Raw genomic sequence first — 141242 nt, forward strand, 5'->3', positions numbered from 1 at the left:
GACTAGCTTCTCAATGATCAAGGCTAATAGCTTGACTTTAACTTATTTACTAAACTAGTTATATCTGATCCTTCCACTTTAAAAGATTACATCGGAATCTTTATAGTTATCGATTTTACTTATCATAACGTTATCGATTTTACTAACGAAATAAGAAAATAATAGATAAAAAAATAATTTTAATATTTTAGTTGGTGGTGATGGAAGGCGTCAATAGTGACGAATGATGACATAACTGGGGTCACGAGGAACTGTTGTGGATGAGGAGAATGACAATGAGAGGTGAGGCTTGTTTTGCATCGTGTAGACATTGGCTTAGTTGTCGATTGATGGAATGATCGTTCGACATCTACATCGATGACCATTTTGTTGCTCGACGACTGCGTCAACATCGATGTAAATACAGAGTAATCCTCACTCTTGGGTTTAAAACTAAATGAAAGTGAACCTTTCTCTAGTACCAATTGTTAGGATCAAAAGCGGCATTAAGAGGGGAGGGTGAATTAGTGCAGCGAAAACTTTCATAATTTTAAAAAATTATTCGTTTCGTTTAAAACCGATTCCGACGAAAATGGTTTCGATTCAATCTGTTTCGGAGATAAGTTGAACTTGAAAGCTTTCCTACATGAGAGTAATATGGAGATTTACAGTAATTTAAATTGTACAAATAAAAAGCAAACCAAAATTTAGAGTGGTTCGATCAATATGACCTATATCCATTTTCAGATTCCTCCTTCGACGAGATCATCGTCGTCCTTATGTTTTTACCTTTTATTTTTATTTTTTAAAATAAAATCGAGGATGTTAAGATAAATAAATCTAAATATTTTACTTTCGTAATTACAATCATATTAATATAATTTTTTAAAATATAAAAAAATTAAAGTACTAAAGATAATTATTTAGATGAAGTAATCTACGATTAGCCCTTTGCATGAGTGCAACTTAATATGCATGTTTCGTTTAAGTGATATGTTGTGAATCCAATCTCCAATCAGATGATGAGTGGAGCCTTTGAATCTGAACCGTTGGATACACGGGGGTCACGTGTTCACGGCCGCGCGAACTTTCTCGGTTCATGAAGAAGCTTCTCGATGCACGGGGTCTGTGCAACGGCCTTCCCCAGCTAAAGAGCGCGAGAGAGCGTCATAGACTCCTGTTGTCCTATCGCCTCCTTCGAGCCTGCCTTCGCCACCGCGCGGAAATTGACGCAGCTATGGATCTGGTGAAGCGCGAGCTCCAGAAGAAGCGGCAGATGCTGCAAGCCGACTTCGGTGGCAGGAAGCTCCTCCGGCGATCCGAGATCGAGCAGAAGGAGATCCAGAGGTTACGCCAGCAAGAGCAACGCCACCTCCAATCCAAATCTCACGACAGCATCCCCACCTCCTCCTACGAGAAACCCTCCAAATCCCTTCTAAGCGAACGCGGGAACGACGACGCGGCGGCGGGACTCCCCCGCGACGAGGTGGTTCGCCGCCTCCGGATCCTGAAGCAGCCCGCCACGCTGTTTGGGGAGGACGATGCCGCCCGCTTCTGTCGCCTACAGGCGGTCATCGAGTCCGGCCCCATCGAGGTCGAGGAGGAGATGGCCGACGGCCAGACTAACGACTTCCTCAGAGACATATACGAGCTTCGGCGGCGCCAGAGGACGGGGATCCTCCCGGAGAGGGCGTTGGCCAAGAGGGAGGGCGCCGCCGACGGGGTTGAGAAGAACGTGGCCGCTGGCAATGGCCAGGGCGATGGCGAACTCGGCGCGGCAGCGGAGGGTGAGGAGGTCGATACGGATTTGAAGAGGCTGAAGGGTGATTTTGAGGAGTTGTGCGACGAGGACAAGATTCTTGTGTTCTTCAGCAAGCTGTTGAGTGAATGGGGCCAGGAGGTGGAAGAAATGCTGGAGGCGGAAAAGCGGACTGCCAAGGGCAAGTTCGTGGCGGCCACGTTCAATCAATGTGCGAGATACTTGAAGCCAATGTTCAGGATGTGCGGGAAGAAGGTATGTTCCTATTCTTTGGACCTTTTAGAATTAAACCCTGGGATGTATTTAACATGAATTTGAAGCTAAATTGGTGAAAGAAAGAAACAAGTTTGTAGGAAAATGATTGGTTTTATGCCTTTTTAGAATTAATTTCTTGAGGCTGAAGGTGATCGAAGGCGTATGGAATGTTTATAGAAGTTCAATGTAAATGAGCTGTGCATCGTTACTAATGCTCTATATAAAATATGAAAGTTGCAGAAGAATCTCGAAGCATAAGATTACGTCCGGATGGTATTATTTTTCTTGAATTCCTTGTTTAGTCTTACAGCAATATTAGCTGAAAGGATCAAAATCTTGGAAACTGGGAAAACTAGGTCAAAATTTTCTGGAAACAAAACCCCAGTTTAGGAGCCTTGACTTTAACACTTTCACAGGGTGTGTTATGTTAATCTTAATAATACCAGCATAGATTTGTTGCTTCATTTAAGATAACTTGGTATGCAGAAAGTTTGTTTGGAGATCCCTGTGACATTTTCATCTTGAAAAGAAACGTTCATGTTATTCTGTTTTTTGGATACTCTATTATAGTTTCATATATTCACATGTAATGGCTTGTGGAGATTCTTAACTTTCTTCTTCTGTTGTTAGGAGAGAGATGTAATGAATGCACAAAAATCAACTTGATGAGGAGAATCGCAACTTTGATTGATCTTCTACCAGCTCTTGACAATTCTACATGAATTGTCAGTTATTGCTGGTATTTGTTCATTGACCATCTATTCAGTTGTTATTCCATTATGTTACTTCTCTACTTGGATACTAGATTACACCATATATTGGTGATGCTAATCAAATTAGTCTAGGTAATGATGCTTTGTCTATTACCATATCTTAGAAAATACGTACAAATTTATTTGAGAAAAGTAGTATTCCTCTAAGATGTGGTTATGATATAGAGCTGCATCGTACTTTAATAAACTGTTGATTTGTCTATTCGCAATTGCTAACTTACAAATTTGTCGATGACCGAGTTCTATTTTGATCCCATTGTTTCTCATTTCAGAATTACCGTTTTGAAATATCCAATGCATTGGCAAAAGTCCAAAGCATCGTTTGACTGATGTTAGGTGTTACTTAAAAGCAAAGTTTGCAATATCGTACCGTACCGGTATTTCAACCTGGGCTCGGTACCGGTACGGTATACCGAGCGGTACACCCAGATGTGCCGAGTACTGTAGAACTACTACAGCGCACTGCTACAGTGCTACAGTGCACTCGGACCGGTAACAGACGGTCCGCGTACCGACAACCTGTCGGACCGGTACGTACCACCAGTACTGGGCGGTACGGTTCGGTACGGCAGACCCTGCTTAAAAGTACCTGAAGGTTCTATTCACAATCACACTAATGGTTTTGTTTGTGGTGTGGCATGGCACACCGACTGGAACATACCATCGACTAACAAGAGGAATTTTCTTAATGTTTGGTCATCATGTATTATTTATCCTGAAACCCATACTGATTGGTTGAGTCTCAACCCACAGTCTCCCTCAGCCCCGAGCACACTCCAAAGTAGTAGTGTTAACCTTTAGGAACATTGTCTGAAAGATGCTAATGGGTTTTAGACTTGTGAGGAATTATATAAAACTGCAGGTTGTAGCCTTAACTTTGCTAGTGTTTTTGTAATTGACATGATGCATAACATCTTTTCAAGGCTAGGAATGATCCAGAAGTTTGCATCATCATAACATGTTTCTAACCTTCTTTGCATGTCAATGAATTTTTATTTTTTATGTTGGCCAAATCTGACCAAGAATTTGGTATGTCTCTCCTTTGTATTTAAAATGTAAATGTGGATAATAACTTTTCATGTTAGAAAAATCATCTTCATATATTTCAGATATCCAGCAAACAATCTATTGTCTTTGCTCTTTCCTTATGATCTGTACTTATGGACATCGATGCCAAAATCTGCTCAGCTCTGCCTTTCAATCTTTCACTATTCCACTTGCTTTGGATATTACACTAGTCTCAATAGCTCAAGATTGCAACGACCCATTTCCCACTGTTGGTGGATTAAGTCTTTTTATCATGCAAGCATTTAGATTGTACGTTTTGGCACAGAGCTTTCTCCTGCTAGAATGGACCATGCTGGATGCTTGCATCATCAGAGCAAACCTTCTCCATGAAGGTAATAGGGATGGTAATGGATCGGTACACAGATTGGCAGTCCAAATTACTTGTTTAACCCATTGAGAACCTGCCATAATTGTGCCGTTAGCAATCTGCCCTTGATTACTAGTCCAAACCTGATTATATATATTATATATGAATTTTGTAATAGTTTAGGACCATAATCAAGGTTCATGTCGACTGGTGGTGTCGATTCAGGCCTAGACCATCATGTATCGATCGACACTAGTGTACCATGTGTTGGTACGTGTCGATAGATCCAAGAAATAATCAAAAATTCCCGAAAATATCTGAAAAATAGGAAAAAAAAAAAAACTCAATTAGAGCCATTTAATTAGAACTAAATTCAAATTTAGTTCAATTTTAATAAGAAATTGTCCAAATAAGGAAGGGATAAGATATTTATCGTTTGTGGACGTTGAGGAGCAACTTACCGGCAAGTTCCAAATCAGCAATTTTGTGAAAGCGAATGTAAATGGAACCATCGACTCCCCATCGTCGATTGAGGCACTATTGTTGATGTCACTACTATCTCTACGGATTAAACGGAGTGCTAAATGCGATGGAGAATGTATTTCGTCGCCAGATTGAAATTGTTGCTCTTTGATTTTTTTTCAAGGGATTAGTTGATGCTACTGCTTTCCCCTTTGTCTTGGCACGTCAGGCAGATAATTATGATTGTTGGGTGTCATGACCTTAACTATTCCGACTCGGGGTTGTATGGCTCCTTTCGCCATGTTCTGACTGAGAGAATCTTCCTCCTGCTAAGATGTTGTTCCTCTTCTTCTATTGCCTCGGTGATAAAGAGATGGTGGGTGAGAATGTGTGGGAAAGAGAGTGACTGAGAAAAAGAGTTCAGAAGTTGAGAGAGTGAGAGAGGGTGAAAGAGGGGAGGGGAGAAGGTTTAAATGGGGTTTGAAAGTGGTCCAACAATCAATTTGACCGTTGGACAGATGGATCACAACCATTGATCCATATCAGTCGAAGTCTAACTGTTACTAATTGGTACTGGTTGGTAGTGGTCAAATTCTGACCGTTTCACCCTGTATGATGGCCGTATCGCTCGATACAACTCCTGTTGCTGAATATCATATCTCGGTGATTTGTCGAATCGATAAGTACCACCCATACTGTGTCTTTTTGGGCGGGACATCAGTCCTTGACCATAATAACAATAATTCTTGTTTGTGTTTTGAACTTAAAATCAACTCTATTTTTCTTTTCTGTTGGAGGCTTCAGTTGTGTTATGATGACTAAATATCAAACTTTTGCTTTCAATTAATTGTTTTTTTAATTTTTAAATGTATGTTTAACTTAGTGCTAGTTTGTTTCTGGAAGGAGATCTGATTGTAATCATAAGAAGTTTGAAACATGTATTTGTTTTTGTCTTTGTTTTTTGAGCTAAACCCAGTTAACTCATTCATATTGTGAAATTCATAGATAAACATCAGGCTTTATGTTGTAACTATGAGTTTCAGAAACTTGTCCAAATTATAAATGGGAAAGTCTTAACTGAATTTGTGGTCTGGGAGGGGCGGAGCCTTCTCAGGTTTGACCCATTGTACTCCTATCCACTAATAGAACTCTTACATTGTGTTTATCCAGCTGGTTTCTTATCGCTGCTCTGTTATGGCTGACATCTGGCCTGGGTCAGGCTTGCTCATTTATGCTCTGATCAATTTGGAACAAAAAGAAAAGGAAATATGTAATTTTGTCTGGTTTAAGTGGTCAAGAGGTTGTCCCTGTGTTGAGACTTCTGAGCTTGACTCTTCGGGAAGCTTGGTAGAAATGGTTGTCTGGTTCCTACTCAGTCAAGGAAGTGTGGTGGTTATGTTCAAGTGCCAGTAATCAGTAACCATCATTGAAAAATATTGCTGGTAATAGTTAAGCCACTGCTCTGAGCTGTAATTCTGTACTTTGCTTTACTTGAGAATAGCTAGTATGTGATAGAAGATCATGATAGAGACACATATGGAACAACATCTTAGTTATCCATTTGTCTCTTTTGCATCCATCACAATCTTCTGCCATGCAGTCACTTAGGCATTAGCTATTCTTCTCGATATACATTTCAACACTACAAGCATAACTTATGCCTTTGATGATGATTGTTTTGATATTAGATTCTCCCAGGTGACGTCCGCCAGGCCTTGGTTAAGGTTGTGCAATGCTGCATGAAACGAGATTATCTAGCTGCGATGGATGAGGATATCAGGCTGGCCATCGGTAATGCACCGTGGCCTATCGGTGTGACAATGGTGGGAATCCACGAGCGTTCAGCCCATGAGAAGATCTGCACGAACAGCGTCGCCCACATCATGAACGACACGTAAGTATTTGCAGTCAGTGAAGAGGCTTATGGAATTCAATAGCTTTCCAAATCCGTAGAATTCAATAGCTTGGCAAATGGAAGCGACCTACAGTCTCTTCTGGCAGAGGAAAGGGCAGCCAATAATGTACTCTCCGAAGAAAGACTCCATCTAGTATCAGCTGTTTAGTTCACTCGTTCTTGAAGCTGTTCACAAATAGTAGCATTTGAATGCCGTGCTACGCCCCAAGGATTTCAGCCAACATTTGACAAATTATGATTCAAGTGTTCATATCAGTTTGATCTGAGTTTGAAGACTATTTCGTGACTGTCATCCACATGACAAGCGTTTGATTCTCGACTTCTATTGAATTCAGTGGTTTCAAGCTTAAATTCTTCTATTTATGCCGGAGATGCCATGCGGATCGATCACTCAACCTTGCTACAGATGTTATTGTAATATTATGACACTAAAGAGCAGAGCCATGTGTTCCAATTCAAGGCATAAGGTATGTGATTTATACATATTTGAGATAAATGCTTTTAAAAAATGAAGTGGTATGCCATGTGAGGTCGAACATTTTCACTTACCTGATTGACTTGATCAACATCCCTTTCGCTAGCTTCTTCATCCCCAAGGCAACATCAGTAGAAGAGACCGTGTCTTAAGCTTCCTTGTTGAGTTGACTAAGCCATGGTGAAGAATGACAATCACATTTACATGACAAAGCCAAAACCAGAAGCAAACTTCTCTCAGTTCCTCTGAAGATTCATCATCTTAGACTTGTTCAGAAATAGTTGTCAAAGTCATTACAGAGCTCACTGCTGGTGTGTGTATATGTACATACGATGGCCCAAGCTATGGATAAGCTGAGTTTTCTTCATTCTGACGACACTTCTCAGTAGACCAACGATTGATGTTTCTTGGGAAGCAATCAATCTCATCTGCTGATTGCGATGACCAAAGGAGCGGTAGAAATCAAGAACTCAAGGTAATGTGTTGCGGTCAATGAAGCATGTGTTTTACATACAAATTCAACAGTCTCATCTGAATTGTTCTGCAGCCACTGACGATATGCATAATATAATAATAATAATAATATTATTATTACTAATTACATTTAACCCGACAGGCCAATCCACGTGTCACCGCTCCTGGTCAACGCCTACCGAGTCAAACTGACTTGTCAACTCCCACGAATTCTTCTTGCTGACTTGTGATGGCTGAGGCTCCATTGATTGGATGCCTGCCATTCTAGAAGCTGGAAGGTGGCCGAAATGGTGGTCGTGCAGAAACCACGCACGCAAACGTTTGGGCATGGCAAGTCAGACAAACCTTTTATTATTGACCAGAGAACACCAACTTTGCATTTGATAGTGTGCGAGCCTGAGCCATATATACTCCCGTGTCCTGATCCTCCTGCTTCACACACACACAAGAGGAGAGGAGAGGAGAGAGATGGAGGTGCCCATCAAGTTCTACAGGGGCATCAACTCCTACTGGAGGAGGAGGAAGTACCAGAAGCTGGAGAGATCGTCGTCACCCGGGCATAAGAAGGTGACGAAGCTCGGGGCTGTGCGGGGGACGAGGCGGTGGTTCGTGAGGCTCCGGCGGAGCTTCCGGTTCAGGATCAGACTCCCTTCCCCGGTCCGGCTCCTGGTCCGGCTCAGGGACGCCTACGTCGACTGCATGCTGGCCATGGCCGGGAAGGCGCCCGGCCTCTCCACCAAGAGTGGGCCGGAGGTCTGGTCGAAGAGGATCCCCACGTCTCGATCGACGAAGATCAAATCGGTTGAGTTCGAGCGGAGGTTAATATGCGAGATCTACAAGTCCCTCGTCATCTCCGGAGAGCTGTGAGAACCCCTTCCAAGAGCATGAGAAGACGGATAGGAAGAACAAGGTGAAGATGGTGGAGGAGTCCGAGGGAACAAGAAGAAGCCCACTTCTTCGCTTCCATCTTCTATTTAGTGCTTTTGTACTTTTGACAAGCCTTTTGAAATTTCCTTCCCCCTTTTTTTTTTATGTTATTTTATTTTTCTGTTCCTCACTCATTTTGGGTTGGGACTTCCTCTACTGTAAAGTCTATCATCATGTAAACTAGTATTATGTACTGTGGAATCATCATCTTCATCCTACTGATGTTGGGTTGTGTGCTTGTTTATATGTACTCAATTAATATCCTGTATTTATCTAATCAAGAGAACAAGGTGAATTGAGTGCCTTCACTATCTATTCAACAGTGTTTGTCATCATTGGCTTTTGATGCACCACCCAATAGTTGTATTCTGTTCCTCATATATATCATACAAAAAGAAAACATTAAGAATTCATCTGAAATTAATTTTGATAGTACCTTTTGGATGGAAGTTCTACAAATTTTGCATGAAATGATGATATATGCAAATATAAGACACACTTGTCCCATTCCAATTTGCCTGTTTGGTCCAGTTTGAGGCATCTGTGAAAGCAATTGGTGGCTTCTCTAATAAGCCTTTCAATAAATGGAATGGGAATTTTCTTTCTCAGGGTCTGTTGGAGATGAGCACTAAACAAAAGAAACAGTGGTCTCTTAACCAATCAATGGAGCTCCAAAACAGAAACAAAGAAAGGAAATGGTTTCTTTTCCCCTTTTCACCATGAAGACAGAGAGCTACATAAAGCTTGCTTGACACCAAACATTCAAAAGCTCATCCCTTTTGCTCTGCGCAGAGAGAGAGAGAGAGAGAGAGAGAGAGACCGATGGCTGAAAGAAGACTTCTCGAAGGCGATGAATCGATCAGGGAGGAGGAGGAGGAGGAGGAGGAGGGAAATGGCGACGGCTCACGGCTGAAGCAACTCGGCTACAAGCAAGAACTCAGCCGCAGCCTCTCGTATGTTCCCATCGCTCTCTTTCTTCGCCTTTCTCATCTCATGAAATCGGCTTTGGTTTTTCTAATTATTTTACGGGTCTAATCGGCTTTGCCATTCGAGATTTTTCTTACAAGTTAGGGATTTTACATATCCATTGCAAACTTTGGAAGTAGTGCATTTGCCCCTCTATATATATATATATATATATATATATATATATATATATATATATATATATATCTGCAAGTATTAAGAATGTCCTTTTCATTGGAAGAATTTGTTAGTTTGAATATAGAAAAAAAATATTAGAAATATTAAGAGCCTTAAATAGTATTTTAAGTTGCCACTCTTTGAATGAAGGTCATGTAAAATTAAACATATATGCTATAATCACTAATTTTTTGGGTGTTGGAGGTATAAATTAAATTATTTAGAATGGTAATTATGAAAGTTATTGGCATTGGAGATGTATATATAATTTTTAGAGGTTAGTATATATTCAGATCCTCCACAAGCAATTGCTCATTGACTGACATTGACTCAAACAACCTGTGTTAATCATGGTTAACAAAAATATATAAAATACATCAAAATATCGTTAATATCTTTAGCATCATTTTTGAAATGATTTTTCTGTAGATTAGCAACTAATTTATCATAGATAATGAAGTCAATTATTTCATCTTAATGGTGAGGATCTAAATTATTAGCTTTAGAACAAGATGGAGAAGGAATCCGATGACTTGAGGTACAAGACGACCGGAGCATTTCAGGACTTCGATCCTGTGGTGGGGACAATGCCACCTATGAAACCTTGCAACTCGTGCTGTGGTTTCGATTGTTGCAGGTTGCTTCGTCAGCTGGGACATCGACATCTAAAATTATTATGAGTCAGAGATGCCTAACTTCTTCCAAATTATTGATGGGTTGGTGTGGGTTGATAGAAAATTGAAGGCTGCTGGTGTAGGAGCATGTTGAACAATCTCCTCATTTTTCTGATTCAGAAAAATTATATATATACTTCCAAAAGTAATAATTATATATATATATATATTTATTTTTTTATGTCTTCACCTAACTTATTTATCTTTTGTAGTTGGAGGAGGTGAAATAATCAATGTTAATAGTACGAGAAAAGATAAATGAAGATTTAAGAAGATTTTAATGGAAACTATAAATAAAAATTTACAGACTTTAAATTTAACTAAATATATAACTTTTTATATATCTTAATGACAATAAAAGATCTTTATAGGTGATCCCAAATAGTTGAGATTTATGGTTGTATTATTCTTTTTCATGGATATTTAATTATTTTTAATTATAAGAATTAAATAAAAGAAATTTCTATTGTATTTATTAGCCTCTTGTTATCTATCATCCTAATTAAGCTTTCTACCATATGATTTTATTTATGCATATTATAAAAATTATTTCTTGTGATATTATCTATATATATTTTTTAAAATTATTTAATTTGTATTTTGACCGATTGATCCACCGATTCAACCAATGATCCATCCATGCTTCTCTAGATTTCAGTGATGGCATTGATACTTGCTGTTTTCGTTTGATCTGAGCAGGGTGATCTCCAGCTTTTCCGTGAGCTTCTCCGTCATATCGGTCCTGACTGGTATAACAACACTGTACAACACTGGCCTTGAGTTTGGAGGACCCGTGACCATGATATATGGATGGCCCATTGCTGGTGCTTTCACTCTTATGGTTGGTCTTGCCATGTCTGAGATCTGCTCGGCTTATCCCACCTCTGGTGGTCTCTACTTTTGGAGTGCTAAGCTTTGTGGCGACCGGTGGGGACCTTTTGCTTCGTGGATCACCGGATGGTGAGTGCTGCATCCTTCCCATCAATGAATTGAACTGTGATGTTACTCCATTCCTTCCTTCACCGCATCGTGAAGTTTCACAGCAATGTAGTGCATGATTGTTTCTTTTCTACTGCATTCATGGAGTTCCCAGTCTTCTTTAGCTCCCCTTTAGCATGTAGATACCTGTTTCTTTTTATACTTAACCTTTTGCTTCATGGATCATTGGCTGGTTAGTTTTGCCTTCTTCACTTCTGCACATGTTGGTGTTTCACTAACTTGAAGTGCTTGACTGGACATATTCCAAAAGCTTGCTTATTGAACCCTGCTATTGCACCTATAGACCACATGACTTGGACAGTCTTATGCATAGGCCTTCATATCAGGTCATTTGTGCTTATGTAGTGAACCAAATCAGACCAAGATAACCTAGTCAACTATTACACTGAATTCTTGTTTTATGTTTCTCATCTGTTTCCTTATCCCTCTTCCAACTATGAAAATACACAGGCTAAATGTTGTTACTTTCTAGTATGTTCAGCATTCCAACTTTTGGAATTGCTAGTTTGTAAAGGCGACCACTTTGTCTCTGCATCATTCTAGATGAATGCATTCTTGTAAATGGGTCTCAGCTACAGTTCTGGAGAAATGGTAGGGTCTGCACCATGGAGTTCAAACACAGTATATTTGTCAATGGGTGTATCCCTGACAGACAAATGGATTGGGATCTTAAATGGTTCTTGTATGAGCTTTTAGTTCTTTAAGCACAAGCTAATGCAACAAATATGCTTAAGGCATGTATAGAACTCTGCCTGAGTGCTTCCAGGGTGAAGGTTTGAAGATGAGGATGCGATTTTTTCCAACTTCATGAGAAACTTGAACAGAGGAGACAAATCATCAGTCATATAATTTGGCAGTGATGCCAAATCTATTGTGTAAATATGTTTTCTGAATCATTCTATACTGACACAAGCATTATATTATTGCACAATGATCAATTGTTGTCAGCTCTCACATTTGACGGCATTTATCAGCATTAGTCCAGCGTCACAAGTAACAGATAATTTGGTGAAATTATTTTTTTCTTTATAATTTTGGTGAATGTACCATATATAAGCGTTCGAAATCTGAAGTTTAAGTCAATTCTATAGATTTCATTTAACTTCTTCCAGAAAATTATTAGATGGTAATTATCTGTCAGCTTATACTAAAATTATACTCCTATCTAAAGCTTTATAACATTTTCTTTTTAACTTGCTGCAGGTTTAACATTGTTGGGCAGGTAATTCTAGATTTTCCTCAGTGCAATTTTATTTGTTTGTTCACCATGGCCATGCCTCCTCCTGTGGTGCTAAACCTCCAAATCCTTCAGAGCTGCTAAGGAGACTCTCTCTTGCAGTGGGCTGTTACAACCAGTGTAGACTTCTCATTAGCTCAATTACTTCAAGTGATTATCCTACTTAGTACTGGAGGGAACAATGGAGGTGGATACTTGGCTTCCAAATATCTGGTCATTGGATTCCATGGGGCTATTCTCCTGATTCATGCTATCATAAACAGTCTTCCTATAACTTGGATATCATTGTTCGGACAGTTAGCTGCTACATGGAATGTAATAGGTACGCATTCAGTAATTAACTTCCATATTCAGTAATTTTCTCACAGTTAGTTAAAAAAATCTATTGAGATTCTCAATAAATAGGGTGTTTCTCTTCAGGTGTTTTTGTCCTTATGATCCTCGTACCTACCGTTGCCACCGAAAGGTCCAGTGCCAAATTTGTCTTTACTCACTTCAACACTGACAATGATGCTGGAATCCACAGCAGGCTTTACATCTTTGTTTTAGGACTCTTGATGAGCCAATATACATTAACAGGATATGATGCATCTGCAAATATGGTATGAATCCTTGTCTAACTTCTGGAGCTCTCTAAATTAGTTTATACGAATACCACATTTTGAGCTATTGCAAGCCAAGTTCGATTTTTTCGTTCCCTTGCAGTAGTAATTTTTATTGGCGTGATTGGAGTTTTATGTTGGTTAGACGACTGTTGCATTGGTTTGCTCGGCCTTAGAAATGGAGAAAATGATCGGAGTATCATTTTCCGTTTGCTGTGTTATTTCAACTGTTTTGGTGGATTGACATGCATCATTTCCTATAAGAGATATATTTCTGAAAACATGACTAGACCTCGATATTGTTCTTATGGATGCATTCCAAGCTACTCAGCGTGTTATTTTTAGACAGAGGAAACTAAAAATGCAGACAAGAATGGTCCAAAGGGAATAATTAGTTCCATCGGCATATCAATCATCGTCGGCTGGGGCTACCTACTTGGGATCACATTTGCAGCTACAAACATTCCCTATCTCTTGAGCAGTGACAATGATGCTGGTGGATATGCAATTGCCGAAGTTTTTTATCTTGCCTTTAAAAGCAGATATGGCAATGGAATCGGTGGCATCATTTGTCTAGGAATCGTTGCTGTTGCTATATTTTTCTGTGGCATGAGTTCAGTAACAAGCAACTCCAGGTAAGAATCTATTTCTTTTGGTGATTGTTTCACCAATGTTCTACCTTTGCTCCTATAGAATGACAAGTCGAGTTGAATTATCAATTTTGCCTGATTTTTTACACTCATCTTCAGATTTAGTAATTCTTGGTATTTGTTTTCTTAAACTCAGAACGGTGTACGCCTTCTCGCGAGATGGAGCCATGCCTCTATCCTCATTCTGGCACAAAGTGAACAATCAAGAAGTTCCGATCAATGCAGTTTGGCTCTCTGCTTTCATTTCGTTTTGCATGGCACTTACGGTATCATCCGTCTTTCCATGTTCCAATTTTAGTTTAGTTTTATCGTTCTTTTCAGAATACCTCATGGCTTCATTGCTTTTACAATCTTGACCTGTTGGTGGATCATAGAACCAATCTATAGTTTTGCATTTCCTCTGTACTACTTTTCATACATGTCCTGTGCCAAAGATGTTCATCAGATGGGCCTTCTCATGTCAGACTCTTTACATTGTTTGCAGTCCCTCGGCAGCTTGGTGGCATTCCAGGCAATGGTGTCGATCGCCACCATCGGGCTCTACATTGCCTACGCATTGCCCATCTTCTTCAGAGTAACTCTCGCACGCAAGTCGTTCGTGCCAGGGCCCTTCAACCTCGGCCGCTACAGTCTCTTGGTGGGTCGGGTGGCCGTCCTCTGGGTTGCAACCATCACGGTTCTCTTCTCCTTGCCCGTCGCGTACCCCATCACCGGGGACACTCTCAACTACACTCCTGTCCTCGTCGGCGGCCTGCTCCTCCTCACTGTTGCCTCGTGGCTGCTGAGCGCAAGACATTGGTTCAGAGGTCCAACAGCCAACATCAACGCCTGAGCTGAAAGCTCCGATACATGAGCTGAGAGGCTGTCGAAGTGGCGTATGCCACAAAAAGGTTGTCATGGAGACTTCAGAGAGAGGTTTATCAGACAAATATATCTACAAAATCCAAAAACTTGCATGCATGCTTTTGTAGTTGACAGTAATCGATTTGAATTATAGTTGACAGCAATACATTCGAGACTGCATCAAAGTTTGTTATAGTATCCCCCCTTGTATGTCGCCTCCGCCCGTCACCCACCGTTGTCACCGCGACGACCGAGGCGGCCAGTCTCTCGGGAGGGTGATCGACGATGACCCCGCGTCATGTGCGAACCAGTCGCAACGAAGTCGCAGCCTAGGCCTGCCTGAGCAAAGCCTAAAAGTTGTCGTCATCATCCCCGACCTCCACGTCTCTCCGACGCCTCCCGCTCTTTGGCTTACCCTTCTCGGGGTCCGGTCGCAGGTGCTCCGCCATCACCCGACGCGACTACTAACTCGATGAGGAGCCGACGATGCTGAGATCCGATGGCCGAGAGGACGTGCCGACAAAGCGAGGGTGGGGGCAGCGGGACGGTGGCGGAGGCCACAGTCCATGCTGCGTTGTAGTTAATATTCAGAAACGGACATTAAAAGAGCCCCTTTTCTTCAGGCAAGAAAAAGAGAATATAATTTGATTCTTACCTCCACACAAAAAGTTGCGGCGGCCTTTGCCATGCCGCGTTCACACACTGTACCGATGTGTCTGTCTCATCAGCAAAACTCTCGTTCACGACAGACTCAATTCCAAATTAAAATTAAACAAAAATAACATTTACATTTCTATCATGTTGATATTTAAAGTTATATATATATATATATATATATATATTCTATTAATCATGATTATTAGTAAGTTTCAAAAGCATTAACATTTTAAATACCTGAAAAACTACTTAATCAAGAATAAAAAGTTACGTATAATATTGTAAAATGTAATATAGTTTCGACATCATTATGCTGATGAAGATTAGTTATGATGTAAGGCATTGAGTTTGTCATATATATATATATATCTATATGATTTTATATTTAAAAATTATATATGTTTCTGTCCAATCCCAAATCAAATTCCGCAACCAATCTGGGTGGCCATCAGGAATGGAATCACACTGCCACACCTCATGATTCGTGCAGGCAGCCCAAAAAGGGAAAGATTGGAGGACGACGACAATGCAAATGGGACGCATATGGTTCATCAGGGATTCTGCACCACCATGAGAGAGAGAGAGAGAGATTGACTGGAGGACAGGCATGCACGTATAACAAATGATAATGCAAAAGGCATGCAGGGTCCAGAGGGCGTGGACAGCATGAGAGAGAGAGAGAGAGAGAGAGAGAGATTCCATGGGGCAGCTATAGGCCAAGTCTTGGGACAAGGGCACGACTCTACTGTCCCTGCGACGGCAGGTGGCAGACATGCTTAGGTCCTCCTCCTCTTCCTCCTCCTGTGAAAAAGCTCCGGAAATAATTGCTTGCGTTGATGCAGAGGCATCACATTCTGCAACCCCTCTCCGTTCAAAGGTGGGCACAACCCAATTGGTTCTTTCTCTAGATTCAAGTTACTTCCATCCATCCACGTCTAATGTTCCACGCCACTCGAGTCTATTTGCGCTAAGTTTGATGAATTTATTATTATTCTTCACTTTATATATTTTTTTTAATATTTTAAGAGCCATAATAAGGGTTTTATTTTTAAATATTATATGATTATGTGAGATTTTGATAAGATATTAAACGTTAAATAAATAAAAAAGGTTAGAAGGTATCAGCTAGTTTAGTTAGTAAAGATTTTAATAATATATAGACAGTATCCCGAGTTGGATCTCATCTTCGTCATTTATCATTTATTAAAAGAAACATCGAGTTAAGTGAAAAAAATATAATAAACTTATCGAATGTATTACTATGTTTGATTTAACTGTGTTCGAACGATATTAAATCTTACGTCAAAGAGATTAGTGTTTTTATATATTCTGATTATTCGATACGTCAACGATTCATAATCAATCTAAATCTAAAGATAATTTCGATGTCGAAAGTTTATGAGATTCGATAAGACCCAATAAATATTATAATTATTATGCGAAAGCTCATATACGAGATGATGTCTACTAAGCACTGATCCGTTTGATAGATCAAGAAATATCATCAGATAATTCAAACACCAAAACAATCGGTTTGCTCACCCAATCATGTCGTGAGAAAACCAATTATCGGTGGCTCGACGAGATCGAAAAGGTTCAGTTTCCTCTTAACCGTAGTAGTATGAGATCATTTTAAGATGCCTGCCATCGGTTTTGCAGCTAATCCTCGTTGCCCGAAGCGGAAACGTCGTTTTGGCTGATGAATTAGGGGGCACAGTGTTGCACCGGCAATGGAGGGTCTGATGAGAGTCGTGATCACCCCATGATGGGGTGTCGACAAGTGTCGAAGACTGGGGTCACCGCCCCATTATTTCTCTGAAATGGACTGGTCATGGCGAAGGATAAGGTGCTCTTCTCCATCCTTTCATCTCCTTGTCAGTCCACCATGTGATGAGCCAGGAGAGGAAGTTTAGAATATCTTATCTTACCTCATCTGTTCATCATGCACTCAGGCTGTAACCTAAGAGACCCCCTTGTTCTCTCTTTCTCTCTCTGACCATCTATAAGTAGGAGGCTGGCCGTGGTTCTTGTAGGTCTTTCAAGTTCCACCTTCACCGCTCAGGCACGCATGTGGCTTCGGCATCAGGTCTCTCCTCGCCCATCTGTGTAGCTTCTGTCGGTTACAGGTTCATGGGAGGAGCAAAAGGAGGCAGGTGATGGTGGTAGCTGTTGACAGAAGATAGAGAGCACAGATGGTGACATGCGTGGGCTGCTGCATCTCACTCCTTTGTGCTCTCTATGCTTCTGTCATCACCTTCAGCCCCTTGCTGTCTCCGATTACCTTGTGACCGTCCGTCTGCAGGCAAGATCCGCTCTGCTGCACTTTGATACTTGTCGCTTGTTGTTTTCGATCTAAAGGAGAGCAAATTTATGGTGTTCCTTTTACTCGGTTTGTCTGCAAAGAGATTCTTCGTTCTTGCAAAAGCATCTGCAGCACTTGCATGCTTATCTCGTCGGCATCATTCCGAAGAATAAACTTTGAACCCACTTCATGCATATGTATGCTTGAGCAGAACATATTTGTGGTTATCTTCTGCATGCTTGCTTACACGCACACACACAAAAACTTGCCTATGATAGATCAGCGATCATACAGTTTCTGCAATGCCCTATAGAGAAGAAAGAGTCACCTGATGAACGTATTGGGAACTCTTGATCTGATGGAGATATCGAGCAATAGATGTTGTAGATCTGATTAATCTGGTGACAATAATTGTTTTGCGGTCTTGATCTTAATGTAAAGATGCAACATAAGAGCTGATGCCACCGTAAATGGGTGTGAATGAATTATGTTCTATCATCAATATAAGAACAAAGCCCCCCATGAGATGTTCTAATGGTTAAGATGCACAATCATATGCTTTATATTTTTTGTCTAAGAGTTGTGTCCAATGAAACACGAGGTTCTTCAAATCCAGAGAGGTTAATAGCTATAATTTTATTTTTAAATATACAAAGATTATTTTCAATATTCAAATTCTAGTCTTTGGATCAGAAAGGAATAATCTTATCATTATATCAAAATTCGCACTCAAAGGAGATGTATATAATGTACAATTTGCGAGAATAATCTTATCATTATATCAAAATTCGTACTGAGAAGGAGATGTATATAATGTACAATTTGCGAGAATAATCTTATCATTATATCAAAATTCACACTCAGAAGGAGATGTATATAATGTATAATTTGTGAGAATAATCTTATCATTATATCAAAATTCACACTCAGAACGAGATGTATATAATGAACAATTTGCGAGAAGAATCTTATCACTATATCAAATTTCACACTCATAAGGAGATGTATATAATGTACAATTTGCGAGAAGAATCTTATCATTATATCAAATTTCACACTCATAAGGAGATGTATATAATGTACAATTTTCTCGCAAGTAGGATCTAAGGAGGCTGATTGTACACAGCAATATTGAGAGGGTTATTTTTTTTTTAATTTATTTTTAATAAAAAATTATTCGATATTTTATTTATTTTTTAATAATAATTTATTCAATACTTTGACTATCCATTTTTTTTACTTAGCATGATGACACAATCTATCATATTAATGCTTTGTTTGGGAATATAATTGTATTTTTGACGATACAATCTATCATGTTAATGCTATGTTTGGGAACACAATTGTATTTTTAATAAGCATTTGAGAAAAGAGTGTAATATTTTGAGTGTTTGATAAATAATAGATGAAGATTATATTTTAAATGTATATTGACGTAGGTATCGTTTGGTAAAATTGTTTTTCAAAGGTTCATTGAATATTATGTGACAATTTTATCATTCTAATATTTTGTATATTTATTCAAAAATAAATATATATATTTTTTTATTTAATTAATAAGTGAATAAATAATCAAATAAAATGCATGTAATCTAATAAAAAATTATATGATCTCTATATATAATAAATAAAAAATTAATCATATAAATGAATAAAAACAACTTTTGAAATAAATAAGTAAAATTTCAAACTTGTGAGAGAAAGGACAATGATAAAAAAATCAAAAGAATAGATGATAAAAATGAGGGTTAGAGATTCAATTATATAGTGACAATATTATGATTTTAAATAATATCATAAGGTATTTTAAATTTTTTAAAAATTATATTAACATCCTATAAATATTAAAATATTAATGCTTTGTTAAGGTAGCATTAGCATTTGAATATTTTTAATACGTCATTCAAATCAAATATAAATTTTTTAAAATTTATCAAATATTATTTTATATTTAAAATATATATTAGACTCTTATATATATATATATATATATATATATATATATATATATATATATATATATATATATATATATATATATATATATATATATATATATATATATATATATATATATAATCTTATAATTAAATGTGTTCCCAATGGTGACCATGAAACAATTGTAAGAGCATAAGAGCATGATTCAACGAAAGATGACTGCAAGAGAAGCTTTCGAAGCTCAGTTTTTGGACTCACCCTGTCTCCGTCATTTTCTTGCTACATTAGTTTCCGAGTTGACGCTGTGAGACGTTATTCCAACCAGTGTTATGTCATCAACATAGACTCCTCGTGAAAGTCAACATGTTTTCATAGTGGGATCTACAAAGTCAACCATTTTCTTGAGGTAGTATAGCCATTTGATCAGGTCGAAGATTGACACATCTAATGTCGTAGAAATTAGCCAGATTGACTTAAAGCTTTCACTATTCTTCGATGAACTTTCGATAACACATTTAGCACTACCAGTAGCTAAAAGAAGCAATATTTAGATCTAACACTCTCAAAATTAACTTGAAGAGTAATAGGAAATCAAATAAAGAGATGCAGAAACAAAACAACTTCTATTTCGATAAATTTCTATGGTTTGATAGGTTTCTGCAACTAAAATACCAATACCTCTTCTATTAGAAAAACAAAAATCACAAGGAACAAGAATGAGAAAAGATAATGCAGAACAAAGAGAACATTGCAGTTCTTAAGACTCCTCAAAACTCAAAATTCAGCACCCACTGTTGAAACTTCAATCAGAACAATGCACAGCAGTCTCATTACCAAGAAAGAAAACAAGAAAACCGGAAAGTGCTTTCCGAAATGACTGGCTAGATGTTCTTGCACAAGGCCATCCATGACATTTCAGTGCTGTTATTTTTCAATAAATCAAACAGATGGAAACCTTTCACCATAACAACATACAATTGATAATACCAACAAACAAGCATTTAGCATTTGGCTCCAACATTTCCTGCCCTTTCCATCTGTAGGACACCAGAGTATTTAAGCTGACAGAATAAACCTACTAATGTATTCGGAGGACACGCCCCACTGCCTCAAGTCTGTGAGAACCCATATCAACCCAGAAACATTTCTTAACTGATGCAATCAACCAACATACTTTTTTTCCAACAACAGCTAATGTCTTAGAGAATTTTGCAAATTAAGCATGAAAAGAATATGAATGCACGGTTGCAGGAAAAAGAGTCATCTTCATTTACCTCGCGTGTGTCTGCATTGAAGCAGCTGCCGGAAAAGATGAGAATTAGAAGAGCAATACTACATATGTACAATGAATCATAAATGAAATTTGCTGAGCAAGGCATTAAAAATGCAGAGGTGGCATGTTCAAAGGACTACAAAAATTTACCCACTAATTCTTGCTAGCATTTCTCCAATTCACAGAAATCTTTTGATGGAATTTCTCAGGCATTATACCTGGAATTCCTTCCCACAATGTATGAGCCACTAATAACAGTTACAATAGGAACATAGTCCAACCGATCAGTGAGACCATAGAAATTTCCAACACTGTTTTTGTGGCACAAAATGGATTATTTTCCAAAAAATGCTACCTACCGACCGCTATAACTTAAAGAAGGCTGGTCCAATTCAACAAACAAAGCTGAAGCTACCGGTATGGTCAGATTCCTGCGAGCAATATAAGACATTCATATAGATAAACTGTGGCATATACAAATATCCTCAGTGATTACAACAATCTAAAGAAACAAGATAACCACCTTAGACAAATCAAAGGTCAATCTGGGTGACAAGCACGCTACTTTACAACCACCCAATTTTGGATACAAACAAAAGCACCTTATATATTTGATCCTCCACAGCCCTTAAGAAATGCCTGTCAAAAGAAGCAATCATGATGATTATTACTCAAGACCAAGGCATCATAAACTCATTCGATCAATTTCACATTTAGAAATTCAATATCTTCAAAAATGTGAGTCCTACCATCTTGGTGGCAGCAAGCGACTGACGCTGCCGTTCTTTCTTCTCGCGCTGACACTCACCGCACCAGCTAGAGAAATCCTTTTGATATTTCTTCATCTCTCTAAAGACTGAACTGTAGACCAGATCACACAAGATCACTTGTTGCACAAAGTACATATAACCAAGAGAATTAGCACAGGAGAAACAAAAGAGAGTTTGGCATAAAATATCATCATCATGGAACAGAAAGTTGTTCAAAGTATGGACTGCATGATATGGTACGAAACATTGAGAAATTCATTAAAATCATGATAAACTATTATGAAAATTAATATTAATCACATTATACAAAGATATTATTAAGACAAATAAATATTGTATCTCATACAAAAAGAACCCAAACTTATTTATCCATAGTTTTGAAGATGGTTATGTGCCCAACTGTGGCCTCAGTGCCTTGTGTAACAACCATGTATCCATTTTTGGATAATGCAAACATAAGGACTATACTTGAAAAGAGCACAGAGTTTGGGATTAATCTAGAATTCTATAGCATCTCCTTACTCTATCATCACATCTTTTTGTCACGCTCAACAGTGAATGTTGAACATTATGATGATTGTGGCAGATGAAAAACATCATGTTTGCAGTGAATAGTAAACACAACAACAGAAGCATCAAGTGCCAAGCTATCTACTGATTAAATAACAGGCATGAGATGGATGATCACGAAGTGAGAACCAAACTAAAGAATGGTTACATACATGGTAAACAATACCCAGTCAACTCAATGCCTCAAATTACAAGCAATAAATATTGTATTGATGCTCTTGAAAGGAAATCTTGCCATCAAAACATTATGCATCTATAGAACAAAAACATAAAGGTACCTTCTACACCACAAAAGCATATTGATCCTGTGTCCAGAAGTTGTGGGGCGAGCACCATGCCGATGACGGCCACGATGAAGTACAGCTTGACCAGGGACATGAGAATAATCTAAAATTTCCTGCCATTCGAGAAATTGTTAGCCTCATCAGGCAAGGAAGAGTTTAGGCAGCTTGTTCGCACTAGTCAATGAACAAAAACAAAAAAATCACTATTTCAGGCAACTATAACAGAAATATATACTAAAAGGAGGCATAATAAAGACAACTGATAAGATCAACTATATGAGACTAATGGGTATCGAATAGCTTCATATCTATTTATTTATAAAGCAAAAAGAGATAATATACCGTAAGGCAAGGGATGGCATATGAGTTTGTTACAATTCATCATGTGTTGCTGGCAAGATTTGCAATATGCCTACATTTTCCTAGCATGACATCCATCACAAACCACACAAGACCAATACATGGTATGGGTTGTCATGAAACCAAATGATGAAAGTTAATATCAGTTTAATAGCAATCTCATTATGCCTTATTGACAATAATGTTAACACTATTGGATTATATCAGTACAACCACTAGTTTCTGTACCATTTTGCAGGTCTCATTAAATTTTAGTGTGGTTCTAGTATTTGTAAGCATGTAAAATTACAAATTATTTTAAAAAGTAGCCAATACATGAAAGTCAGCATTTCAAAACACCCTAACGAAATTAATGCTAATATAAAATGTTTGACAGGTGAACCATTTTATATAGTAACTTATAAAGCAATGAATCTTGTAATTGAAGAAATAATTCCAAAGACACTTGGCTAAGTTCTACAAGCCTAATACGTCATATCCGTTACAGATTCCAGGTCAACATAGAACAAACAAATAAGGCTTTAAGTTGATCTATACAGCTGTTCTGGCTAATACTTCTCATGAGACATAACGAACCTCTGGTTGTGTCTCCGTGTTCACATGTTTATCACATCGAACACCCCGAAAGAACAATTCACCCCCAGAAAAATCTTTCCCCAAACACACATTTAAAGTAACTTCTGAATCATCCACATGGAAACCTGCATCACAGGAACTACAATGACTTAAATAAGACGTATAAAAGAATTGCTTCAATTTAGTTCTGTGGAAATAGATATCAAAGTTAAAAAACAATATCTAGAAAACTAAGACCACCCAAGAATGTGATGAACAGACAATGCTATGTTCTACAATAAACATGAGTAGCTATAAGAATAACACGTCAAGATGCAACATAGGAGGTTTTTACATGTTGATATATGTGTATCTACCATTTCCACATTGTCATGGCCTAAAAGTTAAAGCTAAGCAAGAGAACCAGTGGTGAAGTTTAGGGAACAGAAAAGAGAATAAATCAGAATACATTAAAATGCAAAGTTCACTTCCTGTAAAGAAAAAAAAAAAAAAGCATCTTCTAGTAAAGTGACATCTAGCCACAGGTGATTTGCAGAGCAGTCACAAGTCAGAAGCATATGCATGACATTACTCAAAGAACTCACAGGAAATTGCCTGATGTATTAAGATGAAAAAAATTAAAGTATATAAATGGGAGAAAAGAATGGACCAAGAAAAATATATGAACTCCCCAAAATAATGGAACGAATGGTTCTCTAGAACACACACATCCGAATGAGGCACAAAATTCACTAGCTCGACCATTTGTTTGTGGTCTCCAGCTGAAACCATTTCTATACAACTAAAAAGAACATAGGATTTTCCGTGGCTGCTTAATGTAGCTTAATCGTCTACGATTTGCTCAAGATACAAAACAGGTAGAAGCATTGTTGCCTTCAAAAATTGGACTGAAGATTTAAAACTAAAATAATTTAAAAGTCAAGATGAGCTTATATGAGATGGTGGCAATAGGGTGGTTTTTAAGGAATGAATTGGAAGAGTCTCACCTTACGTAATTAATGAAGCAAGAAGTGCCTGTACCAGCAGCATTGCCCAAAACTCTTTTGGCAACATCCTGAGTAGCACTTGGATGGAATGAGGTGTTGATGGATACCACATGACATAGCAAGCATGCATTACAGATGAACGGCACAAAGAAACAAAGCTCAGCATGTGTATCATACCAACAACCAACTGGCATAGCTAGGCACTGATACTTCAACAAGTTGCACAGGCACAAAGTCATAAGAGCCATGGTCTTTGTTATGTGTCACGGTAAGGGATCTTCAGAAAGAGAAATGCATCCAATCTGATGCTTGCTACGAAGAAAGTTTTCAGCCTTATCTGGAGACCACATCTGTAGATTTCCTAACCCAAATAGAACAATTTTTTTTGCTTTTTTAGGTTTTAGTCATATCTTTCTTTTACTTTGCTTCAAAATTTTAAGAACAATTTAAAATTTGGGGATTAATTATATACCGAAAAAAATTAACCTACCAGCCCCTCTCCTTTCAATACTAGGAACAATGTAAGAGGAATATCAAAAGGAAACTAAGTTTTCGCGATGCTACAACGGTGCCACCAATGTTGCAGTATGACTGGCTAAGATGAATGTCCACATGACATGCAGAATTAACATGTTTCCAGAACACTTCCATGATACAAAAATTAGATCCCTGTAATGAGAAGTGTCATCAAGGTCCCAAAAGTGATGCAGGTAGGTACAGTTACAAGAAATAACATATAGATCTACGGCTGGGCGATGTAGAGATAGTTTTATATACTTTTCTTATTGCCCTTTCTACTTAAAATTAACTTTTAGAATAATTTTAGATCCGACTAAGAAATCCAAAGAGGAAAGGATGTACCCAGATTTGATTATCATATGTGAAGGAATTATATAATTCTCTTGACTCACTTGTCCACATATAAATAGTCCAAGGTTTTGTTAATTAGTCTTGATTCAGTTCAAATTCATTTAGAATAGAAGATGAGTCTGGAATAAATAGGAATTGGATCAATGTCCCATTTTCCTTTAGAGAAGTACCCTAGTTATGGTGACACAAGAACATATTCACATTTACCTATAAGGGAATTTTCAGCTGCAGAAAACTGGTCAGTACTTATTATTTTCAAATATGGGAATGACCAATTACCCTTGTTATTACCTTTTCCCTCTCTTATATTTGTTATCAGTATATTATTCTTCGTCTACCTCTTTCTCTAATAGTTTCAGATGGGATTTTGTGCCAACAGACTGACAGATATTATTGATCTAGTCAGCCCTCCAGTGATAAGATTTGCACCAACAAACAAGCATGATAAAATAACATCTTCACATACACAAGGTGAAGACCAAACAATATCAAAGTTAGTTGCAACCAGCATCAAGGCATTAATCAACCTCTACCTGATACAATTCATCCATTCAAATATTTGGACAGCCATATGATTTCCTGTGCTAAAAATCAAATTAATTTAGCTGAATATCAGAAATAGTAGTTAGACTAATTCTTGTTAGTATACATATTACTTGCCTAATTCAACATCCTTGTCCTTCCCATATTCAACGACAAAACCGTGATGTGAATCCAGAGTCGATCCACCAACCTCAGGGAAAAATACTGCAACACAAGAAATTAGTTCTTGGTGAAGATTTATAAAAAAGCAATATACATTAACAAGAAATATCATGTTAGACACAGAAGGGAGGCAAATTTATTACCTCTAGCTATTGGTGATATGAATTCTTCCATAAGCTTATTAAGCATGGTTTCCAGGCCAAAATCATCAAGCACAGCACCATACTTATTCATTGTATTTGGTCTCATTATTTTAAACTTAACTGCATTAACCCACTTTTCAAAATTTTCTACCTAAGAAATCATCAAAATATGAATAAGTGCAAAACAAAATAACTTGTTATGTGTTGAAGGGCAGTACACGAATTTGTAATACCTCATCTAATAGCAACTCACAGAAACTTGGCTGAAGCATAGCAAATGTATAAATTCCAGGTGAGGGTTCAGATAATATATTTCTAAAGCTCTCCTCTGGGTTGTCATTGACCGCTTTAAGAAATGATGGCACAAAGAAAGCTGATGGATGCAGATTGTAGAGTTCCTTATGTAAAGGCTGTCCAAGAAAACAATAAAAAGGCACATAAATAACATCATAATTTATAGGAGGCCAGCATTCCAAATATGTGAGCAGTTAAGAAATTATCACAGTTAAATTAAAATTTGTAGAACGAGATTAAAAAAGTGTAAACAGCTAAAATAATGCTAAACAAACGGCTAAAAGAATATTATCCCAAAGGATCAATCATATGGCCCCAATGAAACATATCCTAGTAATATTCTCACAGAGAATAAATTATTTTATATCCATCAAGAAACACCTGAGTTAGGGATAGTTACTCCATGTATATTTTGCATATAAAAAAAAAATCCTAGGTATGTATGCGAATGCATAGGATATCTTGCTATACTCCGAATCAAAAAATTTCCACCATGTTTCCTAGCTGTATGCTGCAAGAATATGTTAAACTTGAGTCTATAAGACTGTATTTTTATTTCATCCCCATACATTCTAGCTACCTCTGAGTTTATACATAATTTCATTGAATCAAGAGTCAAGACTCACCATAATCATGAGAAGTAAGTTGAGTGCTACTTCTAATAAAAAGAATGGAGCTCTTGACAAGCAGCAAATAGTGGCTTCCAGTCAAAGATATTGCCTCGTGAATGCATCACAATATTTTGATAAATCAAAGTAGGAATATTGAAAAACAAAGGAAATACAAGACAAGATACATGTGAAGAGCACTACTTTCACACTTCGAAATTAGCTGATATAAATTTTCTTTCACCTGGTATCATTGGCAAGATTATAAATCCTAATAAGTGTTGCTTACTAAAAAAGAAATTAGTTGTACCTAAGTTTATGTCCAAGACAGACTCACGATTCGACAAATTAGATGATCAAATACTCTTCTTCAATTCACTTGCTAGACATTTGTCATCTTAATAACATTCAAATGGATAACAATGTTTTTTTAAGAAAAAGTTTGGCTTCTGAAAGAAGATTCATAAAAAATTGGGTAAAATATTTTAAAGTCTATCATAATATTAGGAATATTGCAAAAGTCTTCTTTGCATGATGATGTGGGACCATCTGTGTTTTTTTCTTTTTCTTGAAAATTTTTTACTAGTTTAGGGTGTCTTTTACAAATTTAGGAAGTTGCCAAATGACAATGTTAGCTACCAAGAATATCAAAGAAGACAAAAAGGAAACAAACAAAAGGAGACAATAATATGTTTGATTAAAGATTGTAAATGAGAAGGAAGGAGATGAGCCTTGAATCTGATTGAAGATTTCAACCCATGAGAAAGTTTGTTCTTTATTGAAGATTATACACAGATGAAAGACTACCATATCTTCAAAAGCGAATACTCTTTTTCAAATCAAATTTGGAACATTCTCTTCTTCGAAAAAGGAATAAGTTCTTGATCTACTTATGTTGATGTAATTGCAATATTTTTCTTATTTCTGTACTTTTTTGCTTTTTTTGTGCTTAGGGACTATAAAGAACTTTTTGAATGGTATCAAAGCATGATAAAATGAATTGAGGTTTTTTCCATAGTGTGCTTGAATGGTATAAGGTCGCATGTCTTCTTTTCCGATTTAAAATTCTATCATATGTGTGCGATATGTGGAAGTGTGAAACTTTTATCCGGAATTCTCCTCGAGTCAGAACAAGCATATTTTTTTTGCCTATTATCATTCTAATAATTGTCTTTTCCTTCCTCTATATTTCCCTTACAATATTATATAAAAAAGGCTATGTTTTTGGCAAACTTGTCCTACATCACTAACCCATTGCTCTCTTTATGCTTAATGTCAATAGTATATCTTTATCAAAATAGAACTCAGATTGACTACAGTACACATAACAAAGAACATCATCATAAATATATAGATTGAAATTACATACATTATCACACAGGTAACATGATATATCTATAAAAATTTGTTACAGTATTCAACACATAATCATTAATTGTTAAAAGTGAGAAGAACTATCACATGTAGCACCACAAAAAATTGCTAATGAAGTTGCACAACATAGTTTGTCTAAAATACTAGACAAAAAACAACCACTAATTGTAATTAGTAATGTTCAGCCAGATCATACAAAAAGCAAATTAGACAAAACTTATATAAATAATTTATTCAAGATATTGTAATTTTCTTAAATTATTCATACTCAAGGACCAAATCTGGTAGAAATTTTGTAGACAAGGAAACACTTGGATTCTAAAGTAACAAAAAGTACAGGGATGATATTCAAATGGCATACCTGATAAGCCAACATTAGTTTGTGCCTGTATTCTTTATGCCTCTGAACCTGATATAGCGAATAGGCATCTATATTAATTGAAATAAAAGACCACTTGCCTAAGCCACAAAAGACCAGAAATAACAACAAAAAAGAAAGAACTAGTAGAACATGTACAACTTGAGATAATGCAATATTAACATAAGAAGCAGTAAGCACATAAATAGTAAGCCCTCCCATCAGTAATTTTGTTATAAATGGGAAAATTTCCTTCGTATTTCCATTTAATGAACATAATATTTTGTAAACTTACAGGAAAAGTTTCTTTATGAACTAATAGGAAAAAATTAATCATTCTAGATTCAAGAATTGCAATTTAAAAACTATGAATTCAACTATCATAATTTTCATTTACCAGGAATCTACTAGGTAAAAGAGAAAGTTAACTTATAAAAGATCTATTTAAGAAAACTTTTCTAATGGTCCAAGTAGTGATTTAAAAAGCGCTAAGCGCTCGTCCGAGCGAAGTGAGACGCTAAAATATAAAAATATATAATATAATTAATAAATATAATTGTTTAAATAAAAATATGATATCAAATTAAAAAAATCTTACAGAATCACAATATCACATTAACAAAAAATCTCAAAATTCAAAACAATAACAATAATTTCAAATAAATAAAAATTAATAATATTAAAATCAAAATAATATATTATTAATCTAATAAATAAAAAAATATTGTTACTAGTATACAGTCAATAGTATACTGTTAATATACTATTAACAGTATACTATCGAGTCGATTTGAGTAGAGGGAGTAAAAGTAACAGTAGCGACGAGTAGCGACAATGGTAGTGGGAGCGGGAGCGACGATAGTGGCAAGCAGCGACAACAGCGGCGAGCAACGGTAGTGGCAACGATAGCGGGGGCACAGTGTAAGAGTAAGATTGAGGCTGTTGACTGAGAGAAGCAGCAGCGGTAGCAGCGAGCAGCGACAACAGGAGTGGGAGCGACGATAGTGGCAACGACAAACAACGACAGTGACAGAGGCAGCAGAGAGCAGCAACAGCGAAGAGAGGCAACAACAGTGGAGAGAGGCAGCGACAGTAGAGAGGAAATATCAGCGGTAGAATCGCGAGCAGGGTTAAGGTTGGGGAAGTCACGAGAGGGATGTTGGGAGGCTGATATCGGTACTTTAGTTGGTTCGATTGAAACAACTAAAGCACCGAAGACCGAACCGGATGTAAAACACTGGTTCAGTCACCCGGTTTAACCCGGGCGCTCGCCCGAAGCGCCCAACGCCTGAGCTCGGGCAAGCGCCTCGACGAGGCCTCTTTGAAGCAAGGCACTTAGGCCTCGCCTCGCCTCGCCTCGCCCGAGTGCTTAGGCAAGCGCTCGAGCGCCTATTGAAATCACTGAGTCCAACTACTCTGAAATCTTTCCTCAAAAGTTCTTTTCTCAAGTTAAAATACTAAATCAAGAAAAGAGAAGTTTTCCATACTTCAAACAACTTTCTTAAATAGTTATGTTATTGCCCTAGCAAAAACAAGAGGCACGAGATTGTCTAAACTTCTATACCAACTACAACAACACAACTGGTGATGTTTCAAACAAGCAAAACAAGGACCGAGTTACTTTATATAAGAAAAACTCATATAAATCGAGGAAGTAGGGATGTGATATATCTCAGCTTTCTTTCATGCAAAATAAGCATGGAAGAGCATAACATGATGCTCTACAATCAAAGTTGACTTCTTGAAATAATCCTAGATGACAAAGAATAAATCATAATTCATAAATAAATAGATAATTAAGGATAATTTTTTGGAATGGTCAAATCATGTAGAACTATTCGCAAACTTCTAAATCCATAAACTAAAACACATCGAGAATACCAAGAGTAATGTTACCACAATTCTGAGTCGGATATTGGAGCGTGGATAAATGTACAATATAAACTTCAAAGCATTTTAAACATCCCAGCTCAAAATTCATATCCATATTCATATCATCCAATTTATAAATACAAGCATATCAACCTCACGCTGCATGGTTCCTTCACATCAAAGCTCTCCACCGAAGTTATCCTACTACCAGGTCTGTATGATGTCATCAAGCAAAAGACATCTAACAACATATTTACAAGTACACCCAACAAATCCATGCTCTATCATAAAAATTTCTGCAGAGGACAGAGCAACTATTTTAATGTGCCGTGGCTTAATTGAATCCAAGATCGTTCGCAGTAAAGCATTTAAGGGCATTTCCGTTATTTCACCCAAAAGATGATTTTTTTGTCCAGAGGAAGAAATCATAGATCCCTGGAATCCGAACAACGGAAACCCTGAGTTCTAGAAACACCAACTTCAACGGCAAAGAACAAGAAGGCTAAGGACGAGAAAAAGAACACCAGAGCAGCTCACCCTGTTTCGTTCCCCCTCGGGCAAGTACCGAGCGAGGATCTCCTTCATGAACTGCACCTTGGCGTCGCGCGGCACCTCGAGCATGCTCGGCGGTAGGTGCCGCTCCAGGGAGCTGAAGATGGCGGGGTCAAACTCTGACTGCACGTCGTCGTATCGCTCCGGCTTGTGCTCCGTGTTCGGATTCAGCCTCAGCCGCCGGTCCCCGTACGTCGGCCTCGCCGGAGGCGCCATCACCGGCCCGTTCCCATTCCCGTTCCCGTTGCCCGCCGGCGACCCCTCCCTCCTCTCGACTGCGCCGTCCAGCGACATCGCTTCGCTGCCGGAGGCTCGGGCGGCCGATGGTGAGAGAGGGGATCAGCTCTCGCAGGCCATATCAGCGGAGGAAATTTAGGGTTACGAGAAGTCTAGGGTTAGGGTTTCGTCGGGAAGGGGAGTCAGGGTTTGGTGTGGGGTTGGAGAGAGAGAGAGAGAGAGCGTGGTGTTCGTTTGACGTACACACGATATAGACGGGGGTGATTAACGCCACTGCCTCGACAAATAATTACGGGCTCGCCATCGGAGAGGGGAGAATGTAGTCGTTCACCGGTGCATATTAGGGTTTCTATGGGAGAGGAAGGTGGAAGGCCCGATCCGCTGCTTCGGGAGGAGCAGCAGACGTCTTTGATGCCCCATGGATAAGACACGTGGACTCTGAGACGTGTGGGTCCCTTACCAATTGGCCAATCCACTAAGCACATGTCGAAAGCATGATGACGCTTCCCGTCCATGCACGAAATCGAGGGCATTATTTACCCAAAAAATATATATTATATAATTATAAATCGCGATGACCAATTGCACGAGTTCAATCGACGAGCAATGTTGATTGGATGCAGACATTAGTCTTTGGGCTGCTGCTTATCCACGGATCAAATCCCATTGCTAATCTTTCCGAGGGTGCCAACGAGATGGGTTGGATTGAATGATTCGGATTTAGGCTAATCCAGACCAAGTTATAATTGAATCGGATTCGACTCGGGTTGGGTTGCTAATCGGGCCCATTGTAAACCAAGCCTTTTCCGGTTCGGCCTTGACTCGGGTCCGATTAAACTGATGATTCGTAGATAATTATTAGTCAATGATTTGCTTTGTTGTAATTAGGATCGATTACGTGGTTATTTTATGATTAATTGGAGATATTACATTATACAAAGCTCGACAGGCCTTGTATTTTGATCTTTCGATCGACTGTACTTTGATATATGATAACTGCTCATGGAATTAATTTGCCCCAAAACAAACACTCATGTCGGTTATAACGAATTGAATAGAATCAAGGCGATATGATTTAAACCACGCACGTGAAATGCACGTGACAGACGTGTGATACTTGATCTTGACCTACGTCACGCGTGCATCTCCCCCGATCAACCCCTATTCTTCGTTACCCCTCGGTTCCTCTCCGCCGCCTCCACGCTGCCGTCGCCGTAGCGATCTGCCTTTCCGCTTGGCGGTGTCTCGCGCGTCTTGTTCTATCGACGGCCGGACACCGGCTCCTACTTTCACCTCCCTGTGCACCACCAAACCTCCGAGGACCTATCTTGGCTTCTTGGAGCGGCAGCCGATTCGGGCGTATCTTTGATTGGTTTCTTTCTGAGTGGTATCGTCAATTTTTCTTCTCTTTTTGCCACTTTAGGATGGTGGCGGACTCTTTTGATCTGCCCATGCCTGGATTGATGGATGATTTGTTCTTATTCCGATGGTATTATCGTGCTTTTTGTTGCAGAACTGTTGGTTCGTATTGTAACCTTGGTGAGTTGGAGCCGTAAGGGATCGGGATTGAAAGAAGAAAATCATGGCCGATTGGGGTTTGTAGTCACTTATCAGAGAAAAATCAATGAACTCGTTCATATCAATTGATATTTGTTGTAGATTGGTCAGAGATTAATTTTTGGCCTCTTCTTGTTGGATTATCTTTATGTTTCACTTCACGTTTTGCCTGCTTCCATGGAAGCTTCATTTGTACTCTAAAAGGTTTTGAATACTTAAGTTATCTTTGCATCAACTTAACTATTTGCAATCTCAAGAAAAAAATCAGAGAACATGAAATATTCGTTTTAGGATATACAATTTCTCTTCCCAGCATATTTTAGGCAATTGAGTTGCAACTATCACATGTCTAACCTATTGTTTATATGGAAATCATGTTTACATTTGTGATCATTTATCATTCATGCCCACAAATATCTGTGCTTCTAAATGCTCGTTGTCTCTGCCAATTGCAAATAAGAAGCAAACCTAATCTTCCTCCCCATACCTGTCTGGCCATGGACCACACAGGTCCAGTACCCGAAATTGCATTCCTTGGCTGCAACATCATCAGAATCTTAATTCCAAGTATTTGATCTCCACTAACTGTTAATATTTCTCTTTAAGACATTTGTTTGTTTCATGAGAAAAGATAGCTTTTCGTATTTCTATTTGCTAGAATGATTATAAAGCTTGTGTTATGCATAAAATACAGTTTTCTTGCAGAGAAAAAGAATATCTGTTTTTGATTCTGTTCCTTCTGTCATGAGTTTGCTAAAATGTTCTTGTATATTTCTTTTCATTTCCTTCTCTCAGAAGAAGAAGATTTTGAACCAGCACCACCAAGTCTAATAACTAATAAACCAAAGAGCCAGTGGGATGATGAGGATGTGGAAGATGAAGATGTCAAAGAATCCTGGGAAGATGAAGAAGTTCCTGTGCAGGTGAAGTTCTCACATTTCAGTTTTATAATATATCACCTACTTGTTATTGGTAGCATTGCTCTTTAAGATCTATTTACAGGCCTCATTAATGTAGGCATTAAGGAATGCTGCTAATTATGTCATGATTGGCAAGTACTAGGGAATGTTCTGTGCTGAGTGCAACAAAAGCTTTCCAGTCGGACCAAGGATGTGTACCAAAACATATGGTCCAATACCGGTCTTATTTATTTATTATTTCTTTTAGTGATGCTGGATGGTATGTTATGTGTATTGCTTAATATACTAATACCTTAACTTCTAATCGATTGCTGAAACTAGTATCAGACTGAGATATTAATTAATTGATGCATTGGACTATCGCTCTCTGTCTTCAAAGGGAACATAATTATCCTTAGATGTACAGTTAGTTACATGCACCCATTAATATGTAAATAATTGCTAGAACATTTAAATCCATTGGAGTTCTGTCAAAAAATAAAAAAACTTGTATATTATAATTAATTGATTTACCTTGTAAAAAATCTATAAAGCAGTTATGTGAGAGGTTGTCATAAAGCTTTTTTCTTTAAGCATCCTATAGTTTTGCTATTTGCCACAGTATTTTCAGTGGTGGACAATTATGTTCCAACTATTTATTGTTATCTTTACTAGCACATCTGGATTGAGAGGATTAAACTTCCTAGTTTAACCATGGCTTGCAGTTCTTGACTAGAACACTGCCTTGTCTAAGTCAACAATATGGTGATCAGCACAAGCCATAAATTTGCACAGTGTTTACTCCTGAATGGTCTTGTAAAGTAAATAAAATATAGGGAATATTCCATTTAAATTTGCTGGATGTTTGTTGCATGGTTGTTCCATATGCTTGGAAAAAAATCATGGTATTTTTAAGATTTTTGTGATTTTTGGGTGGTACAAAGTACATCTCTTCCATAGAGGAGGATGGGAAGCTAACCTTTAGGAGTTGGGGGAGTGGAGCCCGCAACTGCAAACATCTCAATGTATGGCATTAGTTGGAATACTAGAAAAGAAATTCAAATAAGCCAGTTGACTTGATATAACGGAAAAAAATCACTGGTCTTTAGCTCTAGAGACTGGATAGATAAATCAGTTTTTTCAATCTTAGATATTGTAACTTACACTTTAGCTATGTCTTATTAGTTTTCCAATTGTGACTATAAAATACATTCAGAACATTTCTATTAGTCATAATAAAATTAAATATTGAAGTTGTATAGAGGATTCAGCATCAAGGATTTTGTTTCTTCATGCCATCCTTCTTGCTTCAATTTGCCATCCAGCACATGATCACTTGTGTTTTTTTGGAACTGTATAGGGATTCTGTGTATGGTACATCACTATCATTAGAGTACCTGAACGTCTTCTGCAACATGATTTTATGATTGTGCTTGTCAGGTACTTGAATGTGTGAAGGTTGATTTATCAGAGTCATGTTCACATATAATTTAATACAGTTGCGTATATCCTCATCTCCTGAATTCATAATCATTGGGTTGCCCTCTAGTGTCCCTGCAAAATGCAGTGTGCAAAAGATTTGCTTTGATGGATTCCTTTTTTGCTAATTTCTTTGTTTTCTCTGTTTGCATAGAAGATGGTTGAAATATAATGTTAGATTTCGGCTGACAGGGGAGCAAGAGTAACTGTTTTCTTTCTTTTTTTTCCTAAGACATATTGAATGTGATTTTGTTGATGCAGGCACCTAAGGCAGAAGAAACAGTGCAGGCTACTGCATCAAAGACTGGTCGCAAACCTGCTGGGAAGAAAGAAAAATTACCTGAAGCAAAGACAAGTGAAATAAGTAATGAAGTTCTAGCAGATCCTGTGGCTGAGAAACTTCGCCAACAAAGGTTGAAATTTTTTTCTTCTTATATAAACTGAATTTGAGGGGTTGGCTCTGGGCAAAGTGTACTTTGTGAAGTAATGAAAATTTTAAATGAACACAACCTACTGGTTACTATAGCTTTTTCTTGGTTTCATGTGCTTAGGCTGACATGTAACAACTCTTAGCAGACTTGTTGAAGAAGCTGATTACAAGTCAACTGCTGAGTTGTTTGCCAAGAAAGGTGATGAGAAAACCCTAGATAACTTTATTCCAAAATCTGAGAATGATTTTTTGGAGTATGCCGAGCTTCTCTCTCACAAAATTCTTCCTTACGAGGTTTGCAATCTTTTATAAAAATTGGTTGGAACTTGTATTGCAACTCTTTTCTTTTCTGGTGCTGATCTGCTTTATTTTTCTTGTTCTTCAGAAAAGCTTTCATTATATTGGCCTTCTTAAAGCTGTTATGAGGCTATCTATGACTTCACTAAAAGCAGCAGATGCGAAGGAAGTAGCTTCTTCAGTTACAGCAATTGCAAATGAAAAACTCAAGGCAGAAAAGGAAGCTAATGCAGGCAAGAAAAAACAAGGTAAATATTAGAATGTCCTTGCCATATAATGTTGTGCTGCTAAGTTTACAAGGATAATAATGAGGGAAAATTTTGGTATACCGGTATTATTCAACAGGCACAAAGAAAAAGCAGCTCCATGTTGACAAGGCAGAGGATGACTATGTTACTGCAGGTGGCTATGATGATGTGGATGACTATGACTTCATGTGAGTGATCGAGTTGGTTTCCTCTTTCTATGTATGATTACCGAGTGATTTTAAAGATTTGATAATTACCTGAGGTGGATAAGAACCAAAAGTGGCTATTTCCTCAGCATTCTCTTGAGGCTTTTGAGGTTGTGTCGAAGTCCATTACTTATTTAATTAGCTTTCTTTTGTTACATGATGTATTTATACTGGACACATTGGTACCATTTCCTGGTCTAATATATCAGAATGAGTTTTGGAATCGATGTTTAAAACTGTTTTCTGCAACATAAGAAAACATGGTATTTGTTGGATGTCCATGCAGAGCTCAAGCAAGCAGCTGCTTCCTTTTGGCATCAATATGACGATTGTGCTTAAGATATCATGTGGTATATGAAATCTGATCCATTTTTTGGTGAAATGAGCATACTGTAGTGACTTATATGCTCTGTTGCTTTGGGTATATAGTTAATAATGATGATGTATTGAAGGAAGCGTTTCCTCTGGTTAAAGGTCTTTGACATTTTTGATCTGCAAAAGTACTTGGTAACAGCAAAGGAGATGTTGACTTTTGACTTTTACATGCTAATAGCTTCCTTGAAGAAGTGTGTGGAATAAGTTGCTGAAAAAAATCAACAAACATAGTGCCCAATAAATGATCTTCCATTGGATGATGTCCTACTGATCAAATTGCTCAGTAAATTTCTGAGCAATTAGATTTATATAGATGTGCTTCAAGACCAGTCTCCATTCACATGCAAGTATCATATCATCATGCTACCCACCAAATGATGGAAGAGCAGAAGGGCCCAGTAATCATCAGACCGACTCCTGCCTCCTCCAAGCAAAACCAACTCACCCTCTTTCTTGGAACCATCTTGTGGATTCCTAGGCTATATCTACTACAGTGCTGCTCTGGGAATTCCATTGTACTTAACTGGATATTATTGTGTGAACTGACTTGGAACAACTTGGTTTGGTTGTCAGTGGCAAATCATGACTGATTCGTTGTTCTTTTTCTTCCTTGTTTTGTATTATGATTACAACTATTTTCATCAATCATAGCACCAAGAAAGTCCACTGTCATGGAATCAGACCTCAAAAGGCAGGTCAAATACTTGCAGAGTTAGTAAGCTTCATATTTTAAAGAGAATTGATCAGTAGGAACACATGACCTGCCAAGTACAGTTTTGGCTTCAGAGACCTAACCCCTTATACCTGAATGGATCATTCAAGTTCTCCAACTTAGCTTTTCTAGTGTCTTGAACAAAAACCAGTCAACAACAAAATATGACAGTCCATCAAATTTGACTGGAGGAGCTCTTCTTTCTCTTCTTCCCCACTAGATGACCATATGAACCCATCTTTTGGTTCATTAAGATGAATGTTCAAATAAAGTAAATCAAGCAATATACTTATATGGTTATTGAATCTTTGTTTTTTCTTTCTTTTTTTATAAATTATCGACGACACTCGATACAAACTCATACTAACTCCTAATCGAAATTATAAACCTTGGTTCAACTCCTTTCGAGCTAAGTTCTATATTAACATCTGTAGCTCACCACAGTGACTTGTGAAAGCACTGGAACTTGACACACTTGCCTTGAGACCTTGCTTTCCATTAGCTGTCATGCATTAATCTAGACATTCCACCATCCACAATGAAGAGAAAATGACCATATGATAATAGGGTCATTCTCAAAGTCAGACAAAACACTTTGTATTTTGATGCACAAGCTTACGGCAAACAAGAACAAGCTGTGGGTTCCACTAAAAATGGTTGGCATGCATTTGATGGATGGAATATGAATGGTAATTGGAATGTCAACGTCTTCCCTCGGTGGCGTGGAGGGAAATGGCACAGCTACTTCTTTCAAAGACGTAACCCTCACATGACACATCTGGCCACAGTCTCCGATGGCAGCTGCATGATAAATCCAGCGGCACTCTCCTCCTATATATCCATTGCTCAAAAGACCTTCGGACCAAAGAGGTGGTGGAGAAGACAAGCGATCGCAAGGATGAGGCCTTCGACGGCAGCGTCAACCGCCGGGCGAATGCCCCAAAGGCTTGTCCTCGTTGCGTTCATGGGGTGCCTGCTCATGATCATCCCCTGCTTCTTCGCTGCAGTGTGGAAGCCAAAGTTGGACCCTCTCTCGTCTCGTAAGCCGAATTCTCTGAACTCATATGTGATCGTTTGATCTTCTCGGCGAGAGTTTTGTGGCCAGCAAACGGTTCTCGACTCGATCATCTCTTCTCTTCGTTTCAGCAAATCTGCAGCTATCCGTGACGACCAGCATAAAAATACAAGCCGTCCGAGAGAGTTCCAGCATCTCCGATCGGTCCGGTGAGTAGACTTTCCATGTTCATCATGTTCCTGTGGAACTTCATCTGATTCCCATCTCTCTCTAAAGCTTCAGCACGCATTATGGAATGCAGAAGCAATTCAACAGTCTCTATAATCAAGCATCCTTCATAACATTCTACAACAAAGTCTGTTCTATTGTTCCATGCAGATAACAAAGCTATTATCTACTTCATCAGCTACTTTTTCAGATAACAAACCATTATCCATGGCCTGTTACATACATGCAAACTAAAGAACTCAGTTTGGAACCACAAGAATAAATCCACCTACCTATGTCATGAGGAACTGAAATGGTATAAGTGGAATTCCCATTCACTATTGATAGGCTTCATGAGATAAGAGACAGGGTGATAACCAATAGAGTCACATCAAACTAGTAGTTTTGTGTTGCCCACCATCTTGCTTTTGGCTGCACTAGAGAAAGGGACATCAAGAAGGTCCCAGATATGGCAGCACCCTCAGATAAGTTTTGTGCTTTGTGTATAGAAATTTCTCAGAGCTAAAACTTCTCTTGTGACTATTATAATTCAATAGATAACAACCACATAAGAACAAATGTCAGCATTTTATTGTAATACGCAACCTTGAAGGACAAACAATCGGATAGCAGTTCAAAGTAGGTGTAGATAGCAACACCAAAGTATAGATGTCTATTGTGGAAGGAGAGCTGTCAATGGAAAATGAGTCCTTTGATAGGCCATCCATTCTCACAAAAAAGAAAACTGATTATTGAGTTCGATTGTTGGCTTGAGGTGTTATGTGGGTTTCAGTCACAAATTGATTCACACAATTAATCTACTTAATAGAAAGATAGATAGGTCAATTTCATTTATTTAGTTCAATAGTCAATCAAGCACTCATCTCTTTTGATGTGGTCAAGTTTCATTGCCAGCATCATCCAATCCTTCGAGGCAATCGAATTAACTTTCTAATATCATCCTATTGATCACAGCTAAACCATATGACTATGTTCATCTCATTCTACATGAGTGATAGAATTTCTTTTGTCTTTTTGGTCTTTAAGACATATAAGAAGAGTGACAGAGATACAAACCAAACCTGTAGTATGTGTCTGATATTAAAGATCTCACAGGAGATTTGTGGTTAAAATAACATAATTGCATCAGTCAAATTTAATTAAATGCAGTACTGTTCAAGGAAGTGACAATAATTAGTTTAATATGGTTTTGGTCCACTCTTTTGTTAACCTTGATTTAGTTTTTATCTCATAGTCATTCCAAGGTTGAGCCTTTTGTCTTCCTCCAAATGCAGGTAGTGAAATGGTGGTGATGCCAATTTCTGTCAATGAGGATGAAGCAGAGTTAACCAATGGTTAGTGAAAATTATGAACTCACAGAAAAAAAAAAAAAAGTTAGATTTATTGTTCTTTACTTTTAGTATTTGTTATGTTTTGGATGTCAATTAGTTTACATTATATTAGCTTCTGTGGCTTCATTTGACAGATACTGAGATCATAAGGATGCCTCCTCCTGAAGAAGAGAAGGGAAGAGTAAACATGACATTCACAGGTTGGTGTAAGCATATGTTGGCATTAAGAGAGAGAAGAATTTGAAGTATTTGGACTGTGTTTAGCATAAAAGAAAAACTAATAATAGATCTTCTTGAGGTGATGCGTTAGAAAGTTCATAAAAAAGAGGAGCACAAAAACTTTTTTGGTTGAAGAAATCTGAAAAATAAAAAATGAAATAGTGTTTGTTGTATATTTGAAAAAAAGTTTTCCTGATTTTTTTTTGTTTTTCCCACCAAACAAACATCAGGAAAAAAATATATATTTATTTAATAGAAACAATCTGTTATAAGATTTTTCATTCATGTGGGATTCAGAACTTGGAAACTCATTTCATGAAGAAAGAAAACTTGGAAGCTCAGTGCAGCAGAGGAGGAATCAAAAGATGTTTGTGCAATCAATGTTTGATCTCACAATTCATGTGACACAGATTAATATATGCAATTTATCAATTCTTGAAAGCAAAAGTACTTTCATAATATTCTAAGCAGATGCCATGTATTCAAATACTAGACTTGCAATTAGTTCTCTTCTGTTCTATCTTGAACAATCATTAACTGTTCCAATAAAACATAGCAAACTTTGTAGTCATTAGGTTTTCTAGTCGCTTGTGATGATATATATTTCTTACAACAATTACTTTGGTTCATTATTTTGTTTGAACAAGAAAAAAACAACAATGTTTCACCATGTATCACCAAATCATTCCATACCCTTACTTAAAGTGATCATGTTTTTGGTATTATAATTCAGAGGCTGAATTCTCAAACTCAACCATGGATGAAGAGCAGAAGAATAATGATAATGGAATTTACCCTACAACAAATCTCAAAGATGCAGCAAAGCCTAAACAAGGTTGAAACATACTTTAAATATCTTCAGATGTATATATCTGTTCTTCTACCAACAAATGTCCAATGCCTTCTTTGCAGAATTTAGCTTAGCAACAGGGAAACTAAAAGCAGAAGAAGGAACACAAGAAATTACCTCACAGACTGGTGAGTCTAAAGTCTAAACCTTAGATTCATTAAAGTCTAAAGTCTGATTTCGATTTCTTTTTTCGAGAATAATTGTGAATCCACCCAATATTATTAAGTATCAACCTTTGGTCTGAGAGGCAAATTTAATTGTCATTCGGAGTGTCTAACAAAGTTGATTGATTTACTTCACTATGATCAGAGCAATAAGAACAAGTCTTATCCTATCACATAGTTGAATTGTTTCTTCCTCTTTGGAAAGAGAATTCAATATGGTGTACATCTACTTTTCTGAGGAAGAAAAATTGCAATTACTCATAGATTTCCGCATCCAATATCGAATAATCTCTTGAAGAAATTCCAGTGATTAACTGTGGTAAAACCTTCTTGATTAATGGTAGAATGTCAAACAAGAATTCATAGCTCAGCAACCACATTTTTAGTTGCTCCTGTCAAGCATAACTTCACAATGCATAATGGTAAACTGCAGAGGGAGTTGCAGAGAGCAAGATAACCTGTGATCTATCCGAGCGTCGATCCGATACTTGTGTCATGCATGGTGATGTGAGAGTTCTTGGATACTCGTCTTCGATCATCTTGTCCAAAGCACCACAAGCAGATGCTCCCGGAGAAGAGAATACTTGGAAGATCAGACCGTATGCTAGAAAATGGGAGTCCCCATTGATGGAAATTATCAGAGAACTCACCCTCAAAGAATCCACAAAGCCAGCTGATACCCCCCAGTGCGCAGTTCATCACACGGTCCCTGCCATCGTCTTCTCCACCGGCGGATTCCTTGGCAACTTCTTCCATGACTTCACTGATGTGCTGATCCCCCTCTTCACGACCGCACGTCAGTACAGAGGAGAAGCCCAGTTCTTGGTGACCAACTTCAACTACGGCTGGATCAAGAAGTATGAGCAGATTCTACGACGGCTTTCGCATTACCAAATCATCGATCTGGATCGAGACGGCAGGGTGCATTGCTTTCGACATGTTCATATCGGTCTCTTGAGCCACAAGGAGTTGAGCATGGATCCTGCCAAGTCTCCAAATGGCTACTCCATGGTAGACTTCAGGGAGTTCTTGAGGTCATGCTTCTCTCTGAAGAGGAAGTCCGTCAGCGCCGGCAACAGGAAGCCGAGACTGCTGATGATCAACAGAAAGGGGCCGAGGTCCTTCACCAACAGAAGGGAAGTGGCGTCGCTGGCACGAAGCTTGGGCTACAAAGTGGTGGTCGCCGGCCCTGAGGAGACGAAGAACCTGTCGAGGTTTGCACGCGTGGTCAACTCCTGCGACGTGATGATGGGCGTGCACGGCGCAGGGCTGACCAACATGCTCTTCCTGCCCACCGACGCAGCGCTGGTGCAGGTAATCCCATGGGGCGGGTTGAAGTACGCCTGCGGCCATGACTTCGGAGAGCCTGCACCGGACATGGGAATCAGGTACTTGGAGTATGAGATCAAAGAAGGGGAGAGTTCACTGATGCGGCAGTACCCGAGAAGCCATCCAGTGTTCACAGATCCTCTTTCGATTCACAAACAAGGTTGGAATGTCCTCTGGTCCGTCTTCCTCAACAAACAGAGTGTGAGGCTCGATGTCAGAAGGTTCAAAGGCGTCCTGCAAGAAGCCATGAACGCACTGCCTCATTAGGAGGAAGTCGGTGTTCCACTCAGGTTGGTTTGATTCTATTCTTCATCGATGTATATAGAACGTTGTTTATCGAATACATTGAATTGAAGAGCAGCAACGAGTTGCGAGGGCACACCTTATTGGTTCCCAGCCATGGTTGCCACAACACAGGGTGTCCATGTTGTACTCGGTTGCCGATGCTTGAGTTCGTTAGCTCTTGTGGGACCCAGATACGAGAGCCAACGAGAGAATGCCCTGTCTTGTTTGGTCGCTCGGCTAAGACATCGGAGCCGCACCTCCACGGTTTTGCGTGATCATTTATTTAAGGCGAAACCCAACCGCCATTGGACCATTTGCATATCTCTGTTTGGAACAGTTGAGAGAGAGAGAGAGAGAGAGAGAGAGAGAGACGATCGCGACGAGATCAACGAAGAGGATACAGCCGAGCAGATTGCCGTAGAGGCATCCACCCAATATCACAGGTCACTCGATTCCTGCCCCTCCCTTCTCTCTTTCTCCTCTCCTTTTGTAGTCGGGGTCTCAATTTAGGGTTTCGAATAATTCTTTTTCTTGTAATTTCTTGATTTCTTCTTGGAGGATCTTCAAAATCTGCTGCTGGTATCACGTTTCTTGAATCTAATGCGTTCTGTTTTCTTGCGTCCCGCAATTCGATGTTCTTTTGGGGTCAAAGAATCGATACTTGTGCTTTTCTGAAGTTGTTTTTGTTACGAGGTTAATTTGACCTGAAATTTATGCTTCTTTTTTTCATATATATATATATATATATATATATATATATATATATATATATATATATATATATATATATATATATATATATATATATATATTCTTGAAATCGATGATGGTTGTCGTCTCACTCAGAATGTTAGATAAGAGAATTAGGAGTTTGGCTGACTCAAACTGTAGGAATTTTCTTAGCCCCACTCTGTTCTGTTGATAGTTACTGCTTTGGTTTTCTTCATGAGAGAGTAAAAAGAAGACCTCACTTATGATTTGCATTCTAGTTAAAGGTACATGTGCCCAGTTGATGAGAGTAATGTCAATGTCAGTTAAAAGGAAGAGAGCATATCTTTTATCCAAAGCAAAAGCCATAGGACATATAGAATCGAAGCAAGGCATTGTAAGTTATGTTTGCAGTTGATTGGTGTTGATAAGAAGGCGCCTACTACCTTATATCGGGAGTTAAACGTGGCATAGATGACGAAGAGATGAATGTGCTCCTTAACGATGATGACTCAATAGTCTTAAATTGGAAGAACCTGATGGAAGGGGGATATGTATCCGTATGAAGAAAGTGTGACTCATCTGGTTTCTAGGGACAAAGTGGGATGTTACTAATGGATAAATGCTTAAGTAAATTTCAGGTGATGTTTGGGTGAAAACTGATCCGGAGTTTGAGGAATAAGGTTTAGGTTGCAACTATCCTAGATTTGATTATATATTTTGATGTTAAACTTATTAGATAAGTTAACATCTTTTAAATTTCTGTACAAGTATGAGCATTCATTTATCATTGTGGGGGGTTGTTGTTGCTGCCGAACGGTCCTACATTGTGCAATTGTACAAAAAATAAGTTCATATGAAAATAGCTGCTGATGATAAACAAATTTTACCTTTTGATTGTTATATGCCAGCTTCGTAGGCACAATCTTTTCGACTTTCTGTATCCTTAGGCTCTATGATGATTGTAGCTATCATGTTACATTTGGCAATGTACTAATGATTCCTACTCTATCAAGCCTAGACACGAGTGCAACATTTCTAGCATTGTTAAAGTCATTCAAGTAATGACTTATAACCATAATATGCTTACATTCATATTAGAAGATCATGCTCATTTCATTATTCTTTTTCATGTTTCATTACTTCTGACATCTAGTAGATCTCACTCACTAATATGAACCTTAAATTATGATTAATTGGCTGTGATAATTTATATTCCATGTTTAAGCATGGTATCACAATCCAAGGTTGCTTGACCATCTAGTGATGCCCCAAATTGTAGTTAGCAATCGTATGTTGCTTCTCCACCTAGCAAAATTGCTGTGGGTGGAAAGGCTCCACTCTTGCGAAAGCGCAAACCTGTCTCAGATGAGAACGAGGTTAGTTTGCTCTGTGGAATTTCTGTACATGTCTTTTTTACTTCAAAAGATTTAACTATCATTCTATAAACTAGATTAATAAAGGTAACATCAACTTTCTTTTTTCCATGGTTGTGTGCGCTTTGTAAGAAGTGACTTTACTCTCATAACTTTGTCTGCGTGCAATAAGATTAATCATGGTACTGATGTAGTGGGTGGAGGCTCAGAAAGAGTAATCACATGGTGAACTCTTTATTCCTAATCTATTCCAGCCTATGATTCTATTTAAAGGTGTACCATTTGCATTTCACAGCAGAATTAACCAGTCCATGTACCATTAGTTCAGAGTTCACTCCTGCTGTCTTAGATTAGACTTTCCTTCCCTAACATTAATTCAGTCATTAAAGAAGTGTTTCTTGGTTAGTTCCACTTGTATTAATCATCTTGATCTCCTGTGTTCTATATATGGTATGCATATCTTTTTTCTTCTGGTTGATTAGGAGTCTTTCAAATCTTTCAATATGTGCATTACGTGAGGATAGGAGCACGTAAGAAACACTAATATCGATCATTCTTTTTTTTTTTTTCTTTTTGTTAAGGGTAAGTGGTGAAGATAGGATTTGAACTAATGAGTCAATTCATCAGTCTTTGTTGCTCTACGAAAGAAACCTGCCTTATGTTGGCCATTTTGAACTGCACATCATTGCTTTACAATTAATCAGTAAGGATTGATCGGATTAACTGGGCAAACCTTGAGGGAGAACACAAGAGACATGCGGTGTCTTTGGGCATATTTCATAATGGTAGAAATTGTGTACATTGGTTGTGTTGCCTCTGGACATATTTCAAATGCATGATCGGATGCAATAAAATCTCTTATTTGCCGTAATTTTTTTGTTGCTTGCAAGTTGTTATAGCCCAAATGGCAACAGGCGACGCCCAGAATTGGTATCGGTTGACAGAGTGGTTTAAGCTCATGCACACTATCTATGTGGAGTTGTTAAAGTAGACCATATGAGCTAATTATGCAAATACTAGCAAGGGTGGCATTTCTTGAACTCGGGACGGCGCCACCAAGTACAAAGCCAACCCCTGGAACTCGGGACGGCACTACCAAGTACAAAGACGATCCCGGAAACTCGAGATAGCGTTGCCAAATACAAAGCCGACCCCAGGAACTCAAGACGGCGTTGCCAAATACAAAGCGCACCTCGGGAACTCGGGACGACGCCACAAGGTACAAAACCACCCCGATGCAAGCATCGACCGTACAGAAGGTACAAGCTAGCCGTTGATAGGAGTCGACAATCATTAAACAAACCCTGTACGATCAACTCTCGTGCACAGGTATAAGAGCCAACTACTTGGCTACGCCGGGGGGACTTTCTTCCCGAACAACTTGCGAGAAGACTTTGAGTGAGATCCAACTCCACTAACTTCGAAGAGGTCGAGTTAGGAAAACACCCCCCCCCCTGATGACCGGCCTAGAGTCTTCGTGGGCGTCTCCTTGGACATCTGGAGCCGAATCAAACCACGCTGACTTCTCAGCCCAAAGGTATAAAGTTCACTAACAATGTTGGCTCTTTCTTTTCCACAAATTAGTGGGCATCATGATTCCTCGTTATCTGATTAAAATGTGAGAGGGATCGCTATCTCAGAACGAGTCAGTCAGACAACCCAAACATTGATCAATAGAGCAGTTCTGAAATCAACGAAGATTCCCAGTCCTACAAACTATCAGCAAAAATACTCACAGGATGATAACCATTTTTTTAAAGGGAACCTAACACGAAAAGAATCGAGAAACGCAAGAAGAGATCGGAAAAGAAAATACATATACCTTCACAAGAAAACAATCAATCAAGGAAAGAAAGAACTATAGCATAAACGATCCCTTACATGAAAAACCATGCGGATATGAAGAACCCAACAATGCATCAAGATGGAGAGGGTTAGATATCATAAAGCAGGCGGGAAGGCGTTCATCATGAGCTCCAATGACTGTGATGATCCGCTTCATCAAAACAGGCCAAGAAGAACGAGAAATCTCAAAACTCTCAAGAAAATTGAATGGGAAAAAAAAAAGAGAAAAAGGCAGATACATGAGGTTAAACTGTGAGAGAATCATGAAATTTTACCATCTTATCGAGGAGAAGGTAGAAGAAAATCACTCTTACCAAAATTGAGAGAGGGTCTAAGGGATTGGACAAAAATGACACGTCGTCAGAAGAAAAATATTTATAGCCAAATACCGTCATGTGATATGCATATATGAAATTAAGCCCATAGACACAACCCAAAATGAGATAGTATTCGAGTCATAATTTAGGTAACCGAGTTACATCAATACCTCGAATTGTGATTGTAATATTCATTAAATAATTATGATAGTTGTTTTACTATCACAATCTTAGGCGACATACATTTGGTATCATAATTATTTCATGAATATTACAATCACAATTCTGCCAACAAGTGGATGCTATTGAGGCTAAAGGTCTAAATCATGTCATGTTGTAACCAGCAATAACATCTGCTTAGGATCTGACGAAGTTAAAATTATGGTTCTAACTATTCTTTTATATCAGGATGAGAAATATGAAGTTAGATTAGACCATCACAAAATGGTGTGTATTTTCATTATTTTTAGTTCCATTATGTGTCATGTACTCGAAAATCTGAATGCAATATGAAATATATATATATATATATATATATATATATATATATATATATATATATATATATATATATATATATATATATATATATATATATATATATATATATATATATATAAAGGACTAAGATATAAACTAACAAAGATGAAAAGAAAAGGAAATAATTGTTTTGCACCAGTCCCAATGACAGCAAGTATAGGAGCTTCTTACTAATATACAGCTCCTCCTCCCAGGAAACACATAGAATGGGTCATGGATTTAGATTCATATTTATCACATCTCCTCATCCCCCCAGCATTTGCAATGTGCAACACATCCATAGAGCAGTAATGCATTATAATGTAGACAAGAAGTCAACTAGACATCATTGACAATGTGGCTTTACACAAATATGACTCTAAAAAAAAGTATGGTAAAGTTAATAGAATGGCACAAACAAACATAATCACCAGCATCAATGGCATTCATACTCTTTATCTGATGGCTTTATTTATTTGATATGATGCAGATATTATCACTACCATAGCAGATATTGTAGGAGCAAACAACTTCAATACACACGTTTTTTTCTTTTTTCTTTGTTTTGAAGAATTTGTGCTCAACTAATATCAGTTTGCCACCAAATGTTCCTTTATATTTATTAAAAAATAATCCTATATGATCTGTCCACATCTGAACTTTTTGTTTTCTTTTGCCATTTGTCCACAAATAGCGGGCCATTTAATTTGACAGATGTAACAAGAAATAATTAATTTGATAGCACCAGGAGCCATAACATGCAACATTGGATTATGGTGGTCACCAATATTTACTATCATTATCCACTTATATTTTCGTAACTGCTATGGTGTTTGGGTCTTTTCCACATAACTTACATCAACGATGCACTGATACCTTCATAATTCCTTATAATTGTTCAATCCCCAAAAAAATGTAAGAGCTCATCATGACGACGACAGTTGCTATCAAGAAGTTGATGCAGCCAATCAAACAATCGAAACATCTTGAAATGTCAATTGCCGAATAGTACTCAACAGAGTCGTAGAAATAAACTATTAACGACTGGAAACAGTTGAAACCTAACATCACTGTCCTTAATCTATTACGAGTGCTAGCATACATATCCAAGAATGGCAACATTCTTTAACAAACCTAACACGAAAAGAATCAATAGAGATTGGAACAGAAAGGACATAAACCTTCAAGAGAAAACAAACAAGAACGGTGGGAAAGAACGGATTATAGCCTAAGCGATTACTTGCATCAAGAATATCTCAAGTCAGCATCAGGACAGAGAGGTTTGTACGAGCGGGTCAAGGCTCGTCACCTGATCCGGCTGCGATGATCCGCAACAAGAAAGCAAACGAACAAGAACGAGAAAGAAAATCTCAAAACCCTAAAGAACCTCAAACGAAGAGAACGAGAGAAAAATCGAGAGAAATCAACGAAAGATCGAGAGAGAGCGGAGAAGTTTTACCATCCAATCAAGGAGGAAGTACAACCAGGTCGCTCAAAACTTCATCGCCCTTCTGCACACTGCTCCGAGGATTTCGATGGGGACACGAGGCTCCGATCCAAGAAAACAAGTGAAGGATAGATCTCAAGACACCGGGAGGAGAAAGATCAAGAGTTCGATCCAAGAAAACAAGTGAACAAGGACATATCTCAAACGGAACAGGAGGTAGAGAAAACGAGAAAGATCAGCGAAGGATCGAGAGGGAATCGAAAAGTTTTATCATCTGATCGAGGAGGACGAAGAACATCGCTCCATCCGTCGTCGCGCTCGTTTTGCCGCCTCACAGAAATTTGATGAAACGGTAAGCAGAAAGCCTCAACTTGAGCGGCAATTATAGCCAAATAACGTCACGTGTTGTCCACGTGATAGTTCCAAAACCGACATATGGTCACTTATATGTAGCATGAACAAAAGACGGCTTTAATTTGTCGGTCCTCTTTTGACTTAGTCGTAAGTTTGGTTCGGTCAATCATAAATAACTTAATAGGTTCCAAATTGATCTCAAGCCAAACCATCCCGAGAACGAATAGACTCGATCAAACCCGTGCCTACTGCACGCGGCTAATGCATGCTTTGTGGCAAGTTTAGGAGATAATTAAATTAAATTAAATTAAATTCATATATATATATATATACATATATATACATATATATATACATATATACATATATATATATATATATAGAAAACGATGTTTAGTTCCCAGAACAGCACGTCGAAAACGTTGTGTCGAGAAAGCGATCGCCGTTGCTGCGATCGATCTCTCCCCCGTTTCTGCTTTCTTCTTCTTTTCCGATTCTTCCTCTCCGATGCGTCTCGTCTATGGAACATTCTTTCTTTCTTTTCTGCTTCTCATCCTGCGCATGCCTGCAGGCGAAGCCCTCCGATCTGTCGGTGACGGCACCGATCTCCGCACCGACCTCCCCGACGCCACCGTGGAGCTCAACAGCTCCAATTTCGATAGCGTTCTCAAGGAATCGCCGGCGAGTTTCGCCATCGTCGAGTTCTTCGCTCACTGGTGACGCCTTTCGTTTCTTCTGTGCCGTTCTGTTCTTGGTTTTTCCTCTCTTTTTGTTCCGTCAGTTCAGTTCTTGATTTTAGAGCGGGTTCGGGCATATGGTGATTCGAGAAAAAACAACAGGATGTTCGTGTTTAGCTTCATGTGATTGCCTATCATCGAGTTTTATTTTTGGTTTAATTTGGATCAGATACTGATCGATGTGTCCAAAAAATTCGGTAACTTTAGTTGCTCTATTTTGTTTGGACTTATGATCGATATGACCAACGAGACAATTAATAGCGTGGGTAGAATGCAATTTATGATTCTTTCAGTGTCAAAGAGCGCATCTGATATGCACCGCAGTACAGCTCATCACAATTCACAAAGTGTTCTGTTTTGGGAATCTGACAAAGTGTTTGTGATCGTGGTGAAGCAAGTTGATAATAAATTGTATAAAATGCTTCCAAAAATGTATTAGAAGAGATCGGCTATCAGTAACAGTACTTGCAATCTGGAAAGTCTCCTATTTATGTAGAATCTGTACTCACCTGCACACTATCAGAATCGAGATAGTTTCATTGGAAAGGCTCGCGTGTCCAATGTTAAAATTATTTAGCTGTGAAAACTTGATATTTGATGGATAAACCAGATCTTCAAAATGGAATTTTTAGATTTAGTTTCATCTTCTTTCAGTTGATGTGGACCAAGTCGAGCTCCACCTTTGATCAATTCATGAAGTGCTGAAAGAGAATAGGAAGCTTCTGTATATTGATCCCTTGACATATAAAAATCTCGTGGATGTTTCTAAAAGCCCAAAATATGTAAGGTACTAAAAAGGGATCCTGTGTATTTGAGGAAAGAATCTAGTTGAGTTTCAGGTCATCGTATTAAGAACTTACACTATGATGCATCTTTCTCAATGTCTTTGGGATTCTTTAGTTTGTGGTTCAAATTGTTGATCTTTTTTTTTCTTCTTCTTCGTTTATTGTACATCATTCTCTTCCAATACGGTGAGCATAAGGTCATCGTAATTTGCAGCAGACACTAATATCCTGAGTCTGACAACACATTGAGCGGCACCTTAGCTGCTCATATCTGTTTACTTCAATCTCAACCAGGATTTGGTTAGTCGCTTAAGTTTTTGCTTCAGGCTACTAGCAGCAGTATTGTTCCTGCTATGATGGGTCACCTCCCCTCCATCCCCCCACTTTCACCCCTCGCCACCTCCCCCCCCCCCACCACCATTTCCTTAGGCTCCCCCCTTCCTCCTCTCACCTTCCTTCCCCACCCCATTGCCGGCACTATTGTTGCAATATATGTCAAATCACATATATTTTAAACTCTGATCTATTAAAGGGCATATTCATTCTAAGACCAAAAGGAGAAGACATGATGGTTCTTTTCTTTATGTTTATTTCTAGCTACAATAAATGCTTGAAGAAATCTCTGTTTGTCTCTCCCTTTGTTTTTATGCGTTCTTCAATTGGATGAACAGGATCTAGATTGTAAGTATATCTGTTTTCATATGTTTGGTTGGCAGATAATGGTGCCATGAGCAATGTGTGTGCCCTTATCAGACAGCCCACATGAATATGGAAGAGCGTGCACGTATGTGTCTACTATGTACAGGCACATATACATGTTTGTATGTGCACGCACCACACATTCTCTATGTAATACATTGAAAGGTTTTGGAGTTTTTATTCATGATTCACCTTATCAATCCATATCGGTGTACTGACTGACAATTAGTATGGTACATACCGACGTATCGACACATGGTATGATAGAGTGTACCGATAGACTAGTATGTACCACCCATACTGATCCCCTATTTGACCGGTATATACTGCCCATACCGAGCGGCACACTGTTGTACGACGAACCTTGCTTTGATTCTTCTCATCCAAAATCAATGATAGAGCACTTAAAAGATTTTAGTTTGCCAAAACTTTTAGTCATTTGCATGAATGTTTAATTTAAACAAAATGAATGGTATGCATTGAGATGATACATGAAATTTTGTCTTCAAATGCTTAATAAAAATTTAAACTGTTGATCATGATCTAATTACTTTGAAGACATGTATAAAAAAGTTCAGCATTTCAACTGATTGGATTTGTTACTTTTAGAATCACATAATGGTGAATAGATGATCATGAAATAGGTTGAATTTTTCTTCCCATGCATGCAAGATCTATTAATTTATAGGCTCCATGGTGCCGGTTTCTCATTTGATTGGTCTATTGATTATGAATGGGGAGTATCAAGGCATAGGTATCATGTTTTGATATTTTCATTTATAGATCACAACTTGGTGGTCCATTTTGCAGTCAATGTGTTTGCTATTCATTGTTTGTCATGTACTCTCTGCGGCTATTGTCATCTTGATTCTAGCAAGTCAGTGTTGCATGCATGTCTGCATGATGTACTGGAAGTTACATATATAGTTGAAGTTTGTCTTTTACTTAACTGATGTAGAATGTTGAACATGTTAATATCAGTTTTGTAAACAATTGCACTTTCTATTTGGTATGCTTGAATCTTATAACTTGTTTGACTCAACAGGTGTCCTGCTTGCAGAAACTATAAGGTATTTAGACTTGTTAATTCTGGTTATATGCTTCAATTTTCCTTGATTGTTAACTTCAATCATAATTGAGCCACAATCATTCAGCCTCACTATGAAAAGGTTGCAAGGCTTTTCAATGGGCCAGATGCAGTGCATCCTGGGATTATACTCATGACACGGGTTGATTGTGCAATGAAGGTAATTATGTCTTGAATTTAGAAACAACAATCTTGTTTAATTTTCATCCATTGTATTTTTTATAAGGTTTCACATGAATTGCATTTTCTCAAGTCTTAAGTTCCTATTTTTTAGTCTTTTCTTCATCATGTTCTTTAATATCTTGGACATGGTGTCCATTATGAGCACAACCATCAGTACTATGCTGTGCACTACTATGGCCTTCAGCTGTTTTACGTCTGAAGGTACAGACAAGGGGCATAAAACTTCAACAAAGACATTAATATATACAAGAAAATACATGGAAAGAACATTTTAAATGAGAAATTCAATATTTCGTGATTCTTCTATTGAAACTTGATAAATCCAAAAAGTCCATCCAAGTTTTTACAAAACTGTAGGTTGTGGAAGAAGAATTTCTTATTCAACGCAGCAAGCTTGAATCAGCTATCAAGTTGGCTTATTTACTAACATGTGATGTTCCTTTTTCTTCCAGAACAAGCATGCAATAGTAAAATAGCTGTAGTTTGTACAAAATTTAATATGCCATATAAACTATAGATAAAAAAATATAAAGTTCCAAAATTCACTCTGAACTACTTAACTTTTGACTTCATGGATAAGCTTACTCTTCCCAAGTGAGATCTCTTTATAGCTTGTTAATTATCTTTGGTGTGATTCTTTGGGTAAAAAAGCAAGCACTCCAATCTTAATTCATGATAGGGGAAACAAGAATGGGGGATCCATTAAGCAATCGCCACCCCTATTGTTACTGGAAGGATCCAAAGCTTCATCAAAATTGAACTTTAACCTCAAAAAGGGTCGTGTTTCTGATTTAATCTGCTTGAAATCCACAGAGGTCATTCTTAGAAGGCTGCACAGATAAGTAGCCTATAATGATGCTTAGATCCTTCCAAACCAATTGTTGGTTATTCTGAACCACCAAAGGCTACCATGCATCTGTTCATTCAGTTTCCAAAGGATATTAGGAATTTTGGCATCTATTCATCCAGTTTAGTAGAAGGATATTATGAAATTTGGCCTTTAGGATAATTTTGCTGATCAGATTCCTACAGTAAATGGTCAGTAGTCCAGTCCCCATTAAGCCAATCAGGCTAAAATGTGGATGACCATATTTGATTTAAAAAGTTTCCCAAATTTCCACATTATATTTGCACACAAAGAATATATGCTCAGTAAATTCATTGGACAACACAATAGTGCCAACTCCATCAGGGTAAAGATGCATGGCATGCTAAAAATTGTTAGTGAAAATTTTAATTCATTTTTTTTCCACGGAAAATTTAATTCTAGGAGGAACAATAAGTTTCCATATCAAATTCCAGCCTTTCCAAGGATCATAGCTTGATGTGGTTTAATGGGCATTACAAATCATGGCAAAAAGTTTGATGTCCCCATACTCAAGTGAAAGATTCTAGCTCAAGGACTATTGTCCTAATTAATGGATATAGAAAAAATTCCTGGCCCTAAGGGAAGACTTGGCTGTTCTAATCTGGCAAATCCATCCTTATCGATAGGCCTAACAAGATTTCATGAGTAAATTAGGTGTGGGACATTGTGTTTAGGTCTTCTATCCCAAAGAAAATTCCTAGAAATTATGGTAATCTAATCTAACATACTGTTGGGAGACCACATATGTTTAAGCTAGTTAATAAGAAAGACAACTAGAGTACACTTAGGATATGTGGTCTCCCAACAGTAAGTAATAGGAAAGCCTAAACACAACAGACAGCTAAGGAGCTTTTAGGAATTTGGATAGAATTTAATCGAATATATCTCTATTAAACTTTTGGTTGGAGAGAGTTGCATTAATCTTTAAGAAAAATATTAATGGATTTAGCATCTCTAGCAGAGGTCTTAGTCATCAAAAGTATATCACCAGCAAATATCAGGTGAGAAAATTTCATTCCTTAGGATTCACTCTTCATTGTAGTGCTAGTCACTGTCGAAGCTCCACGGGAAAAGGCATGCCAACAAACACCAATGTTTGCATGTTTATTCCAGTACATGGTGGATCAACATGGGCTAGCTGCTAACAATGAATTTATATTATTGGTTGCTACTATTTTTGGTCTTCTTGACCTAGAACACATGGCTTTCTGTTGGTTTCTGGTTTCTACACTATTAGTTAATTTGTTCATAAAGCTGACAAGCTTCTTCCTTAGTGTTTCTTCTTTCCTTGAATAACTCACAATTCCTATCAAGGAACATATAATATGCTGAAGAAAAAATGGGTATTTAATGGGCTAGTATCTGACAAAGAAGCAATCTTGTTTGGTTCCAGAGTAGCTTCTGGAATCTTGAGGGTTAGCCTGTTGGAACTAATTTTTTATCTCCTTTCTATGAGGATGTATTTTTAGAACATTTCAATATGCTTCTAATTAGTAACTGGTGTTAATCAAGGATTGTCATGTCAATTAGTGCTGGTTTTTACATATCATGCTAAAAGTGGTTCCACGATGTTGTGTGTTGAGCCATGCTGGCTGGGTCAATGATTTTGGCTTATGTTGATTGGCAATCTAGCATGCCGACTGGCAGGACTAGACACCAGATTACTAGAAAGTAATTGGCATGTCCTGTGCCATGAAACAACAATCTGTGGCTCAATTGATCTGGCTTCAAGATATTCTTTTCCACTTCTTGCCTTTTTTCAACAGTTGACCTATACTTTTGAGTAATTTACTGATTACTTCCTTCTTCATACATTCTGTTTGGCAGCACAGATAAATGCAAATCTTTGTGATAGATTTTCAGTTGGTTACTATCCCATGTTATTGTGGGGTCCTTCAGTTAAATTTGTGGCTGGTAAATGGGACCCTAAGCAAGAGAAAAGTGAGATACAATCAATTGATGATGGACGGACTGCAGATCGACTACTCAATTGGATAAACAAAAAAATGGGCAGGCAAGATGTTGGTTCTCATTTTACCTTTCAGTTTTTGAATAATATGGAGATCCTACCAGTGGTAGTGACTGTTTAGATTTTTTTTTCTCAATTATCTTCTTCTTAGAACTACCCTTTATTTGTATATATGCATTTCCAACATAAAAGAAAAGAAAAAGAAAACCTGCCATGTAGTCTTAATGTAATCATGATCGGGTTATACCACATGATGCATCAAAGTATGCTTTATCTATGAACCAAAACTCCTTTAAGAGGAATTATAATAACTAAGGCACTAGATTATGATCCAAAAGTTATTTTCTGACAAAGGTAAAAAGAGTTGTGCGTTTAAAATTTCTGCTGTTTGTTCTCATTACATTGTACAGGGCAGTCTTCCTTCCTCATCTATTGTCTTAGCTTTTTTCATGCATACTTGTGTAGTTGTTGCTTGTACAAGAATTAGTTACTGTTGCTGCTAGATGGTCAGATTTCATAGTGTTCTACGTCAGGAAATTGATGACTTGGGATTTCATATATTTTATGTTTATTTACTTTGTACTGAAGATACTAGGATTAGATGGAAGTTATCTCAATGGTAGGTAATTTCTGTTCTATGCAGTTCATTTAGCTTTGATGATGAAAGATATGAAAATGAAAACACACTTCCAACAAATGTCTCTGATCCTGAACAGGTACACACTACTTAGATATTCTAAGTGGTATATTAACATCATTTTAAATTAGTTCTTTGAGTTGAAGATACATTTGTCATTGTCTTATTTCTAGCAATCACTTTGAGAGTGTTATAATACTTCTGTTGTGGCAGATTGCACGAGCAATTTATGATGTTGAGGAAGCAACAGCCTTAGCTTTCGAGATAATCATACAACACAAAGTTAAACTTATTTCTCTTAACTGTACATTTGGGTTGATTTTTTAGATTTTAAAACCCAAGAAGATAAACAACATTACCCTTGTAAAATGCAGATGATCAAGTCAAGTACTCAAGCACCACTGATAAAAATTTTTCAGATTTTGGCAACACATCATCCTTCAAAAAGGTTAAAGATTGATCTATTCACAAATTGAAGTAATTTATTATATTCCTAATTGCTTATTATTGACTTTGGTATAGGTGTCGGAGAGGAATTGCTGAGATACTTCTCAATTTCGATGACCTGTGGCCTTCCGGTCCGCTCTCAATCAGTTCAGAAGAGGCTCCCATATTACAGGAACTGGACGTACTTAAATCCTATTCAATCTGTGGCAAGGAGGTTCCTCGTCATTATTGGGTGGGCACTAAACTTTCGTCATTTTGTTGATTCAGATTTTGTCCTGAGGAATAATAAACAAAATCATTAAGTTTTGGAATTGTAATAATCTTCTCTGGATTTATCTAGCTTCACTACCCTAAATGTAAATTTGCATTTACATAATCAAAACCCATAGCTGGGAAAAGTCAATAATTTAGATTATGTAGACCTTTTTCAGTTTCTTGATTCAGATTTCTCCTAACTAATAAATAAAATCATTTAGTTTTGAAATTGTCATAATCTTGTCTGGATTTGTTTGTAGCTTCACTACTCTAAATGTAAATGTGAAAATACTCAGTCAAAATCCACAGCTGTGCAAAGTCAATAATCTAGACCAAGTATGCTATGTGATTCAATCCACTGAAGATGATGACCACGTCCAGAACGTAATTTTTCCATTCGTGAGTGTTCTTTTGAGTTCTAGTCACCCTTTTACATTATTGATAGACTACTTCTGTTATCCAAACTGCTGTACCTTGATTCCTCTTGTATGTTAAGGCCTTCTAGTGTATTTTATCTTGTTGTAATACTTAGACCTTGACTGATCTTTGTAGCTTAATTTTGAACTGCACTTGGTGAATCATAATAAATCAGAGAAGAAATTAACTGTAAGCTCTTTTCTTATATCTTCTATTGCTTTTCCTTTGAAGGTCTGACTTTGATGTGCCATCCCATTCTTCTGTTCTAAGAATTGTTGCTATTGTAGGATTTTTTTAATTATTAATGTGGATAGAGAATATAACTGGAACTTTTGATGACCTCACAGGCATGCCAAATTGCATTCTGATCTGATCAGATCCAAAATTGCTCGAGTTATTCTTGACCCACATGTACAATGTGGATAGAGAATAGCACCACCTGATTCCATTTTAACTAATGACTGAAGTTGTTAGGTTTTCTTATCACAGCTAGCCTATCCTGCTATGAATTTACTAATCAATGAGATGAATCATTCATAAAGCCATCGTTAACTAAAATAGTAGTTAGAATTTCTGATGATCTGGCAGGCATGTCAGATTGCGTCTGATCTAAAGATACAGAAGTGGTCGAGTTATGCTTGACCAACAATACTTGTTTTTTATGTAGTGGACAGATAATGATACCACCAGATTCCACTTTTACTGGTGACTGAAGTTGTTAGGTTTGCTTATCACGGCTACCCTTTCCTGCTATGAGTTAACTGATTGATGAGATAAATTGTTCTATAAGATAAAGTGAATTAATAGGTCATATCTAATATGTAACTAGGTAAAGAACAATTGGCAGATTTTCTAAATCATGTGGATCTATGTTGCAGATATTTTGTCGTGGGAGCAAAAACGATACGAGAGGCTTCAGGTGCTTGCAACTTGTATCCATTTTGATTGCTGTACTATGGTATTGTGCTCTTCATGAAGCAATTGAATAGTCTTAAATGGTATATACTTGATTATAGGGCAATTGGAGGGTTGGACCACATAAGTCATTCTGTGGTAGCTCAAATATGGAATATGAATAAAAATTATACATCAAAAAATCAGAGATGCTGACTATGGTTTTAAGTTTCATGCTTCTTTAAATCTGCCCCATATAACATATTATATAGATCCAGAAATTAAAATATCAACATTGTACCTGTGATATCTTACAAAAAAGCTAAAATCAAATTGATTAGGTAAGGAATGAATACTAAAAACAATGAAATGGAATCTGTCTATCCAATTTCATAGAAAACTTAAGGATTATAAACAGATCAGAGATCATAGGTATATCCTTTCTTTTCTTTCTCACATATGCATCCATGATGCTTTATATGGCTTGTTATTTATGTCAGTTTAGTTCTCTGCATTAGTTTCTTCCTTTTGTACTCCTTGAAGGGTTATGGGAAGGGCAAGGAATGAATTATGTCCTGTGAGGTTAGTTTACTAGATATTTGTAGCTTGATTGTCTCCAAGAGAAATGGCCTGAATCCATTTAAATATTTTGCTGTTGCAACTGACATGGCTGGCTGATGTTGAGCTTGCAGTTTACATTGACAATTTTGACTGAAAATTGGACTTATAAGATTGGGGCATGACTAATGTTTTTAAGAATTTAATGAGTTGGCGATGATGCTAATTTTTGTTCCCTTCGCATATTATTTGGGAGTGCAGCATCTTCATTGTGTTAAATGGAAATTTATTGAATGATGTGGCCGTATATATTATTGATTGTTGGCAGTGAGAATCTCAGACTGCTTACATAAAATCTTCTGATCACATAATGTGTCATCAAACAGACTAATGAAGGTGATAGTTTGGCTTACTCTTTTAGTGCTTGTTGCAGCTGTGGCCTATGGGTTCTGTTCCACTCCCTGTCCGTCAGGGTTGGAGATGGAGAGAGCCAATCGGTTTTCACTGCAATATGTGATTTTATCCAGAACTTTTTTGTCTGCGACGACTGCCGTAGGCATTTTCATGAGATGTCTTCAAGGTAAATATCACAATTTTATAATCTGCTGCTGTCAAGTATTTTATCTTTACAACATATGACTTTGGAGTGCCTGCAGTGTCTCAGTACCATTTAACAGAACTCGCGACCTGAGCATGTGGCTATGGAGAGCACATAATAAAGTCAACGAGAGACTCAACAAAGAGGAAAAGGCATTAGGCACAGGTGATCCACGATTTCCGAAGATCATATGGCCCCCGAAGCAGCTCTGTCGGTCGTGTTATGTATCTTTAAGCAGGAAAAGACGCAGCAACATGAAAATATATTGGAATGAGGATGAGGTGTACAAATTTCTGGTCAGATATTACGGGAGGACCCTTGCATCTTCTCACAATGATGCAACTTTGAGTAGCAAGTACGATGAATCCTACGACATCACCACCTCAACTAATGCAGTTGCGGTACCCGTTGGGGCTGCATTGGCCATCGCGGTTGCTAGCTGTACATTTGGAGCATTAGCTTGCTTTTGGAGAGCCCAGCAGAAGAATAGGAAGTACACATACCAACTTCATTCTTTCAAGGACATATGATTAGTAGGATGCTAAACATTCTGTGTTATGTTCTAATTAACGAGAATTTTTTTTTATTATTTTGCCCGAAAAGCTGACCATTTTACTGACATTCATGATATTTCTGGAAAAGAGAAATTTGGAAGTGAGATGCATCCCAAAGTATCAGCCTTCTGCAGCTGTTAAATAAAAGTCGAAATATGCACAGTCAAAGGGATCATCATTTGGAGCTCTCCTGTTCTAATTACCTTATTTCTGTTCTTTAGCTGGGGATGAAGTGTATATATTATTTCACCATTGCAATTTTGGAGACAGCAACCCGACGCATGCTTGTAGGATGCGGAGAACACCAAGTTGAAATAAAAAGTTCTCCTCTTTCCTATTGTGCAACTTCCATATCCACTTTTATGAGGTAAGAGACAACTTGGAAACCAGAATTTGTGCCTCATCTGTTTGTGTCAATTTTGGTCCTTCAATAAATTTTTTGCTCCTGCAAAGTTTATGCTGAGAACCCCCCCAAGGATTTGGTTGGTCAGGATCAGGTTTTATGTGATGACTGGTTATTAGCATGTAGTTGCTTACATGCAGCCAAAATAATTAGCAGGATAACGACTGCCCTTTTGCCAAGTCAAGTGTCGATCACTGTAAAGGGTCATTCTCGCCACTTGAAATTTAGCATGATCGAAGTCATATGGCACACTCAGATAACAATTTATGAGGCTGTGATCGTTAAACCGTCTTATTAGTCTAAGACGATCGAACTCGTCAATTTTATTATAGAATACAGTTAAAATTAAGATCGGTTAATTACCCAATCTTAACTGAATTATTATTTATAACACCTTCCGAGGCCGTTGATGGATCCGTCGCCTTTCGTTTCTCGAGTCCGTAGTTGATTTCGATGCCGGAGTTGATTTCGATGCCGCCGAGGAAGACGGACGACCGGAGGTGGTGGAATTAGTAAGCTGGTGCCGGTAACTGCCTCTCTATTATTAAGCAGGCGTCTGTGTGTGTGTGTGTGTGCAGGCAACCGTGTCCCACGCGCCACCACCCACCGTTTCGTGAGCCTGGAATGGGTTAGGTTAATTGGGAATGGCCGGGTAAGGAGGGAGGGCTGTCAACGGCGATGACCGACATGGAGAAGAGCTCGGTCGTAAGCCGTGTGCCGCGGCGGCGGGAGATCGGCATCTCCTGCATGCTCAACGCGGAGGTGGGCGCCGTCCTGGCGGTGATGCGCCGCCCGCACGACCCGGGCGTCGCCTCCCCGGACGAAGCCGCCAATCCCCACCTTCTCCACTCCCTCAAGGCCCTCCGCTCCCTGCTGTTCCACCCCCGCCAGCTCGGCGAGTGGCGCGCCACCGACCCCTCCGTCTATCTCTCCCCCTTCCTCGACGTGGTGCAGAGCGACGACGTGCCGGCGGCCGCCACCGGCGTCGCCCTCTCCACCGTCCTCAAGGTCCTCAAGCTCGACGTGTTCGACGAGCACACCCCCGGCGCCCGCGACGCCATCCACTCCATCGTCTTCGCCGTCACCAACTGCCGCCTCGAGAACACCGACAGCGCGTCGGAGGACGCCGTCCTCATGCGCGTGCTCCAGGTTCTCACGGCCGTCATGCGCACCCGCGCCTCTGTCCTCCTTACCGACCACGCTGTGTGCACCCTCGTCAACACCTGCTTCCAGGTGGTGCAGCAGTCGGCGCACCGGGGCGACCTCCTGCAGCGGAGCGCCCGCCACGCGATGCACGAGCTCGTCCAGGCCATCTTCGTGCGCCTCCCTGACGTGAGGGTGCCGGTGGAGAGGCCGGAGGCGGAGGACGAGGTCGCCACCACCGGCAGCTACGGAGCTCGCTGCATGGTCGACATCTTCCACTTCCTCTGCTCGCTCCTCAACGTGGGCGAGGTCATCGACTACGCCGACAGCGTCGGATCCATCAGCTCCGACGAGGACGTCCAGCTCTTCGCGCTTGTGCTCATCAACTCCACCATCGAACTGGGAGGCGAAGCCATCGGGAAGCACCCCAAGCTTCTCCGGATCATCCAAGACGACCTCTTCCACCACCTCATCCACTACGCCACCCACACGAGCCCGCTCGTCCTCTCCATGATCTGCAGCACCGTTCTCCATCTCTACAACTTCTTGCGACGGTACGCGTCCAACCATCATGAACCAGAGAAGGCGAGGAGCAGCAATGCATGTCAACACCATATCCCTACGTGCTCGCAGGTGTCTCAGGCTGCAACTGGAGGCGTTGTTCACCTACGTGATGCTCAGGATTGCAGCAGGAAGCAACGGCGCCCAGCTTCAAGAGGTGGCGGTCGAGGGGATCACCAGCTTCTGCCACCAACCCAACTTCGTCATCGAGACATACGTCAACTACGACTGCGACCCGCTGCGGCACAACGTGCTGGAGGAAGCCGCGAGGTTGCTGTGCAAGATCGCGTTCCCCGTGGGCACCCCCATGTCACCCCTGCAGATCCAGGCCTTCGGCGGCATCGTCACCATCATCACAACCATCGCCGACAACATCGAGGTCGACCAGGCTCCCGACCGCGAGGCCTACAACATCGACGTCTCCGACTATAAGCCCTTCTGGGTCGAGAAGTGCGACAACAGCGACAACTCCGACACGTGGGTGGAGTTCGTCCGGATGAGGAAGCTCAAGAAGAAGAAGATACTGATCGCGGCAAACCACTACAACCGAGACGACAAGAAAGGGTTGGACTTCTTGAAGTTATCCAAGTTGGTGCCCAGCCCTCCCGAGCCCAAGAGCTTGGCCTACTTCTTCCGCTTCACGCCGGGCTTGGACAAGAACAAGATCGGGGACTTTCTTGGCGATCCCGACGAGTTCAACATCCAAGTGCTGAACGAATTCACCGGCACCTTCGACTTCACCGGCGTCATCCTCGACATCGCCCTCCGTAGCTACCTCGAGACCTTCCGATTGCCAGGGGAGTCGCAGAAGATTCAGAGGATCCTGGAGGCCTTCTCGGACAGGTTCTACGAGCAGCAGTCGTCGGAGATCTTCGCGAGCAAGGACGCCGTGTTCATCCTCTGCTACTCCTTGATCATGCTCAACACCGACCAGCACAATCCGCAGGTGAAGAAGAAGATGACGGAGGAGGAGTTCATCAGGAACAACAGAGCAATCAATGGAGGGATGGATCTCCCCAGAGACTACCTCTCCGAACTCTTCCATTCCATCTCCACCAACGCCATCACGCTCTTCGGCACCGCTGGCACGCCCACCGAGATGAGCTCCGCCCACTGGGACGACCTCATCAAGCGATCCCGAACGGTGGAGCCCTTCATCACGTGCGACTACAAGCATAAGCTGAGCCGAGAGGTCTTCGTGGCCATCTCAGGGCCTTCGGTGGCCACGCTGGCCGCCATATTCGAGCAAACGGACGACGAGGATATCCTCCACGAGAGCCTCGACGGGTTGATATCCGTGGCGAGGATCGCACGCTACGGACTGGAGGACATCCTCGACGAGCTCCTCTCCTGCTTCTGCAAGCTCACAAACCTTCTGAACCCTTATGCCACGGCAGAGGAGACGCTCCTCACGTTCAGCAACGAGCTGAAGCCAAGAATGGCGACGCTGGCCCTGTTCACCATCGCCAACAAGTTCGGGGAATCCATCCGTGGAGCGTGGAAGAACATGATCGATTGCTTGCTCAAGCTCAAGAGGCTGAAGCTGCTGCCGCAGTCAGTGATCGAACCTGACACCGCTCTGGCCGCCGACTCCAAGGCCCAGACGCACGCCAAGTCAGAGTCGGGCGTCATCTTTCCTGCATCCCATCGCGGGGCCGGGAGCAACCGGTCCGTCTCGGGGCTCATCGGGCGGTTCTCCCAGTTCTTGTCGCTGGACAACAGCAACGACTCCATGATCAGCTTCGGCAGCGAGTTGGAGAACAACCTCAAGATCATTCAGCAGTGCCAGATCGGGGACATATTTAGCAAGAGCTCGAAGCTGCCGGATGAGTCGCTTCAGAATATGGGGAGGGCGCTCATCTTTGCAGCGGCAGGGAAAGGCCAGAAGTTTAGCACCCCTGTGGAAGAGGAAGAGATCGTTGGCTTCTGCTGGGATCTCCTGGTCACCATCGCTTCGGTCAACCTTCACAGGTTCTCTGCATTCTGGCCTCAGTTCCACGAGAGCTTCGCGATCGTTTCCCAGTTCCCTCTCTTCTCGCCTTGCCCTTTCGCCGAGAAGGCCATCGTCGGGCTCTTCAAGATCGCCGTCAAGCTCACTGCGTCCCCGTCTCGCCTCGACAAGCTCCCGGAGGAGCTCATCTTCAAGTCCATCAACCTCATGTGGAAGCTCGACAAGGAGATCCTCGACACGTGCTGCGAGAGCATAGCTGAGTCGACGATGCAAATACTCAACGTGCACGGGAAGAACGTCCAGACCGTCTTCGGTTGGAAGACGCTCCTTCACCTCCTCACCGTCGCCGGCCGGCATCCCGAGACCTTCGATCAAGGGGTGGAAGCCCTGGTCAAGCTGATGAGCGAGGGCACCCACATCACCAGATACAATTACCCGTACTGCATCGAGGCTGCCTTCGGGTTCGCTGCGCTAAAGATCAGCCCTCTGGACAAGAGCTCCAGGATTCTGAGCCTGATGGCTGACACGGTGAATCTGTTGATCCAGTGGCACAAGTCGGGCTACTCCGACCCGGGGAGCACCAACAGCAGCTTATCGGAGGACGGCCAGAAGGCCGGTGGTAGCGCCGGCAACCTCGGAGCAAACCTGTTCATGAAGCTCGTGGAGGCGCTGAGGAAGACGAGCCTGGTCCGGCGCGAGGAGATCCGGAACCAAGCGGTGGCGGAGCTGAGGAAATGCTTTGCGGCGGCGGAGGAGCTGGACTTCTCGCCGGCGAACTGCCTCGCGTGCTTCAACCTCGTCATCTTCGCGATGGTGGACGACCTGCACGAGAAGATGCTGGAGTACTCGCGGAGGGAGAACTCGGAGAGGGAGATGAGGAGCATGGAGGGGACGCTGAAGGTGGCCATGGAGATGCTGGTGGAAGTGTACCTGGAGTTCTTGATACCATTGTCGCAGAGCACAGGGTTCAGGTCCTTTTGGCTCGGGATGCTGAGGAGGATGGACACCTGCATGAAGGCCGACCTGGGGGATCACGTCGGGGTGCTGCAGGAGCTGGTTCCGGTCCTGCTGAAGAAGATGATAGTGGAGATGAAGGAGAAGGAGGTGTTGGTGCAGGAAGACGGGAATGAGCTGTGGGATATAACTAATATCCAGATACAGTGGATCGCTCCTTCGGTGAAGGATGAACTGTTCCCCGAGGAATAGGGTGTGTTGTTCTGCAGAGAATAGGAGGAGCTGATGATAGGGAGGTGTTTCCTTCTAATATTGTTTTTATTTTTATTTTTTTGGTTTTTCTCTCTCTAGAGGAAGAAATTGACATCCCAATGATTGTTACTATCGAACTTGCTCGTCATATTGTTTATAGCAACCTAATGCATGCCATACGAATGATGGGTGGAAACTGCAAGCTGAAGTGAGCCGCCGTAGGACTCGTCGTTGTCCAATGATGAGGCGGATAGGAAATCAGAACGCCGCCGCCGGGGAGTAGATGTCTTTTTGTGATTTGATTGTGATATCGCGGCACAGCCGTTGAATCTCGGAGGGAGGGAGGGGTTATATTCCACGTTTCCACAATTGTCGCGATAGATTTCAATTACAGGATCACCGTCGATTTGTTAAAAGGTAAGGAAGGGTTCAACATCTCTTCTCATAATCTTATACTTCAAATATTAGTATGATAGTCAACGGTCAAACCTACTCACCGAATGTTGATGCTTTGACATCTCATCGAAAAATTAATATTGACAGGAGGAATATTGGTACAATTTCAGTTATGCAGTCGTTAAAAGAACTTCGTCATGTTAGCTATAGTGACGTTGAAAGCAGTACTTCAGGACATGTTGGATATATTGATATCGTACAAAGCTCTTCGAGCTATATTGATCGTACTATCATTGTAAAGAGTGCTTCAAATCATGTTAGTTGTATTGATGTTATAGAAAGCGCTTTGGGTTATGTCGATTGTGTTATCATCATAGAGAGTGCTTTGGATTGTATTAGTCGCACTGATGTCGTAGAGAGCATTTCGAGCCATGTCGACCGACGTTGACATGGCTAATGTTATAAATATCGTATCAGGCCATGCCAATCATACTGATGTCATAGAGAGCACTTCAAGTCGTGCCGACCACATTGATTTCATGGAGTGCACTTTGAGCCATGTTAGTCATGTTATATTCATAGCAAGCGTTTCAAGCCATCTCAACTACGATATCATCATAGGGAGCAGTTTAAGTCATTTTGATTATGTTGTCATTATTGGGAGAAGTCATTTCAGTTGTCTTATTATCATAGAGAGCGCTTTAGGCTGTGTCGGTCGCATTGTCATTGTAAACAACACTATGGGTAGTATCGATAGTGTTGCCATCGTAGAGAGTATTTTAAGCCGTATTGATCATGTTATCATGCTATCTTTGTAGAGAATGCTTTGGACATTATTGAGTGCATTGTCATTGAAGAGAGCATGTCAAGCCGTGTCGATCACTGTCTCATTGCAAAGAGCAAGTCAAGTTGTGTCAGCCATGTTGTCTACATAGAGAGAGCTTCGAGTTGTGTTAGTAATATTAATTTCGTAAAAAGCACTTTGGGCCATATCGGTCATGCTGTCCAGGTAGAAAATGCATCGAGCCATGTCAATCACATTGTCATAATATAAAGCACTTCATGCTATATTGGTTACACTATCGTTGTAAAAAGCACTTTGAGCCATGTCACTTGCATTGTCACTGTGGGGAGCACTTCGAGTCGTCCCAATCACACTATCGTCGTAGGGAACGCTTCGAGTCATTTTAATCATTGTATCATCATATGGAGTGCTTCAGTTTATCTTAGTCGTGATGTCATTGTAGGGAGCACTAAAAGTCATTTTAACTATGGTTCGAGTTATATTTGGCACAATATAGGTTGAGGGTGGAGCACCCTCGCTTCAGCATCCATTGAGTGGATCGACTAAATGATATTCTTATGGCATAAGCCCTCCTTCTAGCACCAAAATGATATGATAAATGTCTGTGATGACTAAATCAGCCTAACTCAGTTCGGATCTGCATACACAAGAAGTCTAATGTGGCTAGAAGGGAGGCTTGGATGCTTGCTTTGGGTTTTGATGTTGACTCGGATGCATGCTCTACGATAGACCTACACAAAGACCAATGTTGGGTGGGGTTCCCAACGTAATCTCTCTAATACTCAAGTCAGTAATTGATAAAACTAAAGCAATTTTAATGAACAATCATTGACCACGATTATAGTTGTTACGGTAAGTAACTTTTTCAGCCGTGACCTCGGGGTCGACGAGGCTGGTTCAGGGCTCCAAATGGCTGGGATCAGACGTGGCTCCTCTTGGGTGGTTGCGGTGGCTGCCACGGAGGCCGCTGGCCGGAAAGTTCCGTGGCGTCGGGCGGATTAAGTGGCGGTCGAGTACCTGCACACAGGTCGGGTCGGTTGCTCGGCCCGGCCCCTCCGACGATCAAGTCAGTGAAGCAGAAGGGAGTATTTTAGTGAGATTGTCCCCCCCCTTGCCTTGGAGGTCGGTTTCGACGCCAGCTTAGCTAGCGCGTCGGCTCGTTCGTTTTCCTCCCTCGGAATGTTGGATAACGTAAAGTATTGAAACTTGGCAGTTAGGTCCCTTACCCGTGCCAGGTATCTCACCATGGTTGGGTCTCGGGCTTCGTATCCGTCGCTGAGCTGCTCGGCCACGAGCTGCGAGTCGGTGAGGACGTGTATCGCGGCTACCTGCATCTCAAGGGCCAGCCCTAGTCCGGCTAGGAGCGCCTCGTACTCCGCCTCGTTATTGGTGGCTTTAAACCCGAAGCGGAGGGAACGCTCGAACGAACGTCCGTCAGGGGCAAGGAGGACCAGTCCCACGCCGGTACCCCTTGAGTTGGCCGAGCCGTCCACGTGTAGGGTCCAAGCTTCGGGGGTTTGCTTGGGGTCTCCGTCCTCCATCTGAGTTAACTCCGCGATGAAGTCGGCCACTGCCTGGGCTTTAATGGCGGTCCTGGGCACGTATCTTATATCATGTTCGCCGAGCTCCACCGCCCATTTGAGGAGTCGACCTGCAACATCAAATTTTGTTAAGACCTGCCGAAGAGGTTGGCCGGTGATGACCTCCACCGGGTGTGCCTGGAAGTAGGGACGCAACTTCCGAGCCGAGAGCACCAAGGCGAGCGCAAGTTTTTCTATTGGCGGGTAACGCTCCTCAGGTCCATTGAGGACATGGCTGATATAGTAAATCGGGAGTTGTTGGCCGAAGCTTTCCTTAATCAGGACAGAGCTGACTGCTCGCGGGGAAGCCGCTAAATAGAGGCCTAGCTTCTCGCCAGGGGAGACAGAGGCGAGGCGGGGGAGGCTGGCCAGGTGCCGCTTTATTTGTTTGAAGGCCTCTTCGCATTCCGATGTCCACTGGAAGTTCTTTGGGTTTTTGAGCGCCTTGAAGAACGGGAGGCAGCGATCGCCTGACCGGGCAAGGAAGCGAGACAGGGCGACAAGCCTTCCGTTAAGTTGCTGCAGGTCTTTAATCGTTCGGGGGGACTGCATGTTGATTATTTCTTGAACCTTCTCTGGGTTGGCGTCTATTCCTCTCTCGTGTACGATGAACCCGAGGAATTTCCCGGAGGTGACGCCAAAAGCACACTTTGTGGGGTTGAGTCGCATGCCGAACTTGCGTAGTGTGGCGAATGCCTCGGCCAGGTCGGCAAGGTGCGTTTCGGCTTCTTGACTTTTTACGATCATATCATCCACGTAGACCTCCATGTTCCTCCCGATCTGATGGGCGAACATCTTGTTCACCGTTCTCTGGTATGTGGCCCCAGCATTTTTTAACCCGAACGGCATGACCTTGTAGAAGTACACCCCTTGATCGGTGAGGAAAGTCGTATGCTCTCTGACCTCGGGCGCCATCCTGATCTGGTTGTACCCTAAATAGGCGTCCATGAAGGATAGGCGTGCGTGCCCAGCTGTTGCGTCGACCAGTTGGTCGATCTTCGGAAGGGGGTAGCAGTCTTTAGGGCACGCACTGTTAAGGCTGGTGTAGTCAACGCACATCCTCCAGCTTCCATTGTGTTTTTTCACGAGTACTACATTGGACAACCATCGGGGGTATTTGGCCTCTTCTATGAAGCCTGCTGCTAGGAGCCGGTCCACCTCTTCTTGTATGGTGCGTTGTCGGTCAGGGGCCTGGCGCCGGGGCTTTTGCTTCACTGGGCGAGCGTTGGGTGGGATATTGAGACGATGCTCCGCGACCTCCGGGTCTATACCCGTCATGTCTGATGGGGACCAGGCAAAGATGTCGGCATTTTCCCGTAGGAGCCCGATGAGTCATTCCTGCTCCCGCTCGGGCAGCTCCGATCCGATCTTGATCGCCTGGTCGGGCCGAGCCTCTTGCAAGGGTACGTCAACAGTGGATCCCCTCGGCTCGGGATGAGGAGCCAGTTTTTTCGTTTCCCGTGGGTCTTCCAGGGGCGCCTCGGTCCTGGCTCTCTTTCCCAATGAGACGGCGGTAAGGTAGCACCGCCTAGACTCTCGGGGGCTTCCCATGACTTCCCCGACTCCCGCACGAGTTGGGAACTTGATGGTTTGGTAGTAGGTTGAGACGACGGCCCTGACCTTGTTGAGGGTCGGTCGGCCGAGTATGGCATTGTAGGTGGTGGGAAGGTCGACCACCAAGAATGTGGTCATCACCGTTTTCGACCTCGACGGGGTCCCCAGAGTCAAGGGCAAAGTAACAGCTCCCAGGGGCGATATTGAATCTCCCGTGAAGCCGGTGAGTGTCGAGCACATCGGGCTTAAACTTTCTCTGGCCAAACCCAGCTTCTGGAAGGCGTCGAAGTTAAGTATATCGGCCGAGCTTCTTGTGTCGACCATGATCCTCCTCACTTGCGCGTTGGCTACCCTGGCCGATATTACTAAGGCGTCATCGTGATCGGGGCGCTCGGAAGCTCCGGTCAGGAAGGTAATCTCGGGCTCGGGCTCGCGTCCTGAGGTTTCGTCAGGAGCGGCTCAGGCATACGCCTTTCTGCCCGACATGGAGCCACCTCTAGACGTAGGGCCCCCGGCTATCACATCGACGTGCCGCTCGACGGGGCCCTCCGGTCGAGGTGATCGCTCCTTGTTCGGCCGGAGATATTGGCCGAGGTGTCCTCTGAGGATAAGCTCCTCGATTTGCCTCTTCAACTCGTAGCACTGTTCAGTGTCGTGCCCGTGCTGCCGATGGAATCGGCAATACCTTGAACGGTTCGCGAGCTCCCGCGGGTTCCTCATCGGGTGAGGGTCCTTGAGCAGCCCCTTCCCCTTCTCGTGCAGGAAAATTTCGGTTCGGGACGAATTCAAGGCGGGAAGAGGAGATCTTGATTCGGGTCTGTCAGTCCTCCGCCGGGAGGCGGGGGGTTTTAGCTGTCGGGGCGGCTCTGACTTGACCTTTTTGTGATCCTCCCGCTTCCCAACCATCCAAGTCTCCGCGGCGACGAATTGACTGGCACGCTGGAGCATTTCGGGGACCGCGACGGGGGCCCGCTCCACGAGCGACCAAAAGAACCTGGAGGGCCGCAAGCCTGTCATGAATGCCTGCATTAAGAGAGAGGGGTGAGTATCCGATAATCCGCGGATCTGCGTCGTAAAGCGGTTCACAAAATGGGAGAGGGGCTCGTCCTCCTTCTGGTTGAGCCCGAGGAGCAGCGCCATGGACGGCTTCGATCGGGCATAGGCCAAGAAGTTAAGCTCGAAATCCTTGGTGAGCTGATCGAAGGAGGCGACGGTCCCGGGCTTCAGGCCGCTGTACCATGCGCGGGCTGGCCCCCGCAGAGTCGTCGGGAATGCCCTGCACATCAAAGCGTTAGAAGTCCCGTACAGCGCCATCTAGGCGCGGAAAGCGGCCACGTGGTCCGCTGGGTCAGCGGCGCCGTCATACGCGTCTAGCAAGGGGAGGCGGAAGTGCGGCGGGATCGCCTGCTCTTGTATCTCGGGGGTGAACGGGGATCCTTGGTGTCCGTCCGCCCCGAGCTCCCCTTTTGACTTGCGGACTTCCTGTTGTACCTCGTCCAGTTTTTGACTGACGAGGCGCAGCTGAGCTCGCAAGGCATTCGTCGAGTCGGCGGTCGGAGCCTCGGGCTCGGGGCAGCTCACCGTGTCCTCCGCCTCCCGGCTCCCGGGCCGAGTTGCGGTGTTTCGGGGCGAGACAGGAAGCTCTGGAAGCGGCGCATGAGTCCGGACAGGGGGCTCCCGTTGCTGCGTAGGTCGGGTCGCAGGCGGAGGGGCTTGCGGGGAGACGATCGGGGCGATAGTCTGCACCATGCTTGTCAAGGCTCGGACCTGGTGGGCGAGGTCATGGAAGGCCTCGGGCGACACTTGCGACGGGCCGACGGGTGTATCGCCGGGAGGCGTCAAGCCTGGGTCATTGAACAGTTGCCAGTAGCGTTCTGACACCGCCGCGGGGCGTTCGTCGTGGGTTTCATTATGCGGGGAGCCCAGTAGTCGAGGGTCCGTCAAAGTGGATCTGCTGATCGCTTGACATTTGGATCGACCATTCCTCTAGCGCCAATCTGTTACGGTAAGTAACTTTTTCAATCGTGACATCGGGGTCGACGCGGCTGGTTCAGGGCTCCAAATGGCTGGGATCAGACGTGGCTCCTCTTGGGTGGTTGCGGTGGCTGCCACGAAGGCCGCTAGCCGGAAAGTTCCGTGGCGTCGGGCAGATTAAGTGGCGGTCGAGTACCTGCACACAGGTCGGGTCGGTTGCTCGGCCCGGCCCCTCCGACGATCAAGTCAGTGAAGCAGAAGGGAGTATTTTAGTGAAATTGTCCCCCCCCCTTTCCTGTTGGGAGCCAGGGGGTATTTATAAGTGGGTTTGATGTTATCTGACGTGCCACCCTATCGGGGCGGGGCTGTACCTCTGATGGCGTATGTCGTTGTGGTCGTTGCGTGGAAGGCCGAGCTGCCGTAGGGTATGGGGGGTGTTAGTCAGCGCCTTCCCCTGCCTTGACCGGCCACGAGGGGTCAGCCGAGGAGGTTGCTTGGGTATGGTGGGTGTAGGTGCGCGTCGTGTCGTCGTTAATGCTCGTTCAGGAGCCGTGTGCCGCACAGGGTGTCCGGCGTGGGGGTGCATTACGTCAAATCCGGGGTGTTATGTCAAATTAGTTTTTTTACCCCTATCAATAGTGACTTGTTTTTTATAACAGGTTTAACTTGAGAGAATATTTCCATAGCATTTTCCCCTTGTCCTCCTTGTGCTAATTGGGCTACCATATGTTGAGCCCTTATTGGAGGTTATATTGATTGTGCTATCATGCTATCTTCGTAAAGAGTATTTTGGGCAATGTTGGTCGTAGTGTCAACGTAGAGAGCGTGTCGGGCTGTGTCGACCATGCTATCTTCGTAGAGAATGTTTCGGGTCATGTCGATCATATTATTTTCATCAAAAGTATTTCAGGCCATGTCGGTTATATTATGGTCATAGAAAACACAATGAGTCACGTTAATCATGCTGTCATCATAGAAAGCACTTCGGGTCATGTTGGCCTATTATCATCATAGAAAGCGCTTGGGTCATGTCGGCCCAATGTCACCATGGAAAATATTTTTTTTTTTTTAGTAAGTTCCACGGAAAATACTTTGGGCTACGTAGAATGTGATGTTGTCATATAAAGCACTTCAAGAACCCCACTTGACCTTGGTCTTTATACAGATCAACCATCAAGCATGTACTCAAATTCACCTTAACCCTTAAGCAAGTGTCTGAGCCTCTCTTATGACTACATCATACTTTTTAAGCCCAAACTGAGTTAGGTTGATTCAGACATCATCACATACACTAGACACATCTTTTAAAGACGAAAGATTTGAAACATTATCTAATGAATTTTATTGTCTAAAATATTGATATTATTACTTCTGATTTTGGATATCTCATACATATGTCTAGGGTTCGGATCCAACTTAAGTCATACCTCTAAGCTTGCTAAAAGTCTCGTATCAAAAAAGTAGGGGATTTGACTTGTGACCTTAGTAAAACTATAACAAGATGTACCCAACAAAAAAGCAGAGATCGTATGCTTTTTTTCATACCCATTATAGGATAACGTTGGGGCTCGGAGATTTGGGTAATTGCTGAAATTGAAGTGGACAATTAATTCAAGAGTTTGTTATGTGAAATCTTAAGTCATCATTCAACAGTGAAGACATGTTGAACTATCAGGTGTGACAATCAACACGACGGCTCATGTTGATGTGGTGTCTTGTCAACATAAATAGGCATCCTTATCAGTGATCATTTGGCATCGGGCTCATGGGGTGATGTGTTTAAGTTGCCATCGTGTTACTCCCACTTATCATCTGCTCCCGTATTGTGTGATGCTTGGTGAGCAACTTAACCATGTTATCTTTCGATCATTGCCAAAAGATGTTTCATTGTCGGATTCAATTATATCATCTTCGTATGATATTTCATGATTAAATTCCTTGCATCATTATCGAGAGACACTTATGGTTTGCTCTGATCATGTCAACATCATATGATGCTTCATTGTCATATTAAATTTCATTATTATCGAATATTGCTACATGACTAATTCAATCATATCATTGTAATCCGATGCATTATGATTGGATTTAACCATATCATCATTAAGAGATACTTTATCGTTATATACTGCTTTATGATCGGATTCAGTTACATCATCGAGAGAGATAACTTTATCGTTATATTCAACTGATTTATCGTCGTTTGATGATTCATGATCAAATTTAATCATATCATTGACAAGGAGCACTTAATAGTCAAATTCGATCATATTATCATTGTATGAAGTTCTATTATTAAATTCAATCACATCATCATTGGGAGACACTTTATTATCATATTCAATCACATCATCATCATACGATGATTTATGATTGAATTCAATTGTATCATTGTCAAGAAACACTTGATAGCTATATTTGGTCGTATCATCATCATTATATATTGTTTTATGATTAGATTCAACTGCATCACCATTGATAGATAATTCGATTTATTTTATATTATCATCATAAAATACTTTATTATCAAATTTGATTGTAAGCGATGGATGTTTCATAGTACAACATCGTCATGATTAGATTTAGCTGCATTATTATTATGTGAGGAAGCTTCGAAAGACGTCCTTTCTCGTTACGTAGGTCACATCTGTAACCGGTCAATGCCACATTGAATACCGACTTGGTTAGTGGACACAACTGTTTAGATTCACTCGTGCAAATTGTCATGTTCTTTGTAGTTGTAATCATCACTCACAACTTATAAACATATTTAGTCTTACATTAGTCGAGGAATAAAAAAATCAACGCCTTATAAATGCTAAAGTTATCTTTACCATCAAAGTGGTATTCTCGAAAAATAAAATCACACAAGCTCATCCAAAATAGATAATTTCTCGTCATCATCAATGACAAATGATAAGCCTAAGTTGCCTTAGCTCCCTTACCAAAAATATTGATATCTCATGCTAAGAAATAATAGTATATAATGATGATGATGATGATGATAAAAGTGTTGATAATAGGAGATGAAGCAAGGAAAGCATATGGAAGATAAGAGCTGAACAAAAAGCATGCACGATATGTGGTCTACACTTCATATTTCAAAATCAGGTCGGGTTCCAATTCGATCGAGTTTAATTGTCGGGCTCGGGCCGGATTTGGATCAGGTTGGTTTGAGGGCTTTGAGTTCATAACTATTATGTCTACAAACAAGCAAGAGCTGCTTACTTGTCCTCTTCAAGATTGGACTATAAGACTTCCTGTAGATTGTGTTTCAACCTCCTTTAATGCCACCATCAATTTCTCTTAGCTTCTTGAAAAGACCGTTTGTTAACCTCTACAAAGAAGCATTCACTTCATGGCTGCTGTCACTGTGATATCAAACATCGGTGAATCCAAAGTAAGTGTAGAAACAGTACTCAAAAGATCATCTTAAACCATGGTGGATTTGAGATTCCATGTCTTGAGTCCTGTGAAGGACAACCAATATCCTACAAGGAGATGAAAGGAACATCGCAACTAAGCATTCATTACCACAGAGGTATCTGAAATAATATATATCCATCTCTCTCTCTTCATCGACTCTTTATTTTCTGATACATCCATCTGTTTGTCACTCTTCTCGTGGCCTTTGTTACGTGGGGAGGAACCATGTCTCTGCAAAATGATGTATCATCCTGTCTGTAAATTGATTTCTGATGCATGCATGGAGCACCATACTGAGGTGAAGAGCGGTGGAGATCCAGCTGATGATGCCAACCCCAGAGACTCGTGTCATCGGTGGGTGGCACATCACCATCACCGAATGGTCCACCGAAGAATCTATCACCTGTGCGAATGTCATGCAAGTGCCAAACTCGAGCAGGTCATGCATGAGCTGGAAGATGATCCTGCACGAAAACTCAACCCTTCCCTACCGCCGCGCGGTTGCTCTCGGTCGGTCCAGAGACGCGCGTCTGCTGCTGCTCTTGACGTGGGTCTCGATGCCATGTTCCTCTCATCATTCGAGAGAACATCCAGCTCGAGGAGCGTACGACCGACGTCGCGACATGGCAAGACCTGCAAGAACTCAAGTTCCAAAGGAAGTGCGTGCTCGATGTGATCTGCATGCGTCCGAGTCAAATCCCATTCGACCACGGTTTTAGCATCCCCAGCAAGTTCCATGCATCGATGATGGCAGAGCAAAACATACTAGGCATGGCATTTCGTGTCTACAGTCTTCAAACAAGCGGTGCGTGCTGTTCCTCTTCCTCCCTCTCGTTATTGCCCGACAAGAGGCATGATGTACCAGTAACCCGCCATGGTTATTTGATGAAGGTGTACGGGGTGACGCTGTTACGACCGCGGCTACAGTTTATGCACGAGATTGGACGTGCCATCGCAGTGAGAAAGAGAGCCAAAAACAGATCAAGGAGTAGAGAATTAAGGAACCGAGAAATACTTGTACAAATTATGATCACAGATTATTATTACTACGATAGACATATCATTCAAATTCATGCTATTACTTACTGTACACGCGGCGGGCACCGACATACGACACTGTTTGATGGATAGCACCAAATCATCGGTTGTCACCTGCAGTACCATCAACCTTCGGCGTCGCAATGAATTGGGACTGCGGAGGGTAATGGCATTTAGGGAGATCATTTAATGCGATCCAAGTAACAAGGACGGGCCAGCTGCAACACGCAATTATGCATCTACGGATCTCCATAAATCCCGACGAAGAGCAGCATCCTGAGACGCCACAAGCGATCAAGGAGTGTCCAATCATGCTTTCTATCAATCAATCAGCTGTCGATGGCCGTTCGGTAGGCCATCGGCATCATACATCAGTGCTCCAAGAACAGTGCAGCGCGGTGCAGCATCACAGTGACATTTCTAATCTTGCCTGCAGGATCTGGGAGAAGAACAAATGGCACACAGGGCAAGGACGTAAAGAATCGGAAGAGGTTTTGTTTTTCCTGCAGAGGTAGGGTGGAGGAGAGAGAGGGGGGGGGGGGGGGGAATTAAATGCAACAAGGAGCCGCACGCAGAGTAGCAGCTGGCGTGCAATGATGGCAGGAGGGTGAAAGGTCGAAGGCAGCGCGCGTTATTGCGGGCGGAAGAATGAATCGATGGAAGAAGAGACTCCTGACAGGGAGACGAGGAGGAGAAGCGAAGCCTCCTCGTTAATAGGATTATTAATGACTCTGGAGAATGGACGCCTTCCAAAGCTCATACTCATTCTCAACTGTATGTATACATTGATTGACGTTGGCGGATAGCTACAACGTCATGAGATTCCTACATATACAAGGAGAATTCTCAGGCCGTCGTAGCAGGCAGAAATGCTTGGTATATAACATATAAAGAAGGGGAGGAGGAAGAGAACAAAAAGTTCCTACAAACCCCACACCAATCAACTCTCTCGTGCTCGGTGGGGATATGTTATTAGTCCTTCCCCTTCATTACCTTCTTCTTGTTCTTGTGCCGGTCTGACCCGGTCAATGCAAACGTTACCTCGACTCAGAAACGGCTTTCCTGCCGGAGTCGTCCACGCGTTCTAACAGAGGAAGGATCTGAAAGAGAGGAGGAAGAGGACTTCTCGCCGACAAGGAGTGGGATTCGGTTTGGCTCCGGTTGGGTCCATTTAGATCCGCCTCAACACATGATGCCAAGGCTGGGCTGGTGGTGCCGTGGGGGAGGGGGGGACTGCCACATCCTTATCCTTTAAATTCCTCCTCTTTGTTGCCTATGGGTCAATTAATTATTGTATTACCTTCACAAATCCAATTTTCTTCTTGCTAAATCTAACTCGGAGGTTTTTAATTATTCGCACAAAACTTTCTCTATTTACATAGTTTTATTATATAATATAATAATATATTTAAAAAAGTAAATAGTAAATTATTCCTAGGAACCATGCTAAATTAGCATAATTGGTCAAACCATGGTGGTTTGACCAGGTACAATCATGTCCTATGGACAGGCCATATCATCATGCACACGTGTACGGTCAACGGTGGCCGAGGGATAACCATGCGGTTTAGCAAACTATTTAATAATATAAATAATTAAATAAATAAATGAATATGAACTATTATTATTCATTTTTCATTAATGTTCGTCAATTTATTTATTTATGAGGATGGGGGGAAAAGTGAAGGGAGCAAAAGAGGACAAAGGCTACGCGTACGAGTAGGGGCGGGCGGAAGGGAGTGGGGTCGGCTTCCTTATGTCACGTCGCTATGACTCCTTTTACTTGGACCGCTTCAAAAAAAAAAGAAAATAAAAATTAAGGTTAATTTTCGCTGCTGGATCCCAACGTCAAATCACATCACCCTCCTCCATCGCCCCTGCAAACTTTTGCTGTGGCCGTTGGATGGCTTTTCACGGCCAGATTGCTGAGGCAGGCAGGTTATATATATAGACAGGGTGAGATGCGAGAGGAGGCGGTGCACCACAGAGCATGTGTGTGTTTGATGGGAGGTTACCGAGGAAGGAAGGAGAAGGGAGTGAACATGTTGAAGGAGAAGCTGACAAGCTCTCAGTAGCAGTCGTGGTGGTGGTGGTGGCGGTGCCTTGAAGCTCTTTCTCGGTGCTCAGAGACTCTGTTTTCTGGACTGCAGCGGAAATGAATAAAAGCGAAGAATTCAAGCTCCTCAAAATCCAGGTACCATCTCTCTCTCTCTCTCTCTCACTCTCGTGATTGCTATAGGAAGGGGGAAGATGAGAAGCCAGCTGAGTGTTACCTTTGGCTGGTTGTTGTTGCAGACGGTGATCCTCAAAGTGCACATACATTGTGACGGATGCAAGCGGCAGGTGAAGAAGCTTCTTCAGAGAATTGAAGGTGACTTCTTCTTGTTTGTTGTGATTTCCGTTTGCTTTACTCCTGCTAGAAGAAACAACGTAGCGTGATGGTGGAGCTCGTGTTTCCTCTTTAAATCTGACAAGAACAGGGCATCAATGGGGTGTCCTCCATGTTGATGAAATTGCATCAAATGCTGCAAGAAAAAGACGTGCTTTGTTCATGCTGGTAGTTGACACATAAACTTGCTGTAATTTAGCGTGAAGAATATCCTGCTAAGAGTTGGTGATCTACAGATGCATACGCTATTCCCTTGAGACTTCTCTTTTGTATTTTTTTCACGACTGGTTTTTTCCAGTGGCATTTACAGTGATCTGAAAACAAAGAAGATGTGTTGTCATGTCTTGGTTGTCTCTCCAGGCCATGAGAACTCTCTCTTAGATCTGTTCCATCTGAATCATTTCACTCTATTTGCCTCTTGAACCAGGGGTTTACACTGTCAGCATAGATGCAGAGCATCAGAAGGTCACGGTCTCAGGGGATGTGGACTCCAATACCCTGATCAAGAAGCTGGCAAGATCAGGGAAGCACGCGGAGGTGTGGCCTCAGAAGACCAACAACCAAAGCAGCAAGCCCAACCAGCAACAACAACAAGGGAAAGATGGGAACAAGAACAACAAAGGCCAAGGCCAGGGTGGCCAAGCCAACCAAGCCCTCATACAAGGTCTTAGAGAATTCAAGAACCAGCACAACCGCATGGAGCCCTTGAGTTCGGATGACGAAGAATTCGATGATGATTTTGATGAGGAAGAAGATGATGAGCTTGGGTTTCTTGGTGAAAAGATGAAGCAACTTAACATATCAAAACAGGCAAACAATGCGGTGACCGCAGCAACAGCAGCTGGTGCCAAGAAAAATGGCGGCAACAACAACATCGGAGGAGGGAAGAAGGTCGGAGGAAATCCTAATCAAGCCATTGGCTTGAAAGGTCCAAATGGGTCAGAACCCAAAGGCTCGTATACTGCATCTGACAACAAGATGGTCAATGGTGCTCCCTTGTGTGGTGGTAATCAAAGTGCAGTTGCAGGCCCCCCACCACCAGGACTCGGTGGGAGTCATGGCTTGGGATTACATCAAGCTCAGCAACAGCCAGGGGCTACCTTCCCTGCAGGTTTCCCCGCAAATGGTAATGGTGGGTTTGGGGTGAGCCACCAGCAATCACCTCTGATGATGAACCTACAGGGACAGGGGTATCAGAACCAGACCCCATCCACGATGATGAACTTGAGGGGGATCAACCACAGCAGCAGCAACATGCTGATGAATGAGAGCAGGTACATGCAGCCCCAAGTGATGTACAATAGGTCACCTCAAATCCCTCCCTACACTGCCTACTACTATCCCTGCCCCTACTACCAGAGTCCCTATGTGAGCCACCACCACTCGGACACTGGTCTCAGCGATGAGAACACAAGTAGCTGCGTGGTAATGTAAGAGACTATTGTGTCTTAGAATCAGTAGGGGTGTGAGGGAATGTGATCGAAGTCTGCAGCATTTCCTGTGCATTTGGCTTTTTCTGTTGGTTAAGTTTGGTCTGAATGGCTTAAATGTTAGGGGGGTGTTTGATACTCATGGCAGCCCCAGAATATTTACTTCATGCAGTTATTGATGCAATGCCATCCTGTCCTGTCTCCTGTCTCTGTATTAATGCTGACTACTATGTTTAATTTATGGGGTCTGGAGTTTTGTGCTTGTGGGAGTCGAGGAACTGTGTCATGCCCATTCGACATGCATTTTGAATTGATTGTTCACTGGAAGAGGGGAGTCAAACTTGGGTTTACTCCCAGGCTTTGTCCCATGCCTTTTAGTACAAGGGATATGATGACAGGTGGGAGGTGGGGATTTCAACAGCTCATGTGACTGTGTTGTTAGCTAAGAACATGATTAGTATTAGTGGATAAGCTAGTGAACCATGAATTGAAGTATTAGATAGAGGAAGAGAGAAGGAATGTGCATACCTGGATTGTTACAGTTGATCTTTTGTATGGCATTGCATCAGCTCACAAGCATATCAGATACTGGCTTTGCTAATTTCTTGGCTCCACATTCTCTCTATTCTCATCAAGGAAAAGCTGACTTCCTAAACCAAGGATGACAGTAAAAAAAGTGAAGACTGTAAGCATTTTTGTTCTGATCATAATCTCTCACAAGCAAGACAATCATCTAAGGGAAACCAGAAAAAAAAAAATGTCAGTGGATGAGAATAAACTAACTTTTGTCTTTTGTTTTACTGGCAGAATAATGCAGTCAGCAGTTACCTCTGAAGATGTTTTCTCCTCTCAACTGAAGTTGAGAGATTCTCCACACCACAACTTCTTCTGTAGTGTTGTGCTAAAAGAAGGATTAGAGTAACTTATCACTGATCACCAAAACCAAACTCTTCATTCTGCTTCTCAGACAGCTTTCTGGAATGTGTTAGCAAAGCATGCTCATGATGCGTCGGTGGCATTATTATGACAGGGCAGATGCATACAAGCTTTTCTGTAAAAAGATGCAGCTCCATAAAGCTAAGTCTACGACAAACACAAGAAAGTGTTTAGGTGAAAGTAGTTCTGTGGGATAAAAGCATGACATAACCCACTGAAGAAAGAGGAGTAATGGAAATGTACTTTTGCATAAAGATGATGAATGCTTCGGCTTTTCTCAGTCAACAAGTTTCACAGACAAAGAAAGGTTGCCTAGCATCAACCCTTTTGAGAAAAGCCACCCCGAGGAAGACATACAAAGACTAAACACCAGCAACCATGTGACTCTCACAATTTGCACTTGCTGATGGGAAAGGCAACCGAGAAGACTAGGAAGAGATGACAGAGACATGGAGACCAGAACAAGGAGCAGGCCATCTAAAGGCAGTAAGCTTACCGATAAAAGCTACAAGTCCAAAGCACTACCAACCACAAACACTCTTTGCTTGCTTCACAGCTTTTGGTACAAGTGACTATGATGCAAAGTGTTAACAACTTAGGATCCTTTCTTTTGGTGTTGCATTTTTTTTGTTCTTCTTCTTTTTCTTCTTCTTCTTCTTCATCATGTATTCCGGTGATTATGTTCAGTGAGAAACAAGGAGATCAGAGAAAGTCTGCAGCAGCAACAAAAACAAGTCCAGAAACCTTAGAACAATGCAAAAAATATTAGCATGAAACAAGTCATGAACATACAGTACTATGTTAATCATTCTTAAACTAGGGTAGCAGAAACAGAAACGAAGCCAGAAGAGCCATCGGCTGTGGTCTCAAAGGTCTTGGAACAGAAACACATTTGAAGCAGCAGTGGAGTTGGTGTGTCCGCAACCTTTTTGACTTGCGTGCACTCTGCACCATGGAGCATGGTACCTGGAGCACGCGGGCTGCTCTGGGGAGGCCCTCCTCACTTCTGCCGTACACACCATGTAAAGGTAGAAACTGCGACAGCAGCATGTGCTAAGGATATAATAATATTACATGGTGTTGGTGTTTCATTAGGTTGATTTGAAGGCTCTCACCAGTCCACGAAGAGAACAGTGACAATGCAATTGTTCTCTTGGAATGAGCCACCAAGTCAACAGTTGGTCAGATGCAGGTCAGGAAGACTTCACACTCTGTGAGAACCTCCTAACAAATTGTTTCAACATATCAAGACAAGAGTAGGGAAATGATACGACTTTGCAGTGTTCCAGCTGACCGCATGTGTGCTTCGCAGTCCACAACATGAGAATGATATGCATCAAACAACAATCAGCGACAAGAGAACTAAAGAACACTTTTTCATTTTGAAATGGCCATGGAAAACATATGGCATGTCTGATCATCCAAATTGTGTAGCCCTTCCTGTAAGAAAGAGATGGAAATTAGCGTTTTGGTATTAAAAGTCTTGTCTTGGTATTAAACATTTGTATTATCTATCAAATATGCCCTTAGGACTGAAAACAAAGATGTAACACATAGTTGTCTTATCAGCCACAAAAAACAGTAATAAAGATACTAACCACCTATTCTTTGAATGCCATCAATCTTTGAAGTTTGAAGAGTATTAGGATACATCACTTGAAGTTTATGTGGCTGGATGGGAGGATACTGGTCATCTGCAGGAAATCAGACATGGCTGGCCCATTACACATTGTCATTTGGAAAGAAAGAATCACTGATGGAGTGAAGTGGCTTCCACCAGTCAGAACTGAAAGTCTGCAACATTTATGGATCCATTCTGGTGCTCGAGAGATCATCAACTACATCAATGACAACTGTTCTACCCCTTGGCATCTGCAGCACATTTTTGAGACATTTCTTCCTTGAAAACTACTTGTCACTTGAAATTTAGTTACATCCAAAGGGACTGTAGGCAGCAATTATCAGGTGGAATCCAGAACTTCTTCCTCATCTACTTGGTGGCTTGATGGTCTTTCTACCCAGTGGGGGTGGTCTAAAAGTTGGGGCATATTACTGTGGATGAACATATTCCTGATGTTAATTGACTGCTCTATCACACTGCTATCAACAAATCCTTGGATCATCAGTGTTGGAACATTCTACTTCATATACACAAATTTATAAGTGATAAGGCCTTCATTATTAGAGATTATGGTGATTGTAAGAATCTTCAGTCTTCTCAACGTTTTCATATATCTTTATTGTCTCAAGTCATCAGTTGACCAAAAATTGGCATATGTTGTCAATCAACTATACACACAAGCACATAGGAACAACTCCATGAATCACCAAACTCCAACTCGATGCAGAAAAAGATGCGTTGTTCTCCACCCACTGGTGAACCTTTTCGCCTGCCTCCCCACATCACCCCCAGACAAACCCCCGACTGCTCCGCAGACCAAACCCCCATTGCCTCCCTCATGGGTGAGTCTCTTTTGCAGAGGCCAAGTTGCTTAAGATCCAAAATCAATCCTCCCTACGCCTGAAATTGGATCATACTAAGGTGAGTTGGGCTCGAAATGATTGGCAACCCAACTTATATGATAAGTTTTGAAGTAAGAGTCCTCTGTTGGATTTCCTCCCCAAACTGTGGGGACTTCAGTTGCAACATTATCGATTTAGCAGTTGGGTGGTTCGAAGACCAACCCCACTATCGAACTCAAATTGAGTCACCCGACTGGGCCCCATCACATAACCTCCTTCCATGGGATAGCGTCATTTAATGAGTTTAGTGACCATTTGATATCATCTCTTGTTCCCACTGTTAAAGGATATAGTACCAATGTCTCTTTTACAGGTTCGAAGCCATGGGGCCAGATCTGGGTGACACCAAGGTGTTGCTAACTAGCCCTAAAGCCTCATCCCCATCAAAATTGATGACACCTTCCCTCTTCCCCTTAATGCCAGGGAGAGAAAGAAAGCAAGGATCAGAACTGGAAGGCAGTTCTCTTCCCTTTGAGGCAAGCTTCCACCTCAAGGATGGGTGATACAAGGAAGTCTAATTTTACACCAACACACAGAACCTTTAAGTTAGATGTCATCATACTGCTTGAAATACACTTACAGGAACAATAATCTATTGCTTTTCTACACAAGTTGGGAAGATGATGATGGATCAGGGTATTCTCTGTTGGTGAGAACAGATCTGGCGGGATCATTGGAGCATAGAACCCTCTCTCCCTCAAAGCATCTGAGGTCTTCACCATCGGACAAGCAATAAATTTAATCTTGGAGATTAAAAGGTACAGTAATCCAAGACATTTAATGAGCTCATCAGTCATCACCAAAAACCTCCTATTACCATGCACACCAAAGTAAGCTTATTGTCTCAGAAATCAACACAAATGGTTATATTACCATGACCATCATCAGATATATTTCTGCAATTTCGTCCCACAAAAGTAAACACAGATCTCATATCTCAACTACAGGTCAAACAGAGTGAAGAAAGGAGACTGATCTGAGCTTCGGGTGAACAAATGATCCAGACAGAAAAATAATATTACAAGCCTGCAGAAAACCAATCTATTACCAACTTTACAAGGACAACATGGTAGAAGCATTTACCTGTTCCACATATGAAGTGGATTCTCTCTCTAGTATTTTTCCAAACAATCTTTGAGATCAATCTCATACAAGAGTTTTCGCGTCTTACCATAATCTTTCTTATGGTGTCCCTAAATACAAATTAATGCAAGTCCCTAGGACTAAATACTACAACTAACTGCATTATCTGATGCATTGGACTAATGATAGAATCATGTTTGGACTAATAATTTGTTTTTACTAGGGTTTATATGGAACCCATAAGTCTGATGTCTCTAAATGATAATGAATTGGCTGAAACCATGAACCTGAATCGAGTCAGAATGAAAGATTGCAACAAGATGATCAACTTTATGTGGTCGGGCCTGAGAGTTTGACCTTCTGCTCTAACCAATAAGCCTCAGGATTGAACCCAATTCTTAACCTATAGCATGTAAAAGGAGACCACAGAGAAAGTCCAATTCTTTCAGACCGAGTCTTATTATGTCACTGTTGCCCATGTGAAAAGTATTCTGCCGATATGGTGGTCACTTGTTGACTAGAACAGCTGCAAATGTAAAAAGGTAGGGGCCACCTACATTAAAGAATTAATAAGCCTGGTGGAAACTGACAAAAATTAGGTTTCAGCACCAACTTGGACTGTACAACCTCTGAGCTAAGAAGATACCTCAATTGTACTGTTTAATCTCCAAGATATCTTTCATGTTATCCACCGCTTGAAGCAACTTAGCCCAAAGCAGGACACAGAATGATACATAATCTATGCCTAAATAGACAAAATAACACAAAGGGTGAACACAGGTAACTTCAAATAAGTGCATGACAGCTTAACATATTCCAGCATATCAAGACTCGTGGAGGGTGCAGTACATCTAATTCAGAAGGTCCATCACATGATATAACATACTTTTTGACTTCCTCTCTCACTTTGCAACGCAACCACCTCCTCCCAACAAATCAAAACAAAATAAAATCATCTCACGTACTACTTACTATATATCTCCCAATTAATATAATTTTTCCGCCCTTTTAAGGCTGCAAAAATAGGGCAAGCGACCAAAACCTCCACAGTATGTATCTTACTCACCAAAAAGGCATGAAAAGATGATGTTTAATATTATTTCTATGCTCGTTTAAGCTGCAAAAATGGGGCTTAGATCTCGATGAAGGAGAAATCTCTACCGTCCAATGGCTGATCCCAGAGCAAGAGATCATCCAAGCCGAAGTCGTCGCCGACCTCGCCCACGAAGAACGGCGCATCCCCGTCGAGGCCGACGAAGTCCACCTCCGCTGGTACCTCTGCGAAGAGTTCTGCGATGGACCTCTCCTCCTCCTCCGTCTCCTGCGCCGCCGGCGGGGCGAGAAGAGAGGAAGAAGACGGGGCGGAGGCCCAGGAGGAAGCGGAGTCCTCTGCGGCGGAGGCAGGAGCGGGAGCGGGAGCGGGGCGCCGGAGGCAGCGCTTCTCCTCCTCGAGCCGGGACGCGGCCGCACGGTACGCGGCGGCCGCCTCCTCCGCGGTGGCGAAGGTGCCGAGCCAGAGGCGGGCGCCGCGGATGGGGTCCCGGATCTCGGCCGCCCACTTCCCCCATCGCCGCTGCCGGACGCCCTTGTATCTGCCAGCCGCGGCGGGCGATGGCGCGGCCAGTCTCGTCACCGCCTCCTTCTTCTTCCTCTCCGGATCCGCCAGGGTTTTAAGGGTTTTACCGATCGGGTCCACGTGGATCTCGCAGACCACTCGCTTGCTCTTGTCGATCAAAGCCTCGTCGCCGTCGTCACTGTCGGTGGCGTCAGGATCGGTGAAGAAGACCCTGATCCTCTTCACCGGACTCGATCCGACCGCCTTCGATCCATCCAACTTCCCCCTGCTCCTCCTCTTCATCATCATCGGTGGTTTCAAATCTCTAATCGAGCCCAAACAATCTAGTTTCTTCATCTTCCTCTTCCTTCGCATCCTGTATCGGCTCCAGAGCTGTTGAGTCCGCGGCCCGATCATCTGAGATCTCTCTCGAACTCCAAAAATTCCGGGAAAAATTGCAGAGAAAACAACAAAAATACGAAAAGAAAGGCCAAAAACAGATCCTCGTATCCGTCGAGTGAGGGTTCCTCCTCTAATTAGGAGCAAGAAACTGAAGAAGTACCGTTCGATGTGGAGAAACCCAATCGACTTCACTCCAAAACCACCTCTGCAACACGAACAATTCGATCAATATAGCAAACAAGCGCATCGAATTGGTCTTCTTCCGTGTCATGAACTCGAGAGCAGAGGCACAGAAGGGACGGATGTCGTGGGCAGCGCTTGTAGACATAAATCTCTCCTTTCCCTTTGGTTTGGGAGCGAGCGAGCGAGCGAGCGAGGGAGCTGAGATGTAGAGGCGTTTATAGTGCGACAGCAGTAGCAGCGGTTAGTAGTGGGAGAGTGAAGGGGATGAGATGGATTACAATTCTATGGTTCTGATTCATCTTGATTTTTTTTCTTTTTATTATTTCCGTTAACAAATAATATCGATATGCTATATTAAATAAGGAGCGTCCATCTGAATCCTCCACTAATATTGATGCAATATTGGATGAAATTAAATAAGTAATATCTTGAAAAATATGACAAGATTTATCGTTGGAAAGGGAGAGAATAAAACGAATTGATTCTTTAATAAAATATTATTAATATCTTGATCATATCAGTCGAGATGAAAATATTAAGCTCATGAGGTGTTATCGATACGTAGATCGAGGTTAAAAAAAAATTCTCTAATTCGATCTCTCTTATATCTAAATTAATAATTTAATTTTTAACATAATTTTCTCTTTCCATTTTTTTCATGGAGCAACAAAAAAGAGATAGACCTATAATCTTGATAGTCTACCTTCTTCTTCTTATCGAGATGTCATGTGTCAAATAACGATAAGGAAATAAAAATACTAAACATAAGAAAATGACACTGTCAATATTTCTTTATTCATTTTTTTTCATATTTAATCGATGAATTGACATCAATGTTATCGTTCGTCGGCTTTGTGAAAAGCTCCATGTCGAAGTTGTCGGAGAGGCATGATTCATCCTCCACACCAACCCAACTTATTCCACCTTCTCACGTTAGGCACGAGTCGCGTTTGCTCTCGTCGGTCCCAGCAATCTTTAGGAGCACTATCTATCAATGTTTATATCTCCACCCCTTTTTGAAACCCAAGTTTTGCAAATTAGGATTCAACACGTTTTGATGGTGTTAGTGTTTGATGTCGGTGACATATTTAGAGTGGCAGTTCTAATTATCTCTAACTACAAGTTAGATTTGATGCAGTCAATTTGACATTGTATGTACTTTCGATCGGTATTGTATTCATTTTTGATGCAGTCCTTTTGACATTTAAATTAGATTTTTGCGATATAGTTGGAAAAGAGAAGGATAAAACCTCGATAATTATGTTTTATTATCCCTAACAGCAAGCAAGGTTAAAAAAAAATATACATAATAAATACATATTTAAAGATATTTTCTATCCGACTTTATTAAACATAGAAAAATATTTTCCATATCATATGGTACAAATTCATCAAAATCATTGAAAAAATATTTTGAACTTTGGGTCATATAACCATAAATAATGTTCCGTTGACAATGATCAACTCAATTAAAAACTCATTAGGTAACAATCTAACTTGCCGTATAAATTTGTCTGTAAGATGGTTTTCTACTAAATTATATTACAAGTCAAACAATTAGGAGAGAAGACATGCACACTTCATAGCTTAAAAAATATAATACAAATCCTGTGGGCTCAATATAACTTATAGAATCAACCTACTCTACGTGACGTCTGTCGTGATGTTATGCACCGTATGATCTCTATATTTTTTGACGACAACATTTCCTACGTTATAAAATACTCGAGCGTGTATCAAACGCATGCGATGATGAAGCAATCCAATGCACACATACGATGTCTGATGGCATAACATATTTGACGCGTTCAATTATAATAGCATAGTAGTTTATATGTAGGAATACTTGCCACATTATACGGAGACATATGCCAAAATACTTTTGATTTTTTTGTATTTCTTAATTAGTTATATCAATTTATGGCGACTGTCAGTGCAATATAACGGTTTCCACATGTAACGTACATTATAACGGCCGGTGCTCCGTAAAGCGAAGGTTTCCTTTCCTTGACTATTTCGATATGTACGTATATACAAATCAGACAATCCAGATGTCATCTCTGGCGTAATCGAACGGCCCACCGTCGTCCACCTCATCATCCGCCTCCTCAAACCGGACGAACCCGAAGCCCAACCCATCATAACCGTACCCGGACATCCCATCATCGTCGCCGAGCCACATCGCCGCGGCTCTCTCCGCCTCTACGCCGCCCCCGCGCTCCTCCTCAGCCGCCGGCGGTATCCCCAACTCGTCGTCGGAAGCCTCCAAGAGGTACCCCAGCTCCGGCAACGGCGAGGGGGAGGAGGAGGAGGGGGCTGCGAGGGCGATCTCCCGCTCCAGGCTCCTCATCACGGTGGCGAGTTCCTCGGGGACGTCGAAGGGGGCCTCCCGGCCGCCCACGTCGTCTTCTTGGTCGCCGTCATCGAAGATTCCGAGGAGTATGTCCGCGTGGAAGCGCTTCGCCTCGGGCGATGACGGCGAATTGCAAGATTCCTCCTCTTCTCGGCTTCGCTTGTGCTCCATGGGCGCGTAATTGTACCAAATGACTGAGTTGAGAGAGTGAGAGAGAAGAAGAATGGAGTTACTTGGGGAAGAGACGCGGGTGGGGGAGTGGGTATTTATGCGTGGAGACGAGGGTTTGTTCAATGTGATCGGCGACCACGTCACCGCCCCTCGACTTTCTATTACGTGGTCAACGTTGCGTTTTCCATGAGGTATTTTTCTGGGCGCCGATGTTTTCGCCAGCTACGTCGCGGCCAAGCAACCAGATACGATTCCACGCGCGAGGCGCCCACGTCGGCACGTGTCTTGTGGGAGCGGGCGGTTCGACGCGGCCCTCCGGTTCGCTTTTCACACGACATGTGCTTCCCGAGCCGGTGCCTCCGGTGTGACGGTGGCCGTTGGAGGCCCGCGGAACCGACACGCGGCCGTTAGCGTAATCGCGTGGGGAGCGGGCGACGTCACGCGACGGAGCGGCATTTCTTTCTGATCTTTACCTACCCGTTGCTTTCTCTGTGAGTTATCCGGTTCACATCTCAGCAGTCGAAGGGGCCCACCGTTGAACGGTCCGGCTGCTTACTGTGGACGAAGCAGGCGGCTGAAGGTGGAATTGGGTGGGTTCGAACGTTGCAGAAGTGGAGGTCTATAAGGATGGCAAATTTGCGGATACATCCCTCCGCAAACAGTGAATCATGGACGTACCCTTGCGTAGAATCTTAATTGGGACAAAGAACATGAGGTTGATTGGTCAAACGAGGAGTCAACGTATGATCTTTGGAAAAGTAAACAATCTAGAAGATTCAAAAAACAGGAACATAAAAATGTGGATCACGTAACAACTTCCTGGAATTTGAACATGTGATCCTGACCGAGGAAGTGGAAGACGGACATCAAGAAACAAGGAGATGGTCAAACGTTTTGACCAATCCGAGGACCGTCGCCAAAGTCTCCGTTGGCACACAGAAATTTCCCTTCCGTGGCCGGCCACGAACGATGGCTTCCCTGACACGTGTTGCACACCGTCCATCACCACGTAACACGTGCCAATTATAGGACCGTAGTCGGATCTACTTTCGATCCGTTTAGAGAGGCTTCGAGTGAATACCTTAGTAGAAACTGAATCGATTTGATACACTCGAGCAATTAGTCGAAACACCTAATGCTTGCTTGTCCTTAATTTAAAGGCCCACAGGGCCCAGATGATGAGGGTGTATCATAAGAGCAGATGTGATGAGTTGGCCGTGACACATTCCATGTGCATGAACTGGATGGATTCCAGGGTTTGGTGAGGTTTAACCTGCGCAACATTCGGATGGATAGATGCAAATGTCATGTGGAAGATGAAACCCCACCATTCCAATTGGAAGAGAAGCATATGTCGGCCTGCTTTACGCGGTACTCAGATTCCTAGGCTGCCAAGTTCTGGATGTTAAGGAAGCCTTAACCTTCAAGGCTTTCTTTATCTGTTACGAGTCCAAAGTTGGCAGCGGTGAGTGATTGCTTTCAACTTGATCACCTCCAATCTTCTGCTTATTGCTTTAGAGATTAGAGAAAGGAAATGCAAGGATTTCCACAAAGATCGCCTTTTCATGTTGTTCTTCTACTTTCTTTTTGTTTACTTCTACCTGTAGCAGGCAAACAAGCCAATGTTTGTTCTCAAATTTCAACTTAAATGATTCTGATTTGCCAGTTAACGAACAAGAAGAAGAGAAAAAAAATACATCTGTTCTATCTGCACAGAAATGTCAGAGCAGAGAGTCCAGATCTAACAATTCACTTATCGGGATAATATGTTCCATTCAGTTCACAGCATCGACAGTAAGATTGTCATCGAGGAAGGATTAGCTTTCCATGAGCAATACAAATCCAAGGAAAGATCATACAAATGGGAAGAAATCAAAGCGGTATAACTGATCATGTCAGATATGAAGCAAGCACTAGAGCGAGAGACTGAGGTCCACAGAGTTCTCTTCTTCTCCCACCTCCCTCTTCTCCTTCCCCTTCCCTCTCTCCTCCACTTTCGAGGGGTCCAATGCGCTCTCCGCCGTCGCACGGGGCTCCTCTCTCTCCCTGAAGTCCTCCAACGCGAAGGTCGGTCTCCACGGCGGCGTCGCCTCGGTCTTCTGCCTCTTGCGGTCGTCACTTGTCCTGATGAGGTCTCTCATGGCCCTGATGTTTTCGAGAAGAGCATAGAACTCCTCCACAGCTTCCTCTTGGTCGTCTGCTTCGGCCGCAGGCTTTGAAGTCGGTGGCGTGGTCTGACATGGCCTCTTCCCCCTTCCACCTCCATTCTCCATTGCCTCAACCGAGAACCTAAAGCTCAGAGAGAAGAGAGGGAGTCACAGGAAATCTTCACCGGAGTAAGCAGCAAGGATGGTTGGTGGTGGTTGCAGACAACAAGCAGGAGAGGGAAGGGCAGTTCAAGAATCCCAAGCAATTATAGAGAGGCTCCATGGAAGAGGAGAGTGCCACAGAAGTGACTCGTTAGATTCTCCATGCTCCCTCACTGGGTCATGCCTTTCTCATGTCTTCTTTACTTGTTGGGTCCGTTGTACCCTTTTTGTAGGATTTATCTTCCTTTGAAAGTAAAAAAGGGATTCTGCAAGAGTTTCTTTTTAGCTGGTGTTCAGCTTTTCAGCATTAACATTGATCATAATAATTTATTGAGATTAGAGATCTATCAATGTGCATGATGTTGCTAAGAAATTGCAGGTAAGCTGCTACATCCAATCAACGGAGACGCGAGAGAGAGAGAGACGTGACAGAGAAGCAGACTTCGACTTGGGGGATGGGTGGTTCTTTGTGCGCCTTTGGATGGATGAAGTCAGCAGCATTACGTAAGGCTTGTCATGCAATGACGGGTCGTAAGTCTTACGTGTGATGATGTCAGGAAGATGACGCTTGTCTCGGAGGGGGAACAAATGCTCGTTCAGGAGGATGATGATGATGATGATGAGCTGTCTTGACGTATAAACAAATATATCCATCCTTCTTTATGACACATTAAAATTGTAGAGATTAGCTATCCCGTCAACTTCCAATTTGCCAACTTATAGTAGCATAGTTTGCAAAAGTGTTCTTAGATCATCGTTAGATTCTATGAATACTTCGCATAGATTGCTACAATTTCTTTTTTTTTAATATAAATAATTATTGTCTACATTTCGAACTATATATATTTTTATTTTAGATACTGTGAGCTTTTAGCCTTCTGCAAATAAATTAATTTCTTGATGGGTGACCGACCTATCATGGATTAGCTTAATCGATATCTGGTTTTATATAATCTAAAATGAGAGTTTGACTAAAATAAGACTGGTCTTCACAAAAGAAAAGAAATATGAAGCACCGTTTTAATTTCTTAGAGTTTTTAGCTCAATCCAGGAAGCTTCCTACCTATGAGAAATGTCGGAATTGGTAGGACATTGCCCGGCTTTTGTTTTGTATGTTGACCGGAGTTGACCAAGTTATGGCTCTCGCGAGTCTTAGTCAATGAATTTATAGAAAATGCACACTGCGTAGACTCGAGATTTGTGACATGGGATGCATGATTCGATCCAACTAATAGTCTGCATATGCTACGAGAGCATTAAATTTAAGGAACTAATCAAGAAAATATAAGTCACATCTAATGATGTGATCGAGTCATTTGTCCTTTAAAGTTAGTACAATAAATTTAAAGAATATTATATATAAAGAAAGACATGCCGGAGACTTTCCGAGGTTCATCGTACTATTGTGGAGGGTGTGAATGTCGCATGGTATTGGGTGAAACTTACATGCATATGATGTCGAGTTTACTTGTGGAATCTCCTCCGATGGCTACATAGTAAGGTAAGAGAAAGACAGGTTGAAATTATTTTTTAGTCTTGTCGTATCCATGTGGAGATATAATAGCATCTCATCAGAGAATAAACATATTTCTTTTATAAAGGATAAATAATGAAGATAAATTTTGATCTTGTAATGCTCTAACAAAGTCTTTATTACTTAGACTAGTTAATACTTTTTTTTCAAATATATTAAATAAAATTTCAAACATTCTATATTTGATGAGTAAGTCTATTACACTATTACTGGATTAGTATTTTAGGTGCTAAGTATGTCAGGTAAGGTTATCATCAGGCCAAATATTTTAGATATCATCTTAAAGAACATTCTCTGTTTACTTACAAATCTTATTGTCTCGGTTTGTAGGCAAAATGAATTACTTTTTTTTTTATAATAGTTGAAATTTCTTAAATTGGAGATAGATTAGTTAGAATTTGGTTTTACCGACAATATTATCTATTAACAGTTAAACCTCTTTAGTATTTCAATCCTTAGATTTAAAAATATATATTGAAATCCCTATAAAAGTGAAATATTTAGCTTCATTTACTATAATGTCATCAGATATATCGATGAAAGCAAGAAAACGATAATAAAAAAAGATAATTTCAACATCCCAATTATGTTTTTAATGGTGACGGATGATACTGTTGCTGTCGCTGCGGTTCACATATGGATATTGTGGATGAGGAGCGAGAGTGACGACCAGAGATGAGATGACACAGATGTCAATGCTATGTAACTACATCAATGTCTCTTGGTAACTACGTTGACGCCGACGTAGATATAGAGCGACGAAAGGATCGTTCTGACATATGCATTAGTGCCAACATAGATGCAGAGAGATGTTGCCCTTCCTTGCATTATTGTTGATATCGATGTAGATGTAAAGTGGTGCTAGTTTGCATTTGTGTCAAGTGACCCTTTTGTCGTTTGACAATTGTGTTGGCACCATGTAAATGTAGAGCAACATCGCTCTGCATTTGTGTCATCATTTCATCTTTCGTCATCGCTTTCCTCCTCATTCATAAAAACAACATACAATCCCTAGCAATGCCATTATTAATCACCAACTAAAATATAACTATGATGTTGAAATGATATTTTTGCCCATTGTTTATGTACTTTCGTTGATAAAACTGATAGTGTTATGATAAATAGAACTAGATATTTCACTTTTATAACTATAAAAATTTTAATATAAAATTTTTAAATTTAATTATTGAGATATAAAAAAAATATTAACTATCAAATAATATGTAATTAGCCCATAATATATTCATATCTTATATCAATGGTATTGAGATAGAAGATTTACACACTTATCCGTGTTGTTTTCACATGCATATTATTCTCACATCAACATCAATTTGTCGTTTCCATGGATCACATCAGGAAATGGTACATTAACACGATTCCCGTCATTTTGGTGGATCGGAGTCTGGTCATTTTTTATGTCGTCGATGCTGGAGTTTAAGCATCGCATGTGCATGTTCTTCCAATAATACATATACATGTGATTAGGAGCATAAATAAATGAAGTCTCAGTTCAGTTCGGCAAAAAGAAGAAGACAAGCAGACACCCATGACAAAGGAAATTAACATCGAGTTGGGCATGTGATTCATGTGACAAAGTGGAGAGACGTGCCGACGAGTCCACCATGATTCCTCTGCCGCAGCAGGATGCGGAGCTGAGCCCTTTGGCACTCCAAGTTGGACTCGCCCAGTGCCACTCGCCCTTCCTTCGCAGGCCTCTGCGTCCTCCCCACCTTGGGGAACTCCACGAACCCTTTGATCCCCCTCCTTATGTGCGGGTTCTCCACTTCCCTCCTCTGCTGACCATGTTGACCGCTTTGACTTTGATCGCCACCCTTGTTCTCCCCCTCTCGCTTGCCTTGCCCGGCTGCCGTCGTCGTCATCGTCGTCGTCGTCGTCATCTGCTGCAGCTTCTCCTCCATCACCAGCTTCGCCTCCAGGAGCTTAATCTGCACCCTCTCCTCCCTCCACAGCTCCGCGATCTGCAGCATCCGCCGCTCCTCCTCGATCTCCCTCGTCACCCGCTCCACCTCCTCCTGCCTGCTCGCCAGCTCCTCCTCCAGCCGCCTGCGGAGCCCCTCCGCCGCCTCCCTCGCCCGGCGCTCCTCCGCCAGCTCCCGTGCCAGCGCCTTGCTCGTCGACTCCGCCTTGCACCGCATTCTGCGCTCCTGCTCCAGCTCGGCTTTCAGCTCCTCGATGCGAGCGTGTGCCAGCTCCACCTCCGACCGGGTTCCGTGGCAGTCCATCGAAAGGTTGCGTGGAAGAAGGAGAGCTTCAGATCGCGTCCAGTTATAGACTCGGTGATGTTGGGGACAATCATCGCAACAGATAAGATCGCGAGTGTGTGTGTGTGTGTTGTCTTGGGACTCACAGGTAAGCAAAGTAGCAATCCCCTTTTGTAGCAAAGAGAGAGGAAGAAAAGAAGAGCACATGGATGGAGCATCCACCTGCCATCAACTTTAGTAGGTGGAGGAAGGGGAAGAGGTAGGGTTTATCGCATGTTCCCTCACTTTGCTCACAATGCCTTTCATTATGGCTGTCGTTGCGCATGCACTAATTTAGATGCAGTCCTAATCTCTAGCTTGCTAATTAAGATGGATTGTAATTCTACTCAAGATTTGTAGGGTGTTGTGATACTATCTATTTGTTGAGGAATAGGATCGAAAGAAAAAGGAGAAAATAAATTCATACATTAATACTATAACATAAAAAAGAAAACCCAAGAAAGAGTTATCCTAACCCCAACTCTCAATGACTATCTTAATAGTATAACTAGAGTTCAAATTTCTGAATATACCAATTTAATACTGATATGATAAGAAAGGTGTGAAGTGGTTCATGTTTCAACGTCACGATAACCAATATCTCAATTCTACATGATCGATATCACAACACTATAGGGCTAACACTTAAGTACTATATGATTGACACCTTAACATAACATGACTGACATTTCATCGTCACATGACTAACATTTCAATCTCACATGATAGATACTTTAATACTATATAGTCGATACATTAGTACCACATGACAAATATCTTAGTGTCACGTGGTTGACATCTTATCGGCACTTGATTGATACCTCATCACAACATGATTAATACATGGTCGACACATGATCGATGCCTCAACACTAAGCTGAGTTGGTGGGATATTATCGTATATTGAATTCTATGCACACAATGATGATTAAACCCGAGAGAGAAACAATCATTTTTTATAGTTAGTATGGATCCTAAAAGTAACATACATAAGAGTCAAATCTTTCAAACTTAGAATTAATTTAAATATTAAAGGAATATTATTGAGAATACCCCAACGCAGTTAAGTAGAATGAAAAAATAATTCGATTGGCTCCGAATTAATATCCGTATCAAATAATTAACAAATATTATTTCAGAAAAAACTGTATTTTGATTTTGGCAAGAGTGTGAACAGCGTGACATGACATTTATTAATATAGGAAAGTAGGTACGGAAAGAAGAATAAATTTACATAAGGTGGGTAACACCTGCAACACAAAGGGAAACATGAAATCGAGGAGTGTGAAGACTAATATTCCAACAGTACGTTTACATTGGAAGAAGTTTCGAGTGCTCTAATTATGCACACATACATCAGTGCTAGCTAGCTGGGGGCAAGTTTCTGCACTGTACTTCCAATGCGTTTGTGTGCATATTATCATATGAAATTTTCTTTATGATTTGATTCTACAAGCACTTGTTAAAGCTTGTGTAATTTTACTAGAGATGGATTGGCCTATCAAAGTGCCATGATGTGGATCTGGATTTGCCAGCACAAAAGCATGGTTATCTTGCTATTGATGGGCCTCCATCAATGGTCTTTTTTTTCTTTGAATGAGTCATTAATATGAATGAATTAGAGTAAGATGATTTTGCTTTTAGAAGCTACACATATGAATGACTTCGACCCGAATAGACAAATAGGTAATGTATTTTCTTACGGTAAATGAGTTTGATATTATCATAGGGACGTTAATATATTCCTGTAAGAAAATTTAAGACCAAAAATATTTTTCTAAAGAAACACAAGGAAATTAATACGGAAACGAAAGTTGTCAAAAATTTTAGTAATGATTTCTCTTAGTATTTTGGTATTTTTTGACTTAGAACTTTCAGTGTAGAAAATTCTTAAGACTTGAGAGAGAGATTGAGTCAAAGATCAAAACCTTACATTCTCCCAACAACATTTACTATCACCAACTTCATAACGTTTAAGAATTAATTCAAATTTATAATATTTAAACCATAATAAATTTTTTTAATGATAATAAATAAAATATTTAATAATAATGATTAATAAATTAAAATATTTAAACTATAATAAATGAAGAAATTGATTATAATGAATGATGAACTTGAGAATGGTTATATTCTTCCACTTAGTCAATACATTTAGCTTAATAATTTAAATTAATCTTATCAAATAACTCTCTTAAGAAATAAATATATGAATCATAGTGATAAGTCATCTAAGAATGAGTATTATCATCTATGTATCATGATGTATTTTGTTTCTTAAGAATTAATTTTAATGTGGTAATATTACTTAATGAATAAATCTTATATTTATTCTTCGTCCAATACAAATATATTTTCTCAAATTAATATGCAGAAAAATATCATAATATATAAGAGTTTCAATACAATTACAAAGTGAAACCAAGTCTTATTTTCTCTATATGATCCTTGAATTTTAGAGGTGGCATATATTTAGTCAAAGGATCAGTAATCATCAATTCAGTGCTAATATGCTTAATGACCATTTTTTTTTTTTACACGTTCTCTTATGGTTAAATACTTAATGTCAATGTGTTTATTTCGATTTTTTACTTTTATTATTTTTAGCCATAAAGATAACAATTGAATTATCATAAATTTTTTTTAATGATATTGAAATACAATCTAGGATTCTAAGCACAGAAATGAAATCTTAAGCTATACACCATGTGAAATAGCCTCAAAACAAGAGACAAACTCAATTTCCATAGTAGAAGTAGCAGTTAAGGTCTGCTTTACAGTTCTCTAAGAAATAACTCCACTAGCCATCATAAAAATATATCATAATATTGATTTACGAGAATCAACACAACCGATGAAGTCTGCATTTGAGTAGTCAATCACATCTAAATTGTCTGTATATCTATATATAAGTATGTATCTTTGGTTTCTTGAAGATACCTTATTAGTTTCTTTTGCGGCTCTCCAATGGTCCATACTTGGATTACTCTGATATCGACCTAGCATCCCCATAGCAAATGCAATATCAGGTCTAGTACAGTCATGGGCATATATAAGGCTTCATACAGTAAAAGTATATGTAATGTTTTTCATTTATTCCCTCTCAAGGTTGTTCTTTGGGCATTAGTTTAAATTGAACCTATCACCTTTCACAATTTCACTATGAGAGTAATACTCGATAAACAATCCTTCATTTGAAATTTTTCTTAAAGTTTATTGATATATGTTTCTTGTGATAGACCTAAAATGTCTCGAGGTTTATCTCTATGGATCTTAATCCAATGACATATACTTCACCCATATCCTTCATATCAAAATTTTTAGAAATGAATTATTTTATCTTATGCAACAAACTCTTATAGTTGGCTATAAGCCAAATTCAAATGAAGAAATCACTTGATCCATGAGATTTTCAATAAATTCAAATGAAGAAATCACTTCATGAAATTTAAAATACTATTGGCAAGAGACTTGTTTTAAGCTATATATAGACATTTTAAGCTTACAAACCAAGTGTTCACCAACACTAGAGGAGAAACCTTCAATTTATTTTATATAAATCTTTTACTTTAGGTCTCCATTAAGAAATATCGTTTTCATATCCATTTGTTGCAACTCAAGGTTAAAATGAGCGACCAATGTTAAAATGATACGAAGAGAATCTTCTCAAATACAGGAGAAAACGTCTCAATATAATCGATTCTATCTTTTTGAGTAAATCCCTTTGCAACAAGTCTTGCCTTGTATTTCTCAATGTTGCATAATGAATCTTTTTTGGTCTTAAAACCCATTTACAACTAATAGCCTTTGCTCTATTAGGCAACTCTACAAGATCCCAAACTCCTTTACTCTTCATAGAATTCATCTTCTCTTTCATGATATCGTGCCATAAATATAAATTTGATTCTTTGCAACTTATGGTGTGTGAAAAGGTTTCAGGATCATTTTCGGCTCCAATATTATAGTCAAATTCTTATAGATATATAACATAATCACTAAGAATTGCTGATCTTTTATTTATAATAGATCTTCTTAATGTTATACTAATGTTTCCCTAAGGAACTTGTAGTTCAACTAGTTGTTCAGGAGTGTATTGTAATTTCTGAACTAGTTGATCTATTAGAATACCGGAATCTCAAGGATTGGTTGTTCAACACCTACTTGAGGAGTGCTATGGACTATAACCAATCTATCATTAGATGTAGAAGGTTGAGATTCTATATGACATGTGTAAAAACTATATTCCTGAATTATTCGCTCGCACTGATCATGTCATCCTCAAGAAACTTAGTGTTTCTTGATTCCACAATCCCAGTTGTGTGAGGTGGATAACAAAACATATAACCTTTGAACTTTTCAGCATATGCAATGAAATACCCACTAATAGTCATCGAGTCCAATTTCTTCTCTTGTGGATTATATATCATGACCTCATATGGACATCCCCAAATATGAATATGTCACAAACTTAATTTCCAACCTCTCTATAATTTAAATGGTATTTTTAGGACAACCTTAGTTGGAACTTAGTTTAATATATACACACCATTCTTTAGTGTTTTAGTGCATGAGAATTTAAGAAGATTAGAGTTACTAAGCATACTTCGCATCAGGAATAGTGTATTTGGCAACAATCCCATGTTTTTTAAGAAACCTAGCAAAAAGACTAGGTGCTTATTCATTTTTAATATATCTACCATAATATTCTTCACTTTTATCTGATCTAATAATTTTAATTTGCTTACAACATTGGTTCTCAACTTCAGCCTTAAAGACTTTGAAGATATCAATGTTTTATTTTTGTTATGAAGCAAATAGATATACATATCTCGTGAGTAATCATTTATAGAGGAGACGAAGAATTTATAATTATGTGCATCCATGTTTGGACAACATATATCAGTATGAATGATCTCTAATATGTCTGAACTTCTATTAGCACATTTCTTGGACTTATTGGTCTGTTTTCCCTTAATATAATCCATACAAGTCTTAAAATCAGTAAAATCAAGAGTAATAAGTATCTCATTATTAACTAATATCTTAATTCTCTCTATGAAGATATGTTCTAATCTCCGATACCATAACATAGAGGAGTCCTCGTTAATATTACACCTTTTAGTGCTAACGTGAACATGCATTGAACTATGAGTATCATAATTTTGTAGGAAAATATAATAAAAACCATCAGACAAAATATCATTCACAGCATATTCAGATTTATATAACAAACTAAATGATATGTCTTGAAAATTAAAGGAATATCTAAATGGTATGAGTTTGGAAATAAAAATTAAGTTTGGTAAGAAACTTGGTACATAAAAGGTCATTTCCAATTTTAAAATAAAACCATTACTTAAAGTTAAAATACATGTTCCAATTACCTCCACATGTGAGTCAATCTTATTACCTAATAAGATGCTTTGCTCATTTCCTACTAGCTTCCTTAGGTTTTGCAAAGTCAATCCACTATGTGTTAATATTAGCATTGACCATATTAGATTCATAACATATCAACGAGGTTGGTTTACCTTTCTTTTCAAGCTATTATTGAAATTTCATGCATTCCTTCTTCATATGTCCCTTCTTTTTATAAAGGAAACACTTTGCTTCTGTCTTGATATCAGCTCGACATGGTAATTTATCTCTTCCATACTGATTACCTTTTTGATTGGCTTAATTTTTGTTAGTTTTATTCTTTCAGCTAGTGGTTATCACCAATGTACTCTCACTCAGCTCTATCTCTAGCATCTCTTCTTTTTGAACACACATGATCATTAATTCATTGATTGACCATTTGTCTTTATGTGTATTGTATGAAATCTTAAAAGACCCATATTAACTTGGATGGGTGTTCAGAATGTAGTGCACTAAGAAAGATTCTGTTATGTCAACCTCGAGTTTCTTAAGTTGAGCCGCAATATCTTACATTTGTATTATATGCTCACGCACACCCTTTATGTTGATGAGTCTGAGGGATGAGAATTTTATTATTATGGTATTTGCTAGTGTCTTTTCCAAAGTGACAAATTGCTCGTCGATAGCTTATAACAAGTCTCAAACCTTTTCATGATAATCAATAGAATCACGTATCATAGCAATTATTTTAGTCTTGATTAACATCATGCTGAGACGATTGGATCAATTCCATCGCTCATATAACGTGACCTTAGATGGAGTGCTAGTATTAATGACCGTAGGTGGTTCATCATTCCTAATAATATAATCAATATCCATCCACCATAAATGGAAGAGAATCCTCTCCTTCCATATCTTATAATTATTACCCATAAGTTCGGGAATGCCACATCAGATATCAGAGAAATTAACAATTTGAGAAATTACATAAAATTAAAAATATTTATATCAAAATTTGAGGCTTAATAGTTTAAATTGTATATTTTACCCTAAAATATGCCAAAAAAATGAATCTCATTACATAAAAAATTATTTGTTGGCTAATTTTTTTTAATTCAAATAGATTCAAATATATTCCAATTCATAATCCTTCTGGATAAATTATGAAAATAATATTATATTTTATCCTGATTAATTATATGAATATAATAAAAGATCCTATGGGATAATAATTATTATATTAAATATAATCAGTCATAATATTATGTTTAATTTCTTATGTGATCCTCATTTTAACTTTATATATAATTTTAATTAATTAAGGATGCTATGGCTAATATCTAATTAATTAAGATTATATGAATTAGTAGACATTTTGAATATATAAAATTGACTTATAAGCATGAATTAAGATAACCAAATATTCATATAGAATATGAGCATTTTATCGACAATGAATGTTTTATTTCACTAAAAATACTAAAAATCTTATATCATCATTATTTTCAACACCAAATGTATCAAAATGTTTCGAAAGAGAAACTGAATTCAAGTCATATTCATGGTATACAAACGAAAATAATTTTCATATGAAGGTTTGAGGTTAATCACATGATACTAAATGTAAGAAAATTTAAAACAAAAAATGTGTTTCTAAACCACTATAATATAAACATAAGAAATTAATGTGGAAACGAAAATTACATACCTCCAGCCATTGTTATCGAGAATTTCAGCAATGGTTTCTCTTAGTATTTTAGTACTTCTTAGCTTGAAACTTTTGCTTTAGATAATGCAGGAAATCCTTAAGACTTAAGAGAGAGATTGAGCCCAAGGACTAAAACCGTCATGTATATAGATATTCTCTCATCAAGAATATTTATTATCACCAACTTCGTAACATTCAAGAATTAATTCAAATTTATAATATTTAGACTATACTAAATTTTTTTTTAATGATAATAAATAAAATATTTAATAATAATGGTTATATTCATAATGAATGAAAAACTAAAATATTTAGACTATAATAAATGAAAAAAATGATGATAATGAATGGTAAACTTAACGAGAACGATTACATTTCTCACATTGGTTGTGAGAGGACGAAACAATCACAAGATGAAGAGACAACGAGAGAGTGAGGGCGAAGATATAAAGGGAATCAAAAGAACTCTGACTGTTGCCACTCCCTATATCCCCATAAGTTGTAGTCCGTAGGAATAGATGTTACTGAACTTATGCATATTTAGCGTCTCGGAGGACCAAGATTGATGATAAACAGTGACTCGAAGATGCTCCAAGGATCTCCTAAGAGAGAGAGAGAGAGAGAGAGAGAGAGAGAGAGAGAGAGAGAGGTTGAATTGAAGACCATTCTCCCATAAATTGGGTTCAATGGCCACAAAATTGCGTGCCCAAGTTGCGATGGACTTAGGAGGAACTGTGAACTTGTAGTCCTCCGTTGAATGGTGGTGGTATGATCATAGCCCAAAGGGGGCTCTTGGATGCTGCTTCAACTATACTGGTGAGATGACAAACTAGTCGGATGCTGTTTTAGAATTATTGGAATAAATTTATAATTAAACTTATTCTTACTTATCATGAATGACAAAGATTAGCATCATGAAAATAGTTCTTTTGTCATTTTATAATGATAGAGTCTGTGCATGTTGACTACTGGTAAAAGTCTCGTGCACTAGATTATTTTTTTGTTATTCATTTCAAATCGAAAGATGTGTTATGAGGATAGCTTTTCCCTATGCTTGGACTTGGAACTTTAGAACAGACATTTCACGAGGATAATTATCATCCACCACCACCCCTGTCAACTATTCTATGAGATGCCAAGATGGAAGAACGAGGACAGTTATGTTCTTGCTTTGAACTTTGTGGCAACCATAAAACAACATGATTGACATAAGTACCAAACAGATTCACCATGTCGACTATTATATGACATGCTAAGAAGATGCTTGGATAGGTTATAATTAATGGCAATTAGCCAAGTTGTATGCATAAGATAACCTCAAGAGAGCTAATTATGTAAATTCATCTTTTCTAGCAATAATTTTAAATAGGTTAATGTTTTTATCTAATAAAATCATTTTATCCTTAATTTTTTTTTTTTTACATTATGTTATTATTTTGTTCATGCTCATAATCAAGTTCTACATGATACATTCGATGATGATGATCATGAGCACAATGATGATATAAAGCATGGATGATGGGAATGAGTATGATCCCAAATATCAGTGAAGTGGAGGAGGAGAACATGATACTAAAAATCAAGTGGAGAAGAATCTGAAGAACACATCAAAACTTAGACCAAAATATTATATAATAATAATAATAATAATAATAATAATCCCATAATAGAATAGTATTATAAACATGAAAACTTGAGTTGATGGGACCTTCAAACTTTACAGCCACTTGGGATGTAAGAAAAGAACATGGCCATCTTGTGCAAAGTCTTTGATGTCCATTCTTCCTTATTCCTTCTTAGTTGGTTTTGTACAACCATCACTGAATATAATAAACTTGATTCTCCTTCTCACTCACAATTCATGCCATTTGGACATCACACACTTGTTTGGTGGCCAAATTCTCTCTCTCTCTCTCTCTCTCTCTCTCCCCTCAGTCACACTCAAAGTGTGTGATGAAGAGACCCTTCATCAATCGTACTCAACGTGAAGCATCAAAGAATCAAAATTATGAATCGAGCAGTACAATCTCTTTTTCATCGCAACGTTTTTATTCTGTTCTTTTACTCCCTTTCATCAGTATCCGAATCCTTCAAAATTGGACTCTTCCCGTCCCTCACACTTCCTCGACAGATCTCTAAAAACTTAAAAACAAAAAAGCAAAAACAAGGGGGAAATTTTGTTTTCTTATTCTTTCTTCTTCTGTCTCGCCTTTTTTTGTTTTTGTTTTTTTTGCGTCTCCACCTGAACTCTTTAAATAAAGAAAACCAAGAAAATATAACAAAAACAGAAAAACAAAAACAAAAGTGAGAGAGAGGTAAAGCAGCCGCAACACGAGAAACGAGACCTCAACCGACTTTAATCGAAGGGAGTACGACGCGCGTGCGGTAGCTGCGGCGGAGGAGGTGGTGGTTGTGGTGGCCCTCGCCGTCCTTCTCCAGGAACCGCCCCACCGCCGCGGCGCTGGGCCCTAGCACGTCCCTCCGCCACGGCGCTGTCGTGCCCCCCTCACCCGCGACCTTGGCCGCCACCGCGGCGGTCGCGTCCACCCGACGCAGCGGCCACCCCGTCGCCGCCAACCGCTTGATCTTCCGCACCTGCTCCTCCGCCAGCCGCCGCGTGTTCGCCTTGATGGCCGACAGCGCTGCCTCATACGCTGCCGCTGTCCGCCCGCCACGTCCCGTGAAGTATCCCTGGAACTCCGGCACCCCGATGGCCTTCCCCAGCCCCGGGTGCCGTCCCGCCTCCCACTCCTCCGCGAAATAGCGCTCCAGCTCGTTTATCATCCCCTCCCCCACCATCTCGTCCACCCGCCGATCGAGGTGTTCCGCCAGCACCGCCGCGTCCACGTGCACCCACAGGAAACAGCACCGGTAGCGCAGCCCCTCCTCGGCCTCCTGCCGGGTCAACCTAATCCGCTCCGGCGCCTCAGCCGGGCAGAAAGGGTCGCGCTTGGGATCGTACGGGTCCGATAGCAGCGCGTGGATGAAGGAGTTGGACCCGCCAGCCAGCACGGGTACCCGATGGCGGGCGGAGATGTCGCCAATGGCTCTCCCCGCCAAGGCCCGGAACCCCGCCGGGGGCAGCTCCCCCGCCGCCGGATCAAGCTCCCCGAGCAAATGGTGCGCCACGCCCCGCCGCTCAGCCTCGGGTATCTTGTTGGTCGTGATGTCGAGGCCCCGGTACACCTGAATCTTATCGGAGTTGACGACCTCGCCGGAGAACATGGCGGACAGGTCGATGGACAGCTTCGACTTCCCCGTGCCGGTGGCACCCATGATGACCACCACTCTCTCCTCCTCTCCCTTTCCCTGCCCATTCCTGTCATTACCGCCACCGTATCCATATCCGCCAAACAGGTCGTGGGGGTGGAGACGGTGGTGCTTCTGCTGTTGTCGCGGCGCGACAGTCGTCATGAGACGCTGCTTCTTCGCAGTCGCCGGCCTCTGCAGGTAAGGGAGGAGTAGAGCTCTGCTGCCACTGCTGGATAGCAGAATTCTCATATAGGCAATACCACCAGCTCACAATGCTCCACCAGGCAGAAGAAAAGGAGGAGAAGCGATGCAAGAGTTGGCAGTGTCAGGTTCCAGTCAAGGACTGACACGAGAGGAGAGGTGGGGAAGGGATTAAGCTAATGATTTGATCCATCGTGCATGCTCTCTGCAGGCTGGGGACATCAAACCTGGTGCGGGCTTCCTATGCTCTGCTTCGATTCCTTTGCTTTGGACTCGCAGGGGCCATTTATATTGAGCAGGGCAGTGGTACAGGAGGACGACACCCATCCCTTTCATAGTTTAATCAGGCTGCAATCATTCCATTACACCACGCCTCCAGTTACTGTGCCCTCTTAAGGCATCACGCATCTCTTCCAACTCTTCTCCCCGTCCTGTTTAACTGCCCCTCGAAGCGGCGCACTTGGAAAGGAATAAAGACGAGCAGCAGCAGCCCAAGGAGGAGTAAGAAGAGGCGTAGTAGTGCCTTAGGATCGATGCCGCACAAGGGCTGTCTGTCCTTTAAGAGGAGCAGACGATGGACAGCACCGAAGCGACTGATAAGGATCGCCAACAAGTAGAGACCGGAGTGCTGAGACCATTTGGTCGAGCGAATCGGGTCGACGTTCATGTATCAACGCCTGTGCTCCTCTACATTGGCCCGGATTTTGTCGAACGGGTGGCGTGCAAGGGGGGGGAGTGGGGGGAAGCCCCCCGTCGCCCTCTTCCCCCAGAGATGTGGTGCTCTCGAAGCTTGCCAATGGCAACCCCATGAAGGGATCGGTGCCTGCTTGCTTATCACGGCACGCGTGTGTGTGGCACAAACACCTGAGCCGATCCCTTTCGCCGTCCCCATCGAGGTTGACCTGCACGATGTGCCAGCCATCGAATCGCACGGGTCCGTGCGCCTCTGCACAGCGATTCCGACTCCACTTGCCTGCCGAGGCGGTCAGCATCACATGTGCTAAAGCGCAGCCGTGGCTCCATCGGGTTCCCCTCTCAGGGGCGGACGGAGGAAGCAGCAGTAGCAGCAGAAGCTGACCAATGTTGGGATCGCGACAAGGCATCAAGCAATATGGATTCTTTAGGGAAGTCGCTGTTCGGGCTCACGCATTCGGATCCTTATCGGGTTTATATCCGAAGCATCGAGTATAAAGATGACCATTTTTTCCCCCTCTTTGATAAAATATGCAAACAAGATATAAAGTTTTCCAGAATATGCAAAAGTCATATCTTTGCAAGTTTATGTCCCACATAGCACTATCAACCTTCACCAAATATACGCCTTCTTTATCACCCGCCGATCCATTCATGTCTTAAACGAATAATCTTATCATAAATACTATATTTTTTCTTTTATTTATACAGAATTCAATTATTCATGTTATCTATTTCGTGCATCATATCGATATCAAACTACTTCATATTACATGAAGAATCCGACGTCGACACTTATAAGGTCAGGCATCAAGGTCTCGTGGATCCTTCTAGTGCATAAGTCATTATTTATCATCATCGACATGACCATGAGGGTTTGCAAGGAATTATCTATTTTCAATAAAAATATATGATTTTGCTCTTTCGCTATAATAGTAGGCTAAAAAACAATACAAACCATTCACCATACACTATAATTATGGAGGTATTATTAGGATGTTGTCTCATTAATGCTGAACTAATGAATGACTTAATGGAAAACAATACTAATAATCAATATTAATGAGGATGAGTCTCATTACTATCAATATTGAATACTATCATTAAAAGCATGTTATGTGGTTCCATCAATATTACATATAGTTAATGAAAAAGCAGAATATGGTTGAGTAATTATGTATGTCACTGTTGATATTTAAGTTAACAACCATTGTGCTTCCTCTAATTCTTTATGAAATTCATGGCAACATAAATGAGAATCAAACATATCCAGAACATCTCTTATTATTATTATTATTATTATTATTATTGTAGAAATATACTATATCAAATTTAATGCATTTTGTTGATCCAATAGATTGATGTTAAACTTATGTCACCATATTAATCCAGCTCAAACAAATCCAAGTCAAGCAAGATAACTTAATTTCATAGCGAATTCGATTGAGCTGATCAAGCTAACTTGCATCTTAGATTTGGATAAGCATGCAATCCTAATTGGAATTGTTTAGGTATTAAATTGAAGAGTCCATGACTATAAAATGCATAGTTGAGGTAAATCAAGTTTATCTTATGCATTAACAATATGAAAGAAAGAAATAATAATGACAGGGACTGTCACACAACCCTCTTCAAATCTAACATATTAGTATCACAGCATTCATCATCAAGCATGTTGGTTGGCAACTAAAATAATGGCTACAGGCTAAGATGGCAACATAATACATACAAAAGAAGAGTTCATCACAGGGATTATTTTTCTAGGGCTTCCACACAAGGATAGCTTTTTCATAGCTGTGATATGCGGGCCCTCACTTCATGCAGGACCTCACACAGCTCAGGCCAATGCATGCTTGCCCTTTGTCCCACTGGCCATCTTCTAGGGTTTCATTTGTTTATGCTGGGGTTAGGTTGGATCACATCACAACTTGGCATTGATAGCAGCAGCAAGTTGAAGTTATTCCTGCTTGGATACCCCTAAAAAAATGGCTACTTGTTTGGACTCAGCATGAGAGTGTGATAACTGTATTCTCTGAGGCCAGGAAGATGATGGAGATGTGGCCTTGTAACTCTTGGACGGGGCATCAGGCTTAGATCATGCTGCATCAATAGTTGGTGAAGCTTGTGCTTTCCAACAGCTTCAGAAGAATGTATCTGGAAGAACCATTTGTCCAGCGGCATCACAGGAATGAATTCCTCTATCATCGCCTTCTGTTTACCTGTGTCTGTGACATGCAATTAAGTATGATATCTCTGCAATGCACGCTTGAACTGCTGCAGACAAGAAGAATCTGTTTGCAATAATCTTAGCTTCGACAAGCGCTAATGGACATGGCTCGTCTAACCTAATCACGAATAGGACAGTAGTGCAGTTGATTGCATTGTAATGTATGTTATCTATCATGCAAGAATGCAGTTGTCTCGATGCATTAATTGTGATGAACTGATGATGTCTGCACTGAGAAGTCGACGTTTTCGCACTCATTTCTCTTCTTTCTTCCATGGAGTGAACCCCAGGATTACCAGTAAGTTTGAGTCAAAATATTTCGTGGTTTAAGAGTAAGATCGATCAAGTCGTTCTCATCTTTGCTTTCATTGTTGGTGGTCTGCAGTCTATCGTACATATAGTCGAAGAAAATGATTGCAAGAATAGTTAAGCCAATCTTGTGGGTCAACGTTACATCGTTCCAACACATCGAGGGGAAAAAGAAGCATATCCAGAATTGGATATGGGAATACTATATGCACACCTTACGAATCAAACTCAAGCTCTGATGTCATGCTCAGAGAATCGCATCAGCAAGAGACTAATCCTTAATCTACAGAGCTTTTCCTAACACCCTCGACACCAAGAGATCTAAACATCTGCACTTACCAAGATGATGTCCAGGCACAGAGAAAGGGGACGAAGAGGAGATGAGTCCGACTTATTCCTCAAAAGCATTGCACCCTCGAGGCTCCTCTCACTAGAAAGAATGCCCGAGTGAAGGCAGAGAACAAATCTCTTAGACTGGTCTGCTCCAAACAGTCAAAAAGGAAACGGTATATATGTGCATGGAGCAGTGCTGTGAGTTGAGATGGAAGCATGAGCAGCGTGATTCGAACGTCTCATGCTGTCATGCAGCTGAGTTTAGGGTTTACAAAAGGGTTTCCGCATATGACTGTTGTATATTCTGTGCGTTGGAGACGTCGAATTCCTTTTATCTTCATCATGTGACAAGATAGTTATTCCCCCATGCATTGTCGTTGCCCAAATGCACTGCAGCAGTAGGAAGGCCACGAATCTACAGGAGCAGAGGGTTCTCGTCGAGGAACACATGGATTCCCTGGTGCCTCCATTTCTGGAGAATAAAGGAACCCGAGGGCGGTGGCTTCATTCTCCCCACGGCTGACGCCGGAACCCTTGAGATGGGCAATCAAGGGAGAGGGGGAGGTCTGCAAGATACCTCCTCTCTTTACATTTTCTGCAAGTCTTATAGATACCTTGTCCACTATAACAAGGGAGATGGGGAGTTCCATCTCTGGCTTCACTTGGGTAATCTATATATCATTCTATTAATTCCTATTAAGCCTTGGATTAGGTCTCATATTCATCATTTCTTCGATATCTTGTTTGTCCTCTCTCTCTCTCTCTCTCTCTCTCTCAGCCTTACATCTAAGCAGTACTCTCTTCAACACCTAAAAGTACAAGAAAATTAAGATAGAACTGTTGACACCAAACAACATATGTATAATGGAGGAGGAGAGAAGAAACACTTCAAATTGAGAATTTTTATGCTTTTATAAGAATTTTTATTTTTTAATGCTTCTATTCTTTTCCTAATGATTTGTTAAAGTCTACAGTTCTCTAAAAAATTTCCAACTACATTTAGAAAAGACAAACACACATATATTTAATGTACAAGAGATGCAACCCAAAGCTTCACCTCTTTGGTCTTGCACAAAAAATATAAGATCAACTTTAATATTTCACAACCAAAAAAAAAGAAAGAAGAAAATTCTGATGATATTTATTATTGTAATTCTTCTTTATTTTTGAAAAAGGTTATTCCATAAAAAGTGAGAAGCAGATACTGATTTCTCCAACCATATCCCTTTTCTTTTTGTTTTTGCAAAGAAATTTGCCCATATATAAAACTGTATTTATATTAATTAGTCGTCATTCACATACATAGCTTGAAATTGCATGCAGAATCTGTAATGAGACTACCAGCATCGAGAATGTGATGGATATGTACATATAGTCTTGTCCGCTATAAATCTGTGACAGTCGCATCTAATACTTACGAAGAGATGATTTCATTACACCGATCGAAGCAGTGAGATCGGCTTATTATTTTGGCACAATAATGAATATAATGAAATGAACACAGACATCCTTTTGCTTGTGTCGATCCAATCCTCCTTAATCCGTTTCCTTCACGGTGTATGCGTCGGATGTTATCGTCCTCGGCAAGCCAAGACCAGGGAAGAGACGCTGTTCTCGATCAAACACAGCAACAAGCACCGTAAGCTTTCACAGGCGGAGCACGCAGTAAAGCTACCAAAGATTAGAGCATGGAGGATCATCCCACCTTGAGCCTGATCTGGGCGCGGGTCTTGCACCGTTGTTTGGGCCGGCGGGGCGGCTTCGACCCGGTCAGCCTCACGAAGTCTTCCTCGATCTCCTTCTGGCTGAGGGAGACTCTCAGCTCCGCCTCCTCCTCCTCCTCCTCCTCCTCCTCCTCCTCGTGTCTGCTGTCCCTGCTCCTCGGCCGGAGAACTCGCTCGGTGGGAGGCCTCTGCGGGAGTTTCCTCGAACACTTCTTAGGCCTCTTCTCTTCCTCGTCGGTCTCCTCTTCGCTGGGAGAGCATCGCTTGACGTGGCGTCTCCGGAGTGATGGAGGAGGAGGAGGAGGAGGAGGTGAAAGAGAAGGGACGTCGCCCATGGCGCTGGAGTTCGAAGGCTGGTGATCCACCGACGGGATCATCATCTCGTGTTCTCGGTGTCAGGACGTGGGGAGACATGAGAGCAAGAAGAAGACGAACCCAAATAGAGTTCGATGGATTCACCGAATTCAATCTATCCAAGGATTGAACAGATGCGATGTATGTGGTGCGGATTCGGGAACCTGGAAAGCTTCCTTAACGGGGTCGATCTCTTCGTGCATGCTTTGTACCCACCATCCTACCCGCGCTGTCTTTGGCGGAAGCACGGGGACCTTATCTGCCTCCACTGATCGAGAAGCACGTATGAAACGTTGTCGTGTTTCCTAGTTTCTTCGCTTCTCCCGCGCGCTCTCCTTTTGGGTTCCGGTGCCCTTCCTCCGCCCATTGCATCCTCATTCGAGCGAAAAGATTCACTGATCGATCGATTCGTATTCGCCCCGAGGAGAGATCGGGTCGTTTTCTGTGAGGATTTTGGTGTTCGATCTGTAGGAGAATAGGGAAGGGAATTAGGGTTTCTGTCCGGACGGTTTGGAAATTAGGGGAGAAGAGCGGGCGATGGCGAAAGAAAGATCGGGCGGGGGGGAAGACGGAAGCGCAGTGTCTCAAGACCCGAGATCAAATCGGCCGCACCGACCCAAAGCTCGCTCTCAGGAAGGCCTTCGATTCTTTCTCTTCCCAATGTTCTCTTGTTATATTTTGGATTAGGGTTTCGTTCTTCTCCCAGTGCAAATGCAACATAAATAGTGCGGTCTTGGACAGGTATGAAGAGAACGTAGATAGAATCATGAGAGTACAAAAAGGTGAATTCTTGCACAAACACACCTTTTGCATTCAAAGCTAGTAGGAAATGTGTTCTTCTTTAAGAAGAAGAAGAATATATATATATATATATATATATATATATATATATATATATATATATATATATATATATATATATATATATATATATATATATATATAATATTTCAAACTCCTATTACAGGTTACGGTGGCATCCTCTGTCCAAATCTGGTTATATTTGGATCTTTTGACAAAGGAAGCAAAGTCAATGAGCACACCGATTGACTTCTCTAAATACATGTCTTCTTCAATTCACAACAAAGTTAGTAGAACAAAAATCTTACGAAGAGGGTTGAGAAGGAACGGAAGGGGGGTTAACCCCTCCTTGTTCAAAACCATTATAATCCATTTGACATCAGATTCGATAAGTAGTTTATTTACACCGAGATGGAAGTATTTTACTAAGATGTAGCTTTCGGAATGCAATTGAAGACGATGTTTTGGCTTCTTAGCTACCAAACTTGATTGTCTTTCACAATTGGAATTGGAATCCTTTTGTTTACCTTCTTATTTGATGTTTGATAGGTATGAATTGACCTCTTGCATCAACAAAACATATCGAGTTGGTACTTTTGAATGTCATGTATGGTCTCTTTGTTTCTATTTTTCTCATACGGTGTCGTTATAAATATCTCTCATCATTACTTATCTCTGTAGCCTCTATCATACCACGAGGTATCGCCATTGTGTCACGCCAATTGTTGAGCCCTCCCCATGCATCATCATTATCGACCTTAACAAAGGGGAAGGTGGCGACCATGGTGGAGCTTCTTAATCGTAGTGTAAACAACGGAGGAGAGTTATACTCCGCCAGCCTAAATGATGTGGAGAGTAGGTTGTTATTCTCATCGTCACCAACCTCTCATGATGTGCTTTGCTCCCATGAACAAGTGGCAACGAGGGGTAGAACCATGTAATAGAAATAGGGTGAAAGTGATAGACGAAAGCGATGGAAAGCGACTGAGCGAACGTCAATGCATGGGCGTTCGGTGCCTAGTGTGTGGAGATCGAGAGTGAGCAAACGACGATGGAGCCCATGAAGAAGAAGAAGCATGTCACTATCCACCTTGGCCAATTCATAGCCAATTGGGTGGAGGCATGCATGTCAAGACGATGGGGCCTTGCGACGGGGTGGATGCAATCATGGCCAGATAAAAGATGAAAATAGAAGATATGAGACACCATATGGGAAAGATGAAAAAGACTAATTGGTGTTTTGTCTCTCATAAATTATTTAAAATTCCTATTTGGTGTTTTATCTCTCATTTTCCTTAAACAGCATAACAATATTATTGCAATAAGGTTAAATTTAATAGGAGAGACTAATTGCTGACTGAACAAACTGCACCATGAAAGGGATCTATCTATTCACGACCTGCCTCTTGAGATGGGAGAAGCTTTAGATTAATCCACTGCTGGTGGTGTTGGATCAGATCGGATGGTAGTCAAACTCTGGAGTCTTCTTGGGCACGCATGGCCTAGTGCAGTGTCTGACCTTGGAAAAGTCAAACTTGGGTAGAAAGGGTTTCGATTTGATATTTTAGACTGATAACAGTATGTTTTTCTTTTGTCGGCTTCTCTGACCTGTGTTGACTTTAGCCGATTGGGCTAGAGTTGCAGTGGATCCCATTCCCTAAACATTGGAGCAAATATAGATTCCAGCAGTTACAATACAGACTTCAAAGATCAAAAGCAATTGCGAGTAAATAGGTGCTCCCTACCGAGTAAAGGTGTAAGACTAAACCAAGGTGGATATTATATACTTTCTCAAGATGAGGAATAGAAGGCAAGACAGGCAGGAGATGGTGGTGCAGCATATGAAATAAATATCCTCCCCTGATAACATAAACATTTTTCACGCACAGAGAGAGAGAGCATCAACATTCCACTCACACACGATAGAAGATAGGGCATTTGTCTGAATTATTCTTCTCAGGTGTCGGCATTCTACAATGCTTGGAAAGCCTGATTTGACCAATGTAATGCATAAACAAACCCCATCCTAGGTAAAGAATGTCATCTGCATCACAAAAGACAAAACAATGTATGGAGCGGTTACCACACGCCTGCGGTAGCGTGCTGACTGTGGCATATGCAAGGATATACAACATGTTTGTCAACCTACGACCGAGAAAGAAAGAAAGTTCAAAACATGCTTTCAAGCTCGAGATGCCTATGCTCGATGAAAAAGTAAGCCAAAATAATCACATGTTTCTGGGATACAGAAAGCCTTTTTTATTACTCCATGAGCTACTTTGTGTACCTGCAATGGTCAGATAATTGAATTTATCCGACACGACCAAAGCCGCTGGTTTGAATGCTACTTGAATTCGTTTCAAATGAATGGTTACAATCTCTTTCCTCGATGCCTCTTCTCCCTTTTGTAAATCCAATCTGACTAGTGGATGTTTTGCTGACTTATTTTGTGTGCTTCTCGTCAGGTCCGAATAATTTGCAGCAGACGTCGATGAATCATCTCATAACTTGTAAATGTAATAACAGCAGCAGGGGTAGTTTTGAGCAAGTTTGTGGCATAGCCACGGTAAAAGCCAGGAATGCCTTCTTTCTGGTACACCTTTCTAATGCAATCCATTACACCAACATATTTATTAGTATTATTGTGTGCATGGCCTTGTTCTTGCAGCCTGGCCCGTATGACCTGGGAAAATTCCAGGATTGAGATACACAGAGAGAGAGAAAGAAGTTTAAAAAGATTAATTTATTTTTTTCCCTATTTTGCTATAATATATGACAATATGAAAACACAAAAAATAACAAAAAAGTCCTAGCCTCTTTGTTCTGAGATGAATCAATCCTAACAAATTTAAAAAATATGCTTTATGACTTATTATTCTAATATCATGTTTAAACTAAAATTAATCAGTTCGACATGATACAATGTAAAGTGTCTGGTGAGAACCATCCTCAGTTGAATTGAAGCACAGAAGCATATAAGCCTGCCCTAAGTATACAATACAGAATAAGAATCAAAGACTCAAATTGTAGAACAGGTGAACTAACTGCCTACCTCATGCGGATATGTCAATGTGGAGGCAATTATTTTAGATAATGAAGAAGCAGTAGCTACATTTCCTGGATTAAGCTTATCCACTGTAGTATTATCTGCGTACATATGTAGAAATCATTCAGTTGAATGTGGAGATTAACTTGTCAGATTGTAGCTCCATAGAGTTTCATATTACCTCGTCTTGCCAAGTAAGACTTTATCTGTTCATATGCTGGAAACTGGATAGCAACATGGCTAACCCCTGCTAAAGAAGGAAGAAGGCCACTACGTACCGAGTAATATGGCACACATAAACATACAAGATAAGATGCTACAAGGTTGAGAAGTAATATGAGTAGTATATTGTATTGCCTATGCATAATAAAGAATGCTGACCTGTATAGACCACGCCTGCCCTCTTCAAGTGCAATCCTTCTTAAAGCAGATAGCATGCTCTTATATGGCACCACTTCTGGTCTCATTCCTTGAGTCTACAGAAAATGTGAACAAGACAGGCAAACCATGGCCAACGTAATTATACTTTGTTTGCAACAATGGCAAAGTAAAATAAACTGAAGCGTAAAAAAAAATGAACAGAGGGACAAATGATGTAACCACTTATGGCAAAATTGAAAAAAGTTAATAAATTCAAACCATTTCATCGTAGGCAAACAAGTAAATGTAGTTGAATACTTGATCTATTCTACTGCTATATTATTTGTCTCAATCGAATGCTTTCAAAATATTATAGGAACCTACTAAAGCTTTACATCAAGTAGACCAGCGACTTCAAAAGGGGTTATTATGTACTGCAGTTTTCATTGATGGAATATCATATGTTTAAGAATTCCAACATGGATACCATAATTTTACATACTTGAAGTCTAGTTTTAACAACCCATAATGGATTGGTTGTAATAGCTGTTGCAGCTCCCGCACCTGAGGCAGCAAGCATATTTGCGCCTAATGGTAGCTCATTACTCTTATCCACTGCACATGCACAAATAGACAAGCAAAATCAGGTTTAACAACTTGTCATTGACCAAAAAGAAAAAGAAAGATTTATTGAGATTTTATACAATCAGCATGAAGAGGAACCACCAAATGTGTTTCAAAACTCATGAAAATAAATGATGATGAAACAATTCTTAAGGAAATTCTGGGGCAAAAGAAGACAAACCATGAAGTAGGCTTTTCAGCTGATTATAAACTGTAAAATACACCTGCAAATATGGTTGTCCATTGAATTAGCTATATACTTGTTCAGATTAGCATGTGCAAGTATACAAGAACATGATAGGTAACTTGTAGGATATGAATAACTCTAGGTATTTGTCCTTTTCAGCTTAGCTTCTTGGATTGAACTAAAATTGTCATAAAGATTGAACTGATATTGGGTCTTGATGGTCAAAAGTTAAACCAACAATAGGTATTGATGACAAAAAATGGTAAGCTTGATGCACGCGATTCCTACCAGTACAAGATCTGTGTTGGATTGACATATCCAACCCTACTCCCTGCAGAAAGAGATTGTTTTTTTTTTATGATTCAAAATCTAATTACTCGGATCTCAAAGTAGCAACCTTATTGTCACGAACGGTCGTCGCGCACCCACAACAACTCCATTCAACGAACCGTTCGTTGCTCACACCTACATGTACAGCTGCTTGACAGCATGTTTTCTCTTAGTTTTGGGTCATTTTGTTTGTAAAAATGTAAGTTCGAACAAGCTGCAGCGTTACAAAACGACCGCTCACCGAACCGAGCAAAACAGCCCCAAAACAGCCCAAAACAGCTCCGTTTTCGCGTGCCACGGGCTGATTTCTGCAATCTGCCTCCGCTCACCAAAACGTCAGCCATCTCAGCCCCTTTGAACCCCTCGGGTGGCATAGGGCTGGATGGGGCTTCGGTTATATACCGGGCGTTGAACTCTCTTTCGCAAGTTCGCACGTGGCCTTTACGGGACCTTGTTTTCGCGCCCGGGACCAGGTGAGCAGCTGTTTGTGGGCTTGCAGCTGTTCGTTCATCTTTCTAAAGCCTTGTTTTCTCCCTCTCCCTCTTTTCTCTTGTGCACGCAAGGTGCTCGCTGAATTGCTTGTAAAGCTTCCCCTTTTTGCGAGACTTCGGGACTTGTCCGTTGCTCGTTCTTTCGAACTAACCAACTTTCTCTTTTATAGGTCCTTCGGGACCTGCGAGAGGTTACAAGTGGGCTGATCCTTGCGGAGCAATATCGCAAGGGCGAAGCGCGACTTAGGCAACGCAAGCTAAGTTCACGTCTTTGCCACAAGGGTGACTCGCGATTTAGACAACGCAAGCTAAGTTCGCGTCTTTGGCCGCAAGGGTGCCTCACGCCTTAGGCAATTCCAGCTAAGGCCGTGACATTACGGTGATACCAAACTCATAATAAATACCATCCATTACCAGTGCAAAAAAGATAGACCTAAAACTGGTCTTTAATGCAAGCCCAGTGACAATAACTCACTAGAAACTCCCAACGCCCTAAGACTAGTTATTACTCCATATATTCTTTAGTCTTTACCACCACAATATAACTTTTTGGGTACCCCTTCTTTTCTACAATTCAACATATTAAATCTTTAGCAACTCCGTCATAGATATTTTTAAAATAAATAGAAATCATATTCAAGTCCTCTCTATATTTTTCTCCATTAGTTGCCTCAATAGATACCTATCTTATATGACAGTATGTCAGTATTTTAGACAAGGCTAGCATGATCTTCAAGTGTACATATCTCAATCATCAGTCAATCACCATCTCCTAAATTTTCAAAATATGGCTCACTAGTTTAACTTCCCTATAAATTAAAGCAACATCTAGCATAGAGCCCAAGCCTATCCTTTGGTACGGGGGACATGTATACATGAGGTGGATCATGTTAGTTACAAAGAATCTCATCCTTTATCTTGTAAGCACACTAAAATAATCATGCCATTTTACTCCTCGTAAAGCAAACATGAATTATGGCATTATCTAACACCCAATTGAGGAAACATGAATTGTCATACTACTCCAGGCTCGATAAAGCAATTTATATATTGGTACTAAGAAGCTTCTCCGATCATTATGCCTTCTTTTAGTGTATAAATTAAACTACCCCGAGCCTCAATGTAAAAGCCATCCTGACCTACAGTCATGCCTATTTTCATCATCTTCAAATCTTCCGTTCCTCATGTGTCTAAATTTCAATCTTATCACTATTTTCTGTTTCCCATGTCAAGTTATACAAAAGGTCCTCTCAAGAAATTCTCCATCTTCTGCTAATCTCAATGTTCTTAGTTAAGCATCATTCTTTACACATCTACTACTACCATACTTGATTCTTTATTAGTTTAGCGTCGTTCTTTATTCTTCCTTTTCCTAATTATACCATGCTTATAGATTTCTTTTTTTCCCACCTTTGATAACTAATATGTATCTTTTTCAACATCTTGTCAACACACTAAATATACATATCCTAGAATTATTCTCACATATAGAATAAACTATAAAGTGAAATCAAGTAAAAGTTTGAAAACCTAGTTATTAAAATGTACCAATATAAATAAATTATTCAGCTGGGATCTCCCTCTAAAGCCAAACTCTCAATTTCAATATTAAAGAGCTTAGACAATTTCACCTTTTACCAATAAACTAATATACAGAATTTTAAACATCAGGATGGTTTATTTTCCAGTTGTTAAATATATCATATTGCTTAGATAATTTAATCTTTATCCACCAAACCTACCATGGTTTTCTTATCAATCTTTTAATTGTACATATTTCAACAGTTTCTTTTCATTTTTAGCATATAACATTTGTTATCACTTACATGATTAAAAAATAAAGATACATATAATATGAAATCTAACATTATATAGCTACAACATGATTAGAAATGTTGTTTTCACTTTTTATTTTTTTTATTTTCAGCTTATTATAATTTTTAAAATTTTTACAAATTTAAACTATTTTCTTGGCTCAATTTGTTCCTACCAATCCAATTCAACCAATCCCGCCAATCTCCATCATATAACCTAGCTGATGTCGGCACTGATTCTGAAAACTATCTTTGAAACAAAATAGTATTTGTATTAAGTTTATTTAGTGTAAGCTAATAATCAAGTTTCTAATAAACCAAGCTTCCTCCGGTGGTTTTCCCGTAGTATACGTCATAAAGTTTTATCAAATGCAATATGAACCAGCTAACATAAATTGTGGCCCTTGCTTGGTGTGCGCCCTTTTCTGACTCCTTTTGTAAATTTTCATTTTTTTCTACATTCTAGCCTTTGACAATGATCAATTTTAACATTACGTTCAAGTATTTTGATAATGGGACAACAAGTCCTAAATTTCCAAAGGTCAGGATGATTCAGGCCAGGATCTTGATAACACTTCAACTAGTAAACTCAGGGCCCTGATAGCAAACATGTTATGGATTCTTTGGAATAATTGAAATAGCTGCATATTCTGCAGCCGTCATGCCCAGTCTATATTATCATGGTGCAAAAATGTTGCTTTTTCTGATGTGCATTGTTCCTTCATAAGTCAAAGGGATTCATTCTTAGACATGTGGACTTAGATTCTAAGAATCATCTAACACAGGTTCAACTTATTTTAGATTGTGATGCTTCTCTCAATTCTAACTGGCAGAATGCAGGAGTTAGTTTCATTTTCAAGAACTCACAAGTTTATCCAATAACTGCAGGGCACTGCTCTCATACTGTTGCTGGCAATCCAATAGCTGCAGGAATGTTGGACATTTTGCAATGGCATAAAGCAGGCTTTCAGGAGGGATTTCATAATCTCTAGCTTCAACATAGGTATAATACCAGTGCTTCAAATTCTTTTCTGAGCTAAAAACCCTCCATGGTCTTTGAAAGGCATTTTGAAACATTGTGAATGCTATAGCCATATTTACTGGCAGTAAACAACTGTAGCCCACAAACTTGCTAATTTTGCTATATTACACATGTTTTATATGTTGGAGAGAGACTCTCCCAAGATCATGTAAACTCGATGTAACTTGACAGAAATGATTTCCATTGAATGAGTGCTCTTATTGAAAAATGTGTATATCTCTATATAAAGATAGTGGTAAATGATGCCCCAACCCCTGCAGGGTCTGGCCAAGGTTGACAACTTGACGTAGGTGATCCCACCTCACGAGTCTATATTTCGATTAAATAACGTGACATGCATGTCAAAATCTAGCTACCTCACTGACGAACTGAGGCCAAACTCACTGGATATGTCTTCATTTTTTTCAAATATTATGTTAAGTGTCCAATTGCGCAGGATCAAGAAATAACAAATGTCCTTCATCCAATGTCAATCAAATATAGACTAATGAATCCAATAAAGCAATCACACCAAGCACTAAATGAACAAATTTATGCTTGAATTTCATGTAAAACTTCATACTATTTGTTCACAAATCCAATAAATTATATTATGATACAAGAAAAGTATAGTACTTTCGAACAACACGGCTAGTTAAAAGAAAGATGGCTGTGCAAATAAGTAAAAGGAAAGTTCTTACAGCCCAATTTGGAAGTAGTGCTGTAACAGTTGGAGTGAGACCACGATACAACCCACTTATGCCTTCGTTCCTTAGTATCTGTTTTAAGCTTGAAACGATGATATTGCCTATATTATTTGGAAAAGAATAAATATCAAGTCTTTGACAATTCTAGTCTGGAAAAAATTAGATCTAAGACCTCTTATATACATGATATGGATATAATTAGTATGAATAGAAGAACCTAATCGTTGTTTAAAAACTGAACTCCCGTATAAACTCACGAATAATAAAAACAGACTAGAAGTAAATCAAGTAATTATAATAAATCCACAAAGCTGTAAGGGCAAACAACAAAGCCATGAAAAAGACAATATTTGGTTCAAGATAGAGGATGGATGTGATTGATATCTGCACAAACAATCAAACAGGAGCGGAATAAGTGAAATGTCACCTCAAAATAAGGGTGACTATGAATATCAATAGGCAGTTCAAAATGTGAAGAACTAGGTGGCAAATCTATTGACAGGTGGAGTTGATTATTCTCGCTATTTCCTTCTTGTCTTGCTAATTCCATTTTTAATTTCAAAGTTTTATAAAATTCATGGTAGAATATAACCAAGTACTATGGTGACAAGACCAAAAACATGAATCATTACCGAGAATAAACTTTTTTATCCATCAATTCAAATTTTGAAGAGGACAATGTAGTTTCAAGCGAGACTTCCCATTCCAACCAGAAAACAGCTCTAATGGGCTCATTGTATCTTACAATAAGGTGCGGAGATCAAATTTCAACTTGGTCTCAGCCTTTTTGGACAAATCAATTTTAAAAACCAAGGGTAAACTCTGCAAGATAAGCTAGTTCCATCCCTAACAATCCTTCATCGGACAGTCTGCTCAACATTTCTAGGGTTTACACTGGCAGCTCTCCTCAAAATTTTGTCATTGCCTATCCATTGACATTGGCATCAGAAATGAAGCCAAAGGAGACGATGGGAGAATCAGCTCGTCCAGAATAATTTTTCTTTAAAATTTTATATGCCGATCAATTTCCTGTGAGCTTGGATTTTTTTTTTTTTTATTACATTCCAGCAGCACATTTGGTCAGCACTCATGTATAACCACTCCAACAAATGACAAACCCCCCACTCTCACCAATGCTTTTAAACCTTCAAATTATGATTTTATTTACCTCAACATATAATCTTTTAACCAAAAATTGTCTAAGTTATACATTCAAGTCAGTGTTTACAAAGACGCTGTTTTCACATTAATCAAGGATCGTGTACTTTTAATTGTTTGCAAAAATCCTGATCTTATTTAGGTACTGAGCCAAATATCTATTTAAATTCCTAGCATTTTACCATTGTTTAACAATATAGATTTTTAAAAGATATTAATATATTTTTGCCTCCAACGAAGACTTTTAAGGTTTTAAAAATTATATAACACTCACCTTTACAGCCAACTAAAAAATAAAATAAAACGAAATAACCTCATTAAAGGTAGAATAAATAACCAACTCTTATGCCCCAAGGGCCACATAGCACTCAAGCATAAAGTCAACAAAGAGAAAATGTGAATGAAAAGTTTTCTTTATTTGGTAATCATGTTTATCACATAAAGAGATACTATCCTAATAATTTAAATACATTCCTGATCCATTATTGTGCCCATAATTGGACTCTTGATTAGACTTAGAAGAAAGCTCTAGAGACACCAAAAGCATCTCCTAAAAATACTAAAGAAAATAAATTATAAAATCACTTTAAAATGAAAAGTACTAATCTACTCCTAAGGATCGTGTGAAGAATTTGGTTGGCCCTCTCCTTAGTTGACTCAACTATAAGAGGGTTAGTAAAGTCTTTTTCCACTCCTATTCTCACTATGACTAGCATGTCCTTTTCTATCTTCAGTTGGATAGGCAGCCTCTTCCACTACTCCAGAGCTATGTCAGAATCCTTTGACTGGTCATCTCTCCATCATGCTGGACTGTAACATGTACCTCAACAGACGAGGCTCCTTTGAGCTCAGTTTTGTTTGACGAAAATCATTAAAGGCTACACTAAGCTGTACAAAACCAACTCGTGCCTGGATAAACCCTTCTTTTAGCCTTTAAGATGACCAAGGACAGATTTGAGACTGATTAGGCCCTAGTCATGCCTAAGGTTGATATGGGCATGGTTCAAAGTCGGTTCAAAAGTTGATCCACACTGTTACATTATAAAATGTTCCACGCTAACAAAAGTTTCCAAAATAACAAACTTCATTATCTCATAATCTAATGCAAGCAGAAATTTTCTGAAACATGAATCATAATGATTTAATAACCATAGCAACCAAGCAACACCAGAATAGGACTCATTGGCAACAACATAACTCAAAATGAATACTTGTATGACTCTCCAAAATTTTTGCCAAAAATAAGGATAAATCATTTTATCCCAAGCTAATTAAATCTTGAGCAAGTGCATAATCTCTGAAGCATTAATTTGAATCTACCCTATGTCACGTGTGCTCCTGCATCAGATGAAGAAAAGGATCCAGAGAACACGAAACAACTTTCCTTGCATCATAACATCAATAAGCAGCCAAATGGTTCAGACTAAAAGTAACTATCAGGAAATCTTAATGCTGGGTCCAGTGGAGACTCTGACCAACCAACCAGCTTCTGTATCTTATATGTATTAAAGTACACTACAAATACTCTCCAATTCTTTTTTTAGGCAGCTGGAGATTCATTGTCTATAATGAAGCAAATAGCAATCATTTGATCCATGGTTCCTAGTTGCCCGCAAGGCAAGATCTGAGCACCTTGATTTAGGCTTGGGTTGACGATTTTAATCAGGCACGATCCAAGCACGAGCCTCAAACCATGTGATGAGCGGCTCAGGTGAGTGCCTGAACCCAATCAGGCCGATTCAAACCTGAACGGACCCAATCCATGTTGGATTAAGAAATCAAGCCTGATCTAAAACAAAACACACAAAACCCTCGAAACCTAATCCTTGCGAGCAACACCATCGGCGGTGCTCATCTTTGTGCATGCAAGGTGGTCGACGATGATCCCCCTCCCTACTCGTGCAACACAATTGACAATTGGAAGGCGGCCCTCCGATGGTGCATCCCATCTTGCTAGAGAAGGTACCTCCTATTTTCTCTCTCCCAACAATGCACCTCCCCCTCCTGCTGCCACACCCCCCATGTTCTCCCTTGACAACCCCCTTCTCTCTCTTCTCCCAACAAAGCAATCGTGCCTCTTCTTCCCTCGGCATCACCCTCCTCAGCACTGACAACCCCTCTTTCCTGCCTCCTCCTGTGCTTCTTTCTCTCCCTAACAACCATCAGTCTTTATATTGGTGCCTCGCTTGGCTCGGGCGAGTACCTAGCACTTCAGACGTTTTGGAGCCTTGGTGCCTTTTAGCGCCTAACACCTTTTACAACACTGATCTGATCTAGACCACACATTCTCTTTCTAAGGAAATTGTTAATCAAACAAGCATGCAGAACATCTGTTTGATCCTATACAACCATAAGATGTTGTTCATTTACAAATTTCTTTCATTACATTCTCCTAAAATTTCAAACCTTTAAAGCGTATTTCTTGGTTCACTGTGTAACATACATTGTTTGCACGTGCTACTTAACTAAATTTTAGAAACCGCTAATTACATGTTCAACAGATCAACCAAACTAATCAAAACCTAAGGTCGGTTTTAGTTTTCCATCGGACGTTTTATGTGTGTTTCAACAGTATCAAAGTAGCAAACAAGAAATAACAAGGAATTCTGCAACTAGTCCAATTCTTGAACACTTCAAACTTTATGAGCAGTCTCAGTTCATCTCCCTATATTGCCAAGCAAGTGATTAACTCTTAACTTTCGGTAGTTCTTGATGCTTGTAATGAGTTCTCATTTCAAACCCCACTTAGCAACATAAAACAATAGAAATGGAAAATTCGATGATTAGAAAGAAAAGCTCAAACATATACTGTCAAGACTAGCGCAAAGCCGAGGGTCATAAGGTAGGGGACGCGAGCGTACGGCGGGAAGAGGAGGGGGACATCTCAGGCAGGCCGTGGACCTGAAGCCGCGTCTTGATCACGTCCAGCGGGCAGACGAAGGTCGCCGCGATCGCCCCTGCATCCACCGCCACCGCATCCCAACGGCCGCGTGCCGATCAAGAAAGCAAGAGAGAGAGAGTAGTGAGAGAGACAACAACGTCAAGAACCACGGCAAGAATCAAGAAATCGCAGGGACGACTTGCCTGCGGAGGCGCCGGCGAGGGCGTCGCAGAGGATCTCCCGCGCGGTCTTGCTGTCGGATCTCCCGGCCATCCCCGTCACCCCTTTCTCTTTCCTATTCCTTCCCCCTCCCCCCTCCCCCCCCGCTCTTTAAAGGGTTTATTCTGTCGATGAGGAAGCCCGACGCCAACCCGAGCCCCCGAAAGCTACCTGCTGATCATTGGACATAAAGTGGGCCAACTATGGGTCCCAACTTAAACTAAGCAAAACTGGTTGAGAAAAGGTACGTTCGATGTTCAAAAGGGCGCCATAACGTTCTTACCCATCCAACGTGGATATTCGCATAGATGTGATGGCCATAAATAAATAAATATTCATCATGATTAATAATATATTCTTTCTACATATCACTATTTACCTCCATTCTCACTTTTAATTATCATTCCAAATAAAAATAAAGAATTTTCTGATATCTATTTTTCTTTAGATAAATTCTTTTACTATGAGCTTAATTTCTGTTTTCTGTAAAAAGATACCATCCAAATTTTAATCTCTCCAAATCGTGTTAAGTAAATAAAAATTAAGAATATCCAAAACATACTCTATGATTTATTATAAGGTCTCTATTTAACAGTAAGCGTTTATATTTTGTAGGGTTAAATATGTTCAGCATAAATATAAACGAACCCTATTAATATGTTAATCTCATCGATTCTATCACAGCTATCATCGTGAAGGTCGAAGATATGACAATAAAAGACTGCAATGTCTTAATTCTTCTCCGTTGTGCTTATGATTTTTTTTCCATCATTGTTTATTCTAATGACTAAAGATATTTAAATTTGAATCACTAGCATACGTTATTAATCTATGATTTGATTTTTTCTTATGTCTATTTGTAAGTTAAAAGAGTGTCATTTTGTAATTTTAGCATCCCACCTAACATTATATATTATTACTATTACTTATTACAATAACAACAACCAAGTCTCAATTATTTAGAATTGATTATAAATCCTTTATCGTCATTAAGATTTATAAAAAATTATATATTAATAAAATTTAGAGTACTTAAATTTTTATTTGTATTCCCTATTAAAAATTTTTAAGTCTTTCTTTACCTCTCTTCGTCCAAGTTCCAACTCATCTCTTTTTTTTATGTATTCTTAAAAATATTTACATTATCATCTTTAAAATTATCATTTAGTCATAGTAAATTTTTCTATTATTTTTTCTTCTTCTATTTTTTACAGTAAATATCTAATACTATTAACATATATTGATTTTTTCTCCGGGTATAATTTTATAATTCTTACAAATAGTTTTATCGATATTTCTAGTAAAATAAAAGTCTATTTGATTATAGTTATATTCACTTTTATAAATAATTAAATGTTCATCTCTCTTCTTAAGGTGAATATTTATAATATAAGGTTATACAAAATTATATATTAAAAAAATATATCATCATCTTTATTTTTTCCCCATAACCAATGCCCCAATACACCTCTTTATATTCACCATATGTTTTTCCTATATGATGATTTAAATATCCTCTAATTATAAAATTTTAAATTATAGAGATTCCTTGAATGAATCATCTAAGTTTTCCCAAAACTCTATTTTGATTTGATTATCCAACCCGACTTGAGTGGCATAAATGACATTCAAATTATTTTATCTTTTCATAAATTCTAGAATTATAATTTTATCTCTAAATCTTTTTATATCTGTAGCATTAAATCCCGGTAATAATTTCTATATCATTTTGGTGTTTGATTTTTTGATATATCAAATTTTAAATCTAGTATTTTAATCTTGTAAGCAAATAATATGTATTCTTTTTTTGATTATAATATTTATCAATTCTAATCAATTCCTTAAAAGTATTTATATATTTCAAGTTGCTAATTTAACTCTTTGTTCTTGTATTAACTTTTTTATTCTTGATCCAAAATAACGAGAGAATTCTTATTTACTTTCGACATTATAACGAGAGAATTCTTATCTCACGAATCAGTGACAACCTAATTTTATATCGAGATCCATTAAGATCTAAGTTCATGATATATGATATAATTTTAGGTTGGTTATTAATGACCTAATATAATCATCCATCTTTTTCATTAAAGCTTGGGACCGACGTAACCTAACATTATATAAGTTAATTTATAAAGTAGTAAATAGAATATAATAATAAATAAGTATAAGATGATATAAATTTTATTTTATATATATATATATATATATATATATATATATATATATAATGGTTTAATGCTTGAGGATTTAGGGAGGATTGGTGTAGACAGCTTAATGCTAAACATGATTATCAATTTACAAAATAAGAATCATACCATGAACTTGTAATAGTAAAATTTCTAAAATAATTTTGATGCAATGCAATTATAAATCATTTTCTTCATTTTGGCAAATGATACTCTATTATGCATGACTAAAAATCGAGTTAAAAGAAAAAAAAATTCATCTTTTTTTTTTTTTTTCTGAAACACAATAGAAAAAAAGGTTTATCTATGCTTATGACATTCTATATTTCCATGAGAGAGGGTAGAATGAGCTGCTATATAATCTTGTGAAGATCCCTTCAGTCTAACCAATCAAAAGACAAACATTTCAGGTTTAAATCTTCTACTAGAAAAATATAGTTGGCAATTGACATTTAAGGATAAAAAGAGCAAGCCACAGTAGAACATGAAAAAGACATTAAAACAAGACTATTCACCAATAGACTGGATAAGAAAAAGAAAGATCAATCCACCACCAACTTGGGAATCAAATCAGGGGTACAAAAAGCAGTGTGGAAGAAGGAATAAAGAGGTTGTTGGAGGATGACATAGTTGAACAGTGGACCTCCATTAGGACATTGCCCATCTAAAATGACAACAACATGCACACAACTTGAGATTTTATGGGAATCAAATGTGGCTCCTGCCTAGCCTGTGATAAGTAAAAGTTTTCTTCAGTAAATATGAATTGGTGGAACAAATGCTACATGAAGAAATGATACTCTTTTATCTCACCAAGCTCAGGGGAAATGTCATTTTGGATAGCCATAAACACTGTTCTGCATCCTTCTCCCCACAACAACAAATTGGGCTCAGACATCACCTGACCAAATTATTTATCCAAATGAAGCTGGACACAGTTACATACATGCATATGGTCACAAAATCCACACTCTAAGCAGGAGTTTGAACTTCTTTGATAACTGTATAGTCACAGAAAAAATTCAGTCTGGAACTTGATATCCAAATAGTTGAAAGAATCATGATCTGGAACCCCACAGGAGCCAAAAAGGCATTCAAATGAGCTGCAGTGTATGGCATCACTCACCAATGTTCACAAAAAATTGCTGACTGGCTGTCTGTGTTGGTTTTCTTTCATGGATATTCAAAGCACTGCTGTATCTGATAGACTTTATGAAAGCTGATTCCATATGAAAGAAAAAGACTCAATTGGTTCTCTCTTCCTGCTGTCTATTCATCTTGTCCCTTTGCTTTCTAATGTTCATGTGCTCATTTCTGTCCACATATCTACAAGTATCTTTCCCAGCTTTTTATTTCATGTTACTATCTGTGGAGCTCTTTTTCTCATTATCTGATTCATTTTTCACATCATATTGTGCATGGATTTGAAAGGTTGGTGAGGAGGTAATAAAAGTATGACTCTCTCACAAGGCTGTAAAGAGTGCTCAGATACTGCTGGTGATGTAAAAAGAAGAAAGAGGCTTCTCCATGGCGTATATATCACTGTGAAGGTGCAGTGCAGTGCAGGACAAGTGACTGAGAAGGTAAAAAGCGAGGTGTCAAGCTTACTGATTTGTGCCGCTCACCCAACGCATCTTTTCTTGGAGGCAACTGGTGGCGATGGGCAAAATGGTAGATTGGATCCTTCTGCTCTTGATTCTCCCTGTCTCTATTGACATCAGGAAGTAGCATCACTTTACTGTCCCTTTTTGCCATGTGAACTGCAGCGAAAGCCACCACCTCCTTGGCCTTGAACAGGGTGAGCAAGCGGATAAACTTGAACTGCAAGGCGAACACCTTCTTCACAATTGTTAGTTCCTCTACATGCATTGGAGGACAATGAATGCCACTCACTTATCTTTGGTCCCTGCCTTCTTCATTTTATCTTCAGTCATTTGGCACGAGACACAAGCAAGTACAGTAAGCTGGATGATGACAGAAAACAGAACAAGCAGAAGACTTGGTAGGAAACTCTTTTGTGCATCAATCTAGTCTTTAGCTAGCTTCTCCTTCAGCAAGCTTGTTCTGACAATAGCAGAGCAGAACACGATGAACTCATGATCTAACACATCACCATTTCAACTTGCACTGAGCTGGTGTTGGCAGGTGAAGCAATTGATGTTTTCCTAGTGATGGAAGGCATTGGTTCTGACAGAAAACTCAGAATTTTATGACCTTTAGGATGTTGTAGCCTGAAATCATTCTCCATTTATGAAAAGAAAGAGAAGCGAAGATAAAGAGGATGTAGAAGATGAATACTGGTTATAGATCAACTCATGCAGTGTCCACCTTCCCATGAACACACAGTGAACGCAAGTTACAACAGTACCTACAGCTTGAACTCTCTTATTATCCCCAACGAGAGCAAGTTTTTTGGATCGCTCGCTCACTCGGGAATGGCGACGAGCACCGGCCGCCAGGTCCGCCGCAGCAACCGGTACCTCAAGCCGCGAGACCCAAACCTGGGTCCCCCGCCGGCTCTACCCCCGGCGGCGAGGATGTCGAACCCGAACCTCCGCACGGCTCCGGCGGCGGACTCGTGCCCTCCTTCCGCTCCACCCGGCGGGGGCGAGGAGACGAACAGATCCGCGAGCGAGTGGCTCAACAAGGCCCGCTTCTCCGACGGGCGATCCGGCGCCGGGGGCGGCTTCCCGGGGACCGCGGCCGCGGCCCGACGGGACGACGCCCGGCCGAGGAGCGTCCTGAGGCTCCTCCGGCGGCGCAACCGGAAAGCGGGGCTGGAGGGGGCGATTGCCGCGGCGGGGCCGGGGCTTCTCGACGGGCTGGCGGCCGGCGCCGCGCACTGCGTCGCGAGCAGCTTAAACTTCTGAAGCGTCGCCATTCTCGTCCTAGAAACAGCAAGTCTCCTCTTTTCTTCTTCTTCTTCACGTACTCTTCTTCTTCATCATCACATACCTTCAAAAGAAGGGGATTGGAAGGGGGTGTAAGGGGGAGCGAGAGCGGCCGTCTCGGTTCCCGGGGAGACAGTTACCATGGCGCAATAATGACCCGATGAACGCAATGGGTGGGATTGGAATCATGAGATTGGACTGTGCATCTTTCGAGGAAGAAAGGAATTCGGATCTTGGGATGCAGAGAAAGCAACCCTCACCTCGTACTCCAACATAACCAGCTCACAACTCTTATTCCTCTCTCTTCTTTCCCTTCTCTTCTCTTCTCTCCCCTCTTCCTAATTCCAATTTCGCTCCCTAATTCTTAATTCTGCAGATTAAAAATAATATATTTCAGAATATATATATATACATATATATATATATATATATATATATATATAAAGATGATACCAACTGGTAACGGATCGAATCGAATCAGATCGGATCGGAAGAAAGTCCACGGCTTTGAGGGCCGACTTGGCCATTGATAGGTCCATGAGAGTGACATGAGGACCATCATGGTCTGTACTTTTTTTTTGGGGGGTTAATTTTCATTCTTGACCAGTGTAGATTATTTGATGAATAATTAATTGATTCATGTGACATATATGCTTCATATGACCCACACACCAATGGGGCAAATGTTTGGTCATTCTCTGATGAGATCTGACGCTAGGAACACTTTTCTTGTGTTGCAGAAGCTACATGCAGAGATTTGGCATGTGAAGTGACTTTAGCCCTACTCAAGGCACTTTAAGGTGGTGAGTGCCATTGGAGCTTTAGTTTGTTGTCATGTTGCTCTGCTCTCTCTCTCTCTCTCTCTGCCTTGGGTAAAATGAACCCTCATGCTTGGCTGGTTCCCCTGATCCATGTTTGGTGGAGTTTTTAAGGGTCTGTGCAGCTCCTCCTACACTTGAAACAAAGGTTGGAGACTCATGCCCACATTGTTGACAGTGAAAAGTTCAGAGAGTAGGTTTAACCTAGAAAAGCAGCAGATATCTTCCCACCTACCTCTTCTTGGTGGTCTAAACCATTGCTGAAGACTGAGACTAGTTGGAAAGAAAAAGAGGCATTGGATTTTGTTGTTAGGACTGATACAAGCTATGTTTCTTTAATGGCTTTTCAGGAAGCTCTCATGGAGGTGGCTAGAAGAGGTTGACTAACACCATCATTGAGAGAGTGACACTGCTCATTGAATGAGCTTCTGAGTCATGGTGCAGGTGGCCATCATTGTTTGGAAGATGTGAGGAGTTGTATGGGAACACTGCAGTTTCATTTAACCATAGTGATGGAGAAATTAACAGTGTGGTCAAAGATTGGGGTATGGGAAATTTTTTTGGTGAGAGTTTGCTGTCAATGTCTACTGTGTGTTCTATAATTCCAGTAAGCTCCATATTCATGAGATCCGACATATTAACCGATATACGATTAAAGCTATGATCAATATCTTGCTCCTAAATTGTTCAAGAGGCCTTTGTTAGGGAAATATATATATAGGCAACTTGATAGAACTGAAAAGTGATGGTTTAAGTTCACAAGAGTATCATCATCTCAATTATGCATGAGAATTAGCAGAAAAAGTCAACACATGTTAGGCTTACTGTGAAATTTGGCTAGAGATGCATTTGAGGTCAGACATAGATTCATGTCTAGGGTTTCAAAGACTCCAACATAAAAAGATCAAACTCTTCAACCATTTGGAATAAAATGTAGACACTCTGGAACTTTCAGGCTTCTCAGATTAGGCAGTCCACAGCTGATTCTAACAAAACATGTTCTTCTTACAAGTTCAGGTCTTCCTTCCTCATTACTCATGGCTAAATCAGAAGCTATGCTTTCAATATGTTTCTGTTCTTTCATGATGGTTTTTCTTCCTCGTGGGAACAACTGGCATTCATGCTTTCGGCCCGCAAGTAACTGATAGTGTTATGCTTCACAATGTGCTGACAGAGTTGCAACTGAGAATATGAACTCAGATGATGAATGATCACTTAGCTGAAGCACACACCTTAAGCATCTCCACTAATTTGTTAGAGAAGCACTGAGAGTGCATACAGGTCCACAAATTATGTGGGAATGGTACGCAGAAACTCCATTTACTATGTACATCACTTACCTTCAAAAATAATATTCTTTTTTCTGGATGTTTGAAAAGATTGTTGTGCCATATGAACAACCATAAAACTTGTTTTATTGACTGGTGTTTGGTGTAGTAGATTGACTCACCCACTTGCCTGTGACACAATCAGGAGAGAACACTGCAATGTTCCGTACCCCAGTAGCATCATCCTGTGTCCAAACATCATTTTTCTCCTTCTTATCGGTCTTGTATGTCTTACTCTCGATCGCTCTCAACCCCTCGAGGACCTCCTTGATTGGTGGCCTCATGTCCCCATCTGATTGCAAACACCTGAATGCCAATTCTGCCACCATGGTGATCATCATCTTCGTCACCTCATCGGATGGACAACAGAGCTCTGGATCCACCAGGTCTTCTAATTCATGGTTCTGGATCTTAGTAATTGCCATGTTGGCCAAATGGATCTCACTCCGCTGCCTGGTGATATCGATGGCTTGTTTCGATGATATAAGCTCAACCAGCACCACGCCAAAGCTATAAACATCGCTCTTGTCCGTAAGCTGGAAACACTGATGGTACTCGGGGTCTACGTACCCCGGTGTGCCCTGTGGAGCAGTGGACACATGCGTAGCATTGACCGGAAAGAGACGTGAGAGCCCAAAATCTGCAACTTTTACGTGGAAGCTGCTGTCCAGTAGAATGTTGTTGGTCTTGACATCGCGGTGTATGATAGGTGGGTCAACAGCATGGAGGTATGCAAGAGCATCAGCTGTCTCAATGGCTATGTTCAGACGCATAGGCCATGTTAGGATTCGCTCACTGGCACGGCTGCCATGGAGATGGTCTGCAACGGTGCCATTTGGCACAAACTCATAAACGAGGAGGAGCTCACGACTGCGGTGGGAGGTGCAGCCGTAGAGGCTAACAAGGTTCTGGTGACGAAGAAGGGAGAGGATCTCAACCTCATTCATGAACTGCTCGACCCGCTTATAGTTTCTCTCATACAGTCGCTTCACTGCAACTGTTCGACCATCTCGAAGTTTGCCTGAAGAGCAGAAAACAATCTTAACTGAAATTGTATTCAAGCAGGACAGTGATACAATGAGATATCAGGTAGATGGTGAAATTGGTATGTTTAGCAAATTCAGAACATTTTTTTTGTACCTTTATACACAGTGCCAAAACCTCCATCACCAAGTTCTCTCGAGGTGTCAAAGCAGTCGGTAGCTGCCATAAGTTCGCCATAGGAGAAGAGGTGAGTCTGGAAATGGGCACCCACTTCGGTGTTCATATGTGAAGAAGAGGCATTTCTAGTGAGAAACTTGGAGGATGTGGAGTTCATTTTCCTTTTCTTGTACTGGTAAATGAGAAAGCCCACGGCACATGCTAGAGCAAGGAAACCAGCTGAGACAGAAACACCTGTACAAGAAAATTGAAACGTGATTAACATTTAGCAAAAGGAATTGTAGAATAGCATTGACGACTGTTGTTGAAGCCTAATATGTAGTCAAGATGTCGCAACACTCTGATATCAACGATTAAAAGTCAAGTGATACTCCAACAAAAACACTTCTTTTTTCTGTATAAGCCAAGTAATTTTTCGTTCAACAGAATATGAGCTTCCATTCTGAATATGTGACCATCGCATCACTTTCCTTTATCTTTTTTGTCTGTTTCTTCAAGTAGAAAGTCAGGAATATTGAATAGTTTTAACTTCGAAGGATTATGATTAAAGCACACAGGGCTAGGAAGAGATCTATATCAGTTCAATGACATTCTACCTTTTGACAGGACTAGATTTGGATGCCATTCAAGCATGAGACATCAGCTCTTTGCCATTGTTTATCAGTATGAGTTTATTGGTGCCCTAAGCAGTTGATGATGTGTTTCTAAACAATCTTTAAGCTGTACAGGATCATATTCTTACTAATCAAGAAAATGACTTATCTGTTAATCATACTCCTACAAGTAGAAGGATATGGAAGCTAGCGAAAATCAATGGCAGGGTTGAGAGGAGTGTTTCTTACCTATAATTATATGCTTTGTCCTCCTTGAATGAGCTGCAACATCAGGAACAATCTCTGTCATAGACCACAAAATAATTTACAACTTATATGAACTAGATAAGAGATCAATTATTACAACCCAAAAACTGGACTAATATATGCAGGTAAAAGTTTAATTTTTAAGACGAAGGTCTTGTAATCCAAACAAAAGACACAAAACATTTTGCTCATACAATGGTACTAAATAAAGACAGAATACAGTTTTTCTTATCCTGTTTGCATGGCATCTGACACTGTAATTACAACAGGATATCACCTGCTCTTCATTTAATGACAACTTGGAGCAAAGCCAGAGGGTTTAGAGGTTGAATAGCAAGTACTCTGTAGCTTCGTGGATGCATCAAAATGTATGCAAAGTGTGTATGTTTCCAAAGAGCATAGTGCTTGAACTTGTCCAAGATAATGTGATAACATTCTTTGTGAGAATGCTTGAAGTTTATGAGCATATAGGGACAACAAGATTTAAAAGGATAAAAAAAAGTGATAAATAATAAGAGCTCAGATAAAGGCCACAAATAGTCGTCGTCCTTTTAGGTGGCCCAATACCTCTCAGAGGCTACAAGAGCCATTTAAATGCATGATGCATCAATTTAGTGAACCTTTCGGCACACACTAAAAACATGATGTTTGTGAAGAAAGGCCCCTAATATTTAAAGGTGAGACATCTCACAAAGAAAAAACAGGGTTGCAGGCCATGACCTAAAAACTATCAAATCTATGTCCATGATATGTCCACAAAACCTTTAACCACAGTTATATTGGCCAATCCAAATTGGGATTCGACAAGAAACAAATAATACAACATGCTACATAGTTAACCTATGTGACTGCTATAAAAGTAAATGAAGTGGAAGGAACTTCTGTAACTGCTATAGTTATCTCTGACTCATTATAAGGAAAACTTAAGAGAAAGTCTCTCACTTCTGTTCGATGAATGTAGCAAAACTTATGTTTGATGTTTTCAGACCCAAAAACTTTTCCTAATGAATTCCAATGAAATTTCATTGTATGAAATAATATGGAACAACATAGCCAAATAGAAAACCATTTTCAGTAAAGAAAAAAAGCAGTAAAATAGAAGTTCATAGTGACATGAAATTTTGGCTCTATATATTGAATCAGAGAATGATTTGAGGAACTCATATGTCCTATGAACATTAAAACAAGTTGCATACAATACTTCTCTAACTATTTCATTATGAACCAATGAGACCCATCTCTAAGGACCAGAAAAAACCTGAAGTATGTCTCAGGATGTCATGACCTCTGTATGAAATCCAGGAGCTGAAGTCGAGAATTGCAATTCAGATTCACCAGTAACTTAAAGACTTTGAGTAGTATATTTAGCAAAGTCAGCAGCATAAAGTTTTAGTCAAAATCAGGAAAATGGAGCCCCAAAGCCTTCACATTAGACTGATTGATGCGTTAGGGAGTAAGCAACCAGTTCACAAAAGAAATCTGGACACTTGAACCAAAACATGCGAATTACTATTTTATGTTATGAATATATCCTTATAGCATGATCGAAGACCTGTTGTTGCCAGAGACCACAAGAACATATTCAGATTTGTCTAATCTTGGAAGAGAATGAACAAATTTCAGAACTTGGAAATACATACACAAACAATAACATCTCTGTGTGGTTTCAATTTAGAGACAATTAATCAGTTATATTCTGATGTTACCGGAGGCTATAAGAACATATTCAGATTTGTCTAATCTTGGAAGAGCATGAACAAATTCCAGCACTTGGTATCACAAACACAAACAATAACCTCTCTGTGTGGTTTCAATTCAGAGAAGATTAATCAGTTATGTTCTAATGATCTGACTACATCTTATGCTTCAAATTCCTGCAACTGATATCTAAATACAATAGAAGTACTTGGATTAAAGCTACATACTCACCACATTTCCTTGTATGGACTCGGTCAGGGCAGATGCACATGAATTTTGATGTCGTGTCATTGAACCCACATTGGCCGCCGCTGTCACTGCACTCTGTACAATCCGGCGCCGTCCAATTCAGCAACCACCCAGTCCTCAGCAGTGCAGAGTAGTTTACATCGATGCCCACATCGATGTAACCCACCACCGGCACCACAAACAGCTTACATACTCCACCGGAAAAGTTCAGCTTGCCCGAGCCATTGTACTCACCGCCGAAGTAGGTCAGTCCTCCATCAGCAGCACAAGATATGTTTTGGAAGGCAGATAGATTCATCGAGCTCGAGCAATTGGAGAGGAAGAAGATGCGCTTGTTGGCGGAGCTGAGGTCGAAGGGGTAGAGGCCGGAAGTGATGTTGAAGGTTGGTAACAGGCACCGATCATCTTCGAATCCGGCGGCAGTGATCTGAACCGACTTGTTCTCGTAGAAGATGTTCTTGACATGATATAAACCGTCAAAAACGTTAAAAGAAAGGGTTTCGGCTTGGCCGCCGCTGCTGATGCAGGTGACGTTGAACGGAGGAACGCCACAATAAGACGGTTGCTTATTGCTGAGCCAGAAAGGGTACTTGATTGTCTGATTCCCGCATCTTTGAGGCTGACAATCCCCAGACCCAATAGTTGCGGCAAGGACTGGTCTGTCTTCCACCAGAGAAAGGATCAAGAAGACCTTGAGGCTCAGTAAGATTCCGGGATTCATCGGAGAAGAGCTCGGCAGGAGGTGGAGAGGAGGGGGAGAGGAAGAAGGTGAGAAGTTTAGCTCATTTGGCTAATCTGGGAGGCACAGGAAGGGGATTTGACTGATTTATTGGAGGTTGCTGTAATGATCTATTGATTAGATTCGGTTCCAACAGAAGTTAGCGCTGTCAAATCTACAGTATACGCCATTTGCTTTTTCAGGCTTTGAAAGGAGAAGCGGTGACGGAGAAGTACTGTATCACTCTCAACCTTTTCTTACGTGCGATAAGTTTGACATTGGGCGGTGGAGGCAGCCCACATCATTGACCTGCACACCGTTCACATGTGGCGCAGAAGAAGGCAAAGGATAATATGATCCGCAAGGTAGGAAGCGAAGATGGAGCTTCCAAACCCAACACGGTTGCAGTCATGGGTTGAAGAAGGTGATGTGACATGTCGGGATCGGCGGGGATCGGAAGGCACAGTGGTCGCGGCTGGGGTTAAATTACTTCCCCAGAAAAATCATTGCACAGAGTACATCAGATTACTTGTTCTTCGAACACAAAATATATAAATAGCATGTTATTGGATTGGTTCACAGAATCAAAGAGTGAGAGAGCATGTTCCTCTCCACCATGGTCAATTATTAGGACACGGAAAGATCCCACTAAGTACATGCGATGACTTAATTGGCCACTCACAACCATGAGAATTCCACAGCAGATTACTTTTAAATGTGGTCAACTCAATGCACAGAGAGGAAGTCGAAATCAAAGTTCTTGCGCTCCTGCAGAAGCTTTCTCTTCTGACCGCGGCGACGACCCGAGAGGGATGTTCCCGTTCCCGGTCCGCCTGTCCCGTAGTCCTTCCAAGGGGCCGTCGGGACTCGTTCTTGGCTCGGAAGCAGTGTAGCCAAGGTTTAATGGACGTGAAGAGAAAAAAGGGGTCGGAGTGACCATCTTTCCTCACCTCAGAATCAGCCTTTTCAGGATAACGTTGGAGTATTACAGGAGGATCTATAATTAATGAAGATGTTACAGGGATATATATTATGTTTTTGTTTTTTTACTTATGCTTCTTGACAGCTATAGAGATATTCTGTTTGAAATTTATGAAGATGTGACAGAAATATATAAGTAAATCATATTTGGATTTATTTAAGATCTTTAAAATTTATTTATTTCTTGCATGATTGGTTTGCTTTGACTTTGACGCGATGATGGAAGATTGATGACAAGCTTGAAGGAAAGATATAGAAGATTCAAAGTTATAAACTTGTATTGGAGCTTCATCCATAGGAAATTATAAATATAAGATAAGAATGATAAAATTAGCAATATAAAAAATTTTAGGCAAACATTTACCACTAGACCACCTCCAAAAATCATGAAAAGTTTTATCGATGAATATAATGGATATTGTTATAGAGTTTTTTTATTTCAAGTTTACCACATATAGGAAATGGCAAGACTCCTACCTTTGTTTATACGTAGGCAAGCTTTGACGTTAATCTCATAATGGAAGAATTTTTGACCATTGTGTGAACGGTGATGGAAACATTGACTACATCCCCCTGGAATACTAGTGAAAATGTTGTGCCCAAATATCTCTTATAAGTTTGCTAAACTCATGGGTAAACATCTCAAATTAGACAACATCACACTTTCTAGCATAAGAGGAAAGTATGTCAGGATGTGTTATGATAAATATCTCTAAGCCTATTTCATAGGGAGTGTGGATTAAGAATAATTTTATCAATTTTTTAATCCATCGTCTATGAGAATATTTTAAGTTTGTGTTTCTCCCATAAAAGAATAGAGCATCAGGCTAATGTCTGCTTGATGAAATCGACAAAAACAAGGAAGGTCCATTCTTAAGAGAAAGATGCTAGGTCTTTTGAACAATGATGGGAGGTTAAAGATGATGTACTGCACCGATTTGGGTCCAAAGCAACTTATGGCATATTCAGGCTAGGTCCAATCATTCAAATTAAATAGTTGAGGCAAATTAAGTTAGTGTTAAGGGTAAGAAAGTAAGGTTACAATTAAACCCATCAGGTAGATTAAACTCGAGTATAAGGGGCTTAAGAGGACAAGTCAAAGGGGCAAGGATCATGAAGTTAAAGGGGCTGCAACAATTCACTTTACATCCAACGAGCTTAATCATGATACAAGTGGTACAGGAGAAGGATTGCATACATCTAATATAGTGGTTTTCCAAAATACTAATCATCGGATTTAGAAAGATACAAGGATGTGATGAAATAATCTATCACGTAATATTAATGCTAACGTTATTGTAAATAAAGACAAGGGGAAAAATATAATAGAATAAAAAAATCATCCCATCTTGAATCCCTTCTCCATCCTTCCAATGATGGACTCAATAATGAGAGAAGGAAGCCCTAATGTTGAAGTATCTAGATGCAAAGGAAAGGTAAATAGCCAGGGATGTAGTGGCTGCAAGGTCAATTTCAAATAGGAGTATAAGATTAGAGACACTTACAAGAAGATTGATTTGTTTGAATATAAAGATGAGCAAATACGTCTTTAGGGCAAAGTTTTAATTAGCTTGCATAGCAAATTATTGCTCTTAATCGACAATTGTATCATAAATGGTGGTCCAAAATCAAAATTCAAATTGATTGAGGAAGGTGACCTTAATACAAAGTATTTTCATATATTTATCAACCATAGAACGATATATAATATTATTAATCATATCATTTTAGATAATGACACAAAGATAGAAAGTGGTATAAAAATATCAATTTATTAGTTGATATAAAAAATTATATGGGGTGGTTGATGGGCGTCAATTCAATTGAGAAAGGGATTGCCCTCAACTTTCTCATATTGCTAGAGAAAGAAACTTTTCTTTTATCAAGAGTTTTTCTCTTAATAAAATTTATGACACCTTAAATCAAATGGTGTATGTGAAAGAGTTCAAACTGATGGATTCATTATTGAGTTTTTTTAGAGCCTTTTGGGTTATTATCAAAGATAATATTTGTGATGCTTTCAAAATATTTTTTATCTCCCTTATAATTGGGGTAAAGCATTTTTAGTGATTATCTTTTAGAAACCCAATAGCTTTAGGGCGAGAGATTATCATCTTATTACTTTTTATAACATAATATAAAAACTTTTGGTTAAAGTCTTTGTCAATAGAGTTAAGATCACATTGAGAGATCGATTGATCAAGAATGATATGCGTTTATGCTAAAATATAATATCAATGATAATACATTTATTAATATGGAGTTAGCTCACATAATACTCAAACATAAAGAAAATTACCTATTAATTCATCTTGAGAAAGCGTATGATAAAATTTCTTTCTTGATCCTCAAGAAAGCCATGAATAAAACAAAATTTTCTCTTCAATTTGTTAAGTGAGACTCGGGTTATGTTTTCTCTCCTTGTATGTCTTATCTTATTAATGATAATATCTTAGTTTTAGTTTTACACACATAAAAGTATTAAGCAAGAGAATCCAATATCTCTTTTTCTATTTATTTTTATCTAATAGGTTCTTAGTAACATCTTATTGTTAAAGGTAGAATTACCCTTTTTAATATGCTGAATGGGTTTCTCGTCTACCTAATATATTTAGACGATGTCTTATTATCTTTTAGAGCTAATCTCAAATCTTATAGAAATATGTTAGATGCTCTTAAATAGATTAAAAGAGTTAAGGTAAATTGTGTTAAGTATAAGGTTTTATTTTCTAAGCATTATGAGTCAATCATAAAGTATTAAATTAGTGTGTTCTTAGGAGTTAAGGAAGAAAAATTATCTCTTAAATGCCTAGATAGCTATATCAAAAGTGAAATCCAAAATTCTATTCTCAATACTCTTTCGATGCATTCCCTACTTAGTATGAATGTTATTGATAAAATGATCATTAAAGCTAAAATAAATTCTAGAGATTTCTTTTAGAGGGATTCTATTTCCAAGACTAGTTGAGTTGTTGGGACACCATTATCTCCCCAAAGGTAAATGAGGGTTTGGGTGTGTGCAATCTACACGAGAACCATATGGGCCAAAACAATTCTGCCCATTCTCAACAGGGATGATAAAAGATTATAAATACTAAATATGGTGAATGTCATCCACGGAGGCAATAACTAAAAACCTACTTTACACACAACGAGTGGGTTGACTTCTACATAATTTGGTGGATCTGTTTGGTTTTGACTCCAGCTCTATAATATTGGCGGTCAAATGGGAT

General features: G+C 40.2%; 16 protein-coding genes, 1 long non-coding RNA gene and 1 pseudogene across 24 annotated transcripts; 8 read left to right on the top strand and 10 right to left on the bottom strand.

The window, feature by feature from the left end:
• Window positions 1-1123: 1123 nt before the first annotated feature.
• On the top strand, window positions 1124-7001 carry LOC103994860 (uncharacterized; annotated as a pseudogene).
• Window positions 7002-7935: 934 nt separating this feature from the next.
• Window positions 7936-8334, top strand: LOC135597956 (uncharacterized). The gene has a single exon (XM_065091469.1). It carries the CDS (start codon window positions 7936-7938, stop codon window positions 8332-8334), a length of 399 nt encoding a protein of 132 aa, XP_064947541.1.
• Window positions 8335-9027: 693 nt separating this feature from the next.
• Window positions 9028-14716, top strand: LOC135598848 (amino-acid permease BAT1 homolog). Its single transcript, XM_065093244.1, has 8 exons — window positions 9028-9347; window positions 10911-11171; window positions 12414-12432; window positions 12550-12769; window positions 12868-13049; window positions 13395-13684; window positions 13836-13965; window positions 14184-14716. The coding sequence occupies exons 1-8, from the start codon at window positions 9217-9219 to the stop codon at window positions 14529-14531; spliced, it is 1581 nt and encodes a 526-aa protein (XP_064949316.1). The 5' UTR covers window positions 9028-9216; the 3' UTR covers window positions 14532-14716.
• Window positions 14717-20792: 6076 nt separating this feature from the next.
• On the bottom strand, window positions 20793-31647 carry LOC103990175 (2-oxoglutarate and iron-dependent oxygenase domain-containing protein CP2). Of its 2 annotated transcripts, XR_672099.3 has the most exons (10): window positions 31020-31636; window positions 28614-28661; window positions 26210-26386; window positions 25977-26127; window positions 25789-25875; window positions 23273-23397; window positions 22331-22449; window positions 21462-21573; window positions 21236-21351; window positions 20793-21143 (listed from the first exon to the last, which is right to left on the bottom strand). XR_672099.3 is itself a non-coding variant. In XM_009409238.3 (9 exons), exons 1-9 carry the CDS (start codon window positions 31326-31328, stop codon window positions 21316-21318), a joined length of 1164 nt encoding a protein of 387 aa, XP_009407513.1. In that variant the 5' UTR covers window positions 31329-31647; the 3' UTR covers window positions 21145-21315. The 2 variants fall into 2 exon arrangements, 1 of the variants encoding a protein (XP_009407513.1); XM_009409238.3 differs by lacking the exon at window positions 20793-21143 and having other exon boundaries at window positions 21145-21351; window positions 31020-31647.
• Window positions 31648-32404: 757 nt separating this feature from the next.
• LOC135598849 (uncharacterized) lies at window positions 32405-36614 on the top strand. Its single transcript, XM_065093245.1, has 7 exons — window positions 32405-32658; window positions 32785-32866; window positions 33624-33751; window positions 35468-35619; window positions 35783-35930; window positions 36022-36181; window positions 36279-36614. The coding sequence occupies exons 2-7, from the start codon at window positions 32854-32856 to the stop codon at window positions 36371-36373; spliced, it is 696 nt and encodes a 231-aa protein (XP_064949317.1). The 5' UTR covers window positions 32405-32658; window positions 32785-32853; the 3' UTR covers window positions 36374-36614.
• A 1652-nt stretch (window positions 36615-38266) lies between these two features.
• LOC103990157 (beta-1,2-xylosyltransferase XYXT1) lies at window positions 38267-43085 on the top strand. 2 transcript variants are annotated; one of them, XM_009409212.3, is made up of 7 exons: window positions 38267-38514; window positions 38621-38698; window positions 39992-40051; window positions 40183-40248; window positions 41001-41102; window positions 41180-41245; window positions 41715-43085. In XM_009409212.3, the coding sequence occupies exons 1-7, from the start codon at window positions 38280-38282 to the stop codon at window positions 42875-42877; spliced, it is 1770 nt and encodes a 589-aa protein (XP_009407487.2). In that variant the 5' UTR covers window positions 38267-38279; the 3' UTR covers window positions 42878-43085. The 2 variants fall into 2 exon arrangements, with proteins under 2 accessions (XP_009407487.2, XP_064949319.1); XM_065093247.1 differs by lacking the exons at window positions 41001-41102; window positions 41180-41245 and having other exon boundaries at window positions 41715-42991.
• Window positions 43086-49862: 6777 nt separating this feature from the next.
• On the top strand, window positions 49863-60216 carry LOC135585138 (sulfhydryl oxidase 2-like). Of its 3 annotated transcripts, none has more exons than XM_065093248.1 (11): window positions 49863-50177; window positions 52728-52752; window positions 52837-52929; window positions 55653-55834; window positions 56433-56505; window positions 56640-56708; window positions 56801-56874; window positions 56949-57105; window positions 58424-58503; window positions 59431-59577; window positions 59654-60216. In XM_065093248.1, the coding sequence occupies exons 1-11, from the start codon at window positions 49969-49971 to the stop codon at window positions 60123-60125; spliced, it is 1581 nt and encodes a 526-aa protein (XP_064949320.1). In that variant the 5' UTR covers window positions 49863-49968; the 3' UTR covers window positions 60126-60216. The 3 variants fall into 3 exon arrangements, with proteins under 3 accessions (XP_064949320.1, XP_064949321.1, XP_064949322.1); XM_065093249.1 differs by having other exon boundaries at window positions 58424-58464; XM_065093250.1 differs by lacking the exon at window positions 49863-50177 and adding an exon at window positions 51653-51800.
• Window positions 60217-61118: 902 nt separating this feature from the next.
• LOC135598852 (ARF guanine-nucleotide exchange factor GNL2-like) lies at window positions 61119-65511 on the top strand. Its single transcript, XM_065093252.1, has 2 exons — window positions 61119-62249; window positions 62329-65511. The coding sequence occupies exons 1-2, from the start codon at window positions 61231-61233 to the stop codon at window positions 65411-65413; spliced, it is 4104 nt and encodes a 1367-aa protein (XP_064949324.1). The 5' UTR covers window positions 61119-61230; the 3' UTR covers window positions 65414-65511.
• A 4696-nt stretch (window positions 65512-70207) lies between these two features.
• LOC135597957 (uncharacterized) lies at window positions 70208-71062 on the bottom strand. Its single transcript, XM_065091470.1, has one exon. It carries the CDS (start codon window positions 71060-71062, stop codon window positions 70208-70210), a length of 855 nt encoding a protein of 284 aa, XP_064947542.1.
• Window positions 71063-78157: 7095 nt separating this feature from the next.
• LOC135598853 (heavy metal-associated isoprenylated plant protein 37-like) lies at window positions 78158-80267 on the top strand. Its single transcript, XM_065093253.1, has 3 exons — window positions 78158-78380; window positions 78482-78557; window positions 79003-80267. Exons 1-3 carry the CDS (start codon window positions 78342-78344, stop codon window positions 80007-80009), a joined length of 1122 nt encoding a protein of 373 aa, XP_064949325.1. The 5' UTR covers window positions 78158-78341; the 3' UTR covers window positions 80010-80267.
• Window positions 80268-80408: 141 nt separating this feature from the next.
• LOC108951249 (uncharacterized) lies at window positions 80409-83323 on the bottom strand. 2 transcript variants are annotated; one of them, XR_001975609.2, is made up of 4 exons: window positions 82540-83323; window positions 81734-82381; window positions 80834-81654; window positions 80409-80655 (listed from the first exon to the last, which is right to left on the bottom strand). It is a non-coding gene; the product is annotated as an uncharacterized LOC108951249 (long non-coding RNA). The 2 variants fall into 2 exon arrangements; XR_010481729.1 differs by having other exon boundaries at window positions 80834-82381.
• A 2356-nt stretch (window positions 83324-85679) lies between these two features.
• LOC135597958 (dehydration-responsive element-binding protein 2D-like) lies at window positions 85680-86477 on the bottom strand. The gene has a single exon (XM_065091471.1). It carries the CDS (start codon window positions 86475-86477, stop codon window positions 85680-85682), a length of 798 nt encoding a protein of 265 aa, XP_064947543.1.
• A 2079-nt stretch (window positions 86478-88556) lies between these two features.
• Window positions 88557-89283, bottom strand: LOC103990102 (uncharacterized). Its single transcript, XM_009409139.3, has one exon. It carries the CDS (start codon window positions 89209-89211, stop codon window positions 88726-88728), a length of 486 nt encoding a protein of 161 aa, XP_009407414.2. The 5' UTR covers window positions 89212-89283; the 3' UTR covers window positions 88557-88725.
• Window positions 89284-94414: 5131 nt separating this feature from the next.
• LOC135598084 (protein BRANCHLESS TRICHOME-like) lies at window positions 94415-95581 on the bottom strand. The gene has a single exon (XM_065091609.1). It carries the CDS (start codon window positions 95484-95486, stop codon window positions 94641-94643), a length of 846 nt encoding a protein of 281 aa, XP_064947681.1. The 5' UTR covers window positions 95487-95581; the 3' UTR covers window positions 94415-94640.
• Window positions 95582-104246: 8665 nt separating this feature from the next.
• LOC135598085 (adenylate isopentenyltransferase-like) lies at window positions 104247-106194 on the bottom strand. The gene has a single exon (XM_065091611.1). The coding sequence runs from the start codon at window positions 105883-105885 to the stop codon at window positions 104731-104733; it is 1155 nt and encodes a 384-aa protein (XP_064947683.1). The 5' UTR covers window positions 105886-106194; the 3' UTR covers window positions 104247-104730.
• An 8007-nt stretch (window positions 106195-114201) lies between these two features.
• On the bottom strand, window positions 114202-125193 carry LOC135598854 (nicotinamide adenine dinucleotide transporter 1, chloroplastic-like). 2 transcript variants are annotated; one of them, XM_065093255.1, is made up of 9 exons: window positions 125101-125193; window positions 124878-124973; window positions 120853-120959; window positions 116490-116532; window positions 116187-116299; window positions 115706-115800; window positions 115506-115594; window positions 115331-115425; window positions 114202-114961 (listed from the first exon to the last, which is right to left on the bottom strand). In XM_065093255.1, exons 1-9 carry the CDS (start codon window positions 125168-125170, stop codon window positions 114740-114742), a joined length of 930 nt encoding a protein of 309 aa, XP_064949327.1. In that variant the 5' UTR covers window positions 125171-125193; the 3' UTR covers window positions 114202-114739. The 2 variants fall into 2 exon arrangements, with proteins under 2 accessions (XP_064949327.1, XP_064949326.1); XM_065093254.1 differs by having other exon boundaries at window positions 115506-115800.
• A 2566-nt stretch (window positions 125194-127759) lies between these two features.
• On the bottom strand, window positions 127760-130579 carry LOC135598086 (uncharacterized). Its single transcript, XM_065091612.1, has one exon. It carries the CDS (start codon window positions 130184-130186, stop codon window positions 129731-129733), a length of 456 nt encoding a protein of 151 aa, XP_064947684.1. The 5' UTR covers window positions 130187-130579; the 3' UTR covers window positions 127760-129730.
• A 1362-nt stretch (window positions 130580-131941) lies between these two features.
• Window positions 131942-137177, bottom strand: LOC103990041 (LEAF RUST 10 DISEASE-RESISTANCE LOCUS RECEPTOR-LIKE PROTEIN KINASE-like 1.2). 2 transcript variants are annotated; one of them, XM_009409075.3, is made up of 4 exons: window positions 136293-137177; window positions 134346-134378; window positions 133483-133737; window positions 131942-133363 (listed from the first exon to the last, which is right to left on the bottom strand). In XM_009409075.3, exons 1-4 carry the CDS (start codon window positions 137029-137031, stop codon window positions 132429-132431), a joined length of 1962 nt encoding a protein of 653 aa, XP_009407350.2. In that variant the 5' UTR covers window positions 137032-137177; the 3' UTR covers window positions 131942-132428. The 2 variants fall into 2 exon arrangements, with proteins under 2 accessions (XP_009407350.2, XP_009407341.2); XM_009409066.3 differs by having other exon boundaries at window positions 134346-134399.
• Between the last annotated feature and the right edge of the window lie 4065 nt (window positions 137178-141242).

Source organism: Musa acuminata, chromosome BXJ2-1, assembly GCF_036884655.1.
Source record: "Musa acuminata AAA Group cultivar baxijiao chromosome BXJ2-1, Cavendish_Baxijiao_AAA, whole genome shotgun sequence".
Taxonomy (NCBI): domain Eukaryota; kingdom Viridiplantae; phylum Streptophyta; class Magnoliopsida; order Zingiberales; family Musaceae; genus Musa; species Musa acuminata.

Bases quoted from the DNA above. Each gene is read 5' to 3' on its own strand.
- LOC103990175 (XM_009409238.3), bottom strand. From the start codon at position 31,328: ATGTCGCTGGACGGCGCAGTCGAGAGGAGGGAGGGGTCGCCGGCGGGC. The intron at 26,387-28,613 runs GTATGCCATTTG...TTTCTTGGACAG, and splicing joins AACTAATGTTGGCTTATCAG to CCTTTACATAAGGAACTCTA. The intron at 26,128-26,209 runs GTATTACAAATT...ATGATTTCTTAG, and splicing joins GTGAGTTGCTATTAGATGAG to GTAGAAAATTTTGAAAAGTG.
- LOC135597957 (XM_065091470.1), bottom strand. From the start codon at position 71,062: ATGGCGCTGTACGGGACTTCTAACGCTTTGATGTGCAGGGCATTCCCG.
- LOC135598086 (XM_065091612.1), bottom strand. From the start codon at position 130,186: ATGGCGACGCTTCAGAAGTTTAAGCTGCTCGCGACGCAGTGCGCGGCG.
- LOC135598854 (XM_065093254.1), bottom strand. From the start codon at position 125,170: ATGGCCGGGAGATCCGACAGCAAGACCGCGCGGGAGATCCTCTGCGAC. The intron at 116,300-116,489 runs GTTTGTCTTCTT...GTGCATGTGCAG, and splicing joins GCTGAAAAGCCTACTTCATG to TGGATAAGAGTAATGAGCTA. The intron at 114,962-115,330 runs GTAGGCAGTTAG...GAATTTTCCCAG, and splicing joins CATTGACATATCCGCATGAG to GTCATACGGGCCAGGCTGCA.
- LOC135598085 (XM_065091611.1), bottom strand. From the start codon at position 105,885: ATGAGAATTCTGCTATCCAGCAGTGGCAGCAGAGCTCTACTCCTCCCT.
- LOC135585138 (XM_065093248.1), top strand. From the start codon at position 49,969: ATGCGTCTCGTCTATGGAACATTCTTTCTTTCTTTTCTGCTTCTCATC. The intron at 55,835-56,432 runs GCAAGATGTTGG...TGTTCTATGCAG, and splicing joins ATAAACAAAAAAATGGGCAG to TTCATTTAGCTTTGATGATG. The intron at 57,106-58,423 runs GTGGGCACTAAA...TCTATGTTGCAG, and splicing joins AGGTTCCTCGTCATTATTGG to ATATTTTGTCGTGGGAGCAA.
- LOC103990157 (XM_009409212.3), top strand. From the start codon at position 38,280: ATGATAAATCCAGCGGCACTCTCCTCCTATATATCCATTGCTCAAAAG. The intron at 38,699-39,991 runs GTGAGTAGACTT...CTCCAAATGCAG, and splicing joins CAGCATCTCCGATCGGTCCG to GTAGTGAAATGGTGGTGATG. The intron at 40,052-40,182 runs GTTAGTGAAAAT...TTCATTTGACAG, and splicing joins TGAAGCAGAGTTAACCAATG to ATACTGAGATCATAAGGATG.
- LOC135598853 (XM_065093253.1), top strand. From the start codon at position 78,342: ATGAATAAAAGCGAAGAATTCAAGCTCCTCAAAATCCAG. The intron at 78,381-78,481 runs GTACCATCTCTC...TTGTTGTTGCAG, and splicing joins TCAAGCTCCTCAAAATCCAG to ACGGTGATCCTCAAAGTGCA. The intron at 78,558-79,002 runs GTGACTTCTTCT...CTCTTGAACCAG, and splicing joins GCTTCTTCAGAGAATTGAAG to GGGTTTACACTGTCAGCATA.
- LOC135598084 (XM_065091609.1), bottom strand. From the start codon at position 95,486: ATGTGCTCTTCTTTTCTTCCTCTCTCTTTGCTACAAAAGGGGATTGCT.
- LOC103990102 (XM_009409139.3), bottom strand. From the start codon at position 89,211: ATGGAGCACAAGCGAAGCCGAGAAGAGGAGGAATCTTGCAATTCGCCG.
- LOC103990041 (XM_009409066.3), bottom strand. From the start codon at position 137,031: ATGAATCCCGGAATCTTACTGAGCCTCAAGGTCTTCTTGATCCTTTCT. The intron at 133,738-134,345 runs GTAAGAAACACT...TTTCTTGTACAG, and splicing joins GACAAAGCATATAATTATAG to GTGTTTCTGTCTCAGCTGGT. The intron at 133,364-133,482 runs GTACAAAAAAAA...TCTGCTCTTCAG, and splicing joins TTTTGGCACTGTGTATAAAG to GCAAACTTCGAGATGGTCGA.
- LOC135597956 (XM_065091469.1), top strand. From the start codon at position 7,936: ATGGAGGTGCCCATCAAGTTCTACAGGGGCATCAACTCCTACTGGAGG.
- LOC135598852 (XM_065093252.1), top strand. From the start codon at position 61,231: ATGACCGACATGGAGAAGAGCTCGGTCGTAAGCCGTGTGCCGCGGCGG. The intron at 62,250-62,328 runs GTACGCGTCCAA...ACGTGCTCGCAG, and splicing joins CTCTACAACTTCTTGCGACG to GTGTCTCAGGCTGCAACTGG.
- LOC135598849 (XM_065093245.1), top strand. The intron at 33,752-35,467 runs GTGAAGTTCTCA...TTGTTGATGCAG, and splicing joins ATGAAGAAGTTCCTGTGCAG to GCACCTAAGGCAGAAGAAAC. The intron at 35,620-35,782 runs GTTGAAATTTTT...AACTCTTAGCAG, and splicing joins GAGAAACTTCGCCAACAAAG to ACTTGTTGAAGAAGCTGATT.
- LOC135597958 (XM_065091471.1), bottom strand. From the start codon at position 86,477: ATGCGAAGGAAGAGGAAGATGAAGAAACTAGATTGTTTGGGCTCGATT.
- LOC135598848 (XM_065093244.1), top strand. From the start codon at position 9,217: ATGGCTGAAAGAAGACTTCTCGAAGGCGATGAATCGATCAGGGAGGAG. The intron at 9,348-10,910 runs GTATGTTCCCAT...TGATCTGAGCAG, and splicing joins GAACTCAGCCGCAGCCTCTC to GGTGATCTCCAGCTTTTCCG. The intron at 12,770-12,867 runs GTACGCATTCAG...GTTTCTCTTCAG, and splicing joins TGCTACATGGAATGTAATAG to GTGTTTTTGTCCTTATGATC.